This window comes from Megalops cyprinoides, chromosome 13 (assembly GCF_013368585.1).
Source record: "Megalops cyprinoides isolate fMegCyp1 chromosome 13, fMegCyp1.pri, whole genome shotgun sequence".
In the NCBI taxonomy this organism is placed as follows: Eukaryota; Metazoa; Chordata; class Actinopteri; order Elopiformes; family Megalopidae; genus Megalops; species Megalops cyprinoides.
The window spans coordinates 23,531,750-23,634,029 of record NC_050595.1 but is presented as its reverse complement, the minus strand read 5'-3'; the positions used below and the strand labels follow the sequence as shown (position 1 = coordinate 23,634,029).

The following is a 102,280-nucleotide window of genomic DNA, read 5'->3' as shown; positions in this document are numbered from 1 at the left end:
GTTGGGAATCAGAGTAGCTGGTTGAGGCCATATTGCAAACAAAAAAGAAAAAAGAAGAAAATAAATGACATTGTTTTAGGTGTGGGACTCAGTGGAATCAACCAAGGACGTCTCTCCCAATGACAGAGATTCATTTAACTTTATAAGTCCATAGGGCATTTCTGATTAATCATTTTTGGCATAACAATCAAGATTATTCCTTTAATAGACCTTAATTTAGGTCATCATTTCTACATTCCACTGGTCTGGATTCTTCCTTTTTGTAATTTGTACATCAGCATTACTCTTCAAAGGTTTGGTGGCCTGCAGACCACATACTGTACCTAGACATTGATAAATGTGTGTAAAAGTACTATTTTGAATTGTGCGAGCCAAGCTACAGTATATTAATTTTATCCACTTGACTGTGAAATACGGCAGTGGGGGTGATTCACAATGGGTGTGTTATTGCCTGATGTGTTTAGCGGGTCCTGTCTCAACAGTGAGCTCAACTGCAGCTCAGCACATGCGCTTTTAGATTTTACACACCATTTGCTCAGAACACAGTCTGAGAAGCGAACAGTATTCTGTAAATTAATTCTGCAAGTAAAGCAATTACAGTCCCAAAATGCTTCCGTTGTTCAGGGCTCCCTTCACTTTGCAAAAACAGGATTAACTCTCTCATAACTTCCCCATAGGCATTTCACTCGTATCTGTAATTCAGGCAACCTCCTACGTAGCAATCACTGTAATGCTGGATTATATAAATTGAGGCCAACAAACAACCATTGCTTTTAAGCATGGTTGAGGGCCAGACATATTCCAAGTGATATCCAGGGAGCATTAGCCCAAACCTCATAGCTTTTATGACAGGTTAGAGGTGCCTCCATTTAGAAACTTTGCCTGGGGGCTCAGCATTTCCCTGAACACCCATCATGCATGTACACACACACACACACACACACACACACACACACACACACACACACACACACACATACACACGCATAGTTTCCAAGGGAATAAAAATAATCTGCTGATGCTTGGTTTCAACAATTCAGAATGTTACTTAACTCCCATTTATTAACACACAGGTACTGCATGTTGTCAGCAAGCTGCCAAATTCATCATTCGAAATTCTGTATACCGCTGCAGTCCACAGTATGTTCAGTATGCACTTTGAATAATTGTATTCACAGCTTGAGAACTGAAGGCAGGGCTCGATGCCTTTGTGCACTGTAGTTTACTCCCAAAGCCTTTGTTACCATATTTTCTCTCTTCAAAGAACATGAGAACCTTGATTCAACTCTGAGCAGAAAAATATCACTGTGAACACAGAGTACAAGGTATTCTGCATTTAAAATTACATTTGGAGCCGTGTTCTGTCCTTGCTTTCAGGAAAAAGGCACCCAGCAATGTAATTCTGTCTCCTTATATCCCGCAGAGACTGGCCCTGCAGCTGTTTTGTAAAACAACCATGGAGCCAGGTTGTGCTTTCATTCCAAGGAACTCACTTCTTCTGTATGCTGATTCATTCCTTACACACTAAGCTGTGACACACATAAGTGGATTTCATAAAGGGCATGAACGGTATGATGCAGTCTTCGGTCTTTGTGCTCGTGTACATTTTCAATCATTGCTGTTTCATCGCGGTGCATATAAAATAATGCAAATTCTCAGAAATGTCATGAATCATATAGAGGCAAACATCATATTTGGCCCATTATATCATTTATGCCTGTGCATTTGGGTGTAACTCCGCTACTATAAGGCTCCTCCCTCAGTGACCCACCCCACTGACCTGCCAAGTGGTAAGCATATGTCTCCAATAAGGCAGTGCACAGTACAGTACCATTTTGAAAGCAGTTTGTGTTGGAAAGCAGTGCTTTAACATTAGACTGTCATGGTCCACTTACTTGAATTTCCCTGCTCCTTTGGCTGTTGCCACTCTTTTCAAACCAGATTTTAAGTCCCATTACTTAACCACCTCAGCATTGTTTTAATGCCGAGATGGCTTCACTGACATCTCAGTTACAGGAGGGCACAACTGGAAATTCACTTCATTAATTCAAATCATGAGCTGCAGTTAGTAATGACTGGCTGTACAGGAACAGATTAAAATAGATTTATGGCTACAGTTAAGATTGGAGTCAACTGTTGAAAGATGAGAGTAGTAAAAATGTATGAGTGGCTCAACAAATACTTTGCGGAGTTTATTTGCATGCCTCATTTGCATCAGGTTCAGATCCCAGATCCCAAAGGGGAGATTGACCACACCTCCCACACAACTCTGCTGTATATTTTGGTAACTGCCAACAAGAACAAATCGTTATTTCCACAACGAGCTGTTCAGGTGCTTGCAAATGAATCCACTTTCCAGGGTTTTTGCATAATGATGACTGGCACCGCTAAGGTGGCAGCTTAGCTTTATGCACCTTTGTTTATATAGGTAGATAGCCTGCAACTAAGTTGCAAGAGGTTAGATAACTAAAACAAGCTGTCAGATATCTTAGTTTTGAGTGAATGAGTATGGCCTATGTGTCAGACCATAGTGAAATGAAAATAAAATCTACAGTATCTAGCTACGATCATAGATTCACAAAAAGGAAGCACCTTATAATACTATTCATTACCCTGTGATGTCTCATTGAGAACTTGAACTTCAGTTCAGTGAGTGCCTGTGGAAAAATTGCCAGTGACCCATACATGAGACATACTACATTTCAGCTGATATGATCCAGACAGGCTGCTGAGAAATTACCCCCTTAAAGTTCCCTCGCATTTAACAGAGAAACTGCTTGCAACTACCATCCTTAGCCCGCTGTAGTGATAAACTGTGAGGCTACTATGAGAGAAATTAAGAAATTCTAACCTTCCACTGTCTCCATTCAACATAAATCCCTAACACTGTATTGTAATGCTAGTGTAGTCAGTGGGTATGGTATCACAGATTGAATACGTTTATCATTCAGTCATTCCCTTATTTTACAAAAGACGTTGATGACCAGAGTAAGAGTTGGATTAAATTCAAATTAATAAACTTTTTCCTGTCAATAATGTGTTGGTGTGTTTTCTTTAAGTGGGACTTCTGTGAGGATAGTACTTTTCTGACAGTTACAGTTAAATTACTGAAAATAATGCACAGAATACCAGCTCCTTACTGTATTTATTTTGGGATTTGAAAGGATGTGTTTTTGTATTACAAGAATTTTTGTTCATTAAAACCATCTCTAATTCAGTGACTCAAATTTGTGATTTCTATATGTAAGCATTTACCCTTTCAGGGCATTGCAGACTCATTAATCTAAACCTCCACAAACTCAAGATGATGCTTGCTTCTTTGTCCTTGATGGCAAGAGCAGATACTTTGAAGTTGGGTGCGTAGTTAATTTTCCAGAAAGTTCTGGTCCTCCTGAGCTACGTTCAAACACCATCCACAATACTGAAAGGGCCATTATCACCTCGGGCAGCGGTGCCTGATAACACGTCCGCATCATTTAACTGCACTTTCTCATCCATCTTCTACCTCGCACTTAATTACATGCGCTCCGCTCTCTGGCCAGGCTTTGATAGTGCTCAAACTTGCAGTGTGTGAGAGCCAACAAAAAAGCGGCTTTGATGTGGCCAACCGCACCAGGCTGTGGGCTGCAGAGCGCAGGGAAACCTGGGCCTTTCAGGCTTTGCATGGTCAGTAGCAGTCCCGGGTGGTTAGAGCACATGTACTGAACATTTTTGTTCTTCTGTGCGATGGGAGAGAGAGAGGAGACCAACAGAGGGAAATTAATACATAGTAATACAGATGATTGAGATTGTGTTCTTTGTGAGTGGCAGCTCGCCAAATTAATTAATTAATTTTTAATTTTGTAATTTTTAAAAAAATTTCACTAGCGCCTGGTTGACTGTTTGAATTCAGTATTCCAAATGAATCTAAATTAATTTTCCTCAATCCCTAAAGGCAAAGAGGGTGGTGTTGAACCTCTGTCTTTGCATCCTCATACCTCTGATGAACAAACAAATGTTAGGTCACTGTTTTTGACTAAAGGATTTGTGAGCGTCACTGTTTTTCACTTTGGTTCAAGATCAGTTTGATCTTTACATTTATAATGGTCAAGGTTAGGATTGGGGTAGATAAACTGATCCTGGACAAGGAATTACAGGCGTTTTCTCCCCAGAGCTGTTAAATATGTGTGAGACTTTAAGCATTCTGTGTATTTTGTGCTGAAAGTGATGTCAGCCTTTACCATAAGACCCAATAAAGCTTTGAAGTATCCAATTTAACTTTAAAACTGAAATATTGTTTTAAAAGGACCAGTTTCCAAATTCAGTTAATGGCTCTGGAAAGGTACCTATATATATATAGGACCTATATTAGCTAATGTCTATGCTGAAATGACCTTAGTCAGCATTTCAGTCTCATTATTAAATCATGCAGTGCATTTTAGGTTAGCTTTTAGGTCAGGTTTTGCTAGGTAAACTTGTAACATTATTGCAGGATGTTGTTGGTTAATTTTGTGCAGTAATTACATTTTGAAATGATACCATTAGTATTATTGATTTCCCTCCTCTAATTGGCTCCTGTGCTAAGATGATTATCATTTTAAAAGTATACTATACAGAGTACAGTAAATACTGTTTTAGCTACATAGTAAAAAGAAAGGTTTTTATTTGATAGGTTGTAGATTGTAATAAAGCAAAATTAGGTAATAAGGGTTTAAGGCAAAAATGATATAGCTGATGCTGTGTGTGTGTGTGTGTGTGCACGCACGTATGTGTGTGTGTCTCTGTGTCTGTGTCTGTGTGTGAGACAGAACTTCTTGAAATAGGTGTTCTTCCTCTGATCTCGCAGGCAGCCATGCGCAGACATGTGTCATGTTTGCCCTTGACCGCCCCAGTTGGTGTTTGTGTTTGCACTGGGCAGGTGCGTGGCACGTCGCACTGATGCACCTGGCTGTGCCGCGCGGATGACAGCGGGGGCTGGCGGGGCTGACGGGGAGAACGGCGGACGTCTCCGCTTACCTCTGCTGCCTGTCCGGACGCATTACCGTCACTCCCCACGACGCCGACCTCTGCCATTGAAAAATAGGGAGTGGGGGGGCGGAGGGGGGGGGGGGGGGCTTCTGTTTTTGGCAGTATATCTCTGGCCTCAAAGATGCTCCTAACAACATCCACCTGAACATGAAAACCCTGATTCCTACTCAGTTTTGTAAGGGAGAAACGTGTAAGGGAACAAGAGAGCAGGAGCCTGTGTAGGGGTTAAGCAGAAAGGGAGACAGGCAGGCAGAGGGAGCGCGCACACACATACACACACACACACACACACACGCACACACACACCAGCAACAGCAGGGAGTTTGTGGGAGAATGAGAGGGCCGGCCTCCGTCTAGGAGCGGTGCAGCTCCACGAGCAGATCTGAGTGCAGACGAATGGGACCCTCGCTGCCCCCCCCCACCACTACCCCACCCCCGACGCGTCCATGTGGAGCCGCAGGAAGCCGCCACTTCCCCTGTCCCTCCGCGAAGGCGATGCAGTAAGAGATCTGTGTGGTAATGCAGCGGCGGGCACTGCTACGGCTCTGCTGAAGCCTGCCTGGGGAACGCTACTACTTTCTGCTCAACAGGATGTGAGAACAGGCAGGTAGATCCTTCTCTTTATTGTCCTTGCCACTGAACAGATGTACTTTTTTGCTGCTGTCTTTATTCTCTCTTTTTAATTGGGCAGATGCATGAAGGGACCGGCTGGCTAGTGTCCCTTTTTTTCCTGACACTCTCTGTTTCAGGGAGTCAGAGATATGGGCAGATCAGGCGGTGGGATGAATTTAACACAGGAAAAGGGTAGCACACACTTTGTAGTTTTGAAGCTTTTGTAGGATGAAAGCCGTTTGGTCCTTTTACATTAGATCTTTTGCTTGCGGTGGTCTGTGGCACGCGTCTAACATTGGCTAGGGATGAGCCAGGCAAATTAATTTTATTAATGTAATATTTGTGGAGTAATTTACTCTTGAATTTATTTATGAGTTGTTTTATATTTGAAAGCAGGAAAAGTTAACAAAGGTGTGGCTGAGGAAGCTAAAAAGTGTCATATTATCAGAAATATTCAAATAATGGTCTTTTGATGTCCTCCTAATGTTGCTGCAGTGTCTTTTCTCTTCTTCAGAAGTTTATGTCTCAGATGTTGGGCTTTTAAGATCTTTATCAAGCAGAATAACCTCCTTATTCAGTTAAATGCTCACACTTTGCTTGGTTATCCTCGCGTAATGGAGGCTAACACAATAGTAAGACCATTAAAGGTCCACTTCAGTTTAAATTCAATTAGAGTATCTGTATACGGAAGTTGGTCCTTTTTTGAACGCTTCACAGAAATGCGCTAGGAGGGAATATAATCACATTTCAATGTTTTACTCAAGTCTGTTATTGAATGGCATCTATTCAAGTAGAGAACTGAAAACAGAAAGGGATCGCAATTGATAAGATTGCAGTGGACTTAAGAAAAACAATTCATTTGTCATGTACTTCTTTTTTCTCTTTAATATAGTTATTGAAGTTACTCAATCTGAATATGACAAAGACTGAATACTCTGGTGAAATTGAAATTCTAAATGTCTGAGAACACAAAGGTCATATGAGAGACAGTATTGTTAAAGGGTTTACACTTAAGGATTAAGCTTTGAAGTGAGATGCCCTCAACGCCCCATGCGGATCAGCCCAGTCCCTCTCAGTAGACCTGTTTCCATGGTGCTATCCCATTTTGTCTGGGGGGGGTTTGCTCAGTATTAATTAGATTGTTTGTTTTTACAGATTCAACATGTTAAATATATGCGGGACTTTTCCCTCGGGGCCCTTTTCTTAGTGAGTAGAGGATTTTTTTCAGGGTGGCTTTCTGAGGCAGAAAATAAGCTGAGCAGTAATCAGTCAATTACCCGGGGCAAGAAAAGGTTATGGAGCTTCATCTCTGAGGCAATCTGTCGAGCCTATCAAAGCCAGTCAGTATTTACAAAATGTATGGCTTCAATAAAGCAGCTACTGTTTGACAAGGAGCTCATGAGTTAGTTTGATGAAATGGGGCTTGGAAAGACAAGTGTAACTCACAGAAGCCAGGAAGTTACTGCCGTATGAATTGTCCGAGGTATTCATCATTCTGAGAACAGCGGCGTCAGCTCATCCTAACACAGGCATTAGAGAGACGACCAGAATTCAACCCTCTTAATCTTTGATAATGTTTTTTTTTTAATATATGTGTCTTGTAGTTTCAAGTATGACAGCACAAATGCTGAGAATGCAAGTCTGGAGTGTACCTGAGTAGTGGTTTTACTTCTTCTCGTACGACCACACCACTGGCCTTATGCTCTGATAAACTGCTGAGGTCATGTCTCTCAGGAGAGGAAGAGTCGATTTAACATTATGCTATCAAAAAAGAGCCCAAAGTGTATTACATGCCTGGGGTCACACCAGACATTAATTCAATGGTCAACAAGGGTTCCCCTGGGCAACTATTCCTTCTCTGTTAAAGAAAACCTGGCAGCCTCAACAGAGCAAGGAACTGTGTCAGCAAGGAGACTGGGAGAGAGACACGGCTCAAGTCTGCTGGCACAAAAAGAGCAGATCAGTACCAAGATCGATGGGCTGTTTAGGAATGATCATTACTGTCAGTATTGGCACGATTGCTTCTTGATTGCACTTTAATGGACCTCTGTTGGACATAAGAAGTGACATGGGAGAATATATGTTACAATAATAGACACTCACTTTGCATTGTGAACCACATTTAAAAATAATTTCCTAGAAAATAAAACAGAATATTTGTATGGGGGGAGGGTATACCCTCACTCCTAGAAATGCAGCTAGGCGTTGCAAAAAAAAAGATTTGTTAAAACCCTTCCTATAATTCCAGGAGATTTGTGCTGGATGGATACATTGTCGCTCTCTCACGTAATAGAGAGATTAGCAGTTGCTCTTCCCCCCCCTCCTCCGAAATTAAGTCCCCTAACTGATAATGACCTTGGGGATTGAGACTCATAACTGCTGGACTCACATTAAAATTGGACTCACAGATCAAAACAAGCTGTTCCCTCAACCACTGGCCACATGAGCATAGTGGCGAGTTCTCTGGCTCCTAATGAACACGAAAGTGACTTTGTCCATTTTGATGCAATCATTGAAAGCCTGTCTCAGCCCTCCCTGCTTCCCACAAGCGAGTGGCTGAGTGATCTGAGATCTTCTTACTGAAAAGCACAATTAAACTGCTGGCTTCCTTAAGGTGTCTTCTCAGTGACTTATCAGAAACGGTCCTCTTCCCTCATCACAGTACATCTATGGCAGAGGCTGGTGCTTTACATGTGTTAAGACAGCTACTGATTTCACGCCCCAAATCCCTCCAAATTTTCACTCCTCCTTCCCAATTAAAGCGCCATCCAGTAGGGTGTGGCTCTGCGGCAGTCCCCTCTCAAGGACTCAAGTGAGGAGTGGAAGGCGCGTTGTCAGACCTGCCTTCAAACAGGCATTTTTCATGAACGATGGTAAAGGCCCTTTCCATCAGAGTCCGCCCACAGAGCCCGGTGTCGCCTCCTGTTTTTGTCAAAGAACGCAGGGACGACCTACCAGGTCAGGATTGCATGGAGGGCACTGCCTCATAACGCATCACATCACAGCGAGGACTAAGAGAAGGCAGAGATTGTGTCTGACACATAGCTGATTTAGCCCTGCCGTCCCCCCACATGGTCTGCCTGACTCAGCATGGGAGACAGAGGGAGTGATGGACATGGTAAGTAAGCCAGTTGACTGGACCTGTCTTGGGCCATAGTCCACCTAGTGGAAGCGGGAGAGGGTTCCAAGAGGAACCCAAACGGGACAAGCAACAGCAGTGGCATGGACAATCCCAGAAACCTCTGCCAAGTACAGTGGAAAATAGATTTATTTGCTTGAAGCTTGCCACCCCCTCTTTTACCCCCCAGCAAAGAAAATCATGCCGGGTCAGCAACACTCTTTAATTTGTTTACTACACCAGAGGGGCTGTGTGTTCTGAAATCAATGATCAGACTCCCTCAAGTATTATTGGCCTGCGACGAGAAGCCAATTGCCTTCAACCTATTGCTTCTGGATACTTGCCGGACTTTTGTCATTTTCCCCCACACAGTCCCTAATCACTAGAGGAAAGGGAGGGGGAGGAGGGCTGCTGGCTTCTGAAGTAAAGAAACACACACACACACACACACACAGCCGGGATTTGCCACCACAGCTCAGCAGGACGAGCCACCTCTTGCACTTAAGGATGCTTGACCCCCCACTCCATATGGCTACAGTACAGTGTCTCTCTTTGCAACTGCAGGAAAACCAGCAGACATAACAGATGTGCTCTGTCCCGCTTCTCCATGGCAGATGGGCTTCAATGAATGGCACCACAGACCAGAACTTTTACACCCCTGTAGAACGATAAAGGAGAGGGGCTGTTCAGCTGTTCCGATCAACATTGCTAGCCTTTTCGCCCACGCGGTAAAATCTAGCGGCCACCGTTAAGTCTGTCGCTCGAGCTTTGCTGCCTCAGTTCGCGGTGCCAGGCTCGACCAGACGAGATATGCTGGACCAGTGATTGACTTTTATTAAGTAGCCTCATATGAACGGGGCAGTTAATCATCGTGGCAAATTGCAGGAATATGTTCGGTGTCATACAATATTAAGGTTTAAATGATGACGCAGGGGAAGTGATCTATCTTCCGCGACAGTGCTGTATAGCTTCCCGAGCTCGCGATCAGGGCCCTGGCGCTTACATTTTAGCCACAGCACGCGAAAAATCATTGAAATATACCAATATGTGGTTCTGTCCTTGCCAAGGATCTTCCAGTCTTGTCCATAACTCACCCGTATTTACTTACGGATGGGACGCTGCGTGTCCCGGTCGGCGGTTTGAGTGGAATCGCTTTATTATGAAGCCGATTCATCATTTTAATTAGAACTCAACGGAAAAAAAAACAATTACCATTGATCACGGCGCTCCATCTTTGATGCCACATATTCTCTCTGTCGTGAGGACTCGCTTCGCTTCCCTAGTGCTATCTATCGGAGAAAAAGTGATCACGAAGGGTTATCATTTTAGAGCGCCTTTTATTCTTGCCTGTTTGTAACTACCCAGACTGATCTCTCTAATGCTGATGATAATACATTTAATGTTCCCTATGTATCAGTTTGAAGGTAATAACGTCTGCCACGTTTTGTAAAAATCTATATGTCAGGGTTATTCTTCAAAGGATGTACAAAGAAGCTCGTAAATAATAAACGAGGGTACAGGGAGCTCGTTGGAGCACCCTTCAGGTTTGCTGCAGCAATATTAATGGGACTGAATGCGCGCGCTCTGAGTATGTAGGCTACTTTTCCGCTTGATAAGCAAGTTAATATTTAAACACTTTATGGTAAAATTTTGTAATGAAGATTTTTCCAAACCAAGCGACGTTTCCAATCCTAACGGTTATTTTGACAATAGTGCATATTGATTCATTTCTATTCAGGATATACCACATTCCATGTAAAATATTATCCACTTGAGCAGTGATTTAATATCAATATGCAGCCAACGTTTTGATCCTCGAGCAACGAAATGGAGAACTTTTTGGTTTTGAAGTTTTGCTAGTTTTTAATCGGCAACTTTGATTTGGTTACAATTTCTACCGCGAGCTTTTTCTTAACGTTTCTCTGTGTCGAGACATCCAATCAAAGGACAAACTATACACTTCTTTTCTCCGTGTTGATTTAATTCAAAGATGAAAGGTATCCTTTTTGGAGTCTTCGGTTGACAGAGTCAGCTGTAATTCTCAATTAAATTGCTAATGGCGTTACCAAGGTTACAGTTCTCTGAGTCCTTGAAAGAGTAATAATCACTGTTTCACTGTGGGCCCAGCAGCACCCACAAAAAAGATCAGTGCGGATTGAAGGAGAAATTGCTTATTAGTTTGATGTCTGCAAGGTAATCCCCCAAAACGCTGACACAGGTAGAGTACAGTTTTCCCTAATACCTGAGGTGAGGTCTCAGAGCCCTTTTCACATTTTGAATTATGGTGCAGCTCTGTTGTTTAAGTTGATTATTTTAGGGACCCTTGGGTCCCTGTTTAAGTCCGATTATTAACTATTATAATTAACTATTATTGAGGGTGCTGTCTGGCATCGAAAAAACTGTCTGAGCATGCTTCTTTGTGTGTGCACAGGGCTACTGGGTTGCTACCACACTAAATCATTGAAGCATCCATAAAAAAAAACATTTTTACATCAGATGATTTATCCTAGAAACACTTAAACAACTGTACTGACAGACATTCCTTGATCACTACCCCTTCTATCAGAGAGCAAATAACCAGGTGCTGCTGTGTTCTAAATTATAGTAGGCAAATTATATCAGTACTAATCCGTTCTACAACAGACAGAGAAGCCCAATGATATCAGTAATTCTCTGTTGTAAAGCAGGCTGCCGGCAAATGATATCAGTACTTCTCTGCCCTACAGCAGACAGACAGCAAATAATATCAATACTTCTCTGCCCCACAGCAGACAGGCCCAAATGAGGTCAGGGGAGTGGAGAAGGAGACAGAGGGCAAATGCTCAAACCAGGAGTGGGAGTAATGGGTTGTGGCATGTGTAAGACTCCAGAAATAATGGGGGAAATAGTCCTGGGGCTCTAGAAAGCAATCCTAAATCCCGCTGTTGCATAGTTTTTGAGTCATACAGCTGCAATTGGAAAGTGGTAAATAGACCATATAGCATCAATTTATCTGATACATCTGACATACTGTGCTGTAGAATGAGTTCTCTCCATAGGCTTGGAGAATAGAGGTAATATTTTATCTCATCATTGATAGGTAAATAACCCACACAGTCCTCCTGGCAAAAATCACTGCTGTTTCTTTATTGATGGAAGCTGGCTTACATTTCTGTCACACAGGGCCTTTATGCTCTGATAAAGTTCTGCGGGACAAAAGTGCTTTCCAGTTTGCATGAGTTCAGCAAAGGTGATCTTTGCAAGGAGCAGTCTGAGGGGGGCTTTTTTCTAAAGATATTTTCTGGGAAGCAGCTGTAAAATGCTTTTGATGTGTGGTATTACTATCTTGAATGCCTTACTTCATCTCAACATCATTCAGAGTATTAGTTTATTAGTGTGCCACAGCAGACACTATATAGAAAATTAGTCACACATCTCTGTCCACAATTGATCTGCCTGCTTCAATCAGTAAGCATTGCCCTCCTCATATTGACAACATCATTACTGATCTGTAAAACGCGTTTGGATTTTTTTTTCAGTATTTATATGTTCCCCTTATCTTTCCAAGGCAGTATTGACAGTGATTTCAACCCTCTTTCATGAGTATTTGCTCTTGAATTACTGCATAGTAATAATCAAAACATTAATTCACTTCATTACTTTGCTCCACACCCTCTTCCCCTAATCAGGCCGCCGGTGTAGAAAATGTGCAAAGTCTAAGTTAAAAGCTTCTCTCCATCACTCATTCTGAGGGACCGCACACGAGAATTAATGTGACAATTATGAGTCTGGGTGGATACATTAGAATGGCTGAGAAATGAAATGAGTCATTGGCGGGACTGCCGGGCTGGTGGAAGGACGGGACAGAGCTTGTCACTGAGATGGAGTGTCAGCACGCCACCCCACAGAGCTACGAGGGTGTTCATAGGTTACCAAAAAACATACTAATTTGCACTGCTGTCTGTAAGAACATGTAAACCCTCATATAGGTTAGATGAGATTAGATGCAACAACAACCTGATTGTATATCAGCTAATGATTCCCACAACACCGTCGCCTTGAAGTGGGCAGAGACTTAACAGAGGAAGAGAATGGAGCGATGGCAATGCTATTTATAATGAATGAGGACGGAGCTGAGTGCTGGCTCTGGGTGATGGTCGTCCAGGCTGGCCATCATTAAGACATGAAAAGGGATGGCGTCACAGAGATGGTATCAGTCTGCCGTGGGGCACTGCAATATATCACTTAATAGAGTTTTAGGTCCGAGAAGACCTGCTAATTTCTTTGCTTAGCAAGGTGGGTGTGACTACTACTGATTTCTATAATATCACCATACCATTAATGATCTCAGTATTTTTCTGTGTATCTACATACTGTCTATACTTACCTTCTGTACCTGTGATTTTCTGGCAAATCAAGTGTTATCATTGTACATTCATTTGGCAGAAAATCTGATTCAGAGTTATGGCAAGATATATTAATTACAAATCACAGGAACAACAAAAACAACAACAATAGGTACAGGACAGTCAAATTTTCAGTAAATAGTCAGTAATAAGTAAATGAACATGGTTTAATGTGCTCAAGTAACCATCGTGTGCCCATATAGCTTACATGATTCAGTTTGTTAGGTTTATTAATTGAATTAAAATGGTGGACTCCTCTGTTCCTCTGTTCTTCTTCCCCCTTCCAATGGAAGTTTATTTGGAGTAAAATGTTGGTTTTGTTTGACCTGACCGGCCCGCTGCTGTTCTAGCAGGGAGTGCAGCACAGCGCTCTGCACTCAGGCCTGGCAGCCTGCCGGCATAAATGAGTGACGCTGCCGACATTATTTGTGCGGCAACAAAGACACAGCCGGGATGTACTCAATTATACTGAAACAGGCAGACAGATACCTCACATTTCCAAATTCATGTAACATTTGCAGTTTGTCCTAGAAGAATGGGGGAAAAGAATTACTGAAGCATTAGTCAAGAATAAGCCCATCATTCTGTCAATGTCTTTTTCTTTCAGCTCTGCATTTCCATCTGTGTCATTCTGTGGATGGATTTAATGACGATTTAAAGAAGTTTTCAAATCAGGATCCTCAACTGAATTGATTCTCATTCATTTGCAATCAGACCAGGCATGTTAATGTATTTCAATGGACCGCAAAGACAATTACAGTGGTGTAATCCAGACATTTAGCATGCATTGAAGAAGTTATGACCAGCAGTTTGCATTTAATGCACGGACAGTAAAAATGACTGATGTGCCAAGAGATGTAGAGAGCTGTTATATTGACTGACCTTAACAGGCCATGAATATGAGTGGGGAATGATATGATTATTGTCATGTTAGTACACCTTACATAAAAATGGCAGAGTAGTATCATTAATTAATTTGGCTGACATTTTTTACCAATGCAGCAATGCAGTAGTATCTCCGTTTGTTGTTGGCAGGATACAGAAGTGACACAAAAGATCCACAAAAATCCCAGTGATAAGAGGCCAGAATCACCATTTTTATTGTTGTTTTATCATTCCAATTATACATGCATCCACTGCCTAGACCGTTACCTGTAATGGATCTGTTTTCCTGTATGTTGGCATGGCAGAACTTGTCCAACCTCTGTGTGTGTGCAGAGCTCCTGGCAGAAATTGTTCAACCTCTGTGTGTGTGCAGAGCTCCTGTTTTCCCCTCTAAGACAGGATCAAAGAGAACTGCAGATTCATGATTCTGCACGTACAGTATGGTGCACAGAATGCGCCATGAAATACAGCCCAGGTCTAGTAAAAGACAAGGTAGTGCTGAGTCATACAGCATCACTCTATAAGGCACAGCATTTCTTCAATAAATATTAGTGGAATTCAAGAAATACGTAGATAAACATGTTTTTTCTCCTCTCAGGCCACAATTTTCATGTTAAATTATACTTTTTTTTGTTCTGAAGATCTCATAATGCCTTTGATATAAATGGACAATTTTCTTTCAATGATTTGTTTTGGTTTTGGGGCGAAGTGCAGAGCTCTGGATACTTACAGTTGTCTGTTTGACAGATGGACCATTCTGCAATGGGAAGTAAACGCTGATAGAGAAATATTTGTCAACACGCTTATCTGTGCTTTCAGAGGCCCCATTATTAGCGGAAACAATGGCTATTGTTCAGCGGTGTCCAGTGATCTCCAAATATGGGAGACTGTAAGCCCACCTTCATTTGATAATTATCCTTAACCTGTTTATGATAGATTTACACGATTCATGGCCATGCAAATTTTAACAAGAATCGCCCATTAGCAGCTGGTTTTATTTTCCCTTGATTTCTTTGAGTGTCATGGCTCTGGCTCTGTGGCTTTCACATGAGATCATTTTAGTTGTAATGGGTAAAACATATGGGTTTAAGTTAAGTCTGTTATCTCTTTGTTAAAATGACAATGATTTCATGTGACCCAGTCTCTTTGGTATGATGGAACTCATTTAATAAGCACAAAGATGATGATGCCACACAATAAGGACAAATGGAAACAGCTGCTGATGAAGTGATCCTCACTAAAATTGACAAGCTTTGTAGTAGTGAAGACCATGTTCAGTTTAGTGGTAGGTTCTCTGCCTCCCCTGTCTGAAAGCTCACCAGCCACTGCTGTTATAGTTAATTTAGGCTACTGGTACCTTAAACCGTGCAGGCACTAAGTAGATCAATAACACTTAACCTACAGCACAGCGTACCTATACTTCATTATATTGAAAGCACACACCGATACCTTGAGAGAAACAGACATCAATATCCAACGCTTCAGAATGTGGCTTTGTTAACCCAAACCTTTAATTCCCTCGTCAATGCAATTATTGGGACTAATTAGTCAAAATGACCTCACCAGGCGCGCAAAGTGTTTGTAAGATTGATCATTCAAAGACCCAGGCATCCTCAGGATCGTGGATCTCTCTTGATTGTGCGTTTCATCTCTGTAGCTGCTGACCCCATTAGATTACACCCTGCCTGTCAAAACAAAAGGACCACTAAAGAGGTTGCACAGCTGAATATCCCCAAAGGGTCCCATAAAAACAATAATGATCTTAGGGATTTGCCTCTGGTGGCTGCATGGACCGCCCCTCCCCACACGCCTAACGCCGGGCCTGTGTGTCTCTCCCTCCCCTCCCCTCTCAGATAAGAGATCAGGATGGTAGCACTGGCGGCCCGCATCGATGAGGACAGACCGAAGCGATGGAGGAGCCAACGCCCGACCCCGCCTATGTCGACGTGGACCAGGGATTAACTCTGGCATGCATCGCCTTCCTCTGCCTCCTGCTGGTCGCCATGATCATCCGCTGTGCCAAGGTCATCATGGACCCCTACAGCGCCATCCCCACCTCCACCTGGGAGGAGCAGCACCTGGATGACTGACAGCGGGTTGGACACGTCCACCACCTATGGGCCCTGCCTCCACAGCATGGGGCGGGTGGTCCTCTCCCAGCACACATATGTGGGGAGAGAGATGGATGGAGAGATTGAGAGTGGGGAGTAGGTCCCATTTGGTCTGCTCTGAGTGAAAGAGCCTATTGAGACCCGCTGGTGTCTCCCATAGAGTGGGTCCTGTAAGGTGGAGCTGTTCCACTAGCTGAGCACACATACAACCCCACACAGCCGACTACCTGCTGGGCCTCTTTGCAGGAAAAAACTCTCCACCCTCCCCCCTCCCAGCACCCAGTTAAATCCAGTGGGAGCCAAAACAAACTTTGGGTTGGAAACATTCCTATGTTGGACTGCTGCAACCCTCACAAGCTCCATCTTTTCGAGCCTCTGGCAGGAACAAAGACCATATTTCATCCAGTATGCATTGACTTTCTCTGCTAAAAAAATAATATGGTATACTTAATAACGAGGAAAGTTTTGCCTCCTATTTACACAAAAAATGTGTGTTTTCTACATTTTTTCTAATAGTCATGACTGATGGAATGATGTACTGGACATTGATCCGTTCAAACAGAGACTAACCATAGGCCTCAATCTGTTGAATTGCAGGGTTAATACCATAAAGAAGCACCAGAGAATATACTGTACGTATATTTCCTCCTGTTAGACCACATTATCAATGGCTGCGTGGTGCAGCTGTGAAAAATGGCTGTCCTGTTCCAGCATTACTGCAGGCTCAAACGCTGCAGTGCCTGCCTCTGTAATGATTCATTGTCTAGGCTACAGATGGAGAAAATTCAGCTTCTCTCCAGTTACCTTGAATTCTCTCAGTTCACTACAACAGTATGTTACATGAGCTTGCACAATGTAATTCCTTTCTCAGTTTGCTTTTGATACCTGAGTTATGTCTCCGAGAAGTGCTATGGATCGCTTGTCAAACTTGTATTTTGAGCTGCATGTTATCAAAGTGCCTCAGCTAAAACAACAAAGATTGTCTTGGATAGTTTTCAGCCTTTATAATAAAATAATGCAGCATACGGAACAAAGTGGCAGTGGATGGCACAGATAAGGTCTCTGTTTGGTATGAGACAACATCCAGCTAAATTAAGCCTGTTTATTGTTATACTTAATAAAGAAAAAGATTAATTAAACAATGCCTGCCTTCTGTTAAATCAAACTTTGCTTGTATGTGAATATGTACACATAGATATATATATGGTCTACATCAGCCATTTGTCCTAATGGGTTTCAGACCTTGTTACAATACTATTAAACATTTGCGTGAAACAGTAATTTTTCATTATCTTATATGTATTAATTAGGTCACCTGAAAGCCTCTGTGAAATTTAATTCTGTTCCTCTCCCGAGGGCAGGATTAATTATCTCAAGGCTTTCTGCAAGTCCAGCTGTGCGGTTTGGCTTGTCTCTGTCCAAGTTTCACACAGAAAGACAGAAAGCCCTGATCAATACGTGACCATTTTAGCAGTTCGTCTGTCTTACCCAGTCTGGCTGCCTCATGGCGGTCATCCATCATCCAGCTCCGACGGCCTGACGTTGCAAAATAAATGAAAGAATTCAAACATTTTAAGTTACAGGTCACAAAAACCGTGGGCTCATATTCCACGCAGGAGTGAAATATGTCTTCAATTAGGGTGATTAATCACCCGGGCCTTTCTGCAGCGGGAGACGGGAGCACGTGACTTGGATGGCGGCGTAATATTTATATCACGCCGCCTTCTCCTGGAGCCAGGCGCGCAGCAGACCCAAGCAGGCCCCCACCAACAAAGCGTTCACTGTCACCTCTCTGCAGCCTTGCAGGAAAAGGTCAGAGGTGCTCCCAGGTCCGGGCGTGAAGGGAATGTGCAGAGCATTTGCTGGGGGTTTGCGTGTGACTTCAGACGCTGTTGCTGGCCTGGTACGTGAATGAACGCTTCACACTTTGTCACCATTCTTCCCCCCAACCCCAACAGGAGGAGCTGACCTCAGATATCCTTTCTCCATAGTGTGACATGTTTTCCTACTGCGCCTCCATGGCCTCCGTTCCCGATGAAAGTGACACTCTGTGATGTGAAGGACATGACACTCAGGACTTGCCTCAGCTCTTTCACCCTGTGTATGTCACTAGCACGCATGCAAAATAACTGCGCTCAGTTTAAAATAACAGCAAATACAAGATGGAGTTCTGCTAGTTGAATTCAATGCTCCTTAGCCCTGCGGCACTGAATCACTCCTGTTAATTAGAGCGGCCAAATAATTCTGTGATTTATCACGCAGGAGACCAAAAACAGTAGCCAAGACCTGCAGTACCGTATCTCCTTTTCAAGTGGTCATTTCTGTTTCTCCTGCCTTTCAATTTGAGAAAGCTCCTCTGCGAGTGACTTCTGCAGGTTTTCTTCCATCTTCTCCATTCTCCATCATACATAGTATGGTGCTTTTTTTTCAAAGTTATTCAAACTTGTGCAATTTGTTAGCATACTTTCGGAAACTGTAACCTTGCAAAGTGATTTGTGTTCTAAAGCAATCCTCTAAAGAGGATTATTTCAATAAAATTGTGAATATTTAGTTTATTAGCCATATTTTGTGAAGCTGAGAAGTATTTTTTCATGGGGCCCACCATCTAATCAAATCAGAACATTTTTTTCTACCCGTTCTGTTCTTTTAAATGGCACAATCTGTCATTTTCTTGGAAAAGAAACTTGCAGTTCACTTTGCTCTTATAAACGTTTGTTTGGACTGTAAATTGTGCTCAGAAGCGGCATTAAAAATTCACAGTAGTTTCGCGCCACTTCATTATTTGTGTGAATAATGCGGGACGGCTTGTCTGACTGTTTGAAAAGCTCTCTTGTAAAAAGGCAATATCAGAAAGTGAAGGCACTGCGTGCTCAATCAGCTACCCTTCAGGGGTTCACACGCACAAGAAAATGGTGCCTCTCTCTATGATCTCTCTGTGATCAATATCCATTACGGCTTATTTTTTGGTGTGGTAAAAAATGGATTTCCACCAAACCCTCTCACTGCTGCAGAGGGCCTTTGGTGTTCTCCCCAAGCTGATCACCGCCTACACGCATTATGCGTACAGTCCAAATATGATAACCTCTCCACAGAATTCATCTTGCGAATATTGACATTTTATTTTATTTATTTCAGTATTCATTTTTGGATGGTAGGCATCCTTGTTTGGACAGCTGCTTCTAGCCTGTTTCGGGGGGAATAAAGTGGTAATATTTTTATGGATTTCCACCCTTTGACGTATGAAGTAGATGGATAAATGATGTAAGGAAATCAGATGAGAGTAAAAAACAACACATTATATAACTTTGGGGAATTTTTTAAAACTATTATTTTATATTTTTGTACACAATGTATGCAAGCACATGGACAGGTGCAATGTATATGCATTTCCACTATCTGCATTCTGTACAGAAATACTGTATATTGTATATAAGTATAAGTGTGGTTTGTGTGTGTACTTATTTATGTATATGTGTGTCAATTTTCTCAATATTTTGACAGTTTCTTAACAATGAATCAGATTTTCTATGCAGATGTAACAACCTGAATTGGAGTTTTTCCAAAGCATTTGTGCACAGACAGATTGTATCTCACATTGGATGTAACAGTAAAAAATGAATCAAAAACTGATCTTTCAGTCCTCTGCTCACCTGTACCTTTATACCATTCTCTATACGAGCTCTCCCTTTGAGCACACCCCTTACCAAACTAATCTCTGTGAAAGCCACCTGGGTCAAAAACATTCATGTGTGTGACTCCTGGAACCCTCACAAGCTTTCTACTCTCGTTCCAAGTACAAGGACCTTGTTTTGACCAGTATTCATTTATTTCCTCCATACAAAACCTAGTTGTGATAGGACACACACAGCCATGAAGTGTAACACAGGTACATGAATGACTGTCACAAACGTCAAGTATACTTGATGAATTAAGGACGTTTTCCTCTGTTGAGTGTGTCCATGTTCTACATTTTTTGTAACAGTCATGTCAAACTGGTTTAGAACTCTGTGGTTACCAGATGACTTGCCCTTACATCATGCCTCACTGACAGCATGTTTAATTGTGGCACCAGAGTGAACTGTTCTAAGGACCGCTTTTCAGAAGGTAAATCTGCCCATGCCTGGCAGACAAACATTACTTTCCAAACTCATTATGTCAAAGACTTGTAGATATATGCTTGTCAACATTTTTCCTAGTTTGCATCCCCTCCCCCTAGTCCCATGTGTATTGAATGGGTTTTAATCGCTGTTTAAAATCTCATGTTTCTGAAAGATAGACTGTATTACTTAACTCCCTGGGGAAAACATGGCATAAAATGACAGACCATTAAGCCAATGTTTATTCTTCATCTAGTCTTCACCCTCCCAGAAGAAGACTGTCCTAACTCTATCTTCATACAGCTCCTATTCCACTGACTTTGGCCTTATGTTTCACTCTCTTCCAGCACTGAGTTCTTTGCAAGCCTCCGTTTTGAAGACTTTTTTTCCCTAGTATGTGCAATAAAGTGATTAACCCAGTAACAACCATGGTTATTTTGGTCCAATCCCAGAGGACGTTATAGTTATCTCATATCAATCTGTCACCATAGCATTGCATGAATATTAGCTTTAGCTTTATGTTATTCTACTCATTGGGAGGACTGCTGCACTGCTGTCCTGCTCACTGTGTACCAGAACAAATAATGTTTATTATTAATATGGAGAAAAGGTACATCCTGCAGAAACTACTAAAAAATGTCATAAAGAATCTGCCCATATATCTGTGTAATGTACTTTAATAGGACAGTATCACAGTAGTGATTTGCTGAGTCATTTGATAATGATTAGGATGATAGTACTATCACTACATCTAGTGCTACTACTAGATAGTGCTGGTAATACTAGTAGTATAATAGTTATAATAGTAGTCATTATAATAATTAGGATTTTGATAATGCTATTTTTACCTCTGATGCTAGTACTACTAGTAGCAGTACTGAGAATAGCCATGCATGCATAGAGCAGACATAACAAAATACCTTACATTAACTTCAGAGCAATTATTCTCCCACAGGAGAGGTGAAAATAAATGCAATACTCCTTTTTCATTTTATTTGTCCCAGCGTTTGAATTAATGGGAATCAATAATTCTTAATTATTTGGCATTTATAAACTGCTACTGCATCAACATTTCTGCACCACTGAGCGTACCCTTGCACTGCAACGTATTGGTTTCCTATTGCAGTGATCTAGGGGACACGATTGATTAGATGTGCATGAATATATCGGTACACAGGAAATTAAAGAGTTTAATATTGCTCTCTGCATTCCCAACAGCGGCCATAAGGACATTATTTATATGGCAGCAGAAGTATTAACCCGACAACCACAAAATGGCTCAGAAGATTCATTGGGCCTGACTGCACTTGTTCAGTTAAGTGTAGATATATCTGAAATATGACCTAGAATCTATTTCCAATATCAGGGAAAAATAAAAATTAGCCCAGTGCATTTCAAATCTAGTTTGTGAACTTTTTAAGTTGCAGAAAATCCTGCAGATCAATTTGTTAAAGACACAAGGAACATCATACTAACTGTAACTTACCCATAGCACAGCTCTACTGTTGGCTTTATTTTAAACAGTAAGCAACAACAGCAAGCATGTGGAATGTGGAAGTGAGGATAGCCAGCCATTGGGTGACCAACTAACTGCTCAAGTAAAAATTAAACACAAGTAGTTGAGTTCTGAGCAGTTGAGTACTGCACATAGAAATGGCAACAAAAACACACTCACATAATGCCTGGCTGGGGGGCAAGTCAAACTCTCTATGTTTGTCCTTGAAACTGAAAAGTTCATTTTGATTCAGGGGTTGCGTTTCGATTTTCCGTGCTGGTGTTGCAGTGCGCATCATCCCCCCCCAAACCCCCCTACCGACACCCTGAAGGTTCTTTTAAGATCAGTTCCTGTGTGTTGCCTCCACCTGCTTCACTGAAGAGAAATGTCAATATAACAGCGTGGAGCAGGGACCCCGCTTCTCACCGCACTCTGGGGCAACATATAGCACCATCCCGACCGCTGAGGGGATCCTGGCTTTGTTCTCTGAACTCACACATCAATACCCAACTGAAAGGTCAAGAGAGCGCTCCACTGAAAGGACACGGAGCACCACCATCCCCTCCTCTCGGCTGTTTCCCCCATCCTGTTTTTCAGGAGTGAGGACGCACTCCATTTCACCATGGTGATGGGGGGCTTTGTGTCCGGCTCCGCCCACCGCGGTGGGCCGTGCTTCAATGCAGAAAGCCTGCCTCTGATTTTAGATTTCGAACCCCTTCAAAGCAAACACTCCAGCGCCCACTTCTCTACTCTTTATTGATCTGGCTGTGTCGGGGAACACAACGTCCTCACTTTCTTGAACACAGGTGATTAAAACAAAATACGAAACATATTTTGTATGGACAGCTGTTAACTGCTGAAACCTGGAGGTTTTTGTCAACAGCTTTGAGGTAAAAAAAAAACTTTCTCCCTATGGTAGACTCATTTTAACATTTGTGCATTAGCAGATAGGTATTAAAAGCTACCCCCCCCCCCCCCCCCCCCCCGCCACACACACACACACACACACACACGACTTCTAATCTAAAAAATGCCAAAACTCACCCTGTGGTTTTATTCACTTACAGTTGTGGCATTGCATAAATTGCTCAACAGGTTCATTTATTCAGTGTTACTCACTGAGTTCATATTAGTACAGCTGAATATTTACTCAAGCAATCAATCTTAAGCACTTTGCTCAAGAGTACAGCAGTGCCCCACCTAGGAAATGGATTTTCAACTTAGCGTTACAAGTCTGTTTCCTTGACCAGTATTTCACATGAAAACACACATTCTTATTCTTATGTCATCATGGTAGATCATTACAGGTATTTTCTTGATTCATTTACCTAATCACACTGACAAGAATAATGCCTTGGTCTGTTTAGTGAAAGACTGATGTTTGAAAACAACTCAAGATGAACAGTGTTTGAATGTCGAGCAATTGCATTAGTATTAATATTCATAGAAAATAATGGATTTGATCTATTACTGACGGGAAAGTAGAAATGTATAATTAAACAGGTCCTATGTAATGCAAATCATACTTTATTAGACAGATGATTTATCAGATGAGAGAGGGACTGGCATTTAGACAGCCACCCATCCAGTTGCATCGTGGGGTGGCTCTGCGCCTCAGTCACAGTGAGACCTCACGCTCACTCACGTCAACACAGGAATTACCCAGAATTACACACAGATCGCCCCCTCATCCTGTTTATCAGTCAAAAGCACTTCCCTCACATCCGTCTCCGTACCCCGCCCCATGAGGACAACGGCTGCACGATCTGATGAGAATTACATCCCACACATCCAACTGTGGCTTTTCTCTATAGGTAAATAGGCAAACTGTTATCTTCCCATTATAAAGCAAATTGTGCTGTTGCAACCCTCCATGCAATTTACAAAAAAAGAAAAATCGCATACCTTATGCAATACACTCCTTCCGCTCCTTATGATAATACAGGCTTCCATAGTGATATAGCCTTTACCAATGACAAATGCTGGTCTTTAATGGACTATGCATGAGGTAAAAAAGAAAGTCTGACAGTGACTGAGGTGTCCATTTCCAGATTTGTCTGCAGGCTCCAAGAAAAAAATATATGAAAAGAATTATGTGTAAAATTAACGAGTGAAGCGGAACTCTGGTCTGGAAGTACTTGCTGCTTTCTCACCCTGGCCACTAATTACCCGGCCACTGCTGAGGGACTCATCTGCATATGACCTTTGTGCCACATTCTGTGTGGCATCTGGTTACAAAAGGTGTTTATATTCCAAGACTTTTGTGATTGAAATGCATGTGCTTAACATAAATAACAAACCTATCGTGCAGACTGGGTTTTGTCAAGAGAACACAGTGAGTTTGCTCCACTTTGTATATCTAGAAAACAGCATAGAGCAATTAAAAGCACACAGTGTAAGAGCTGTTTTATTTATTTTTTTTATTTCAGGGCTAATTAATTAGCCTATCACAGGAAACAGGAGGGGGGGAATGAAATGGAATCAGATCAGCACTTCATAATTGAATTCCCAAACACGTACAATGGTGCATAACACTGCTTCTGGCAACAACACATTAGCATGATAAACAAGAACTCCTTTTTAAAATTCATATTTATAATGCTACTCCAACAATGTTAAAAAAGGTCATTATGAGAGCCACACAGGGCTTACTGCCTCAATTAAATATGTAGAGAGCTTTATAATGGGGATTCATTGTTGAAACAATACTGATAAGAGCGTTCATCTTTGGAACAGTGTCACTTCCTGATGAGTTCCACAGCTCTACTGGGGATTGCCTGTCAGGGCTCTCTGGGCGGGGCAGGTTGGGGGGGAGGTCAGTGGAGTCCTTCACTGCTGCAGAGCTGGGAGGATCTTCCCCTTACACACGCCGAAACCAACGCGGTACCCGTCCCCCTCGCAGTAACCTGGGGTGGAGGAGAGAGAGGCGGTGTTCAGGTCTGTCCCGCACCGGCGCCAACGCACGCACCGTCAACACCATCAATCACTGTCCCCAACACATGCTCGCTGCCGTCAACACAGCCCGTCGCCACGGCAACACCTCATCGACACCATAAATCAACATTACTGAAACTGGCCGGATGTTTTTGCCTCGTGTCTGAAGACAAACTGTCAGACGCTGGACTTATTAACATTAGAGATGACCATGAAACATTTTTTTTTTGCCAACAGCATGGAGACTTCCCTGTTTCAAAAACACCAGGGAGACACAAACACAGAAGTTTAGCGATCCCAACAAATTCTGGTTGCTGTTTAAACAGGCTGTCCCGTTGCAGTTAAAATGGTTAAATTCAACATCCTCTGACTACTACAGGGTGGTAAAATGGACTGTGTGCTCACTGGCCCACACAACGTCTTGCCCAGACAGCTTCCCTGCATTTAAAGATTTTCTCATATTGACTCTGATTACAGCAGCAGGACGAGGGATTCAATCTCCTTCTCCTTCCAAGCACCTTTTCTGCAGTGGGCTTTAATGGATGTTTTGGTGTTGTTAGATCACAGCTCCAAGTTTGCACACACACGACTAAAGCGGCTTTATTGATCCAGTTTCAAATGGCAATCTTTCAGAGGATCAAAAGGCCACCAACACAAAACACATATCTGATTGCTGAATAACTACAGATGCAACTCCTGGACCAAAATGCTGCTCTTTATGTACTCCTGTGTGGAATTATCTTGTACACTGAGTTATTTATTTAGCTGAGCATCTCTCAGTCCAAAACTGTGTACGATAGGGGGACACTTACTCTTTGACCCACTGTTACATCAATGTACTGTAACAGAAGGGCACAAAAGCCAAGCACAAACCTGTGAGGGACACCTCATCCCCATCTTTTAGAAAGGTACGAGTCTCTCCTCCTCCGAGATCAATTGGCTTTGATCCCCTCCACGACAGTTCAAGCATGGAGCCAAAACTTTCAGGATCCTAACCAAAAGAAAGAGCAATGGCCATTGAGAAAATCAGCAGGGGACACATACACATAAGCACATTCAAATAGGAATACTGACATAAACATGCACAGAAACACTAACATACACACGTGAATGTGCACTCACTCACACCCATGCACGCATATTCACACACACACACACACACACACACACACACACACAGCTAGCTTACAGCAAAATGCCTGTCACTATGCATGTGTGTAACCACTGTGGTCACAACTTTTGAACCACGCCCTGACCCCGCTGCTTCCACGTACCGGTCCGCTGATTGTCCCCGAGGCCAGCAGGTCACCTGGTCTGAGGTTGCAGCCGTTGACTGTGTGATGCGCCAGCTGTTGCTTCATTGTCCAGTACATGTTCTGCCGAGACGCACACCGCAGCCATGCATAAATCAATGTCTCTTAACAGATGAGTGATCTTAATCTCTGAGTCTATCGCAAGTCTCCTTGTTGTCCTTGATACCTGTCTCTACAGATAAGCTCTCCCACTAAGTGGACTTCAGTGGAAATCAGATGAACCCAGTCCATGGCTCAATGTTAAAAGTGTGGATCCCCTGCCAACTTTTCCCTCCCTCTAGGCAAAGATACGACAGAAGTTGCTCTTTCTCTTTTATATCATCGCGCAAAAAGGCTCACTCCCAAAGACACACCTCTTCTAAACGTCTTAATAAATGTGCCGAGTAAATGTGGCTTGGGATTTTTTTTGGCTCACCTTAAAATTGGACTTGCATATGGTGGCAGCTTCCTTCATTGCTTCTCCTGGAGAGAGACATAACCATATTGACGGTATGAGGAGGAACGTTTGTGTGGCTGGCTGAATCTGAAGTTATTTATTGTTACTGCCGCACATACAGAGCAGGGCCCTGGTGTAAAATGCAGTAATTCTGGATTTTCTAAAACAGGATTGTGAGAGCAGTGTTTCCATTTCAGGTTTTGTGTGAGCCTGCGTCCTTGCTGTCATTAAGTGTTTCTCCGGTGTCCTGTTGCGGCCACAGCGTGCGACACCTCTGTGAAACTATAAAAATGCATCTGGAGGCTTGGGAGGTGAGCTAAAATAAAAGCAATTAAAACTACCCAGCGCCGATAAAGACCGCTTAATGACAGCCCATTACGCCTGGTGGTTCCTGCGGTTTCCTCGTGTCTAATTAGCAGCGAACTGATTCCGGTACCTTTCACAGAGACGGAGAGATTGATGTTGAACGTGTAGGCGTCAGCGTGACGCAGGTAGGGGAGAGGCTCGGGGTCCTGCAATGACACGAAACGGAATAACAGAGGATGGTTTCACAGGGCGTATGAAGGTCGTAGAGCTGGTGCCCACCCAAGATGGCCCGAGAGCCGTCAGAATGCTGGGCTCCAGAGATAATAATCCACCCCCCTCCCCGTCTCCCGTCCCCCTCCCCGCCCCAATTGATAACACTACACCGGGACACAGTCGTATTCTCTAAATCCAATTCTGAGAGCCTTCGCAGACAAAGGAGATTCAATTTTCTCATTTGGGGGAAGGCGCGACCTGCACAATGCGGTTCCGAGAGGGAGCGGGGCCGGCGCTAATAACTCATGAATGTGCGCATAATCCATTTCATCGCTCCTCGTTAGGCGCCGCCGGCGCAGTCTCTTTCCATCAGGCTGAAATATCACCGTGGGCGCGAGCTGCCGAGCCCCTCGCGGCGCTGCGGGATTGAACGCGTATATTCACACACGCCGCGAGGGGCCCCGTCTGCGTCTGCGCGCCGCGCTACCTGCACCGCGTTGGGCTGGGCGAAGGGGAGCAGGGCCTCCATGGGGACCACCCAGGGGGAGATCGTCGTCCCGAAATTCTTCCCCAGGAAGGGCCCGAGCGGGACGTACTCCCAGGCCTGGATATCCCGTGCTGGAATGAGAAGAAGAACAAAACGCGGGACGACGCCCGTGAATCTCAGGTATGCGCAAACCTCCCTGTGAGCAGAAAACAACTGGGGGAATCCTACCTGGCACTTCAAACATAAAAGTTTATCATGTGAATCATCGTCATTGATACATGGAGCATGTATCAACCTATCATGCAGTCTTAATGAGTAACAGCAGCAAAGCATTCTGCAGAAGGCAGCACTGAAAACATACTGTAAAATAAAATGTTGAAATTACCTTTAACTAAGGCACTAACGCACATTAAAAGCAACAACAGAAAATCTGACTGAAACGATGGAACGACACAGCCGTAGCGATCCGGGGTGTTGTAACGGTAAGGAAAACAATGGCAGAATCGGTGGCCCGTTCCTTCACTCCGTTCCCTCGCCATTGCCCAGGGCCACATTAAATTAAGCGCGAGGGTCGGATTTCTATCAGCTCCCCTGATAATCTGCTGAATGTGAAGCCTGATCCTCGCCAGCAAACTATTATCCTGGCCATTCTTTCCCCTTGAGCTCACATGCTGAAATTGGGTGGTGACGGCTCATTACCTGAGGCGTTTCCCCTCCCACTGCGTAAAACTACAGAACAAAAAAGTTTTGTTTTTTTTTTAATTAAGAAGTAATGACTACCAGAAAGTCTCTTGCCCGTGTAGAATTCTCGTACGCTCAATCTGGGCTGACAGTTGGCCCTACCATGAAGAACAGATTGATGTGTACTACATGAAAAATACCAGCGCTGCTAGACATGTGTGTTCATATTTCTGCAGTTAGAAGGAGTGGGTGCAGTGCATGCTGGGTGAAAAATGGCAACAAAACAGCAGTGCATTTAAAAGACCAGATGGATGGCGTCTTAGCCCAGAATGGCAGGGCACTAGTGTGGATCCTTCATCTTGCTCAACAACCAAGGGAGGCAGCAACACACATAAATTATGTGTCATGGCCTCGGCCTGTAAGCTTGCACAAATGAATATAAACTGTAGGGTTCAAAATAGCGATGTTTGCTAAATTATGACAAGTGGGTTTTTTTTCCACATAAACCCTGTCTTAAAATGTGACAAATAAGGGATGGTTCACGTAAAAAGGGAACTCCTTGTGTAAATTTGATTTTGGTTTTATGGCATGTGTCGGTTACTCGTATGCATGACCGAGCATTCCAAATCAGGTCGTTTAGAACTTAGAACCCAACCCTCCTCCAGTTAATGATGTAAGGCACTCCTATTGCCTGCATTACTACTACCAAGCCCTTTCCATAAGGGTATAGGTAAAAATACAAAAACTGTCAAAAAGGCTGCATTTTTTCCTCAGGCAGCTTGCTGGTCACTCAACAACACCAAGAACCATGTAGAAGTTTGTACACAATGACAACTTCTGTTTCAAAATATGTTCTGAAAGGTTACATTCATGAATGCTTTTCACTCAGCCTTTTAAGCAGTAAGTTTGACTTTTTTAAAATTTGTAAATCCACATATTCACTTGCTGTACCAAAGGAAACACATCTTATGAACGATATTCATATATGATGTAATGAGGTGAAACAAATTAAAAGGTAACAGCTCCCAAATGTATGTAAACAACTCTCCCAGCAAAGGCAGATTAATTGGCAAAGACAGGGCATAGCAGGACTATATCCCCTTCGGTGCCGCACCGGCTTCCTGTAACTACCCTCAAAGTGCTTTCATCTTATATGTCTGCAGATGGGGCATAAAAAAGCAATGTCTGTCAGCATGCTCGAGAGGAAGCCATTGTAGACTTTGGCAACGGAGCAATAAAAGAAATTGACGGTAGTCGCTGCTGTGAAACGCCACTTGGCATGGAGTAACACCGTCACTAAATCAAGAGTCCGGCTCAGACACCAATTTTAACAGAAACCAGGGCGGAAAATGAATTTCCCCTTTTTGAATAAATTCGCACCACAGAGAGAAAAAAAAATTCCACAATCGTACATCTTATTACGCTGCGCAGGAAAGGGCTTCTGACTGCCAGAAGCACGTTGCCAACTGACGCGCTAATTGATGCCAAGTGATGTTATCTTTCGACCGCTGGCTCGCACCCACTGAAGAGTACCAGTAAGTCTCTTAGAGATACTGCTCTCTGTACCCCAGATCACGGGAGTTAAATAGGCCTGTCCGTATCTATTGCCTGCCGCTTTAAACGAGTGGTCCGATGTCTGAGCATCGCCTGTACAGACCAGACCTAATTGCTCCACAAAGTGAGATAAGAGCAACAGGACAATCACAGAGAAAAAAAAAACAGAAAACCTCTTGACTCTAACAGACCTGTTCAAGTGGCTCCTGAAAAACTCACCAAGACAGGCCAGACTTTGATGAAAGAATTCTCCTAGAGAATCAGTTACTAAACCAGAATCAGTTAATTGTACTGTACTCTCACGTGTCTCTACTTGCCATCTTTGGCATGCACTTCAACAGCACACTCCATGTATTCCTTACAATGACTGAAATCTTTTTTGGGGAAAAAGAACAAATTATGCAACAAAAAATTACTGCATTAAAGAACCACACATTAATTCATAAGCATCCAATCACTTTTTTTTGCGCTTTCATCTAAAACATTCTTCCACACAGTGATGATGTCACAAAGGCGTGACATCATTAATGACCTCACCACTCCAGTCGTTCATGAGGACCATTCCAAAGATGTGCTCGTGCGCCCTCTCGATGGGGATCGGCTCTCCAAGCTGGTTTCCAGCTCCAACAAAGAAGGCCTAACAGACGCGTCAAGGAGCAAGGCTTCAGTCACACTCAGACATGCCGTCACATAAGTATTACTGACCTACTTCAGGTCACAACAGATCCCATCCGCCTAGGGGCCTGTGAGGGGCATGTTGTTTCTAACCCTTCTTTCCACTGCAAAATATTCAGGGCAAAAGCTGGTGAAGCATTTGCCTGCTTCATTATTCATTACTCCGACATCAAAGTATTTCATTAATGATGAGGAGCAGGGCAGAGAGCAAGATTCACCATCTTAATTCAAGATATTTACACTATTCTATGCTTTGCACATATTGTATTTGATTGACAGCATCAAATGTGAGGATGAATACTTTTATTCAGTGTATATAAAATTCTTATGTTTGCCTGTTGAGAGTGCTCATGTACTCACCATTTCCAATTCAATATCCAGCTGCTTACTGGGGCCAAACACTGGGGGCTGAGCTGTGATTGGTGGAGGCAGCAAAAAGTAAAAAGGCAAAAAGTATGTTTTTTTTAACAGGGTGAAGTGATACTGCTAAAAATAAAAAGACTAACGGATGGAATGTTCCTTCTACTTACAAGGATCAGGTCTCATCTGACCCATGGGTCTCCTGATGGGCGTTCCCGACACCACCACCGAAGATGCCCTCCCATGGTACCCGACGGGCAGCCTAAGCCTGCAGGCACAGGTACCCGTCACCCACTGTCACACCCAATCAGCTGTCCTATACCCGCCAATAGACCAACCATTTTGTATTAATTCACATCTAGTACATATTCAGTTTCTTGCAACCCTCCAACTTCTCATGCACTGTAGATCATTGCAGGCATGGCTGGTGAGCGTATGTGAGAGGACTGCCAGTCTAGGCTTACAGGGCTTGCATGCAGACAAGGTGGGCAAGCCCTGCGGGACTGAAATCAATTAAGGGAAACTTCTCGCCCTCACACACCACGGCACAGGCCTTGTCCTACCTTCTGGCAAACAAACCTTGGCCAGTCGTTGAGAATAACAACAAGGGAAGAAATATGGCTCTATCAAGAGTGCGGAGAATGCGCAACCCTCATTTTTCTTGTTCCCGAAAATTGATCACATAAGAAACAGGCAGGTGAATTATTCAGAGTGCCAACTGCTTGCAGAGAAGCCATGTTAACCCCGCAGAGATGTTACCAGTTGGGCATCAGGGCGTTCTCTTTCCCCCGGAACATGATTCCCACATTGGTGGCATGGTCCCGTGAGGAGTAGAAGTCAGTGTAGTCACCTGACGCATGGGGTAAGAGGAACAATGGATGAGGGAAGTTACAGGTGTAAGTGTGGCTGTGCCACGGCTACCTCCACAGGGAGCCATGCTAACAGTGAGGGAAGACATTCATGAACAGCCACATGGTCACAGGGCTAAAGACAAAAGAGGCTTTTATTGCACACACCACAAGGAGCAAAATATTAGGCTTGAAAACACCCAGAGCCAAAAACTAGAGAAGAAATGCCAAGAGATTCTGCTCATAAAAGCATGTACATTTCATGTTGAGATTGCCTGACATGTTATTGTATGGCGCCCCCTTGTGTTGAATTGCATTCTTCTTTCTGTAGAGTACCTGTGTAATTTTTAATGCCGTAATGGCATCAATCATTAAGCTAAAGGAAAAGAATGCTGGTGACCATAGTCTCAAGGTATGGAGCATTTCACTGGTTCAGTCACCTTGAAAATCTCAGGCACTACAGGAACAAGTCTTTTTGTTGGAGAATATACGACAAAAACAACTGAATCCAGCAAAGTCAGGGCTGTTGACTTGAATTTCTCTTTTGTTGCAAAAATGACCTGATAAGATACCTAGGTTAAACAGCCAACAAAGACCATTGACCTGCACTCTTGATCGATGATATTTTTCAGTGAGATGACATCATTTGGAAACCCCCACTGCTCTTGTGTGACCTATTCCCTCATTAACCTGGATTGAAATCACTACTGTACTCATCAGACAAAGTGTGTTACTCTCATCCTCCACTCTCAGTGAAAATCATATAAATGAAGACAGGACACATACCCATGTTATGAATGGCTTTGACACTACAGTTACACAAATCTGGTAAGCACAGCTACTTGATATGTTACATCAATTAATTAAAATTGTCTTTAAAAAAAACATAACTGCAGTTTAGGACCAGCAGTGTAGCATAGTGGTTAGGGGCAGGGCTCCACTATGGCTCTGCTGCTGTACCCTTGGGCAAGGTACTTAACCAAGAACTGCCTCAGTAAATATCCAGCTGTATAAATGGGTAACATGTAAACACTGTAACCTATGTGTCGCTAAGTCACTCTGAGCAAGAGTGTCTGCTAAATGCCAATAATGTAATGTAAATGTAACATTCACTTCAAAGGATTAGCTGAGACTAGGTTTAAGTTCATTCAAGCTCCACGGTAAACCACCACTGGGTCACTTGCTGGGACAGCGAAGGTGAAGGTCACTGCAGCGCTCTGGAGAGTTCCACTGCGGCGATGCCTGCTGGGAGTTGCTCCCTCGTAAGAAAGATGCAATGCCTGTCAGGGACAGAGTGTCACCTGCACGGGCGGAGCGTGGTGATGTGACACTGAGTAACTACTCACCGATTTCAGCTGGGAGATGCATCACCGCCGAGCTCTGATGAACAAAAGCACTGAGGGTACAAGGGAAACCAATCAAAGTCTCTCCAGAAGAGAGGCAATAAAGGATGATAGTCGCTCAACATGGACAAAACAAGGCATGCATCCTGGGAGAGGACATATAAAAGGAGGACAGAACTGCACTGGGCCCAAAGCGGAGACTGGAAACTAATGGAACTGCACCTAGTGCGCCCACAATGCACCTCCTGATAGGTGGAAAAAAAAAACATATGTGCATTCCCCTCCCCACACACATTACATTTGCGGACAACCACAGAGCAGTCAAACCAAACAGCAGGTGATTTTGAGCTACGGTCAAGTGCACATGTATGAGAAATGTGGGAAATTTAAGATGGATGACTGAATGCTGCTGACCTGTGAAAACTGTGTTTGAAAACTGTATGATATTGGCCATACTGTGCACGGCCCAGGACCAGGTACTAAGAGAACCAATTCAAGCTTGCTGGGACGCATGCACCCTGGTAAAAGCACCAAATGTGAGACGAATGGGAGTTAGACACATGTGAGAACAATGCTTGTGTTGCCATATGGGGTGGATATGGCCAGGCCTAGGTTAGGAGTCCATGCCTGGGGAATGTGCTGAATAAAAACATAAGAACATTATAATGAGAACAGGCTGTTCAGCCAATTTTGGCTCATCATTTTGCCTACATTCATAACAAAGACAATAAACTTTATGTGTATGGTGCTTCTCAAGCATTAAAAACAATCAAAATGGGAACAGCAATAAACACAGCAATGAAACTAAATTAAAGCTGATCTTTAAAAATACAACAGTACTTTTACAGTGAATTTATTTCATACTGAACAATCCATAGGTCTCTGGTTCCATTAAAAATCCAAAAAAGCCAACTTAATCCATTAATTAACTGTTCACTGTGTGAAGAAGTACTTCCTAGTGTCAGTGTGAAATTTATCTTTGAATTAATTTCGACCTGCCTCCTTGTTCTATTGATAGAGCATAGCTCAGAATAGGTTCCATGGCCTACATGAATCCTTTTTAAATTTTTCCTTTCAAACATGGTGCAAGATCAAAGGGGGAGTGACATGTGTGAAACACATGCTCAGCGGCCATGTTGGTGAATGCTCCAGGACCCGGGGGAATCAAAAGCACTTGCACATATCTGTGGACCCTGACCAATGAGAAAATCTGGAATCTAATGCAGTCTTCCAATGCTGTTGAAGTTAATGTGTTGAACAAAAAAAAAGAAAGAAAAGGACCAAAGCAATAAGCTTTCAGCCAGCCTGGACTGAAAACCTGAATAGCTCCCCATTATCACTTGTGTTGGCAGTGCCTTTCAAAAATGTCAGTTTCATAGTTCCACACAATCTACATTCTACTTGGAACTTACACTACATACAATGGAGAGCCACTCTCTTACCCCTCTGAAATATTTCAGCCCTGTCCTGTTATATCTTATCTTCATGGAGTTTAAAAATATGGAGAATTTCAGATGTGTCAGCAGTTGTGACACAATTGATCAATCATTTTTATTCTGTATAGCCCGCTTTACAATCAGATTGTCACAGAGCACTTCACAGTGCAATATTTCTTGCGGGAATAAACAAAAAAGTGAGACTGAATGGAAAAAAGAAAAACAAAAAATTCCCAGCACCCTTGCAACTGAGCTGGACTCCTGGAAATGAATGAGGGAAAAATGTTACCTGTGTGTCACTAATGGAGTCATTGAAAGACAGTCTGTCCACCACGCACACAACACATGTTGTCTAGGTGCTGGCCCCCTGCAATGTCATTAGCTAAAACGCAGAGTGACTCACCTGCTTCTGAGACTCATGTCATCTCGTAGTATGGTCTCATTGGCTGACAGGAGCCTCTGAATAACTCTCCTAGCCTCCTTCCAGGCCTCATGTCCCAAACCCATGAAGGCATTAAGGGTTGGCTAAAACATACACGAACATGAGGTAGATGGCATCATTAGCTTTCATTATCACTTGCTGTGAAGATACTTTGCCATGACTTTCGTTACTTTCATCAGACCCATTATACATTTATACACACATACATATATAGATGGGTATTCTTAATAAAACTATTCAGATTAAACAAATCATTTTAAGGTTCAACAGAAGTACTCTATCTGGGATTTACTAGGATAACCTACAGGTTACAAGCCAAACATTTATGCCACACAATGCCAAAGTAGCACATGGACCTTCAGTGCATGGACGAAGCAAATATGTTGACAGAAGAATACACTGCTTATGTAGATAAGGCTTCATCCCAGCAGTTTTAAAGGTGTAGTTACCTGGTCAAACACATCCTGATGTCTTGCAAGCACGGGTCCATTGAAGAAAGCCTTAACAACACTGAGATCCAGAATCTGATCGCCGATGGCAACACCAATCCTGTGCCTCGGCTGCGGATCACAAAGACCACAACGTGGAGAGACTGTGATGTCTGCACACCATCTCGACTACCTCTATTATCATTCTGTACAGTACAGGATGCCCCAGGGCGGACAGAAGTGACATGCTTCTTTGAGATCCGCTCTGAGTTTGCATGGGAGTAAAACATTAAACGCTCATAGCCTCAACAGAAGGGGCCTATGTTGCTGCTTCTTCGGCTCTCATCTTTACAATCCAAGGTAAGGGGACAAGTTTACGTCCAAATTAGTCATTTCAAATACGGCAAAGAGAAATGTAATGGCAATATTGGGTAAACGAAAGAAAACTTTACTAACAGGGTTGATATTGTAATTGAAACCAGGATCCTAACATGTCCACACGTCACACGCACGTACTCCATGATTGGCTTGACGGTAAAAGGGCTGTTTGTCAGGTCAATGTGGAACTGGAAGAATGGACTTCGGTCCACTTTGCTACCAAGTCGTACGGCAGAACCGGCGGTTGTTCTCGGGCTAGTATCTACTAGACTTTAGTGGGGCCTATCTGTTCTGAACAGTGCGAGTTGGACGAACGTATACAGGAACCGTCTCCCCCCTTCTATCTGTAACATTTCTGTCGGTTTTCCACAGACAGCCTTTAACTGCTTGATGAGCCCATCAAAGTAGCAGGGTGCGACATGAGGACAATTTACAAGTAAACATTGTTGCAGAAAAAAAGATACAAGCAGCTTTCTGCATTTACTATGCAAAAATGCAGGCAAGCAACTGGAGCAGCGTAAATTTTAAGTTCTTAAACAAATGAGCAAAAATCCAAATACAAACACGTGGTTAACCTCGAGTTTTAATGTAACCTATATGTAGGGTATTCGAAAATATTCTGAACATAAAAACTGCCCTGGCTCAGTAAGTTGTAGTTTGTCCTAGCTGTGCGGGCGTGAGTTTCGTATTCCCGGACGCGCAAAACTCAGTTAGTCCTCAAGGTAAATGAACAGGTTTAGGTCAAACTTAATTCATTCAAACTCGCCAGCTACAACGCTACAACATATTTTAATCAATGCACAGCCGCTATAAACATAGCTTCCAACACTAAATGAGTTATATGATGAAAAATAAATGCTTGAATTGTTTTTTTTTCTAATGCCTTGTTTTTAACCTAACGCTAAACAATATGAAAGAATGGGATTACGCACCGTAACACTAATATCGGTTTTACTTTGCTCTTTCTGACTTCAAACGTAAAAGAGCTTCTCGAAAGGAATACAACGGAGCAAGATTAATTTACAATGGAAAACATGCATTTACCTGTTTCACTTACATTGTCAGGTGTTGAGAACACACCGAAAGGTAGATTATGAAAGGAGAAATCAGAATTTTCGTCCACTTTTATGAAAGACATTTTCAAGTTGCAGTTGAGCTCTGGGATAATTTTCAGCGTTAGCAACAAAGCTAGTAACTTCTTCCAGATGCTTGAAACTGCAGCCATACGACGGTTACCGCCTCCACTGTCAGAATGGGCAACCAATCAAATTGCACTCTGGAATATCCACCCTTCCTTCAGAACTTTACAAATAATGTGAAACGGATCCAAAATGACTCAGCAAGTTTGGGTTGTTAGAGGAAAAAAAGATTCTCCATTTAAAGGAATCGACTAACTTCTGCTTTTGAGGTACATTTCAATGCACTGTTGGTAAAGACTGAAATACGATTTCCTTTTGGTAATTTTCCGCACGAGGACCGCAGTTCCACACACTACTACAAACTAAAATATTAATGTATACGTTGGGAACTTTAGTGTATTCGGATGGAACATATTACTTATGTCCTTTAGGATTCGTGGAGAAATTACTATTAGAAAGATGGTGACCACCAAGACCTGCGTATCACCAGGTAGTCTCATGCCCAGATGCGTCCAACATAACTCACACCGTCAGCAAGGAGTTTGTGCATCTTTGACTTACACTAATCATGGAACGTGTCATCGCAAAAACGCTTTGCAAAATTGGTTTTAATTTTATTAAGACCAAACTTAAGACAGTGAATAAAGTCACATAAATACAACACGATTATCTCAGGTCATACTTCATTTGTACACTCTCATAAAAGAACAATACTCTCCCACTGAAAGTCACAGGCAGCAAAGAAGTGCATACAAGCTTTTCTTGCCCACTCAGAAGACTACACTCACACTGGCTATTATACTTCATTCAGAAACAACATACATACAAACTTTTATACTGCAAATTCATACATTCCAAAAGGATTCATTATGACAAACATTATGAAACAAAAGTTACAAGAGGAAATACACAAATATGCCAATGTACGTTAGAAACCCTCTTTTTTGCAGTTAATGCAGAACAAAATCAGCCATATTTCTAGGAATACATTCAATTATTAGAAGAAACTACATACAGTACAAAGAAGGAAAAAATTTAAGGGTACAACATGCAATTTCAGACACCAGAAAATCCCCCTAATAATCTCACCTAAATGCAATGAAGGCCCTGTATGAAAAAAAGAAAAAAAAATAACGGCATAAATTCGTACAAAACCTATAGTCCGCTTCAATTTTACTAACCACGACATTTAAAATAAAGAATGAATTCAAATGTCTGCAAAGAAAACGCTCAATAATTGTCAAAGATGTATTTCCAGGTGCCATGCATGATTTAAGGATTTATGATGAGTACATTCCTCACAATTCCCAGGAACCATTTAAAATAAAGGAAATAATGAGGAAACAAAACTGATTTCTGAAAAGAAAAAAAAAAAAAAAACTTCAAAATGGTGCCCTTCAGATCTTCTGGATTTTTTCTCCAACCACTACAGGGTTTTCTTTTCTAATTTTCTCAGCAGCATCTGCCTTGTAGTCAAAGGTGCAACTGTGAATGTCGGAGTATCGATGCATGCCACAAAACACGTTTCCACATCTGCAGTCAAAGCCTGTAACACAAGCAGGATATTAAAAGTGATGATCACATTCGTGAAAGGCTGCAAACAGTCCCATATTAATTTGAAATCATCCCAGACAGTACTGGAGTTTATCATCTGTAGACACTAGCAATCTATAGCTTACTTTGAATGATTTTCCTGTGCATTTTATCCATCATTTCAAATGCTCTCCCATTTCATTTTCTGTGATTAACTGAGCTGGGTATTAGAAAGCTGATGCAGTGCACCTGGGGTGAATTCAATACACAGAACTGCTACAAAATACTTGGCAATGGTGCCCATGAGATCTGAGGCTGAGAGGTAGAGAAACTAGAAAACCTAATTCGGTAAAACAGATGCAAATTACTTCAAACCTACAGCTCAGCTAATTTGCTCAGAACTAACCCAGATTCACTTTCAGCCTAAAATAAAACTGCAACGACACTTTGTAACTCTTGCACCTTTCAGATTAGTCATGCCATTTTGCAATCTGATTGACCAACAGCCACAATAAGTGGCTGAACCTTCAGTTATGAGTACCTGAGGAATGCAAACTGAACTTACATTGTCTGTACTCACGATACTAAAATGCAGACCACTGTAACCCAAAAAGGGGATGTTACAAAGTGAATGCAGGGTCACCGTGTGCTTCACATTTCCTAAACCAAAGGCCACTGTTGTCAATTCTTTTATGTCACCCTCTCACATTATTTTGTTGCCAGACCTGTGGTTTGGTCTACAGGAAAGACCCAATGGACTCCTAAAAAACTCGCGCTAAGCTGGAGGAAACCACTGACCATGATACAAAAGTGACACGGTAAGAAAGGCATGCGAGTCGGGGGCATACCTGTGAGGCCCACTTTCTTACGGCACAAGAAGCAGCGGTTCTTCTTCTGTTTGGGTTTGTCAGGAGACCGGTCCTGTCCACCTACCGACGCCCTGTCCGAGTCGCTCGACGCCGCAGCTGCAACGAGAGGCAGACACACAATCACTACATGTGCTTTTCCACACGGAAGGAACGCCTCGCAGGTCTGAGACACAGTGAACAGCATTTGAAAACAGCTGGCAAAGACAAACACCAATTCTGTAATTTCCCCAGCCAGTTTCCCCTCCGGTCTAGACCTCCATCATTACCATGAATAAACACTCTACAGGAGCGTGAAAGTACAAGTTAAAAGTGAAACCATGAAATTACACCAACTGGTTGATGAATCTTTAATGAACAAGGGATGCTCCTGCACTGGGAGAAGCTGTGTCAAAACATTAGAAGATACGAAATCTTAAATTACTAACCATTTTCACTGTATTTTTTTCATCAGTTGTCTTATTTTCCTCCTAAACAAAATAAACATTTTTACATATTTTTTGCAGTAACAACCTTAACTGAACTTGGCAGGAAAACAATAGAAGAGATGGAGCTATCCATCTATTGGGGAGACGAAACTAGGGCACACTGGAGAGCAGGGCCAAGCCGTCACCGCTCTGCTAAGGGCAACTATTCTGGGTGCAATTCACACACCTTCCATACACTAGCTGAGCACTTTCATGCAGCTTTCCATTGTCTGTCTGAATTTCGTACAGACGGGCCTTTTGGCTTTGCTAAGAGAACCTGATCTTCCAGACGTATCTAGCTGGTCCATAATGCACTTCTCTTGCACACTCGCATTACAAAAAAAAATACAGGAATGTGGTTGTCCTTTGGTAACAAAAATACAGTTCCTGCTTAGTGAACTAAACTATAATGCCTGATATAGCACAAATTACCAGAGAACTGGCAACCTTCACCAAAACCCTGTTCACACAATGACTGCTTTGCCATCCTGGTTCAAATACAATTAACAGGCATGGCAAAATACAGCTACTGTTAGGACATCATTCATTCCAGTAGCTGTACCTGTCAGACACCACAAGGGGGCAGCCATCAGACAAAACACTTGACATTAGACATTTATAATTATAGAGTTAAAAATATTAAAAAAACTATGCATGCATGTATAAAAGAGTGCATCATTACACTTGTAAAATTTACACACAATGTAATAATTATTATAAGATGTAATTATATATCACATTATAAGATGTAATTTTATATATAGCTATTAAAGTTCTACTTTGTTGTAGGAAATTCCATCTATGGCAGCATGTACACATAGCCTGCATTTGTATGTACACATAGCCTGCTTGCATCAGTTGCTAGCCTGTAGATAGCAGGTTCTGGCTCGTTTTGACATCTAGCTGCCACACACAAAATCAACTCGTCCGGCACAGCGGTGCCGTTTCCATGGCAGCATGTGTACATAACCCCCCGCACAGAACTGGTGAGCCCAGCCTGTTTCAACATGAGTCTCTTAGCACCCAATACACCAGCAAGCTACTCCTCCGAGCAAGCGCCAGTTAAGTGGATCTTACATCAGGTTATCGACAAAAAATGACAAGGCTGAGTTGGAAAACACGGTACCCTGCAATTCGCCTGTTTTCACTCCTACTTTGTCCCCCGTTGAATCTTCCTCTTCACAATGTTTTCGTGACGCTTGCTTTAACAGAGTCTGGCTGGAGACCACACTAAAAGCAATTCAGAGGGTTCTCTTTAAAACATGGATGGCCATGTACATAACAGGTACTTCACATAACAGATAAATGGTTTACAGGTACATTTCAGTTCTTGGTTGTCAGCTTGGGTGAAGCCTACCTTTAAATTGTGCACAAAGGCATCTGTATTAAATAGGATTAGCCAATTTTTGCACAGCTCCTTATGAAATTCATCACAAATCTACTGCACCACATTAAAATGAATAGCTAAAAGACAGAAAGACACTATAGTGTTCTAACAGTCTTACTCATACAATCAAAATATAGATAAGGTTTACACAATCATGTTTCCTTTAATGGAGTGCAACTACAGTTCACATTATGCCACAAACACATGTGTGCAAGACAGTCAGATTTTCTGGGAGGCTGATATTAGTGGGTGTGTGTGAGAATATGACAGCTGGGGCTTAATATGGAAAGACAGAAAACTGTTTCAACTCCATTAGTGAGGAAACTCCAGAGAACTCTCAAACCCCTCAGCAGCACTGCGTGGGACAGTTATACAGGAGAGATCCTGCAGAGATGTTACTGCGTGAAAAAGATTTGGGAAAGCAGCTGATTGAGGGCTGCTTCATATGGTGATATACTCCCAAACTAATTTCAGCAAGGGGGTCAGATTCATTGCTATGGGAAGAAACAGGAAGAAACTTGACGTGCAGCTCTGACTCAATCCCCTGAACACACGGGATACCTGCACTGTTCCAGCTGCGTGGTCGTTTGGGATGACGCTGACGGTGCCTCCACAGGGCTGCTCTCAGTGCACTGGGTGGGTAGAGACTCTCCTATGCTGCTGACATTGGAGGATGCTGCAACGAGAGAGGAATCACACTCCTATTAGTCACGCAGTCTCTCTTTGCCCTCTGAAGGGGGCCGGTGACGAGGTCTTGAGGAGCAAGGGGAGCTTCAGGCCTGCTTTGATTGGGGAAGATGTTTGGCCCTGGCATCTGCAGAAAGGTCTACTTTTTTTAAAGCGCAAGAAATACACTCATTCAATGGATTGAGGACTGTCAGCCTGGAGCTAGCTGCTGTGCACTTTCACAAAGGTCCAAAATGCACAAAAACATTTTGAGCAAGTAATCAAAGGCATTCACATACTTTCAGTGGAACTGTTCTGTGAAGGAAAAGCACTTTAGCTGGCACTAACAGCAGACTTACATGTGTTATCAAGGACACTTCCATAAGGGTGTAAATCTGGACCTGTTGAAAGGTACTGTCTGCACATACACTCACCTGGAGGGGTGACTCTCCCATTGCTATTCTGTCTCTGTAGGGAGTCCTTATAGCAGACTGAACACATTCCGTTGGTACGAGGGTTGCCATAAAAGCCGCATCCCGTGACACAGAGCAGGGGCACTTGTGTCTGGTTCGTCTCTTGAGCCATGTCCCTCCTGTTGAAGCCCAAAACAGAGTTATTAGTTGCATCTGTTCTGCCAAGGAAAACCTACAATGATCACAGCAGCAAAAAGGCCACGTCTAAACTGCCTTAAATAGCTATGAGTAAAGAGAAAACTGACACTGCCCCAATAAGTCCTTGTTGCCAGTTGGTACTACACAGGTGCTTAGCTTCTTGCTGGTTTTGGCACTAAGGTGCCATAAACAAAATGCTTTTCCAGCACAGAATGACCAACCACCAATTAGTTTTCACAACAGTACCTTAAAACTCAGGGAGAACACACAGATTTGAGAGCTACTTGCATTAAAAAAAAAAAAAAAAAAAAAAAAAAAAGTACATTCATGCATGTCACGTCGGCTAACGACAGGAGCAAATAGACTCATTTCTCCAGGTGTTGCTGTGAAATGTCAGAGTGCTTTCATACCGGGACAAAAATAGCTCATCACCAGAGCATTGTTGTACTGCGCCGTGGGCTTCAGCAGCCCAGACAGGCTGTAAAAATGAGCGTCTTATGCAGAGCGCAGGCTCAAGCGCCGAGACTCAAGTCAATGTTTAGAGAAGGAGAAGGAGTGTTCAGACAAACTTCCACAGCACTCACCTACCTCTCAAATCTAGCCCAGGTTTTCAGCTCACTGCAGTGGAAAGACTTAATCTGAAAACTAAATCTGCACTTCCCCCCTCCCCACCATGGCATTCACAAACCTCACTTACTAGGTGGAAAATGGGTTGTGGTTTACACAGGAAATCAGGGAATGGGCTAGACCTACCCATACGTGACAAGATCACCTGCATCCATGACATCCATATTTAACTGCTCAACAAGGCTGGGACAAACATCTTAACGTTTACCCAAATGCACACCTGTGTCGCTTGACCCAAACACCCTTTGGGAATCACTTGACTAAGCAATTGCCTGCATGTGTAGTTTTTACTGCAAACACAGATGAGCCCACCAGCCAGCCACGCATTTCAGAGGGTTTACAGGGTAAAAGTGGAAAGAGAACCCAGTTAAGGCGGTATGGCTTAACCCAGCCAGCTTATCTGTTAATGCACTGATCTCTATCGCGATGTGACAGTGCATGTAATCGGAAAGTGGGGGCAGCACATCCTCCGACACGGCAAAACACCGTCATCTTCTCTCTGGGTTGGGGGAGAGCTAGAGCATATCACGCGGTGTTTCTCGCATAGCAGCCTGACCACACGAGACTCACGCACACCTACATTGGAAGAACACTCAGAACGCTAGCATGCTACATTCAGAATTTGTCCTTTGTGTAAGTCTTGTGTGGCCCATGGGAGAATGCTGTTTGGCTGCAGTACTTCCCGGCTTCAGTCAACGGTCGCTAACAGCTGCAGCTTGTATCCTCTCTAGAGGAACTGCTACCCACCTGATGACATCAATGCAACTGAAGTATAACGTATTGCCCTTGAAAACATACCTCTTGGGATAAAGGGGGACTCAGGGCAATGTTGTTATGTGAACAGGACGGGACACCACATAAGAAGAGCTGATAAAAATAAGAATCCTAATTCTACACTACCTACTTTTTGAAAGGGGAGCTCAAAGTGTGACCCTAGTTTTTCCTCCAACTATGCAACAGAACCTCTTTGGGTATGAGGAAGCGATTAAACCATCATCCTCCGTTGAGCTGAGCACACAGTCACTGACCTCAGACCAGGGTTTACACTCAAGGCCATAAACCCCCACACGCCCCGCTGTGCTTTATATCACGTTTAAAACGGCCCCCTCAGCCGCACCGTGTGCAAAGCACAATAAGACTGCCTTTATTAAAGCTAAGAACTGACACACAGGGAGTGGGTGTGGGGAGCCAGGATAATCATATTGGGGCCTCAAACCCGACGAGGAAAAACGTGCCCGCGCGCACGCATTTATACGGCCGGCTGTCCTTAATCAGAGACATGGATCTACATTTCACGTCATTCAAATGAGCTCGGTGGCAGGCCGAAACAGAGGCAACGCTGTATGGTAACAGACTGGGGGAGGTCAGCGGCGGAACACAATGGCATGCCTTTAAAGCGACGGCCGCTCTCAGCTGCGGCCCGTGTCAAACCTGACAACTGCGAGAGAAAAATATGCCGTCACCCTGACAGCCTCTCTGCCTGGGGTGGGATTGCACATGCAAAGGAACACAAACCATCCGGCGCTCCACTGCTAGAGGACCTCAACTGGAATGCTAAACACTCCACAGACACACAGTTGCAGACACAGCACAATCTATGATACATTAAACACACTGTTGTTTTTTTCCAAGGCAGTATTCAGAGGACACATCTTAAGGTCACTGGTGTGAGACTAGGAACTTCCAGAGTATGTTCACTGAACAAAATTCCTGTTTTAATCAATGCCGTCGTAAAGAAAAATCAAAGGTTTACTGGGTATGTGTCTCCTAAGAGTTTTCCATTAAGATATTAACACCATTATATAGCATTTGGCATATTATTACATTTCAATCATATCACATTGGGCTTAAATGGGGAAGCATTAGTGCAAGACACACAGCAGTGCATTACACGCCTAGCAACATGGCAGCACTGTAAACTGAAAAGCGGGCAGCAGAGCTGGATGTCCCAGTGCAGCACTGTATCATCTCTAGATCAGCTGAACAGGGTCATCTTAAGGAGGACAAAGCCTGCCGCAACACTGATGTAAACAGCCACTGGTTAAAATAGGCCGTTTGAACACTTGAAAGTGGCTCCTGCCACATGACTGAATGTTTCTTCTCCAAGACGCTAATTTTGATTCCCGTGCTGAGCTCCAACCCAGGCTGCTGTTTCCAACCCCCCAGAGATCCCTGGCAGGATTCAGCCAGCCGCTGTGACAGTGAGCACTTATCCTCTTGTACACTGTTCACGGCTCACATGGGCAGCCTTGGCATAAGCCTCCCCGGCCTCACAAAACACGCCTCGCCGGGGTCGTGATCTCGAAAAAAGCTCTTACCCCAGAGACCACGGCTCTTTAGTTGTGGACTGTTTGATTCTGTTTGCTAAATCTGCAGCCGATCCACACAGGGCTTACAGTACCCCCACCCCCCCATCTCTCTGCACACTGCAGAATTCCAAGATAAAATCTCCCAGATTAATTACAGAACGATTACCGCGGCCTTTTGTATTATGTAAGCAAAACAGCTTACACCACTGTTCAAATTGATTAACAACCACCACGACATTGGTTAAGCGTCACAGCTCTCGGGTAGTACCCGACATTTTAGCCCTTTTAAAAAGCCCTTTTAACACTGGCTCTCAAATGAGAGGTCCTTGGGACCCACTTGAATGGCTTGTCTACGGAATTAATCTAAAGCCTTTATGGCGATTTATCACTGGTGGATGTGGAGGAAACTGTGTCTACAGATTACCTCAAAACATCTGACTATCTAAGTGTTCAAATGTATCCAAACACCCCATTAAAGCTGACAAACTCCTTATAGAGAACTTCCATAAAACATTTGTCAATAACTGTATATTTCTAATTCTTAAAATGGTATTTTACATGTCTTCCATTGCATGTTTTCAGCAATGACAAAAGCATAACCATGAGTCCTAACACAAAGCTGAAGAACCTTGCTGTTCCTGTGTGTATCAATCGCAGTGTTACTCCTGGTGGCCCACTGTCCTGCATCTCTTTTATCTATCCTTGCTCCAAACACACCAGATTGAAACTAGTGTGCATGCTCTTGATTAAATCAGGTGTGCTCAGCTAATCAAAAGTGCCACTGGTGAGATCAGGTAGGTAGAGCAGGGAAAGATGGAAAACGTGCAGAGCAGGGGGCCCCTAGGAGCAGGATTGAGAATCAGTGTGTATCAGCATCTAACCTAAACTGCCAGACTAATCAATGTACCATAGTTAATAATGGCTAACTGTCCAGTCTATGTGGCACCATTGATGTAAAATAACTATCCAGACCATGACAGGCTAAGGGAAAGGTTATAGATGGTCATAAAATGAAAAAGATGTCGCAGGGATGGCCCAAAGCCTTCAGTAAGCCTACTTTGCACCTCAACAGGTTCTATGAGCTTGCGGGCATGTAAGGCAAAACTGAACACGTCACTCAATACACCACTGTCATTCTAGTGTTTAAAAAAACAAATGCTTTCAGCAAAGGCAAAAAGGAGCCAAAACAGATATGAATCTAGCATGTATGCCAACCTTGTGTAAGTCATCAGATAGTACACAGCAGGCAAACCTTGCCTGTGTTCAACACTTTGAAACGACCAGTTTTGACAGGAAGCAACTAGTGCTTTTTTCTATACCCAGATGAAACAAGGACCCTCAGAAAGGCAACTCACTGAACTGCTCTCCACAATGGAATTAAAAAAAAAATTAAGAAATTTAAAATATCCTTAATGTCTTTGAGAACAAAGCACCCTACTTTCATAGTACTCAGCAGGTGTTCTTGAAAGCTTGACATTTCCTTGTAGGTGTCCTGACGGGGATATTTTGGATATATGCAAGTGTCAATACTTTTATGAAGGAATCATGTGGATGAAGGAAAAAATCTGCGACTTCCTTATTCCAATTCCTATTTAGTTTGATCACAGCACCCAATACTCAGCCTATGCTTGCAATGCAGTGACAAGCCCGCCTGTGAGGTTGGCCTACATTAAACAGAATTTCAGACCATGTTAAACAGATCTCTTGGCCACTGCATGCCTCCAGGAATTCACTTCAACACCCCTTCTTTAAACAAATTTACGGTATTTTTACAATTGTACAAAGATAACTTCTGGAAGGCTACTGTTTTAGTAATTGCTTAAACAAACTTTTCCCAAAATGTACAGTATTCAATATTTTGTCTGCATGCATATTGGCTGATAAAAAATGTTTAACCATGCATAAGGTCACCAGACAAGCAGTTTAGCTTGGCGGAGGCCTGCTTAAAACGCTTTTGTTCTTTCACCTCAAAAACGTTACATGACTACTGGCTAGCCTAAACTGCAACTGCAATAACATGCTACCTGCTAGGTAGTTAGCTACAAAGAAAGGTTTCCTTATCAAACCTGGCAACTTACTTAGAGTAAAAACTTACTTTTACTCTAAGAACAGTAAAAGAAAAAAGTTTGAAAAAAGAAAAAGAAAAGAAAGAAAACACAGATAGCTACATAGTTAAATAATCGCTTTCTAAACAGGTGAAATTATAGCTGTTATTCCACATTTTCAAAATGTTAGCTCTTAATGAAGTAACTGACACGGAAATAAGTTTAGCCAAGAGCTGTCGTGAAGCATAGGTTAGCAGGCTCGTTAAGTAATTATTCGCCTCCAACGGCAGCGCACACTTGGCATTTGACAAACCAACAGAAGACTCGCATCTACCCCATCTTTCCACCCACTTTGTCACGACATTTTCTTTCAGAAGTCAGGTGTTAGCTAACCGTGACCTCGATAATGAGTGTATTGTTTGGCCTTCGCACCTAAAAGATTTCTTTGGGAACGTACACTTGATTATTATTATTATTATTTATTTTTTTTTTTTTTACAAAAGTGACTACTTCCAAACAATTTCCTGGTCTGGGCGTTGAATTGACATGGCTAACTACTCCAGTTAGCTAAGGAGCTAACTAGCTGAAGAGCCGATACTTAGCAAACTGGCTAGCTAATGGTAGCCAGCTTGCTAACGTTACCCAAGTTATACTAAAGAAAGAGACCCCCCCTCCCCCATCCACCAAACTGAACTGTAAGATTCATTCAGAAGACAAATTTGAAACTAGCTCGCTAGCTAAGTTTTTCAACAACAAGCTAGGACACAAGCTAGCAACAAACAAACAGATGTACTGAAGACAGCTAGATATAACGTTACCTAAATGTAAATAACCAAACAGATAACCTTGCCAGGTAAAGATAATCTTCTGGCGAGCCTCGGACGTTTAACAGTCAGCCACCGACATTCATGCATACATTTCTAACTCACTCTTTTTGAATTTAAACAGAACTACAAGAAAAGAGCTTGACAAACTAGGCAGCACTAACTAGTGTTAGCTAGACTGCTAGCTAGCTAAACATCCCCTTATTTCCTGTCTCAGCGGTGTTCTTTTGTTCTCCCGTCTGCATCGTTAAGTTAAACATAATGACAGCTAAATGAACCTAAAGGAATGGGCATTTTTGCGACAACATAGACTCGACGATTAATATTTAAAAAGAATCACTAAACGCTACTTTGATATCAAACCTACCGACAAATTCGTCCCCAGATTCCCCCTTTCAACTCCTCTCTTCCTTTCTCTCGCTATCAAATTCAACTCGACGACATACACTAAAAAAGCTAAGAGCTACCAACAGAGGAAACGAAACGCCTACCTTATTTTCATTGGCTGTATCTATTGCATACCACACCCATGTCTTTTACCATTGAAGAATAATCACGTCAATCATACTGAGAACTTTTCTTAGTAAAAAGGTAGGTTGAGGAAAGAGGAAACCTTTAAAAAGCCTTGTACGGGAGTCCCTGAACAACTTAAAGGGACAGTGTTGGTATTTTGATGATACATTCCCTCAATAAAACATGGCACTTTTATTTTAAGGAAAATACTATCTGAATGCACTCAACGGATTTATCCCACCTCAGAAATCTCCTTTAGTCTACAGTCTAAAGAAAAATGATACCAAATATCCTATCGCTTTCATAATTGTAGCTGAGTTAAATTTATAATTTGCCCCCACTTTATGCTATTTTGCATGTGCGACATGCTCTTTTACTTAGTGATCAACATCGAGAGAAAATACATGGCTAGCTGCCTAGCCAGCAAGCAAACTTCCTGATGCGCCCAGCTAATGAAAAGCAAAGTATACATTTTAAAAACAAGCATAATACCATCTCACTATCACCTCACAATCATACTACCACATCTTTTCAACCGAGTCAATTTTTTTGAATAAACACTATTTTCAATAAAAGGACGTGCAATTGTTTTTGGGACCATTCCAGAGGGAATTTGAGAATTTGGGAATTTCAGAATCCTTGAAAATCCAAGGACTCACATCCCAGCACAAGAATTCATGTAAACGGCACGTCTCATTTTAGTATTTAATAATAGATAACGTGAAGGTAGGCTATATGGTAGCTATTTCTTCGTGGTCTTCAAGATAACATAAACTGGTGTTATGTGTAATCATTATAGAAGTATTCTTACAAGTTCTAATATGGTATAGCCTACATGTTATATCCATGCAACAGTTTAAACTCGAAATAACTGTCAAGCGGGCAGGACTAGTGTGTGTGTGTGTGTGTGTGTGTCTGCCTGAATGAGGGAGAATTCAATATAGCAAGTGTTTTTATAAAACACACACACACGCAAAGTTTAGGCACGTTTTACAAAATCTGACGTTTACGGAAACAAAAGCAGATCGTCTGTTGCCTCAAGGCGACTAATTCTTTGACAGTTTCTCGAGTGAAAACTAAATGAATGTATTGCTACATTTATATCTCTATGATAAAACGTAGCGAGTCCTAAATTGTTCAGTTATTAGCTCGGACGTATTTATAATTGCGAAACCAAACCAGATGTTTAATTAGCCCATTCAAAGGCCATGCAGCGTCATTTTCCCATTGGCAGTGTACAGTGCAGCCGTCGCAGAGTGCAGTCGGGGGACCACGTGAGATAAAATCTTGCACAGAAAACAATCTCTAGTATGGCCGCCTTACGTGCAGCCAAGCAGGCTTTGAGAAAAGAAATAAAGAAACGAGTTGCGGCGCTCGGGGACCAGGAGAAACTCCGTCAATCTCATGTCGTTACGCAAAAGGTAGATTGAAATACGCTGTAAAATGCGTCGTCACGGAAGCTCAATGATTGCACTGATAGACTTAGTCGTAATTTTCAGATGGGACGAAAGCGAAAATCAATAGCTGCTAGCTAGGACTCGATACTGGTAAGGCTCGCGAACGACTCTTAAATGAAGGTCCATTTGATACAGCCGCTGACGCACAGAACTGGACTGTATACCGCACTGCATACATATTAAATGTAACATACACATTTAGCTAAATGTATGCATTCGTGAATGTTTGTAACCAATGGCTTTATTCCCAACGGTTAATAAAGTATCCCATTGCTTCTTCTTTTGAAAAATACTTTGTTTTAATTCAAGGCATTAAAGTGCCTGACTACTTTGGCAGGACATTGAGGACATACTGCCATTGTAAACATTTGAGCAAGCTAACAAGCTATCTACCCTTTGCACCCACAGCAGTTGCCGACCTAGCTTGCTTCGAAACAAATACGAAAGATTTGCAGTGCCCTCTAGTGACACGCGGTTGTGGAATGCTTGTACACAGTCCGGATCCAAACCTCTATCATTGATAGTTTGCAGGGACGGCAAGTAGCGTGGACCACACTATCTTCACTACACAAAAGGTCCAATTCAGTTTGGAAAGCTCGGAGAGTGAATATTAATCGCTTGACCATTGAACAGGAAGAAAGAGTCTATTTTCAGAAGCAGTTGGCTGCGGAGTATCTCTGTGTTTGGAATAGCCTAATAAAATTGAACTATATCGACGACAGGTTTGACAGACCACTGTCCTACCCTACCCCACAGCTTATTTTAATTATAGGTATTGACTTTTGACGCCAGTTGCTTTAGGGGGCAATATTAGGAAATGTAAAGGTGTAGACAGCAAATGAATGTATTTACCATTAACCTCTAATTTGTTTATTTTCAGAAAAGAAGAAATGGCTGTAATCAAGTTTCTTTCTCCCTCTGTCTAATTAGCTACTCAAGCATCCCAAATATGAGAGCTCTCGGAGAATAGCGGTGTTCCTCAGCATGAATGACGAGGTCCGCACAGAGGAGATCATAGAGGACATGTTTAGAAGGGGCAAGGAGTGCTTCATCCCCAAATACCTGACCAACAGCAGCCACATGGACATGCTGAGCCTGGCTGAGGCCAAGGACATCCAGTCTCTGCCCATCACATCCTGGAACATACGGCAGCCTGGAGACGACGAGGTGAGAGAGGAGGCATTGGCCACAGGTAAGCCTTCAAGCTGCTGCTGCTCTCTGGCGCACTGCTCTGGGAACCACCACAGCAAGTACGCTGCTGCACTTTGCTCAAGATGTTCATTACATTCACATTATTTGCTCAGCAGGCTCTCTGCATCTAGAGTGACTTACATAGCCAGCACCTCATCATTTTATACCTCGGGATATTTACTGGGGCAATCTGGGTTAAGTACCTTGCTCAAAGTCACAACAACGGCGCCCCACTTAGGGAATTGAACCTCAGCCTTTGGGTTGCAAGGCCTGCCCCATTCTCTTGTGTTGCCCTCAATGGGATATAGTCTTTGTGAAAAATGAGAGGAAATTGTCTGGGAGGGAAGAGGCAGGAAGCCTAAAATCATATTAGAATGCTACATATAAAACACGTCAGCCATCTCTTATCATATCTCATCTTACACAACACTATGGATTTGGCCATTGCTTAAGTGAATGAAAATCGTGTAACTTGTGAAAACTGTTATGCTTGTATAAATTTGTCTTATAACGGTAAGGCATAAGTGGTTTGATGGAACAGATCCCAAATAGTGCAAAGGCAACAGTACTCAATGTCAGAGAGCAATGCATGATCAAGGTACAACCAGAAGGTGGCGCTGTATTACTGTGCCAACAGTAAGGCAGAAATTATCTGGCATTGACCATGTCCTACTGGAGCAATTGGAGAAGTGCCTGTGTAGTCTGAGTGTTGCATTTGCTCAGAGTTATAATGACCATGAATAATAAAATAATCTGAAAGGAGATTTTTTTCTATGAGGTAAATAACAAAATTGAGTCCACAGTGAGGTTTCTCAATTCTGATTATTTTTAATAAGGCACATAAGTGGTCCTCTTCAAATTAATTTAAACAAGAAGAGGAAAATATTATGATCTATCTTGCTACCAAAGGAGATTTATTATATTATGAATTTGCATGTGCAAGCATTATGTGTCCTCTATTAGAGATATTTAATGCAGTTCTTGAATGTATTCCATGGTAACATCACCTGTTGTTTGGGTTACTTTGAAAACTTTGAGTGAATAGCATGCTGATGTCGACACAGAAAGACTGTGTTAAGGAAGGACAAAGGTATTCCTCCAAGATTCTCTTTATCCTTGCTTGAAAGGGGCTTTTTGTTAACCTTTAAGGGATAAAGAAGTGGTGCTGTATCTGGGGAAAGCTTATGTCTAGACCTGTTCGGAGCTGGCCACCGCTGTTTTTTTTTTTGGGTTTATCTGAAGATAATGAAAACGCAGTTGACTTCAGGGTGCAGTAGATCTGCTCTAATCCCACAGCCTTTCTCCTCTCCTCCATTCATTTTTTTTAAATTTTGAGTTGTTTCAATTCACAAAAGTTTGGACATGGACTGCTGCTAAATCTGTTCCTACTTCCTGGCAGTAGTGTTTTTGACTCACCTACATTCTTACATAAATGCCAATGAGCGCTTATTTGCTTTGGGAGAATTCACACATTAAGAGCTTGCTCTGTGACACCACTCAAGCCCCAGTTTGTTACCTGATAATCTCAATTCATTCAAAGCGTTATTGGTCAGGGGCACCACCTCTCTCACTGCAAGAACAAACATCAGAGGGGTTGCAGCTAGTTTATCTCTGCTCCCCGTCTCCAACGGCAATATAGATGAGAAAATTAGCATCATCAAACTCTCAGCGCCCTCATGAAAAATGGAAATGTGGAAGCTCGGCTGTCTTCAGCATGAGGTGTGAGCCTTTACAGTGGTGGTTACTGCTTTGTAGTGCTGGTGTGCTGATTGAACAGGCACAAAGCCTTCTTCATCCTCATTTAAACACTTTGCACGGAAGCGGCCGGGGCCTGAGGGAGATGGGCTGACGAAGGAAGGCAGAACCCCATATCTCAGCACTTCCACACCATACATCAGCTGATCTGTCTCACGAGTTCATTGGCTAGCTGGCAAACGCATAGCTCGGCTAACAAGGTCCATGGTGGGGGAAAAACAGAACACAAGGCTTCAGTGTGCATAATACTCTGTTTATCTATCTATCTTTCTGTCTCTCTCTTTTCCCCATGGGTGTTCCTTTTGTTGGCTTACAGTGATTTGTTGGTGACTGTGTTTTTATGTGAGGTGGAGACGTGAGGTTTAACTTGCCAAGTTTGGCCTGCCTGGCCAGAGAGGAGGACTTGTACAGAATTTGAGTGCAGGTTATCTTGAACCAGCCACCACAACCTGTGCTCTCTGCTGGGAACCGCTATGTCATTGTTATAGCCTTTTCCCCTGCAGAGCCAGCATTGCCCAGAGATTAAAGGCACCGGGGGGGGGGGTTGGGGGGTGTGGGCGGGATGTGTTGCACAGGGAAGGGTTTGTTGTACGCCAGGTTAGACAGTGAGTAGTAACTGTGAGAGTGCCCTTGCTTTGTTCCTCCATCCCCTCATGTCTTCACTGAAGAGCCTTTCTGAGTCTGCCCGCACAGCATGGGACTCTTAGAGGACAGGGCGCTTCTCTCGCCAGTGGGCACTTGTGCCTGTTAATTTGCATATTGTTCAGTGGCTGAAAGACAGGGCGTTACTTCATAGCAACGGAAGATGTGTCTGTGCTGAGAGGGAAAAGGTCAGGAGAGATTTGCGACGAGCGTTCCACACGGACATAGGGCAATAAGATGGATGAATGGGCTACTAAATGCTGAGCTGGTCATTGCCTGCCAGCGGGTGTCGGTGATGAGGGAAAGGAACACGAAACATCATTTAGTCTCTGCAGTAACACATCCCGGGCTGTCTGATCGTTTAAGGTCACGGTTTAAGGTCTTGAGTTGCAGCGCAGTAATACTTAACATCCAGTCTAGCCTTGAGAACCAAAGTCAGTCACTCGCAGTGGGACCAGATCCTATCCTCATGGTCTATCACAGTTTTATGGCCTCTGCTAAATTGGAAGTGAGCCAGGTCCTGTCTGAGCAGTGCATGAACCAGTTATGTAACACACTCTGCAAAACCTGCTGTTGACTGTAATATTGCTGCAAACGGTAGCATATGTATTGATGTGAAAGGCTTGAGTAGTTCGTGAAAACAACATATGGATTCTTCATAATGTGTCATGTAGAACTGGTCTATATACATTTAATATGTTAGAAAGAGGTGAGAGTCACTAAGGCTAAACTGAATTTACTAGCTTTGTGCAACTCTTTGAAGTATAATCCTATAATACTATATATCCTGTATTTGAAATGAGAAAACAAAATCACAGAAAGCTGGGAAAAACTGATTCAGTACGTATTTCTGTCACTGCAGCTACACCAAATTTCCGGCAAAATGTGAAGAGTGAAGCTGTAGATTTGTGCTAGGGATAAGAAATGTTATGATATCTGAAAACGAGTCGCTCTGCAAAGCCCTCATGAGAGGCCTGTCTCAGCCCTCTGGGGACAGAGAGAACTCCTGTAACATGTTACCTGTAAGAGCGGCTGCTGGCTGGGGGAACCGAATAGAGTCTTCAAGGCGTTTTCATTTTCTTCACAGAGGCCCATTTGGCCATTTGGGAGCGGAGAACACCACAGCCAAGGCTGATATACAGGCAGTGCCATTCAGGAGAGAAAAAAAAAGAGGTTTCCTAGGATTGGACCAGCACCATAGGCTCGAAACCAAACTGCTGATTTTTATTATTTAGTTCACTGTGGAGCTAGAATTAATGCAATCCGTTTCAAAAAAGTTCTTAACGAAGAGTGGAGCAAACAATAGGATCCTCGGTAAATTTAGAAGTGCTCCAGTGCAGTAAAACCTCTGCTTATTGCTGCCGTCACACTTTTACCTTCCGCTTGGTTTAAAGGATCAGACTGATAATTCCGGAATGGATTACATTTAATGTGACTCAACTGCAGAACGCCAGTACATATGAATACTGGCAATATCCCACTTTAGAACTATGGTACCATTACAGACTTGGTGCCACCTACAGTGGCTGGAACAAATTGTTAGTAGGGAGGCCTGTCCACTAAATGTAAGACAGATGTGGGATCTTCAGGATGTTCAGTTTTGAGATGTTGAGATTTGATTTTTGAATGGGACTGGAAAGCTGTTTTGTGTAGCTCTGCAGGTCATGAACTGGTTTTAGACGTTGTGATGTCAAACCTACCACAATATTGCTTGCAGCAAGACAGGGATGTCTCATTTTCATTACATTACAGTGTACTAGAACATGGTTTGTATCTGAACATACAGGTAGCAACTGTTAGGAAATAAAAGTGTATACGTGTCTCCAGCTCAGCTTTGTTACGTAACGTAGCTTTGCTACGGTTCGCTATGCGGTACATAGATGTGCCGTTGAAACGATGCTACAGACATTATTTATAGTGGCTAATAAGTGTTATGTTTATGGTTGTGAAATCCATTACTTAGAAGAGCACTATCAGTGAAAATAGGTAGGTTATTTATGGTTGAAATGCGCATAATGCAAGCGCAGATTGAAATGAGAAAGATCTGCAGTATCCAAGGCTACCTGAAGGACTATAGGGACAATTACTGCTAAGTGACCTTCATGTTTAAATGCATGTTTGAATGAAACTGCTTCAATATTCTTGAAAGCAATGAGGTAAGGCTATAGAGCACTATGCTCAGTTACAACCCAGTGGTAGTATTAGAAATGTGTATCCTTCTCTTTAATAGAGATATATGAATGTCAAAAGCATGCTCAAGACAATTGTCAGCCTTTGAAATCATAAGAGGGCTCTTGCAGTGAGAGGTAGGAAGGGGTAACTTTCTCATTAAAAACCAGTTGTGAATGAGGTATAATAAAGAATTAATCACAATTATTTCATGCGTTTCATGCATTACATTAAGACTTCACTGAATATAGTGTTGAGAATCATTGAGTTATTCTCCATCTCTCTAAAGCCCTTGAGATTCTCACATGAAATATGCTATATCTGTTCAAGTCACTATCATAATTCATAATGATGAAAAGCATTTCTTGATTGTTTGTCTCTACTGCTGGATCTGTACTATTGTAATTCATCGGTTGGTATGGCTTTTAACATACATACAGTACATTTAAAGATATGCTTAAAAATATACATTTAGAAGTGAAAGGGTCAATTACATCTGCAACAGCCTTTCCAATCCTGCAAATTTATAATACAGTACATTTCAGATGAGTGGTCAAGATTTAAATCAAAGTTAAATAGAACTCAAAAATGAAAAATATCCTAAGTCTTGGTCATTCACACCTGAAATTGGATTTCAGCAAATTGGATTTTAGCACACCCCTAACACTCTGACAGCACTGCCAAACTACTTCCATACCATCTTAAATCAAGGGATTCTTTTCTGAAAGGTATTTAGGTGTTATGATCAAAATGGTATAGTTGGTATTATAGCGGATTATGTCATCAAGTTAGGTATCATCAAGGTAGCCTGGTCTTCAATTTCAATGAGAGCTTAAAGGCAAAACATATACTTTTAGAAAAAGTAAATCTGTTAATATCTGTGACATTAACACTGTAAATGAGAATTTAGGCCCAACCACTTTGCAGTTTGTTTGAATTGCCAATAACAGAAATAAGTCCAGTCCTCTTTGCACATAAAACAATGTTTACTGATTGGTGCAGACACCCTTTGTCATGTTTGTAGGCCAATCATAGACATGTGACGTTCATTGCAGGCAAATGGAAACACAGCACATTTAGTTTAGAGAGGACTTTCTTTCAAACAGTTGAAGGCTACTGAGACATCCTTAACTGTCTTAAACAAGTGAAATGTCAGTTATTAACAGGTGACCCCAACCCTCAGGGAGGAGGTGATTTAAGGTGATCTAGAAGACAGAGTGGGTGGTAGCCCACTGCTCTGAGAAATGAACAATGTTTAAATTAACTCAGGAGCTCTTAGCCAATTTTGTAGAAGAGTAAAGCTGATATAAATACAAATGTTAGAACCCATTTTGTCTCCTCTGTTTTTATTTTTCATTTATATTGACTACTGGAATTCCAGTGGTCATTCCCTCAGAATATTGAACTTTGTACAGCTGATTGCTCATAGTGCCATCCTGAAAATTGATACTAAGGGTTAAATTTGATATGAGGTGCTAAGTCAATGATCCATGAATTTAGCTGAAACTTTGTAAAAACACAATCTCAGACTGAGCTCCGAGAGCCACCAGGGGGAGTCTTAAATTCATGCTTATAAATTTCAAGCTGAATTGGCAGTCAGGTGAATTAGCACCTCATATTAAATTCGGCACTTGCTCCAGTCAGCCGGAGTCCCGCACAGCAGAATTGTTGATATCACGCCTTTATAAATGCTTTTGGGCCCTGGGACCAAAGGTTTGCAATTTTATTTTTTATGCTGATGTCACCTGTTTTCACTGTAATCTGCACATTTATCTGGGATGGCAGAGGAGAGGCTGGTGACCCAGAGGCGCGGAGGAGAGAACAGGCCATCCTCACAGATCCACCCTCATGACGCACTCACTGTCGCCTTGTTTTCCCCTCTCTGTCCTGCACAGGAGGTCTGGATCTCATCCTGATGCCCGGCTTGGGCTTCGACAAGAGCGGGAACCGTCTGGGTCGAGGTAAAGGATTCTATGACACCTACCTGGAGCGGTGCATGAGGCACCCCAAAGGCAAGCCCTACACCATCGGCCTGGCCTTCAAGGAGCAGATCTGCAAGGAGGTCCCGGTGGATGACAACGACATTCACATCGACGAGGTCCTGTACGAGGACGCGTAGACCGATCGAACGATGGGACCGCGGCGGCGTTTCATCTTCTGCAGCCCCCGTGCTCAATTAGGGGGACGTCCTCTCGCATCAAGTGCCTTTTAAGACTCAGATAATCATTATTCTCTCCGTCTTGTCTCTGAGAGATTATGCGATTCAAATTGGATTAATCTGTGCCAATAATGGTCTCCCATTTCATGAGACCATTTCATTAATCTGCATGTCCTTACTTTCCCCAGGCTGCCCAACCCTCTATGTTCAAGTAACCAACTGCCTCAGACCTTATGTTGACAAAGTAAATTACAATGTTAATGCTGGCTGCAGTGGAAAAATCAGATTTTGTATTTTCTGGCTGCTGTAAAAAGTCTGATATACTTAATTTCATCACTGTGATAATTGACCAGAAAGCATGTGTTTCTCTCTGTCTGTTTTATTCAGTCCAGGCCAAATTTGTGAATGGATGTAGCCTGAGAATTTTGTCTTTTTATGAAATTATGCGGTATAATGTAGCTCAAATGAGCGGATTGAAGATGTAGAAAATAAAGCAACAGCGCCAAAGAGAAAGGGCTTCTCTAATGTGACACTTGACGGAATGGTTTGTGCATTTCCCTCCCGGTTCATTGCTACAGCCAGACGCCCGTTTATCAGCCTCCTTGTCTCTTCCCCGCTTGCGACGAGGGGACGTGCTGTCGCTGTGTCGCGGGGAAACGGGAAGTGTTGACAAACAGGGGCCAGATTAGAACGGCCGCGTTCGGCAGACGGCGATCCGCTGATGGATCGTGTGCCGCGTCCCGCTCCGCAACTGAGGGGCCGCAGCAGCTGATGAGGCAGAATGTTTACCGCGGTCAATTTGTCGTTTCTCTGCGAGATGGATCCCTTACCTATGCGCGGACGTCCTTAATTGCTCTGCTATAACGTCCTTCCAAAGCCCCGGTCCCAGCAGAGAAATTGAGATACTGTGTGTAATTAAAATGCATCACATCAGCACAGTGAAATCACATCAGCACGGGACTGTGAAGCAGAGGGTCATGATATCTCCTACAGCAAAGGCCTTTAGGAGCCTTTATCTATTAAGTAGTAGAAAACATTAAACCCCATATGGAAAAGACAGTAACTAAATAAAAACAACATACATATTTATAATAGGCTGGTAGTGTTGCTAAATATAGATGCCTTTTGAAATGTAACCATTTTACTCTGCAAACTGCCCTATCCAGAAGTGCCATCCTAAGAAAATTACCTCACTTGTTTAATGCGTCTGCTGTAGCTATGGGATAGGTTAGGCCTATATGTATTTCTTTTAGCTTGCTAATGGTATTTCTACTACTTCTAAGTCATCAAACCAAGAAATTAGACCAAACTAAGAAATTAGGTTTTATTTCCTTTTTAAATGGGATGTTTCACGCTTTAAAACGTACTTTTACATCATTTTTACAATCCAAAGTCATGGTTTAAAAGTTCATTGTTATCAGAGGTATTGAGCAAATTATTCTTTGACACAGCTGTTTGTTTCCAGTGCAAGGACGCGGTCGGCTGATGAGCTTCCCATCTGCACAATGGCTTGTATCCTTTCCATTGTTGTCGGTGGTATAATGACTGTTAGAGAGTCCCTTTGATTTCACGTTCTGCCATCAGCATGCATGGAAGAATTTGGCCACCTCAGAATAGCCTATGAAACCAGGAAAAACAATTGTTACTCATACAATATTCCCCAAACCCCGAATTTTCTCACCCCAATATACCTTCTTCCTTCATTTCCCCCATGGCTTTATCTCCCAGTGAGTTAATGCTTCCTGTTTAATCAAACACGGCAGGACCCTGGAAATGATTAATAAAAAAAGGCAGTTGAGATGCCAACTCTCAGTGCGAGTTCTCATTATGAGGAATTAATAAACCGATGCAGGGGACTAGATTCGCTGCTTTGGAAGCCCTGGGGACGAGGACGGGGATGATGACGCCAACACCCAAGAAACAGAAGTCATGGATACTGCGCTTGAAGGGACGCGGTGGAACAGTGGCTCATTTTTCCTGCGGGCGCTTCACTAAGTGACCTCTGGAGGCAAAGTATAGCCGATGCTGCTTTTGGCGCGAATCGATGGAGTTCGACCAGAGACGACGCGTCCAATCTGCCGGTAGAGAGAATGATTACGCTGATGGGCAAATCGAGTAGGAGTGAACAGGTGAAACTGCTTTGTGTATGGTGTAGTGTTTACTTTCAATCAAAGATGCATAGAGCACTCCAGTGTGGCGTGACATGAAACGCCTTCAGTTTCAGTTCTGCCTCTCCTCCATGTACAGTTCAATTCCCTCCAGTGCCATAAATCAGTGAGGTGTCCATTAATACTGCATAAGGGGGAAAGAGCATCCCTGCTCAAGGGAGCTGAACAGTAACGCGCTTCATGTGCAGTTTTCACCCTCAAGAACGTCTATGCGTACCTAAGTCATAGGAGCATCATTTTTCATATGTTTCTTAATCATTTTTTATATTTACCTGTATTGACGAGAAAACCCTGCTCCACATAACACTGCAATAGACACAAAGCTTGGAGACACCGCGATGCGCTAACACTGTTATGCCACTGTCACTTTGCGTCAATCCTTTGTTAGTGCACACTCAGCTTTTTCGGGAACAAATATGACACCAGATATTGACATTGATACCTTCTTGGAATACTGTTTGTTCCCAGCCTGAATTCATTACTTTTCATATAATTCTACATAATAATTATTACTGCTCATGTGTAGAATTGGAGCTACAGATCAAATTTACCAAGTGTATGAAAGTAAGTGGTAGATGGGATAAATGGGGAGCTTATTAAGAATTAAAATGCATGCATGAACTAGATATTTTTTGGTTTACAGAGATTGGCCTACTAAATTCTTTTTAATGTTCTTTTTTGGGCAATTCCCCAAGCAACAGAGTAATGATCCATAGCTGTGAACACACTCCAAACAGCACACCAAGCCAGCCGAGTCACAACCAGAGATGAAAATGTCACTGCAAAAGGAAAATGAATAATAGACCAACAGCTGGGGTTCAGTGTGGCATTGTGCTTGCAAAAGTTCACTAATGAATGGGGGAGAGAAGGAGCATGAATCTGCAAAATACAGTACTGCATAATCTGTGGATTCAAAGACATCTTATGGACAGAGTCTTTCTTTTCAAAACTCAATGAGCACCCTGAAAAAGAGTTGAATGGGCATTGATCATCCATAAAACAGTCTGAAAATTCACTGCAAAGAGATTTGTCAAAGGGTAATACCATGTAGATTGTGGTGGCAATGATTACCTATTTGAATTTATTTGAAATAATTTCAGTGTGATATTAATATTATTTAATTGGATTTAAGGAGGAAACTACCACTTACTGATTTACCTCTCAAAAACCTTGGGCATTTTCTACATTAATTTGCCCCATAATAAAGTGTTTGCTGTATATTAGCTTAAGTTATAGTGCTTAAAGATTTTTGCTTATAAATCATATTACTAGTTTAAATTGCATTCATGTTCCCCATGCCTTTGTCACCCCATGCCTTTGAAACTGTAGTAAGTAAGGTAAATGCCTTTGTAATGAATGTGGAAAACAGCCATGCTAGTCCACACACTCACTGGATGCGGCAATGACTTTAAAGTAGGTCTTGCACATTATAAATTCTTGCTGTGTGTCTGGAGCAGGTAGACAAATGGATTCTGCATACTTTCAGTGACCGGGGATGCGTAGTCCCTCTGTCGAAGGCCCAGAGGCCCAGAACAGCTTACATAGCACTTAGTGGGAGGTCTTTCAGAGGAGGGGAGTGAGAAAAAAAAAAGAAAACGCCAACTCATGCGTGTTTCCAGTTGGGAGTGTCCTAGCAGGACTGGGGTCCAGAGATTCATGAGGACGGAACGGCGCACAAAAGCAAACCGGGAGGGGACTGCAGATGGCGCATTGTTTTTCCAAGGCTGGAGCCGCGCGGCTGTAACGCGGAGCACTGCCCCGCCGAGCCAAACCGGACGCCTCCGCAGGCCAATGGAAAAGCGGGAGCCGTCTGAAATGCAAATCCAGAAAATATGAGGGTGAGGCGTTGAGAGGTTCATTTAAAACAAGGGGAGGGAAGATAAAAAATAAAAAAAACAGGAGAGCTGTTTGTGAATCCCACAGAGGACAATGAAGGTGGAGAGCGGTACCCCGCAGCGAGGGGACTGCGGTCTCTTTCACCCCCATGGTGTTCTGCTGCTCTGAAAATGCACAGATTTCTGCAGAGAATGTCACACTCGCACTTTTATTTCCCGTTCTCATGATCTGTAATCTCTTGGAGCTTAGGGCCTTTCTGGCTCCCAGACTTGTTATGGAAACACCAACCGCGACCGAGACAAAGCAGTCCAAGTGAATTAGCCGCACCTCTGTTCACTAAAACACATTTTGCCATTCTAGACAAGCCCGGTGCTATATATTTACCTGCAGCACAGCAATAATAAAACATTTTGAAGAATGACTTTAAATTTATGTAGAACTGTAAGGCACACAACAATGTTTGCCCTCTATATGCCCATCTTCAAAGCACAAGGAACTCAGACCACTTATTTATGTGAATTGATTAACTGATTTACATTCTTGTTGGGTGTGGAACTCTGAGGAGGTAACAAGTAGAGATGTAGGAGAGAGGCTTCATGGACATCATAATGGAGTGCTAACATGTGCTGTTAGCCACTGACTATGATGAACAATCAAAAGACTGATCTCTTTAGCAAGACACTATGATTTCTACGTATCAGTGAGTCACTGAACACACGTGATAGCTGCCGCTGTTTTGGGGTTCATGAAGCCCCACTCTGCCATCAGAAATAAAACATTTCTGAGCCCAGGGGTGCCTCTGGGTTTGAGCCCACATCTCACAAGTGACATGGTTAAACTGAGATCTCAGGGCTGACAGAACAGTCATGATTACTCAGGGAAACAGAGGGGGCCCGTAGGCTAAGCTGTATGCACAGATACAGAAACCTCATGTCCCAGACATCGCTGACCAACAGGAAGGCTGGGGCTTCTGCTCTCAAACAGTGAGAATGTCATCTCCAACCCAAATATCCCCTTGTATTGCAATGCTTCTGGCTTTCACTAGAACCACAGCTCACTGGCTGGGATTAATAAGAGATGATTAACTTTTGAAGCAAGGGAAGAACAATTGCTGATTTCACTCAGTTCAGTATATGTGTGTGTGTGTGTGTGTGTGTGTGTCTGTGTGTGTGTGTGTGTGTGTGTCCTGCACTCTACCTCCTATCTCTACCCTGGCTCCCAGCTCCTCTCTGTCAATCCCTGGCACTGATGTCTCTGTGCCTGTGAATCATCAGCCAGGCCTCCAAGCCTGTGTCACCGAATTCTACAACCCCCGATACAGCAACCACAGAATTTCATCCCTCCCTGAGAACTGCTCTTACTGTGTGCAATAAATATTCCAACTCGGCTCCATGGTGTGGTCCGCCCATAGTGAAAACAAATGTAGAGCTGTTCAATCAGAGCAAAAAAAAACTCCAGGGAGCATATGGTTGGACAACACATGTAAAAATATGACTTATAAGGGCCATTTAATTACAGTGTGCTCAGCACATCAGGCTAAATGCTTCCCATGGGGTTCATTTTTGCGTTCATGCAATTTTTTTTTTGCTGAATATATGAAGTTTACATATGATTTTCAAACACTGATTAGACACAAATGTTAAAGGATAAGTAGAAGGTGAAGTACTGAAGGTGAAGTACTAGTTTCTCGGCAAAGGGACCTACATTAGATGCCTTTTAAGAGGGCTCTCTAAAAAAGGTCAGCTCCACCGAGGTTCTCGTTGCTGCAAGAGAGACATGGAGACTGTCTGCACTAGCCCTCACTGAAAAATCACTGTAGAGTTTATATGGTTTGTGTGTGTGTGCGTGTGTGTGTGTGTGGATGTGTCTGCCCTTTTAACATATCTAATAAACTTGATTTTTTTCTCCTCTGATTGTATTTCAATTTCATTTGACTTTGACACAGCTTGTATGCTGACCTACCTGTAAAGGGAAGTTGTACAGTGAACATGTGAATCATTTGCTAACAGACTGCTGTGGTTTAGTGCTCAGAAGAATGACATTCCAATTATACATGGTCACACTCCAGAGTTACAGGCGTTGAAGTGAAAAGAGAACAATGGGGAAAAAAATATTGGCCATTTCTGTCAGCTTGTTTTTACATACACTTGCAGTGGTGGTCATTTTCCTTTCTGGATACCCCAACTGAGAGAGCACAGCACTAGAAATTACACAAAAGGGCAATTTTTTTGTTCTCTGAGGATCTCTCCTCTCAAGACTACTTCTGTTGAAGACGACTGAGTTTTTCAGTCCGTATTGATCTGATGGTTTCGAACATCATTTCTTTCTCTGTCTCAGCTTTGTCTGCATTTGTGGGAAGTGCAATGGCAAATGTGATGGCACAGCAGGGGCTGGCGTTACTTCACAGTTCCGGAGACCAGGCTTTGAATCTGTTTCTTTGTTATGCTGAGTTTACATGTTCTTCTTGTCTCTGTGTGGGTGTTCTCTGTGTATTCTAGTTTCCTTCTCACATTTTTCAAATGGTCTGTGTTCAAAAAACCTTATACCTATAGTACCCCCCCCCCCCCATTACCCTTCATTACCCTATACCTCAAGCACCAAACTTCTTTAGTGCCCCTACACTTCTAGTAGCCCTCCCCTTTAGTAACCTACACCTCAAACAGCTACAATGTATCATACGTCTTAGTACCTTTTGTACCTCCTGTGCCTTCCTTTTTAGTACACCTGTTGAGCACTTCCCGCTAAGTACCATTCTCCTTTATCAACCCTCCTCTTCAAAATACAGAACATTAAGTCTGTCCTGTGTACAGCAGCAGATTATTTAGTAATTTAATAGTGTCTGAAGTATTCATGCATCATGCATTGAACCTTTATTCCAGACCCACAAGAAACATAATATAAACATAACATTCAATTGATCAATGTAATTTCATCTGCTATTTGATACAGACAATGCAAGAACCTCAGCTATCACAACACCATTTAACCCCCCAATCATGTCTCCAGTCACTCAACTCCCAGCGGTCGGTCCACTTTAATGGACAGATCACAGTGACTGTTGCACATTTGATGCTATTGTGTTCCGGTCTTCTGCTGCCCTCATTCTCCTGTGGTCCTACAAGGGCAGAGAGTCAGAGAAGCTGGACTTCCATCTTACCTGAGTGAGAGGACAATGCTGAATTTCTGTACTCCCCAAAAGCCCCCCCCCCCACACTACCTCACCTCAATCAAACAAAAATTAGATCCAAACCCAAAATGTTTCCCTCATTGCTGAACATCTCCTACAGGGAAGCTCATCAAATTACAGACTGCCATATGGTGACAGGAGAGGCAGAGATGGACAGAGTGGGCGTGTGTGTGAGAGCCACACCAACTGTGCAGGGGGCTGGGGAGGGGGTATGATTCCTCCAGCACAATCTGGGCTGGAGCCTCCTCTCTGTAGGAGCAGACCATTCCAAGCTCCAAAATTCCCCCGTCTGTCTGAGTGATTAATGGGCTACACAGGGTCAGGCCATAGCATTCCAAGTACAATTATCACTTCAAGTGCATACCAAAAAGTGTAATTATCACTTAAATACTTGTATTTAAAGTAATATTATTATCACAATAGATGCTGCACAAAAAATAGAGTTGTTCTGTATAATAAAATTACCAGTTCAAATACATACTATTCAAAATATGAGAGGTGTCCTGCCTAATGTAATTATCACAGTAAAGACATAGTACAGTGAATATGAAAGCTGTTTTGTTTATTGTAATTATCACTCTAAATGCATGCTATGCAAAATATGAAAACTGTTTTTCAAAAGTAATTATCACTTTAAATACATTCTTCACAAAGTACTTTGATTCTGTGTGGATACACCAATGATGTTCCTTCCACTCAATTAGGATGATTAAATTCCAAATTTGCATGTTCCTGTACACAGACGGCCCTTAGATCTACAGCAAGAGATATGTGTAATCTGTTATTGAGCGATCCTTTATTCTAATATATGAATATAGAACAGTAATAAGAAACACACATTTGTGATTGTTATTCTGTCCTACCAGGGTATGAGAGGGGCTGCGGTTGATTCGAGATGTAAAATTTTGAAAAATGTTTTTCAAGAGGCCCATCAAATTTTGTGCCTGACCTATTTTCAGCTCCCCGTGATTCTAATGAAATGCTGCTTTTGAATCCAAGGACCTGTTTGAATCCTAAAACATATCCCCCTGTCAGGTTTGAACTGGTTTGATTTTAACAGTGCCCTCTGCTGTGCAGTGGAAGGGTTAATGCTGGACATGGGGGGAAACGCTCATTTGCAATGCATCGGATTAACATCAGATCTCAGACCCCAAAATCAGAACAAGACAAGATTGACAGTTGCCATCCGTCACATCTCGGAAGTGCCTCTTCTCATTTGGGTGAAGGTAGTAATTCACTCTGACAGCCCCGGTGCGCAAGGACATATTACGGAGATTTTTTTTTTTTCTTCCCTCAAACTTGCAATTTTACTTTCCCTCAAAAAGGCAGGCTTCTAACATTTGCAAAAATTACTCATGAAACAAGGAAATAGCGTCAGATGGCATTTCTGGGGACGAATTCAGCTGTCCCAAATAAGGTCATTATTTAAAACTGCGCACTGATGGAGAACCTAATCTTAGGGCCAAGGTTTGAAACCGCAGTGATTAACCATCACAGGTCATGCCTCCACACAAAAAAATCCTTTGTGTCACACTATTCCCTGTTGACTCCATTATGTTGCGGTCAATAATAAAATCATTACACTCTCCCTATCTCTCCCTATATACCATGGGCTTTGAGAATGTACACAACCTTTTCTGTAAAGGGGTCACTCTGTGAAGGACTTTGTTTTGAAGACATTTGCCTTCATTTATTGACACTGTTGTATAGTAGGTTCTGACCTATGCTCGCTGGCCATCCAGGCCAATCAGCTAGACCCAGCTAGACCTCTTCTTACTGGCTAAGGAACTATGTATCGGTGCATGCTGTCCTCCTAAAGAGGCTGGACAACCTCTATACCATACACAATTGTGTCTTAATGTCCTCTCTGACCCCTGAAGGAAGAATGTTGTTTAAACGATTAACAAAGCTCCACCCCATGGTAATGATGCATTTTATTCTACAAAGGCAAGTGTAGATGCAGAAGAATGCTGGTTATCTTCATAGTAAAAGATTCATTGTGGTATAATTCAAAAGAAAAACCAAAGAGGAGAAACAGAGGAATCAGAGAGGGAGTTTAATCTGTCTGTATCCTTCACATGTCTGGTGTGAGAACTAATGTTCCGTCACCAAGTCTGTCAATATTCACAACGCACATGGCATTTCGTGTCTTTGCACTACAGCCTATCATTCAACAACAGGGTCTTGTGCGTTGGCGGCAAATTGCTGGCTAAATCGCCATTTCCCGCTTTGTTGCTTACCCGCCTCAATGTTTTTTTTTCCTTTATAAAAATAAGGTGACCTTCCCCACCCTTGTTTCTGCAGCGAGCCACGCTGTGATCTGCAATCAGGGAGCTCGTTTCTGCTTTTGAAACCGGCTGTGTGTGACTGACTCCTCCGGGTCATCTCGACCCGAACAACACCAGTTGCCTTTGTTAAGAGACAGAAATGGCATTGGCAAAATGTTTGGATTGCTGTTTTTGAAGCTTCTATGCTGGACATTTTTTCATATCTCTTTGGGCCTGGAAGTGCAGTATTTTTTAGTTTTTGTTTGGCCTGGTGAGCAGGGCCCTTCAAGGTTGAATGACTAGTATAATTTCCATTCATCTACTGCTGAGTTTTGGGATAGTATGGTTATTGTTAATTCCATCCAATTTTTTATACATATACTAAATATGAGGAGTGTAAGCAAGAGTATTACCTTTGTATAGCAGGAACTTTTTAATAACGTCATAATAAGTTCCCTTTGAGTTAGGATTCCTCCCGCATAGTAGCATCGCTAGTGTCGATCAAAATCATGAAAACTGAGCATTTCAGTAGGGAACAGTGCAATTTCTAATGCATAAGTCGCAAGTGATATGGATTGCAATGCAACAGTGTGTCTCAGTTGACACAATTTACGACGTGACTGGAATGACAACAATCATTAACGATTGCAATAATTTCAGATTAATTACTAAATGAGACGCCATACCACTCAACAAATTACCTAAATGACATGTAACAAGCCAACTGACAATTGAGGCAATTATCCATTTCCCTTGTAAAATGCATTACCTTAGTGGAGTTCACCCTACAATGTGTAATTAGGATGCATATTATTTTCCTTATGAATTGCACATACAAGGACAGAGGGACAATGATAAAATATGTGTACGCAATTTGCTATGTCCAGCTAGTAACAGGGCTAGTATCCCACCAGGACCTTGAGCACGAAATCTGTTAGCTGCAGAGCTTCTCCAATGCATTTCCGAAATGAGAGCCGTCCCCTGGTGGCCCAGGGGAATTAGCCTAGGCTTAGAGCCTCACTTACGGACCTGCAGAGCCCTGAGAAAGACAGTGGAATAAGTCAGTGGGCCTTAAGCCCTCATTCCGGTGAGTTCCACTGTTGTTAACGGCAAAGGGACTCATTACTCACAATCTGCACGGACACAGCTTAAATATTTAGTTGGACTGAGAAAAAGAGAGAGAGAGAGAGAGAGAGAGAGAGAGCAAGAGAGAGAGAGAGAGAAAGAGAGAGAGAAACAACAGACACTTTTAACAGTTGCCTTTTGGAAAGCAGTGTGCGGAAGCTGTGACAGGATGTAAGTGTGATTTGCCTCTGCTGGGTGACTGTGACACCACTGACACCCTTCCTACTCCTCCCCCCCCACCAGCTCTCTTCGGAGCAGGGTGTCTTGCCGCAGCACCCCCCCCCCCCCCCCCCCCCCCGCTCCCCCTCTGCAGGGGTCATGCAGATGGCGGGTTTCTCAAGCAGGCCTGCCTCCTCTGCACAGCTCAGGGATTGATCACCCAGTTCAGGGAAGGAAAAGCATGCACAGGAAGAGAGGTGGTTCCTGCAATGCCCCACTCTCTGGTACTGTCAGTGTCAAAATCAGTCATCGAGGAGCACAGGTAGCACTCTCATTAATAATGTCAAATGAGGGAGCCTGTATATCTGCTTGTGCAGTGTGTCTGTGTGTGAATATGTATGTTTTAGAGAGGGGGAGGAGTATAAAAAAACACTTCACTAGACAGTTCTTGGATCAAGCAATTTTGATAAGAGGATTAATTTAGCTATCCCTTATTTTTTATCACTCATATTTGCTGAGAAAGCAAAGAAATGAAAACAAAGCCCTTTCATACAGTTGATAATAAAGCCCTTTTATCCCTAAACATAAATGTATATTCACACAAAACATGAATACTTTTATGTTCAGCTGTTTTATTCAGAACAACTCACAACTACAATTCACTTTATTGAGCGTTTTTTCCTCAAAACCCCGTGGCTCTGATCAGCATATCTCCTTTTTTCTGCTACTCATCCAAATCATAGAACCAGATGGGTGATTTTAAAAGCCTTTAATTATCATTTCACACACATCAGAACGGGGGCCAATTGTCTCACAACTTACAGCGCATTTCATTTCCCCAAGAGACACTCGCTTTTCTGTAAGTGTGGAGGAGGTTGCTTCAAATGCCACCGGTGTACAAACAGACAATCTTTCTAAAAGCAGCTTTGCATGCATTGCCAAGTGTATGGTGTCTGAAGGTGTCTTCTCCTTGCCTCTAGTGATGGAGCCTCACTCATTCCGGCCACTTCTGCACCAAACACTAATTCATCACCGCTCTGCTTGCCAGCGTAACACCATATCTCTGATTCCAGAATAACTCAGAACATCTCATTTCACAGACGCCACACAACATATTGCGCGCCATTCCTCGCATAAGGGATTGCCTAGATTGCTGATTGAAAACACCACAGATGCGATCTTAATCATTGTGACCACTGCCAATAGTTCCTGTTGGTGCTACAGTCATTACCAAGAGGCTTAGGTTACGCCAAATAAACCTCATCACTCATAGGGTTCAAGCAGCTTTATTAGAATGCATAATTTGTCCACATTTCATATCAATATCTCTCTCTTTCCCACAGAAACGAGATTACATTTATATTTAGTCCACAATGAATAATTCAAAAAGTGTGTCATTTAAATATTTGGACTGCTATTTATTCTATTTCATACCAAGCCATTACTGGTCGCAAAATGTGATTTGCAAGGACTGCCTTTCTGCCCTGTGAGAGGCATATCGGAAAAGGGTAGCATATTTAAACGATATCCTTTCGGCACTGAAACACCACGAAGCCACACTGCCGGAGCCGAGATATGCAGAACGAGAGTTATAATTAGACAGGAGAGATCACAGCTGGGCTTCGCGCGTTCTACTGATCTGGCAAAGGGGGATTCTGGAGGAGAGAAATTTCACTTAATGAGTGTTAGTCTTGTGCGAAAGCCCCCCACTTCTTTACGGAGCCATGCCCAGTCATGACCAGTATCCCCTTTGCAGGGACTTTGGTTATCTCTGCATCCGGACCACTGTATCTGTGAATGGGTCTGCAGAGATCCATTTCTTTTAGAACATTTCACATTTAGATCTGTGCAGTAGCTGCTCTCAGAAGTAATACATGATGCTCCTGTTACTGCAAGTGATCTGCAATCTGTACTGGACTGACATACCACATACTGTTACCAGATGCATGCTGGAGCAGCTGACGCAATTACAGAGCCTCACAGCTTTATTAGTCTTTAATATGTGGCTGGTTCAAAGAAAGAGAAACTAAAAAAGAACATTTCTTTGCATTTGGCGGAGACAGGCAGAGACACAAACTACACCTAATGAGCTGTTCTACGTTAACATCATTATCCCCTACCTCATCATTCTCCTGAAACAGACATTCATTCAGATCTAATTACATAGTGTAATGGTATTAATGAATATGGAAATGGCTTAAGGAAGTCCTCTGTCTGATGGTTTTCACTTCCATATACCAACAGCATCTAGCCCACCTGAGATTTTTGTAGTGGAGTGGAGATTATTTTCCCAAGACACAACCAGCCCTCTTCAAAGAACGGCCATGTGGATGCAGATTCTCACACATGGAGATCTTTTGGAATGTCATGGAGACATTTGCTCTGTGCCCATCTTCCTAATGCAGTTGAAGTCCCCCTTCAACATAACACAGAAAAAACACTAACCATGTCCTTTGATGTAATCAGATCTTTGCAACCCTTATGGGGGGGGGACTTGAACAGAAATTTCAAAGCGTCGTTTCCCATCTCTCGTTCAGCGAGGATTTATGACCCAGATTCCTCTCAACAGGAAGATATTTTTTGTGAATTTACTTCAGTATACTGCGGTGAAGAATATTCAATATGGAGAAACGACAGTGTCCATTTCCACCCTTACTCAGACCCAGGTAAAATGCAAATTCTATGACATCACCATTACACCTACCCCTCGGTCTGCATTGTACTACACTTGATGGTCAGCTACTTTCAAGTAGGAAAGGGAATCGGGCGATTTCAGGGAAAAATATCAGGGAAGTAGATTTAAAGTAGAAGTAGATTTAAAAGGGAGAACCATTTTATCATTTAGGTGCTCCTGTCTTACTCTTTGACTACTCTTTCTACTCTTTGTCACTGATTTTGACATAAGCAGTTCACTGTGGTTACAAATAGGTTTATGCTCAAAGGTGAGACATGATATAAGTGTATTACACAGGCTGTTCAATTGGCTTAGCTTGACCAGACTCTCAGTACATTAATTTGAATCTGACATGGTACATGAATCCATTTCTCCATGATTCATTTTAAAGGCAGATTTTGAAATAAAAGCCTGAGGAAAAAAAAACTATGCTTACTCATCGCATGCTTCCCGGAGAACACCAATTTCCATTTCAAGTGCAGTGGAACAATTCTTTCAGTTTTATTAACTATGATTCAGTCCCCCTGCTCCTCAGCAACATGGTTTCAGATCTGTTTGAAGCTGTTGCCATGGCAATAACAGGTACAGAAACCCTGGGCCTGATATGAAATTTTTCTGAATTTGGGATGTGACCTAGAACAATTTCCTCTCCAGCCTGGTGGCCAGCCCCCTTAATTAAGAGAATGTTCTACAGTGAACATAATGGCAGTGGTTTTTTCAGCTGGGCTGAATCAAAATTGCTCATACAGCTGAATAATCAGGAGTCAGGTGAAGAGCTATGATGAAAACAATACCACGTCAGAGCGGCTCAGCGTCTGTGGCTGACATGGGTCAGGGCTGGTGTGATATGTTAGTATTAGGATTATAATTACAGCCATCAGCATTCTGCTTCATAACTGGAACTGGCCATCTGTATGCTGCTGATAGCTTGGGTGAGATCTTTATTTTGGCTCCACGTTTCAAAAACAAAACAGAACCAGGGCAGGACAGAGGTGCCAGCCCTCTGCTATGTCTTCTCTTTTTTTCTGTCATATCAAAGGCCACAAAGTTACTGTCAAACCAACCTGGAACATCTTTTGTACTGGAGACCAATATTTTTGCTGATCCATGTGAATGAAAGAAAAATGCACAAAATATCATTTCAGGTCAGCTGTGTGTGATATTACTGCCTGACCTTCCAGGTGATTATGCTGGGGGGAAAAATCAATAAAATGTACTTTGATGACAGATGAGAGAGAGAGAGAAATCTAACAAAACTTTTCATAAGCAACAAAATAGGTCAAAGCCACAAGAAACCTTAGATTCTTCCACACATTCATTGACATCGATGCTGTTGGTTCACGGCTGTAGTATTCAATGTGAAAGCAACTGAAACTCCTCCTTGGATTTCAATTCGACGATTGCCAGCTTCTCTGAGGTGCCTTCACAATGAAATGGATAGCATAGAAATATCAAGAAATTGATGTGTGAGACACTCATCCACTTTGCAAAATGTGTCGCCTCTGTCCCGTGCTACTCACTCCCCTCTGTACCTACAATGAGTGACGTCTCAAGAAAATGAGATTAATCTGCTCCCCTTTGAACCACACACAATAACGTCCACCCACCGGAGCAAGTTATTCTCAGAAGCAACAGCAGCAAAAGCCACAACAGCAAGGACTACAGAGGGGCACCTTTTAATATGCCGTTTGAAACATGAACTGTGAAACAAGATGTATGCCATACAGTAGCTCTCTGAATGTGCATATTTGTTGAAGGAATTTGCAAAAAGGATGGTGGAACTAGCAGTGCACCCTGGTGGTACTCCATGTTGTCACACCCAGATTTAGTTATCCATTTATAAGAGCTTGTTGATAGTGACAGACATTGAACTTGTTAGCATATATAAATTAGTTAAAAAGTTACACAGCTACAAATAATTTTTCCTTTTGACCAAATTCTTCACATTTCATCTCATAACTTTTAAAATATTTGAGTAGCCAAATACATCTTGTCAGTGTTTCTGTTACAGAAATGCTGTTTTTAAGGCATTCACACAATGAGATTTATTATTCATTTATAATTGAATAATAAATTGACATTTTATGTACATTTTCTGTTCAAGTACATAAAATCTGCTTCTTTCACAAAGGAATCATTCGTCGTGACCAATGAACCTTCTTTAAGCGCACAGTCTTTGAGACTACTGCACTACTATACCGTTGATGGGATATCTGTATATCTATATATCTGTGTACAGTGGAGCGAGTTGTGTCATCGTAACAAAAAATAAATAAATAAAACCAATAAAAAACCACCTTCTGATGAGGTGGCAGCCTCACCCCCCCCCCCCCCCAACCTCTGTGTCAGCTGTGCAGCGGCAGCTGCAATATGGCGGGGGTCATGACGATTGTGTCCCTTCTAATCGCAGCGGTCACTCAACCCTCTTTGCCGCTGCACCACACCTGAGGCCGGGAAACAGTGGCGCCTGGCCGAAAAGTGGCACGCACCAGATAATCAGAACTAAATGTGTTTGTCCAAATCACAACTCACAGCGCGGGTGCGAGTGACACCATCTGTTTACACGCTCCTCTGGGTGCATTGGCACCGATTGCATCCAGCTTTTCAGCCATGTGGCCCTGAAAGGGGTCTGAGTTCCCTCTACACCAATACAAAATGGAGTTTCAAAGTTTAACGGCTTCAAGTCCAAGATTAATTGCAAAGTAGTTAAAGGTAGATTGGTGTTTAATAGCACCGCCGCTATGGTCATCATTTATTTAAGACTTGATTCTAATTTCTTAAAAAAAGCTGACATGCAGCAGCGGTCTTTGGCAATGAAATACGATTTATTTTATTATTGCAAATTCAGTGTCCCCCTGAACCACATATTCGCAATTAGACCAGCGCTAATTACCCTATAAAATTGTTATGAATTATCTGTTTTTAAACGGATAAAACGGTCAGCACAGATACTGAACGTGAAATTTGGATGTAGCAAGATGGCTTTTCAACATAATCACCGATGAGGCTGCCAAGAATTTGGAGAAATACCGCGAAACAATTAAACCCCTAATACGGGACACATCTTAAACCATAAAATATCTTCTGGAAATACATCTCCTACCACGGACATTCTCCTAATGAATGCGATTCATATTTCCAGGTAGCAGAAAATTCCGCCACAGGAATAGCAATTTAATTCAGCGTGCCTGAATGGTTTAATCCATTTTGACTCCAGGCGCAATAAGACGGTAGCTGTAAAAAGATGTCATTTATCATAAATTAATCCAGCCCCTTTTATGGTGAATGCAACCAAGCTCCCTCATCAGATCCTCAGGAAGATATTGTCCGAGTATCATGCCCAAGTGGTGCCATGGGGATTATAATTACAATGAAGGGAACATTAAACAAATTTTTAGGACATTTGCTTTCTGGAAATTGTGAATATGATTATGAAAGGATAAAAAATAGCCCCATGTTACTGTATAGGGCTTCATACGTGTGTTTGTGTATGTGTGTTGCATACATTCGATCTTGCAATATGCCTTATATTTCATATAAAAATATTTTAAACAATAAATCTAGAAAATTAACTTTGGTGAAAAAAAGTTGGGCTGACAGTGGTTTGCTCATTTCAGGGTGTTTTTCAGAGGCTATCTGTTCTCTATTCTCCCACTGTGGTATAGGCCCATGTTGCCCATTGTTTCATGAATTTATGAGTTTCATGTTATAAATACACAGCAGGCTGTCATAGCAGTGCAGTGCAATATTACGTTTTGGCATGTTTTACAACTTGCCATGTTTGTGTCTGATGCGTGGTGAGATCATAAACATTACCGTTGTTTTCTCTGGAATAGCTATAGCTGTCACAAAAATGAATGTTAAAGCAACATATTACCACAAGAGGAAAATCTGAAAGTATACATATTTTTCAAATAGCAAAGCATTGTTAGTTTTTCTTTTACAACCTTTAGCAGAGGCCTAAATCCAGAGGGATTTTAAACATAACCTTCTTGTATACATCTATGAATGCAAATGTGGGTAATCATATTCATAAACAATGACACAGTACATAAAGCATAAAGGAATCTAAGCTAACAGAGAGGCATCCCAGCTATATGTGTATGGCTATCTGTATTAATGGGGAATTGTCTGATTCTCAAACAAATAGTCTTATTACCCATGTCAATGGAAGATGGAGTACAGGTCATGTTATCAGTCTATTTGTCCTACATGGCATTTTGTGTAGTGTCAAAATGTCATGCCTTTGTGCACTGGTTTGCTTCCTATAGTCTATTTGTTTCATGTGGCACAATTATGCCATAGCCCTACTTTACATAAAGCAAGCATGGTTATATTCTTGAAGGGTGGCCAGGGAAGCTAAATGGAGGGAATAATGTATATCAGTATACAAGTCTTTTTTTCTGATGGGAAACACTGCTGTTCATTTTTCAGGATCAGTAATGACTGTTTGGTCAGTGCAGTAGAGAGTTCTATGCTATGTGAACAATCCTTTGTTTCATTAATTTCTAATAGTGTTTCAAATTGCAGTTGCTCCTGAATTTCTCCCCTTAATGGTTCATATTAAACTGGGAGGTTGGATAAAGCCTGGTCTCCGATGAACGTCACTGCAGTGCAGTTTTTCATAAGCCACAAATAAGGATGCTCACGCTGTTGGAGGCACAATAAAAACTCATTACAGCTAGTACTATTTTCAAACTAGTTGCTTGCCAGCCTGACCACTGCTGTTTCATGAATGTCTAACCTTCACTTGCAATTGTTGTATCAGTTTAACTATGGCAGAAACGGCATAATGAAACAGCAATAATAAATATAATTGGTCTGCCATCCAAGGTTATCCCAGCATTTCTCCGAAGAAAGTTTTATTTGAAGGAAAATAACTTTTCCAGCATTATTTTTAGTACCTTATTAAGGAAACATAAAAATCAGTTTTGGCATGTTTTTCAAACTGTTCAAACCTTGTCTGGTGATGGATTGTCTGGCAATGATAGTTTGTTTTTAAACCATGGAATACTTATCTCTATGTACAAATGGCATAGAAATTGCTTTGGGAAAGTATGGGAAATGGGAAAGTATGATGAAATGCTGAGTGCATTAGTATAACATTTCATGTCTGGTATAGACTATGTCACTCAACAGCTACAGGAGAGTTAATGTTAATATCTACATAGTAAACCTAATTAATGCATAGAGTTCCTGAAAGATTTCAACAGTTTTGCCAAGTCTCCCATGCAAATATGAATGCAGGAACAGTTTGTGGCTATAGCTGCTGTAAACAGGATGACATGAATTGGAGCATGAGAAGGAAAATAAATAAATAAAGCAGGCACTTCATTCTGACAACCACTGTCCTTGAATTGGTTATTTCAACAGCACTCATACTCTGTGCTCTTTTTTTGCTGTCTCTCCAAACTTTCCAAACAGCAAAGCAGAATAAATCTCCCATTTCTGATTGATTTTCAGGCACAGGTAAACAAGGGGTGGAGAATAGTACCTTTCCAGTCTTCCTAAAGCTTATCTCTCAGTGCAGCTGGCCCCATTCCTTTTCATTAGACATAGTCGCAAATATGTGCACACCGATATCCAACAAGAGAGCACCACATTTTATTATATTACTTTATTTCACCTGATATAATCCCACTAATTTGTTCTCTGAAGAAATCAGAGGCTCCCAGATGTTCCTTTTAAATAATGCATTTATCAGTTGAATGTATAATCATGTTGCATGGAACTGTGGGCTAATGTTACACACTGTCTCTTTCGAAGATATGCAGCCAATATGAATTGATTTTTGTTCACTTTTTAGTCTTCCACTGCGACACAATCTTCTGAATGAACATGACTGTAACACATCATGTATTCTTGACAAAGACAACAGAAATCTCTAACATGCAAACATTCCACTGGAAGGACGTATCAGCCTGGTTTCAGGTGTTGTCTGGTGCTTTAAGAGCATACACAGTGATTCATCTGAATGGAGACAATTTCATGTCACTTAAAATGTGCATGCTTTCATTTACTGTATATTGATGGATACACATCAAGGTAAAATGCCATAACCAGATGGACATCTCAAGGGATGCAATTGTAAGGATGCAAATTTCTTTGACAGCTTTTCACAGTGGGGTCATTACACCCCCTGTGCCTGGATTGTCTTTCCAAACCAAAAAACTGCCTCTGTGTTCCTGTAAGCAAGGCTTACCGAATGCAAGCTTTTCACAGGTGTCAGATAGCTGATGTTACGACTCTAGCCTGAGGGTTGTGTGGAGAATTACATTTCATTAAGCTCCAAACTTTTTTAGGGAATAGATATAGTAGGGCTAAACATTTCATGTGTTTGTTTCTTTCTGCTGTTGTCAGCAGCTACAGCAACTGGCCTCCCATTTAATGCATGGCCGAGTACTATTTCAAAGATATTGCAGTCTATAAAGTGAACAGAAGGGAAGAAGTCAATGCCCTTCCCTGACAGGCCTATCAATCAGACAGTCAATATCAAAAACAGTACAGGAAACATTTTAAGGAGCACTGTTTGTGTCATAAAGAGGTATCCCAGGGCTCTGCCAGTTTCTCTCACACACTCTCACTCACTCACCCACACACACACACGCACACACAGAGTCAGAGCTACTTTAATATCCATATCCAACATAAACATTTGTAGAGAGTGCCTGTGGTGTGGACTTATGCATAGAAATATTATGAGGCGGTTTTTCTGTAAACTGGAGGATCATGTCTTCCTTTTATTTGCTCTTATTCAGGAAGGTTTGCAGCAGTAATTTAATGCATAAATTGTGTACCAAGTGTACCAAGCCTTGCATTTTCATGACTTATTGGATTTTAAAAGGGAAGAACATTTGGAGCTGAGTACATCTTCTTCAAGATTATTAGAATATGTAATAAAGGTCAGGAAATTTGAGTAGTTCACATATTTCTACTCTAATTTTACTAGGATTTAAAAATGATTTTAATAAGATTGTTGTATATTATAATTTTGACTCCATTATAACTGAAATGAGTACAGTTTAGGCTCTTTGTGCTGTATTATTTCCTTTTGTGTGTGTGTGTGTGTGTGTGTGTGTGTGTGTGTGTGTGCCTGCTGTTTTAGCTTGTTCAGTTCTGTTTACACAAAAGCTTGGTGAAGAATCACCCTCGTTCTTTCCCCCCATGCATGAAAGATTGACTCTGATTGCCTCACAGAGACAAGTCAAACTTTGCCCACATCACATGACCCGTGCGCCGAGGCCTCCCAATCTGATTGGCTGCAGCATGCTCATGTACGCAGAGCAAACGGTAGGTTTCTGATGACTGGGGAAGCCAAGAACATGACCCGTTGAGTCAGACAGCGAGGAGCAGGGCAGCTACCCCACCACAAGGTCACTGAGGTCCAGTATAGTCAGTAATGATTACACACAGCTATGAATATCAAGGAGTTAAATCAAACATGGTTATTTTTCTTTAGTCTTAGCAGGATTTTCAATTTGCACCTTAGTAACGGTCCAGTCCCTTGCCCCCTCAGTCTCTAGACCTCCTCCTTCCCTGCAATTACTCTTCATTCCGCTGGCCACATGAATCAGGCAGAGAGTGTTGCTAAATTGGTCCCATTTGTTTCAATTAGCTGTACACACTGACCACGCCATTCTGGTGCCATGCCAAGGCCAGCACAAACACAACAACTGACGCAAGCTGATATGCTTCAGAAGGCAAGCTCAACGAGGCGTATCTTGAAGAGTCATGCAATTTTTGTAAATTTTTGATTTTTTCTCAACCCTAAATTAATTATTATATTACTTTACATTACATTATTGTCATTTAGCAGACACCCTTATTCAGAGTGAGCTACATACATATTGGCTACAGTGCCGCTGTGGGGAACCAAACCAGCAACCTTTTGGTTATGGCCCTGCTCCTTACCACTATGCCAATTATGTGAATTGACATGGTTCACAACATTATAAGTAGAACATGTTAGACAACTGTCATGAATATAAAAAGGCAAGTAGCTATGTGCATGCTTAGCAAAGCTAAAATGTGCTGAACCTAGCTTTATTGTATCAAAAACTGTAAGCACTCAGACTTTTTTTGTTATGGGCAATTTAGCATGCTAGCTAGCTAAGATAATGATTTGAGTTACCGCATGTTATTGGTATCATTTGCAGGGTAAGTTAGCTACTTAGCCAGCCACAGCTGGGAGTGTGGGCATGGTGCACATGCCTGCCTGTCTTCTCTATGGACATGCCCTTGCATCACATGTCACAGCATATATGGTGTGCATCATATGCCATATTTCACTATGGAATAATTGGTTCTTCATTGCATAACTGTCAGTTTCGCCTCTTGTTTCTGCTCATTTATTCATTTGTCTCTTCTTGCAACAAGCATAGCATGTTCCTTAATTTACATGTGGCGCTACAAGAAAATCTTGTCTCATTATAACTTGAAAGAGAGGAATATGTTGAATATAAATGAGATGGCGGCAATTGTCTGTGGACTACATCAACAGTGTGGGCTGAATGCATTTCCTCTCTCCTGAATGGCTTCTTTCACCTTGACAGATTCTACAGTAACTTATGTCATGTTTACAGTGTCTTAATGTTGGGGGCAATGACATTCTAAGACAGTGACCAAAATGAACTAAGCTAATACATTAGCCATTCTTAACATTCAACATTCAAGCAAAAAAAGGAGATAAGTAATCTCACTAATCCCTATGCCTAGTTTATAATTTTAATTACTTAGCCAAAAAAAAACAAAAAACAAACAGGCATCTGAGAAGATATGCCCGCATGACACAGTTGGCTGTATCTTCCAGTGCAAAATTCTTAAGAGCAGCAGTGTAATTTATCTGGGGTGAGAGGAAGTCTTCCCAGTGGTGAAAGGTCAGAGCCCCTTAACAAAATCCATAATTCTTGTAGTGAAAGTGGAGCAAGGCTATAGGCAATAGCACCCAGAACAGTGCACACAGTAGATTGCATACAGGCAGCATCAGTGTGTTATATATGGGTCTGTCACAGAGAAATGGCAAAGGCTAGATTTCATGGGGAATGGAATCGGTGGAGACAGCCAAGCCCAAGAACCCATGAATAAAAAGGGTCCCCCTTTCCTTCCCCCTCCGATGCCCAGTCCTTATTTTGGCTTCAGAGCCGGCTTCAGCCCAACCATGGTGCAAAAGAACAGGGCCAGTTGCATTTAAATTGAAAATTACCTTTTACAGCAGGGACGCTAGTGCGAGATTAATCGAGATAAGGGTACAGAGAGACATAAAAAGCAGAAGACTGTAACGTGTGTGTGTGTGTGTGGGGGGGGGGGGGGGGGGGGGGGTAATGTAGTGCTCTGTTACATAAGCCATGAACAATCTCTTCATACCGTAAAACAACCATTTTCTTAGTGAATTGAGAAGATTTACCACCCCATTGATTGGCCAAAAATATCTGTCCATTTTGCTTTAATGACATAACCCAGTGAGGCAGAGACTATTGGACAAAACACATATAAAATACAAATTCAGTATGCTGCCTCATATAACTCATGGAAAGGTCTTAGGATGCAGAGGGAGAATATAGTTGTAATGCAAAGTTCAATCATTTAGACAGCAGAAGGTATCAATGCCAAATAAATGCATCATTCATGTAGAACATGTATATATGTGTCCCTGTTAAAAAAAAAAACGAGAAGAGATTTCAATTGTTATGCATATGTGAAATCAACTGAAAATGACTCAGTAATTTATGCCAGCATCAATTTAATTTTAATGGCGATTAACTTATGAATTCAGTAATTTAGTCATTAATGTGTTTCCTCAACCATGGCAAACACACCATGTCAGATGCCACCATTTTTTCCCCCATAATGTCTGCCAGGACCCTCATGGAATATCCAAAGACAAGCAGTTAAAATGTGTAATTGGCTTGAGACTGTTACCTGTGAATTCAGGTAAATAAAGAACTGAGACTCAGAGTGCTAGGATACTCTGAAGAAAGCCAGCTACAAGTGAGTGCTGGGTGGACACAGTGACAATGGTGTTTCATTGCCTGTGGCTGGGATGTGTGCATGTGGGGGCCTTAAAAACCATTTCAGTAAATAATGAATTCAGTGATAATGTAAATATAAATGCATACATTTATTTGACACTGGGGACAAGAGCACACAGCTCTAACATTTATGCAACCTCATGTCACAAGGATGAAGGCAGTCTTTCTAAACACACCACAAACAGATATTCATCTTTCACACAATGGTACAGGTCTGCTTTAACATTATCTATGCACCAGAGAGATGTCACCTTTTGATGTAACCCAACAGAAAGGAAGGAATTCAGTCTTCACCCAGATTGACCTTGCTTTTTGAATAAGTCATTTAAGCAGGTGCTGAAATCACCTATCAAGTGACACATTTAAATTTAATTTTGTTATGCAAATTTCAAGCCAAACTTCAAAATGGGGGGATTGAATTCCATCCATATTCAGCCTTAAACTTGTCCAACAAAACTCTGGCATCTACTCCCGCTTTTCGCTCCAGACCCTGGCCTAACAGATACGGACAATGTGTTGCTCTGGAGCGACTGGCAGACGTATGGCAGGATCACTTGTCACGCCCATGTAAGGAGCTCCCGGGTGCTACGCGTCCGGACAATTAAACAAACAGGAACAAGAGATTACTAGTGTTATGGAAGCTGGCTTCCGTTCCCTCCGCGGGCAGAGCCTGAGATGGCCGAGCTCACTGCCAGTCCACAACTGCTGAGGCAAAGCCAGGGCCCACCGATGTCCAAAACGCTGCTGTTGTTCCACTGATAAAAAGGGCCAAACACACGCAGTCCACAGCCACACAGTGAGTCCTGAAAGGGAAAAATGCTGTACATAGGAGACATCTTTGAGGAGCTCAACAAGAAAGGGAGGAAGCATCAACAGCAATCGACAGCAGACGGACAATCTGGACCTTCGCTTGAAGAACGGATGCGCAAATGAATTAAATGAACCAATCGGATTCAAAAGGCTTTTTATCCCATGCCACAAAATCATTTCCCAGCAGCTTGACCTAAAGGACAGAGAGAATGATGTGTTCTCAGCACAGGGTGGTGCATACAGTGAACTTCAGAGAAAACTAAACCGCCCTGAGCAAGACTTCAAAGAGGAGCATTTCACTCCAGGCGTAATTTCCCGATGTCTAATACTTTGTAAATATTTATGTTACCTTGCACCATATTGGTCTCTAGCAGTTATTTCTTTGCCCTGAAAAAGAAAAAAAAATAGAACGTGACGGAGCACAGATTAGAAAAAGCTGACATTTCACAGCCTGATGAAAAGGCAAAACTACTGCGTAGCTTCTGTGCCGGGAACTAGAGTACAGATCCTTGAGAAACTATTTGTCATTCAACGAACAAACTAGGAGAAAAGACTGATTGATCTGTCAGAAGCCTCTGCGTCTCTTTAGCGCTGACAGGCTGGAGGAACTCTTCTCCTGCTCTCAGAATGCGTGTGGCTGCTGACAGCTTGTTGGTTTTGTTCCTACACAGTAGCATGTTGTGCTGGATACCCCAACAGCATGCGATGTAAACAAACTGAACAATAAAAATGGAAATAGGTGTTGCGCCAACATTCAGCAAAAGTATTAGGCTGAGGTGAATGGGCGGATTTTTTCCACACTAGGCTTTCGTATACATTCAGACATATTAGGCAAACTATAATTTTCTCAGCAACTTAATTTGCAAATTACAGCACAATCAGAACAGCGGGGCAAGTGAGAAGAGAGATGAAAAGATTCATTTAACATCTTCCTGCTGGCTGGTGTTTACATTGAACATTGTGGTGTCAGTGTGAATATATGGATGTTTGATACAACCTCTCTTTCATAGGCAATGAAGACAAAGCGAGAGCTATATGTGATTACAGTCACCAGAATAAATCCTGAACCCCAGGAGCCCCTGCGCCCACCTTAACCCCAACAATAATGTAATTTTCACTGTCACGAACACATCTGTTGTGCTTCCTGGGAGCCTGTTCCAAAAATACAACACGGCCTTTTACTCTCAGATGTTCACACTGCATGTAATGACATCCTCCCAGCGGTTGGCAGGCGGTGTTAGGTTCAAATCAGGACCTGCTGTCTGAGTAAGTTTTCGATGACAGACAGATTAACTAAAACTAATCAATATGACATGGAAAGAACAAGAACAAAAAAAAAAAAATATCCACATGTCTGTCACATGGAACCAAAACATTAATCAGCTGAAAATGTTTACATTGCATGAAGTAATATATTTAAAATATACTGTTGCATCTGTTGTATAGTTTGCAGGTTACATTACATAACATTTCAGCTTTCGGTTCTTGTTGTCTTTGTGGCTCCCATATGCAGAGTGTTTTTTTTTTCATGGGAACAGTGGCATGACAACAGCAGTGGAAATGATAGCCCGCACTTATCAGCAGGCCCTTTATTGCTCCGGTTCTTCATTCATTGTTCCGCTTCTGCGGCATATTTTGGGTTTATTTTTCATAAAATGTGGGGGCAGAAGTGCCCGTCTGAGCAATAAAAGGAAGAAGCATTGAGAGAGAGGAACACACTTTGTAATGACTGCTTCAGGTACATGTTGGTGAGTCTCTAATCTTTCTGTAAGAAAGATGCTAAACGTAATTTGGGGCTTATGAAAAAAATCTAGGTCGGGGAGGCTGTAAAAATGGCATTATCTGGCGCTCCACATAAATTACACGGTTTGTGATGTTGTAATGCATTCTGCATCGAGCGACTACATGCTGTAAGCTGCAACATGTCATACTGAACCTTAATGTTCCACCCTGTATAGATCTGTCTGCATGCTTCCTGTGCATTAAACTTCACAATTAGCTCTGCTCGAGTCAGGGTGGCTCATGGGAGTGGAGCTTTTCTCGATTTCTGTGGCATGAAGCAGCTCGATGCACTAGAACACCTCCATCACACAGCCGTTAGCGTAATCCATCTCTGTAATGCTGAGTGCCATGCAGCCAGGTGGTGGGCACAGCTTTTTAAGTCTTTGGCATGAGTCTGCACTAGACTGAGCCCCTAACCTTGGAAGAGGACATCCTACCCACAAGGATGTACTTTAATCAAATCATTTCATATTTTCATTCCTTTTCGGATGAATTTAATTTCACAGAAAGCTATTGAGAGCTATAATAACCTTCAACAACTTTTATGACTCCCATGCGCTTCCACAGACAAGGAAACTTGTTTGATATACTTGCCCCTCTGTTGCATTGCACACATGTTAAGATGATAATTATACATGACATAAAAGCAGTTTTGTTTTAATTGAAAGGTTTTTAAACAACAAAGGGATCATGGAGTTAAACAAACAAGTAAAAATACAATGCATGCATAATGCACCCTTTGAAAAAAGCCAGTCAAATTGACTTGCAAGATAAGATGCATAAAGTTGAATGTAAAATGGAAAATTTATTAGGTATGCAGTCAGCAAAAAAGTGCCTACAGAAATAAATATGATGTCTTTTGCATCTTAAAAATGAGATTTTAAGGAGTCAGCAGTGACATGCCCTGAATGGAACTGTTTTTCATAAACATCTGAAGCATAATGTTCTTTTTAAATTTCCTTTTTTTTTAGCAAAATCTATATCACTCTAGGTTTCTCCTACATAAGAATATACCCTTCAGTGAACTTATTTTCGAAGGAAGTTCCTAAAAGTAGGACAAGGGGAAGGCGGCAGAATAATTCTACATTTACTTTTATTACGCTTATGATGCTCTATACTACGTCTCGTTGTCCGATACTAAATACACATGGGATAGGTGTCGTCTCCCCATCCGCGTTTCCTTGTCTCATACCATGTTCACGGAAAATGAAGCAGGATTATGAAAATCACAGTTTGTCCACCACACCTCGTTTTGATAAGAAAAATGTAAGTTTAAGGCGTGAGTGAAAGGATGGGAAGAATCAGCAGAAAACATGATATCAACAAACATTCGTTTTCACGAGTTTCTGCTGTTCAGAGTCGTCGTTGACATTAGTACATTTCTGTTTTACTGATGAAAAGAGAATTTTTATTTATTTCACTTGCAGGGAATGTTCCACGGTGGTGACAAAGCGTGTGCCCTTCTCTTGCTTGTTCTTCCTCCCAGAACAGAAGACGTCTGGCGCCACACACAATCGGCAGCCTGAACATTCACAGCTCGTATTCTCCCGTCTGGTGATTTATGCTCACACGATTTTTTACACCGAGCTGCGATCGCCTCACTGTCTTCCACTGCCTTACTGTGTGGAGATAATTGCTTTCCTGCATTCGCTGAATCACTTCCTTTTCACTTTGTCTTTTCTTTTAGATAGTTGGGCTCACTTTTCAAAATAATCACCCAGCAAACCGATCACGAATCCAATCCTCAACAAAGGTACAACCCCTTTCAGCCTACTTGTATGTTAAAAATTTCATATTCCAATTTTCGGCCAAGCATTTGGTAGCTTCAGTTGCACTTGCCCACCGTGGCATGAATGTTAAGAAAAGAATATCAGTCTCCTTACTGGAAATATTGCTTTGCTAGAAGGTAAATGTATTGACTATACTAGGCAAAGTAATACTAGTTGCATAATGTCGCATAACCATTATATCTTTGACATTAATTCATAGTGATTTAGTTTTTTCAAAGATTATGAGGTATTTATTGATATCTGTTGCATGGGTTTGCGAATTAGAGTTTTTATTCCTCTCATCTTAATTCTGAGGTCAGAGGTGCCAAATTAGTTTTAAAATGGTCCCGTTAATTAAACTGCCATAACTGATTTGTGTGTGAGGTGTCTGGGGCTGCTAATTAGATTATTTTGGTTTGAGTTATTAATAGCCACTCATGAATATTCATTACACATTGGCATTCCTGTGCTTTAACAGCTGTGAGGTCACTGATATGGTGCTATCTGACAAATGAAACTGATATTTCTCATTGAAAGCCAACTGTCTGAAGCATGATAATTAGAACTTCCTCTGTCATGCATATCTTGTAATGTGGTGAACTGCTGAAATGGCACACTGCAATGTGTAATCCATTGAGTTTTAAGAGATTCAGTATATTAATGTTCTTTAAAGACCTGTAGCCTAGCTGTGAGTTTTACAGCCTTTATTGTGAGCTTTATATTGGTCTGTTTTTGACAGCGAATGCTCCTGATAATCTTTTGTCTGTTTTCAAAATGCTCAGATTGTCATCGCAAAAACATCATTTGGGACCGAGAGATTGGGAGTTAGTGTTTTGCCTCATGGTGGGAACTGAACAAAATTCAGATGTAGTTTCAGCAGACTGCCCTTTTCTCCCACAGTGGAAAAACCAGCAATGCAGGCAGTCCATTTTTTCCCTTTCATGTCCTGGCAACAGACAAGGGCACATGAGGCTCTCTGGGTTGTGAAAGCATTGTGTCTCCTTCACAGCTGAAAGGCCATCTTATAATGCATCAAAGGTCAAATGGTGATAAGATGCTGGTCACATGTTCCCTTAATTGTCATTCAACATGCACTCCAGCTTGTACTTTATGGTTTTATCAAATCTTCTGCAAAAGGTGTACATTTTATGTGGCAGCATTTCGCCTCAGGGTGCCACAGATTTCCCTGGTTGCGCCCCTTGGATTTGTCAATAGCTGTACCACAACGATTAGCATTTATGCAGTACACTGCAATGTGGCTTGTTAGAATGCTATGGGACAGAGGGACTCTAAAATGAATCCATGCAGATTCCAGAGGTATAGGCAAGGGAGGCAGCCCCACTGACTTTGTAGAGAAGGAATGTGGCATCCGAGGTCCGCAAATCCAGCTCAGCTGGTTGATGATTTCTCAGATATACTGAGAGGTCAGCGGTGATTGACAGAATGAGGGCTGAAATGTTTAACTCTGCAGCTAATGGTCTGGGTGGGCGGGGTAGGGTATGTGCAGGGGGTTACACTCTGTCTAGGGTTATCTGTCATAAATCCAAACACTAAACAGCATGCAGTGTTTCAGGAGCTCGGTGAGGTACTCACAATACGCAAACTCAATGGCACTTTAACCGCGTTGGCATAGTGCAGGAGGTCTAGCGTTTGAGCTTCAATTACCCTCTCCCTCAAGAACCCACTGTCACATCCCAATCCTCTAATTAAACTCTGAATGTGTTAAATACACAATAAAAATGGCACACCAGATTATTTATAGTTTTCTGCAGGCTGTCGCTGCCATGTTTTAGCAGATTTTGAGCTCTTAAAAAATACCGCATACTTTGAGTGCCATTTGAGCTCCACAAATAAGTATAAGGATATTCTGTAGCTCACGTCGACATGGCTTAGCCGCAACTGGAGACAAAGAGATGAACCTCCAATATAAAATATCATTCGAATGGACATTTTACTGACCAGAGGGGCTAAAATCGATAGAGATCTTTGCTGCCAGCTCTGTGTAAATCAATTGCCGTTTCTTAAGCTCTGCCACCGGGCACCATCTTGTGTATTTGAAGTCTGCTTTCACCCTCCTTTCTCATTGCATATACCTGTTTGACACTGCAGACAATTCTATCCACTCACTGTCCCTCTGGCCTGAATTCTTGATTAACAAATTTACAGAAGCATCTGTTCTTTTCCATCACATACATAACCTGTCTTTTTATTTAAAGCTACGATAAAAATAATGCTCAGTTAGTACAAATCCAATGTAAAACTCCTAAAATGTTAATGCAAACTGCAAAGCAGAACTGAATTCTGTCCCTGGCAGCCTCAACTGCAATACTCAGTAATGAACTGTAAATGGCAGCTTGATCTCTTTAGTAGATTACATAGCACTTTGAATGAATCACTTAAGTAATTCACAACGCGTTTAACAGGGCTGGCTGCGACAATTATCGAAAGGGTGGAATCCTGACTCATTCAGTTTTCAGTTCCTAAGAAGTCTTTTAAACAATTCAGCATGACCACGTCGTTGTTTTTGCCCTGAACAAGTAATCCCGCAGGTTCCTCATTACACGCTCACATTTACCTGTTTTGCCCTTGAATTTCAGATAATAACTAGGAGAGGCTGCAGTTTAAATCGAAAACTGCTTTCTTTTGGGGGAGATGAGAGTGCTTTAATTTGACAAATGCGGGGCAGGATTCTCTCTGAGGAACACACACGATTTCTTAACTGCAAGACTTCAGGAGCATCCAGACTTTGAAATCTTGTCTATTTCTTTTGTTAGGTAACTAGATTGTTTTGCTCTATTTTGTGCCCCAAAGCAATGCAAAGTTAATGCATTTCAAAGATCATTTCTCTACACTGTAATTATCATATCTGCACATTTGAATAAACATCCCAGGCACTTAATTTCTGCATGCAAAATGTGTCAGCTATCATCACTATGGACAGGGTATGTCACACTTTAACAAGAAAAAACAGCTCTTTTTGTTTTCTTCATATGTATCTGACTTAATAATTCATCTATTTCCCCCAAAATAACTTTGTGAAGAAGCACAGATTGCAGAAATGTTCATGTGTGCATTTTCCAGCTGCTCAGTTCTGGCAGGATGCTTTTCAAATGCTTGAAAAACCCTCTCCTGATTAGCTTTGCATTTTTTTGTTGTTGTGGCTGTTGCTGTTGATGCTCACAAAGGCTGACTGCCAAAGTCAAAATGCTGAAATTCATTTCTGCGGATGATGTCTTTTGTAGAGATAGCTTTTTTCAAGTGAAATTTCTTTTATTTTTTTCAGACCTAACCTTCGTAATGGCAGCATTTTGTTAGGGTGACGAAAATGCTTGGTACATTGCAGGACCGTGGTCATGCTCAAGTTTGGCAATAATGAAAGTGAGAGAGGAGCTGCAGTTTTAGGGCCCCGGGTCATGCACCCTCCTTACCCTGTTGCCCCCCTTGCTCTTCCGCCTTCTCCCTCTCACCAAATGAGCAGCTGTGAATGCAGCAGCTTCCATTAGTGAAGCACTAAGAACACCACGTACACCTGGGTCAATGAGTGAACAGCGCCTGTTTAGCGATTAACAAAGTACGAAGAACAGGTGTGATGGCCCGTAGCAGCTTTGCCATGTCTACAAATGAGCACATTCGTTTCACAGTTAAAGGGCCCCATTATGAACGTGTAATGTTGCCGTAATGTTCTCTCCAGCCTCTGGAAAGATGGTACAGAAAGTATCTTCCCCAACCGAAATAAATTATTTTTAGCACATTACAAAAAAAATACATCAAAAGATAACAAAAAATGAATAATAAATCACTCCCCCGAGGACACATCATGGAAATGAGCCTCCAGTAAAAATGCAGTGCGGGTTTTTCTGAAAGTGTCACACAAGAGAAGACAGAGGCAGGGAGTCACAGAAACCCGCAACACAGAGGGACTCCGAGCCACACAGAGGACCGTCTGAACAGTGAGCGTTTATTAATCTATTCCAGTTACACCATGGTTTTTACATAACGAACTTGCATCCTGGAGTTATTTACAAAGGTCTACAGTGTGCCACGGCTCACAGTGCGAACACAAGGCCGCCAGACTGACTGGCCCCCCGATCAGCCCTGCAGTCCCGTTTTCGAAATTCAGATACCCCTGCCACTGCTTACTCTCACCGGTGCTGCCATCCAAGGTCAGCTGTCTCAGTCGCCCGGGCCTTGGAGTTTGGAAAAAAAAATTAAATAAATAAGTAATGAAAGCCGATGTGACTGGAATCCTCATGGAGGCAGGCAGTTTGCATTCAGAGTCTCTAAGGCCCCTCAGGAGACTATAGGTACATTACATTACGGTCGTCAGAGTGGTCGTGTTTATCTTCCTCAGCCCGTGTGGGTTGGAGCGGTCAATACTGTTGACCGAGCCAAAACATCACTCCTTCCCCAGTGAGTAGTACTAGTTGGCGGTAGAGAAGAAATTCAAGTATTTATAAACTGTCAGGGCTTCTAGCAACAAGAAGTGACCTGACTCAAACAAAACAGGAAGGTACGGTACACTTGTCTAAACTGGTCTGCTCTTCAGATTTAAAACGTGAAGAGAAACGGAATAATAATGGGAGGTTTTGTCTCTCTCTCATAATTCAAAAGCATTGCTTTCCATACATTCAATATTGCTGCTATTGTGTGGACGGATTTCTTTTTTGTACCTTGTTCTACACTATTGTTTTGAACTATGTTTAACTATTTTTTGTTAACTACACCATTTAAATACCTATTAAGAAAATACATTGCACAAACCCATTTAAAGTATCATGATTAACCAAAAGGAACAATCCTGGTCCATGTTACCCTCACATTCTATCAGTCAATTTATTAAAAAATAACTCTTAATTAAATGCATGAATGAATATCGTTTTACTAAAATAAAAAAGGCCATAGACTGCTTAAAAAACAACAGCAAAGAAGAGGTTTTCCCATTCAGTGTACAATCCAGCTGTGGCAAATAGAAAAATGCACATGTATTCTATGCCCTTCATAACATTCAAATGCAACAAATAATAACTAAGATGATAAATAAATACACAGACCATCAAAAAAATTAGTGTATCATTAAATAAATAAACCCCTATAAATAAATTTTTAAAAATCTCTACACCTTCATAATAAGTACTTTCTATATATACAGTGTGTATCGTAGGACAAACAACTGTGGCATTTTACATCCATACTGAACATGGAGCGGGGAATGTTGTAACATCTCATGATTTCATAGTGCAAATAGGGACGACGATGACCAGGATCACCGTGCATGCAGCAGCGGCGATGAGCGCCCCGATCTTGCACGCCTTCGCCCTCCTGAACTCCGCCTCCTTGCGCTTCAGCAGCGAATCGTAGCCCGGCGTGTATATGTCCTCCATCCAGTACTCCAGGTTGTTGGGGTTCAGCGACTCCTGTGTCTGGAGGAAATGGGGACAGTCGTGAGAAGGAGGGAAGAGGGAAGAGGGGGGCCAGGCTTCCTTCAGAATGGGGAGGGGGTTCGCACCGAGAGGCTGTTGATTACATGCATGGGAAACTGTGTGGAAAATGGGATTGACCCCTAGGCCCGGCGAGCTGAACTCCTGCTTTTCGCGCTGTTGTGCGGATGCTTGTGGGAGATTACCGTGGCAACACTCTCCTTTTAGATGGGGATCTCAGTAAAGGCCAGCAGTGTGGACAGCTATTTTAATTGATTATCATCAATAAAGTATGACAAGCACAGAGGGACCAAGGGGAGGGGGGCATAGATATAGCAACGTGTTTGAACATGTTTACAACTGCTAAGGCAAGTTTAGTTTAATTACTCATAAACATAATGTATTTTCATTTCAAGACAAAAACACTGGATCATCCAGATTTGGCATTCAGTTTTGGTCCTGTCTTTCTAAATCCCATAAATGTGTTCTGTTGAGTTTGACTGAAGAAGGACAAGGGATATACCCTCACCTATTATAAACCTTACAACATATAATGTGATAAGCACACATTCTGTCCTGGGAAATGTTTATTATTGGTTTCCCCACTTTCTAATTCAACCGGAGTGCTCTGACTCCTCTGACCTCAGCCTTGACACAGTAGGACACTGTGGGGACATGACTTTCTATCCCTTCTTTGACAGCTGTTAAGACAGCCAGTTCTTTATGAGCCAGTGTTGTCATTTTAAAATTGGGTTTTGTGTAATCCGTAGGCGACAGTAACGATCTGCGGACTCCGCAAACCTCCTCATAAATGTGAATGCCTCACAGCCTCCAGCACGCCTTTCAAAGCACACTGGTGTAGTTTGGATCATGAGGCCTGTGGTAGGCTGTAAATTCATTCAGGGCGTAGGGTGGCCATATAAGTATAAAGAGATTGCCAGCAGAAGAACATCACTCACTAATGAAGACAATTCTTCAATTTTTTTGGCTTCATCGTTCAAAACAACAAAAAAACACTGACTATGGGTCATTTATGAATGTAATGTATAAAATTACTTTGTTCTGCACACATCTGTTTTAACCTATTTCATATAATCAAAATTAAGTAAATGATATTACAAGTAAATACTTCTTCCATAGTTTTTTTTTTGTTGTTATTTGTATTGATTTACAACTTGTCTTTCTCACAGGACCTGCAAATGCCCATTGTAATGAGATCTTCAGAGGTTACGGCAAGGAGAATGCTTCCAGCAAGAGACTTCCTAATACCTATTTCTGAGGACAGTGTTGTTGTCAAGATGATAACAGCCAAGGGCTAGACACTGTAATCTCCAAGCACTTATAATTTTACCAATTTCAATTTATTGTCTAGCTCTCCTGGCTGTGTGGTGTATAAGACAGGAGCTGGGGTGCCAGTTTACTGGAATTAATGACACAGGTCTCTCAATGCCACTCACACGTACGCCACTGGACAAACAAGTGGCATTAGGGCTAATCTTTCCTCTGCCTCTTGGAAGATTAGAACAGCCTCATGTATTTGGTTTCAGATCAGCTTGAAGGTAAAGCCAGTTGCCTGTTTTTCAGAGAACTGCTAGAATTGATCATAAGTAAATGAGAAATCAATGTTTTCTGAAGGTGACCACATTTCTTCCTGGAGAGCTACATCTAACTGCATCTGACTGTCACTGTCTCACCTCTGAACAAAGTTGGAGGAAGAGGGGGCCCAGACGATACCATTATTATGTTTTAGTTGGGACACTTATGCCAATTTGCTTTAGCCGCCTGGATTCAGCTGCCTGCTTCCATGAAACAGGAAGACTGCTTTGCAGGTTAATTAAATACGGTGCACTGCACAGGAAATGAACACAGATGTTGAATGGGGACGATTAACAGGCGACTGCACCAAAGCATGTAATTATTTTGCAGTTCTCCTCTGCATTATATGTGGGAGATCCTGTATACAAACATTCCCCTGACTTGGGGTTCACAATGAGGGTCTTTTTGAAATTGTGAACCCATCATTTAAATTAGTCTATATGTGTATGCACACATAAAATATTTTAGATGATGGATTCCGGATATGTATCTGTGCACTGTGCAACTGTACTTGGTACTATTTGCCAAGTAAATAAATCACTAATAAATCCATCAGTATGAATGGCAACGACAACAATGTGCATTATGAGACCTGTCTGATGAAACAGTGTTTCGATGTGTTCTGTTACCATGTGAACTGCGGCTACAAAGCCCTTGCCTGTTATCTCAGGCATGTTTGTCTCAATAGCAGGCAGGCAGGGACTCTCATAGGGTTGACAAGGAATACAGGCCTTCCTTACATCACTAAACTGCAATCGTGTGCAATCCAAGACAACTGCTGTGTAAATCTCATTCTCTCTGATTCACCCTCACACAGAAATTTAGAAGACTCTCCAGCCTGTCCAAGTGACTTTGACTATCAGGATGTACGAAGGGGATAGAGCATGAGGCTATAAATGAACCATCTGACTCAACTATAACTGAATTATAGCATGTGAGGTTAACAGTGCCCACTGCACATCAAATGCTGATCAGCATCCATCACCACTGCATATGAAGTGATCAGATTTGGCCACATAAGCCTACATGGGCTAAAATAGCAACAGATCCAGAACTAATAGTTACTAGACTTGCTAGACATTAATTTCAGAGAAGTGAACAGGTAAATTTCCATAAGTGTCTTACTATAACAATGCTGCAACATCAGTTAATTGAATGCAAGCACCCATGCTCAACTTAACACGAATTTGACCTTGAGAATGTGAATAAGATTCGATCTGAACAATCACATCCGCCATTTTGAATACCGTTATAAGACACCCAAGGTCAGAAATGCTGTACTTCTTTGCTTTCTACCTCCAAGCATCAAAAATTCTTAAAATATGATCGGCGTGCGGTCGATCCGTCCCCATGGGTGCAAAGCATCCCTCTTCACAGCAAGCCCAGAGCCTTCCGACGTGATTAAAGCAACAAACGGCGGGCAAACGAAATGAGGTGGCAGATGTCAGCCCTCACCTGCAGGTCCAGCGCAGCGAGCTTGCCCTTGTCTCCTGAATTGCGTTTGAACTCCTCGATGGTCCAGGAGGGCTGCGGCCTCTTGGCCTCCGAAAGTTCGGTCAGCCTCATGTCTGTGTACAGGGGGCTGCCCTTCATGTGCGCCTTGACAGACGGCGGGAAGGGGTGAGGGCTGAACACTTGCTCGACCAGGTAGGAGTCCTTCGGGGGTTTGGCTGGGCGGTGGGCTTGAGGGAGCTCGTACTGTCTGTCCGCCTGTGGGGGAGAAACGCCCGCTTAAAACAAAGCGAAGCTCATATACATCCACCCTTAAAACAGAGCTCCTATTGTTACAGTGGTACATGGCATTATCCTCATATTGCAACCCAAAGGTTGCTAGTTCAGTTCCCAGATGGGCACTGTTGTTGTACCCTTAAGGAAAATACTTAACCTGAATTGCTTCAGTAAAATATCCAGCTGTACAAATGAATGGCCTGTGACTCCCTCTGGATAAGCAAATAATGCATCCTCACAAATTAGCGCTACAAAACTGTTGAGGACTGTTATGGGCTCTTGTGAAATGCTTCAAGTGAAAACTTTCTGCTACTTGCTCAGCATTGTGGGTTTGGCAATCACAGAAAAGAATGAAAAATGTTCTGCGAACAATCAAATGATAATGAGAAAATAACACAAAATCATTGGCCAAACTTAATGCAAACTGCAAGGCTTAGGGGAATGAAGAGCCCCCGCAAATGTTTGGTTTTAATATGTGATATTTTAATATGAGTCCATGATTAATTGCCCTCTAGAATTGTCGCTGCATGTGACAAATGAGAAGCAATTGAAAATGGTGCAGCAGTGATTTAATGATTACTGATTCATTTTAGAGGACAAGACATTTCTCAGCATTTAGTGTGTCATTGATGTGAGCATCAACAAACTGCTCCTTGAATACCATCTGACAGTCAACAAGGCCCCTAACCACCCAAAGCAGACAGCGAACTGGCTTGTGCAGCCGAGACCTCCTTCTGCTGGTTTGATAATGAGGGTCCCCAAGCGGCGAGCTCCGAAACCAGTTGGCAGTGAGTTCAAATGGCTCCCAGCAGCTGGCGCGAGCCCTCACCGAGCCAGGCTGGCTCCAGAGATTGGACAGCTGATCTGGGACACATCAAGCATCTCTGGGCCTCACCGAAATCCCATTTACGCCTCCTCAATCACACCGGGGCTAAGCTGAACCCAGTACCCCTCTAAGTCTTGCACGAGGCCGTGTTCTCTTTCTGCAGGAGCAGACCCATTGCTTCATCATGAGCAACACAGCCTGCACATTTCAGCTTTTCTCCTATTGTGTGTTACTTCATTGATATTGAACTGCTTAAATTCAGGTACAGCACCTTTTTTGGGTCATTTTATTTTGCAGATCCCCTTACTTGCATAATTATTTCAGCTACTGGGCAGAGATCAATGGCCCAAAAAAACCCCCACACTGCAGCACATTATATTGATCGGGCTAGAAACAGACGGTAGCTTTCAATTCGGGAGAATAACAGGTCTGTGGATGCTCTATAGGCGTTTTCACTAGTGTATCTCCAACATTAATGCATCCCACCCACAAGAACCGAGAACAAAAACACACATCATGAAGCTTGTGAGATGTGTCTGATGCTTTAGGGGGGAGTGCTGGTGAGAACAATCTGCTTTTGTGCTCATTTAATTACCTGCCTTTACTCCACCTCCTTCTCTTTGCTTTTAAGCCAGATTCCACGGAAGGCCCCAGCACCAGATACAGAGCTGCAGTTTATCTGATGTATAAACACATTAATCAGGCTCACTGCGTTCACTGGATGAGAATGCTTCTCAGGCTTTTTTCCCCTCTAATCTTGTTTCTGTGGGTTTCTGCATGGATCTCAGGGGGTGCTCAAATTTTCACTACAACCAGCCTTCTAACAGGATTCCACTTTATCGCCTATCAGTTCCGTGACATGGTCTGTGCCTGTGTGGTCCAGTGAGAAATATAGTTTGCTTTGCAGCTCTAGGGACAAGTGTGTGCAGAAGACAGCACCTATTTGCTGAGGCGATACCACCTAGTGTGATCACTCAGCCAGTTGCTATGCTGGCTATGGATGATATATTTTAGACCACATACAGAAATGTCTGTAACCATCCAGCAAATTAGAACACTTAAAGCCTCCATAATGCCGGAGACAGAACTTTCAGTTTGAAGCACGCCAAGCTGACTATCTGGCCAATAGCTAGGATATCTATTGCTGTGGCCTCACAGCCAGCCTTCTTTGCAGTCAGCAGCCGTGCAGAGGTCAGCAGGTCAGGCCAGACAGGCAGGGCCAACGCAGAGCTTCTGACAACCAGGTTAGTCAGCGATTCAGAGGCGTCCCAAATCACTGACCTGCCGCACTGCCTTGCATCTGTGAATCAGCACAGAGGTTCAGATATTTCAAACACTTGCAATCCACTAAGACACTAAAACATTGATAGAGCACATGGTGTGAGATGCATGATTGATCCACTGACTGACTGACTTACTTGAATTTCGATTGCGAGTATTATTAAAATTGTAATATGATGCTAAACAGCAAAATGTTAAATACTGTAACTCCTCCAACTCCTGTAACTGGGCCACGGTCAAATGGAATGTTTTTAAAATGCCAATTATTTATATTATTTATGAAACTGTTCAGTTTGGGAGTCATCTGTTTGATAGACGGATAAATTATTAATAATTCAATTAGGAGATGTGGCCTTTGAATGACTCACAGGTGACTCACAGATACCTTTATATAGATTTAAAAGGCTGAACTGTTTCCACGCATCCTGAAAGAGGCATATGGTGTCAAACACATCCCGAAAATGATTGGGGCTGTCGCTGAGTGTACACCTTTTACTTTCGATCTTACCTACCTCACACCTTGGCTAGGCCCCACAAATGCAGAAACTCAAATTCTTAAACACTCAGAATCCACCATGCTGAGTGCGTGACGTGGAGTCAGAGAGGACTGTTCTGGGAACAGTGGGGGCTATGGTGTGCAGTGATTTCAGCAAGAGGAGACAAAGCCCTCCTGCAATAACATTTACATCAGCGATATGTTCTGTGGGAGGAACGACCTGGGGACTCAATGAATGAAAGCACAGGCCGACCAGTCGGCCACACGATTAAAGCTCATTATTCTGCTCAGAGTAATATCAATAAGAGCCAGCTTGGTGAAATACCCACGCTCACACTGCGCCTGTTCTGTAATTTCTCATTATGGGGTACATCCAAATTTAGATTTAACACCAGCCCCAGAGGCGCATTTTGAAAGAGTAACTACAGTCTTGGGGTGCCTTAAACACTTTTGAAAAGAACCGGAGGGCGTGGCGAGGCACGCCTGAGCAATCGGGTGGGTACCAGGTCCCAGAATGCCCTGGGACGCAGCTGGGAGCAGCAGGAGGAGCTGGCGACCAGCCGTACTGGCAGAGTGCCAGAAGGGAAAGGGAAGGGCAGGCTGAGTGACAGAGAGGAGGTTTGCACAAGTTGGGGCGACTGTTTCAGACGATGATATTTCATTGACTCCTGCAAATTGATCCCATTGATCGGTATTGATAACAAGCGAGGGACCCTGCTCTCTTGCTTTGGCTAACATCCAGCTCGGTGGTAGGGCTCATTCAGGACCTGGGCTAGCAGGGGACGGTTCACCTCTAAGAGGTCTTGTCACAGATGGGATCGCAGACGTCCCCAGACACAAACAGAGGCGACAGGTGAGGGAGTCGCCCAGTCAGTGTTCACAGGGGTGCATACACGACGGAAGGCTGTAGCGTGACAGCTAAGGTCAGAGCCCATTTCAATTAACAGCAGCCCCATTTGGTGTCCCCGGAAAAAGGTCAGTACAGAATGAGTTGTCAGCGCAACACCTGCCAAGAGAAACTGACATTTCAAAACGTGGGTTCCATCTCTGGGACCTGAACTCATGGCCAGGAAATGAGGTCACAGTGGTGTTCTTAAAGGGCAAAACGGACCATTCTCTTGAAATAGCACGCACCCCTTGGTAGCACACTCGAATCTTAACACCTCTCCAGACTTTACATAATCGTAACACTTCCTACTTGTCAAGAAATAAACACAAGAATCTTCAATGAGGAAGTGAGAAATCCTGTATGTTCTTAGATGAGTGAATTCCTGTGGTATACCTCCCCACCAGGGTGTCTAAGTGTGAATCTTTGTAAATAAGCGTACAGCTATATTCATTGTGTCCCTCTCTCCAAATCAGCCTAATTATTCAGCGTGCTGGAGTGTGAATTTGGTTTGGACTCATTTCCACTGCTGACATCTGCAACAGCAGAAATAGTGTTAGATGCTGTTGTTCAGCCAGCCCCTTTCCTGTGAAGCACTGGCTGCAGATCCAATAGCAATTAGCATGGGAATGGGTAAAATAATTAGTCATTTATGCTGACTCTATAAGCTCTTATCATATTCATAGCAGTTCATGAAAGACTGCACATGAGATAATAACATACCATCATTGTGTTGTTGTTTTTTTCTGTTTGAGTCTGCTTTCTGTTTCAAAGTAGCATGACAGAACTATGCATCATATTCTATAATAGACATTGTATGCAGTAAATTCTTTTGTTAAAATTTTGCCACCATTCAGGGCTGTTTGATTGAAAAGGAATGTAAACAAAACTGATGCTGAAGGCACTGATTAGTCCACTTGAGAAGAGGGACAACATGACACTTAGTGCTGTGCTACATGCCAATGTGGAACATTTGAAAAAAAAAAGTCCTATTATGATACATTTGGGTGATAATTTAATGGGTGCTTTCACAGGAACAGATGAGAAAGCCGGATGCAGTAACAGTCCATTCATCTGTTATATTACCTCTTTGGATTTTCTGTGTCGGTCCTTGCTGTCATGGTCCTTCTCCTTCCCCTCCTCCCCCGGGTGACTGGAATAGGAGACGGCCCTCCAATCCCTGGGAGAGTTGGAGATGCTGGCGATTTTCGACTCGGTGGCGCTGTTTTCTTCGGTCAGAGACCGCGACGACCGCCTGGTGAACAGGCTCTTTTTCAGCGCTTTGACCCGCAGGCTCTCGCTGTTGCTTCCGCTGGCATCCGAGCAGCACCACTCGGGGTTGCTGTCAACTTTGACCGGGTGTCCCGTGGTGTGGCACTGGAAGACGCGGGGCGAGAGGCTGCTGTCCGAGCGCGCCTCCTCAGCGGCACCCGTCTCGTTCTGCCTGCCGTTCGGTTCTGGCTCCTGAATCTTCTCATCAAGCTTGTTCAGTTTGGAGAGGACCTGGGAGATTTCGCCCCGCACCCCGGAGAGGGACTCCAGTTTCTTTTCGATCTCTCCGATGCGGAGGACCAGTTTACAGACACTGGCCTTCAGCTCGTCATCCGTGTTCTCCAGGGAGTGAAAGAGGCGGTCAAGCTTGCTGCTGCACTTGCCCAGTTTGATCGTGTTGTGTTCGGGCGAGCTGTCCCCATCAGACTTTGTCACCTGAGAGAGGGAACCGTTGCTGTTGTAGCAGGACGACTGAATGACCCCGGTGGAACCGCACACGCTCATATCGTCCAAGAAGCGGAAGATATCGCTAATGTCGTCGCTAACGATCTCCGAGTCCTCATCTGAGTGTTTGAAGGAGTGCCTCTCCCCATACTTACTGTGACCAGTGAAGTCTTTTATCTTTCTCTGCTCCGACTTATCAGTCTGCGTCCCTACACTTAGTGTGGTATCTATGTTCCCCACCTGAAAAGATGTGCAGTTGATGCTTTTTTCTTTGAACCGTTTCATGCCGTCCCTCTTATCCACGCCTGGTCCACCAGCCATAGAGCCCGCATCTTTGGTTTTGGGCCCATTCGACTTGATGCCAAACACTGAAGAGGAGACTGACGGCTTCTCTTTGGCACACTGGTAATGTTGGTCGCTGTCCACGGTGCTGACATGGTGTCGGTGATTGTCTTTGGGCGGCTTGCCGTTCAGGAAGGACCTCTCAAAGTCGGGTCCCTCCTCGGCGTTCAGGCTCAGGCTCTTGACAGGCCAGGCCGGCTGCTTGCCCTGCCTCCCTGAAGTCCTCTTCGTGTTCACACACTCCGTCACTGTCGTGGGGCCAAAATAAGTGGACGCTTGAAGGTCGTCCAAGCTTTCATGTTTGGCCCTCCTTTTGTCCAGAGGGGGAGAGCTGACGGGCTCAAAGTACGGGTTGCTGTATGGCAGCTCGAAGCTGTGGTTGAAGAAGGTGGCGGGCTTGTGGGACTCCTTCCGCAGGTATGCCCCACTCACCTTAGAGCTCGGTTTGGACTCTGTGGTGATCACATGGGGAGAGAAAGCCACCATGTTGTGAAAATCCTCCTTGAAGATGTTCCTCTTCTGCACACAGGAGTGCACCGTGAAGGGCTCGGCGTTGGAGATGAACGTCTCTTTAATCCCTGAATTTATATGCAAAGAGTCCTGATCCGTGGTCGACTCACTGTCTATATCCATGGGAAAGTAGGTGCTCTGCATTTCACAAGGAGGAGGGCTGCTGCCAGAGTACTGAGGGAGATGCTGGAGCTTGTCAAGTGAAGCTGCCCTGCATTTCATCTCCTTGTTGACTCCCAGGAGGAAATTAGGGTCGGAGGTTGGAATGTACTGCTGACAGCTGTTGCAGTCTGATTTGGGGCAGGGAGAGGCGCGTGACGTGGGATGTCCCCTTGTGTCCAAGAAATCGTAGGCCCTATCACAGTCAGAATACTTATACACGTCAGTGTCTGACCGACAGGACTCAAAAGATTGGTTCTTGTGGAATTTGGGCCTGTATCCCATTGGCAGCTTGTCTTTGGCTATCCCCCCATTCATCTGGATCAGGTTGAACATCGTGACTATGTCTGCAGCCACCATGAGTTTTTTGGACTGCTGGTCCTCCATTGTGCACCTCATCTTGTCTTTGAACAAGGTAGCAGGAAAGCTGGGGTCCAGGCAGGCAGTGTAGAAGAGCAGACTCCGCAGTTTGGCAAGGTGGACCAAATCAAATCTTGCGCACAAAGATCTACACAGGTCCTGGTATGAAACACTACTATACTTGGTGTCCAACTCTTCCAAAATCCTGACCAGGAAGAGGGAGTACTCAGGCATGGGATCCATTGCTGATCTTAAACAGTATGATTCTTATCTTATAAGAAGCAAGCAGTTACCCTGCAGAGGAAAAATCCTGGATTAGTGAGCAGCTGCTGAAGCCATTTTTATACCATGCACTGATCATGACAGCTGTTTTACCCCAGTACTACTTCTGCTACAGCTACTTCCATAACCATCGCTGATACCTACCTAATATACAAATACCAAAACATCCAAACACATTTGTAACAATAATCACTCTTCACAAAATCAAGTAAGAGGTTCCACTTCTGCAAATAATCTATTGAATTACAACAGGGATTGAAAGGCAGACGGTGTATTATCGAACGCATTAAATGTTGGTGATATACACCCCGTAAATTTGCTTCAGATAGTAAAGCTCTGTCTTATAAAAGGAAGAACAGTGCGTGGTTCCAGTCAGATTGATCGTTTTCAGATTTTACTTATTGCTTTTGATAATAGCGACAATTTTCCTCACACACAGTGAAACGCATTTATGTGATACATACATGTGCCGAGACAAGGCAAACCATAAATGCACATACGCCCCTTGATACTTTTGAACAACAACAGCAACCCAAAAATGAGATTCATGCAAATAATGTGGTCCGAATTCGACAACGATAGTAATGGCCACGAGGCACTGAATACGTCTATGCAACACAAAACCACAGCAGGGGTAAATGTGCATACCTTACGCACGGTCCCATTTGTAGACATTCGTGTTTGGACTGAGAACTAATAGTCTTCAAACTAACAAAACGGCAAGGCAAAGTTGTCGTGCATGTTATTCCATTGCTGCACGGTGCATGTACATTCCATGTGCACAACACTGCACGCCTTAAAAATACAATCCGTTTCATTGGCGTCGCCCCTAGAACTCTTCATGCCCGCTCTTTTGTCTCCACATTGATTATTTTTCCTTCCGACTGCGTTGCCCACGAGTTCTGAAAACGGAGCTGTCCGCTGTCTGACTTGACTGTGGTGCTGAAAGGACGACAGCGGCTTTGTTTCTACC

The 102,280-nt window shown here is 42.6% G+C and overlaps 5 protein-coding genes across 8 annotated transcripts; 2 read left to right on the top strand and 3 right to left on the bottom strand.

Annotated features, from left to right (window-relative positions):
• Window positions 1–5,527: 5,527 nt before the first annotated feature.
• LOC118787683 (cortexin domain-containing 1) lies at window positions 5,528–16,110 on the top strand. The gene is made up of 2 exons (XM_036543286.1): window positions 5,528–5,614; window positions 15,861–16,110. Exon 2 carries the CDS (start codon window positions 15,918–15,920, stop codon window positions 16,095–16,097), a length of 180 nt encoding a protein of 59 aa, XP_036399179.1. The 5' UTR covers window positions 5,528–5,614; window positions 15,861–15,917; the 3' UTR covers window positions 16,098–16,110.
• Window positions 16,111–24,134: 8,024 nt separating this feature from the next.
• fah (fumarylacetoacetate hydrolase (fumarylacetoacetase)) lies at window positions 24,135–36,778 on the bottom strand. The gene is made up of 14 exons (XM_036544454.1): window positions 36,602–36,778; window positions 35,188–35,298; window positions 34,700–34,821; window positions 32,864–32,913; window positions 31,429–31,519; window positions 30,840–30,937; window positions 30,670–30,722; window positions 30,172–30,271; window positions 27,400–27,530; window positions 26,830–26,905; window positions 26,373–26,419; window positions 25,919–26,020; window positions 25,518–25,635; window positions 24,135–24,616 (listed from the first exon to the last, which is right to left on the bottom strand). Exons 1-14 carry the CDS (start codon window positions 36,767–36,769, stop codon window positions 24,540–24,542), a joined length of 1,344 nt encoding a protein of 447 aa, XP_036400347.1. The 5' UTR covers window positions 36,770–36,778; the 3' UTR covers window positions 24,135–24,539.
• Window positions 36,779–37,287: 509 nt separating this feature from the next.
• zfand6 (zinc finger, AN1-type domain 6) lies at window positions 37,288–48,460 on the bottom strand. Its single transcript, XM_036543748.1, has 6 exons — window positions 48,386–48,460; window positions 42,037–42,194; window positions 41,498–41,612; window positions 40,676–40,779; window positions 39,065–39,181; window positions 37,288–38,229 (listed from the first exon to the last, which is right to left on the bottom strand). The coding sequence occupies exons 2-6, from the start codon at window positions 42,185–42,187 to the stop codon at window positions 38,081–38,083; spliced, it is 636 nt and encodes a 211-aa protein (XP_036399641.1). The 5' UTR covers window positions 42,188–42,194; window positions 48,386–48,460; the 3' UTR covers window positions 37,288–38,080.
• A 722-nt stretch (window positions 48,461–49,182) lies between these two features.
• On the top strand, window positions 49,183–58,410 carry mthfs (5,10-methenyltetrahydrofolate synthetase (5-formyltetrahydrofolate cyclo-ligase)). Of its 4 annotated transcripts, none has more exons than XM_036544110.1 (3): window positions 49,183–49,257; window positions 50,919–51,180; window positions 57,641–58,410. In XM_036544110.1, exons 2-3 carry the CDS (start codon window positions 50,973–50,975, stop codon window positions 57,862–57,864), a joined length of 432 nt encoding a protein of 143 aa, XP_036400003.1. In that variant the 5' UTR covers window positions 49,183–49,257; window positions 50,919–50,972; the 3' UTR covers window positions 57,865–58,410. The 4 variants fall into 4 exon arrangements, with proteins under 4 accessions (XP_036400003.1, XP_036400002.1, XP_036400005.1 ...); XM_036544109.1 differs by lacking the exon at window positions 49,183–49,257 and adding an exon at window positions 49,764–49,952; XM_036544112.1 differs by lacking the exon at window positions 49,183–49,257 and adding an exon at window positions 50,006–50,078.
• Window positions 58,411–90,830: 32,420 nt separating this feature from the next.
• minar1 (membrane integral NOTCH2 associated receptor 1) lies at window positions 90,831–101,985 on the bottom strand. Its single transcript, XM_036544189.1, has 4 exons — window positions 101,956–101,985; window positions 99,025–101,319; window positions 94,177–94,431; window positions 90,831–91,128 (listed from the first exon to the last, which is right to left on the bottom strand). The coding sequence occupies exons 2-4, from the start codon at window positions 101,266–101,268 to the stop codon at window positions 90,931–90,933; spliced, it is 2,697 nt and encodes an 898-aa protein (XP_036400082.1). The 5' UTR covers window positions 101,269–101,319; window positions 101,956–101,985; the 3' UTR covers window positions 90,831–90,930.
• Window positions 101,986–102,280: the final 295 nt, after the last annotated feature.

Bases quoted from the DNA above. Each gene is read 5' to 3' on its own strand.
- fah (XM_036544454.1), bottom strand. From the start codon at position 36,769: ATGGCTGCAGTTTCAAGCATCTGGAAGAAGTTACTAGCTTTGTTGCTA. The intron at 30,272-30,669 runs GTGAGTACATGA...CGCGTCTGTTAG, and splicing joins TGGATATTGAATTGGAAATG to GCCTTCTTTGTTGGAGCTGG. The intron at 27,531-30,171 runs GTGAGGTCATTA...TTCTCATTCCAG, and splicing joins CCTCATGAACGACTGGAGTG to CACGGGATATCCAGGCCTGG.
- minar1 (XM_036544189.1), bottom strand. From the start codon at position 101,268: ATGGATCCCATGCCTGAGTACTCCCTCTTCCTGGTCAGGATTTTGGAA. The intron at 94,432-99,024 runs GTAATATAACAG...TCTCCCCCACAG, and splicing joins GACACAGAAAATCCAAAGAG to GCGGACAGACAGTACGAGCT. The intron at 91,129-94,176 runs GTGAGGGCTGAC...CATTTCCTCCAG, and splicing joins TCGCTGCGCTGGACCTGCAG to ACACAGGAGTCGCTGAACCC.
- mthfs (XM_036544109.1), top strand. From the start codon at position 49,842: ATGGCCGCCTTACGTGCAGCCAAGCAGGCTTTGAGAAAAGAAATAAAG. The intron at 49,953-50,918 runs GTAGATTGAAAT...CTGTCTAATTAG, and splicing joins CTCATGTCGTTACGCAAAAG to CTACTCAAGCATCCCAAATA. The intron at 51,181-57,640 runs GTAAGCCTTCAA...TGTCCTGCACAG, and splicing joins AGAGGAGGCATTGGCCACAG to GAGGTCTGGATCTCATCCTG.
- LOC118787683 (XM_036543286.1), top strand. From the start codon at position 15,918: ATGGAGGAGCCAACGCCCGACCCCGCCTATGTCGACGTGGACCAGGGA.
- zfand6 (XM_036543748.1), bottom strand. From the start codon at position 42,187: ATGGCTCAAGAGACGAACCAGACACAAGTGCCCCTGCTCTGTGTCACG. The intron at 40,780-41,497 runs GTATCCCGTGTG...AATTGCTTTTAG, and splicing joins ACGCAGCTGGAACAGTGCAG to TGTGGTCTCCAGCCAGACTC. The intron at 38,230-39,064 runs GTATGCCCCCGA...CTTGTGTTACAG, and splicing joins TAAGAAAGTGGGCCTCACAG to GCTTTGACTGCAGATGTGGA.